The sequence below is a fragment of the Miniopterus natalensis genome, chromosome 9 (genome assembly GCF_054644295.1).
Source record: "Miniopterus natalensis isolate mMinNat1 chromosome 9, mMinNat1.hap1, whole genome shotgun sequence".
NCBI classification, from domain to species: domain Eukaryota; kingdom Metazoa; phylum Chordata; class Mammalia; order Chiroptera; family Miniopteridae; genus Miniopterus; species Miniopterus natalensis.
The window spans coordinates 1,992,608-2,133,119 of NC_142089.1; the positions used below are offsets into that span (position 1 = coordinate 1,992,608).

The 140,512-nt window shown below is 59.6% G+C and overlaps 1 protein-coding gene across 1 annotated transcript; it reads left to right on the forward strand.

Annotated features, from left to right (window-relative positions):
• Positions 1-27,239: 27,239 nt before the first annotated feature.
• Positions 27,240-99,821, forward strand: AJAP1 (adherens junctions associated protein 1). The gene is made up of 6 exons (XM_087820761.1): positions 27,240-27,434; positions 58,251-59,056; positions 89,912-89,999; positions 92,292-92,534; positions 94,819-94,949; positions 99,758-99,821. Exons 1-5 carry the CDS (start codon positions 27,406-27,408, stop codon positions 94,889-94,891), a joined length of 1,239 nt encoding a protein of 412 aa, XP_087676887.1. The 5' UTR covers positions 27,240-27,405; the 3' UTR covers positions 94,892-94,949; positions 99,758-99,821.
• Positions 99,822-140,512: the final 40,691 nt, after the last annotated feature.

Here is a 140,512-nt window from a genome sequence, read left to right on the forward strand (position 1 = left end):
GACACTCCAGCTCCGATTATGACCCCTCTTCCGCCCCTGTTCCCTCTGCCCTTGGCCAACGATTTGGCTGCTCAGGTGTCCCCTTGGGGACGTGTGTCGATCCTTCATTCCTGAGGGCGCTGAGCGCTGGGCCGAGCTGCTGGAACGATCTCTCTGGTGTTTCATTAACTATCACCATTGCTCTTGATGGTCCCAGGAGCCACCCAGGGGGTCCCCTAAATTCCACACTCCTCCATCCCTCCTCTGCTTGTTAGCAACCTGTTTCCCCTCATGGCCAATATCCATCACTTGAGCCAACATTCGGTCCTTTTATTACGTTTTCCACCTCGTGGCTTGAGGGTCACAGAATGTCCTTGTGGACCAGCAGGACTGCAGGCACTTTTCCTGTTACTGACGCATCTTCCCATTGCTTCAAGGTCCCCCTGGGCACATGGGAGTGGGGATTGGGGCAGCCCTGCAGGTGTCACCCGATCCCCGCAGGACCGGTGTGAGCTTGGCCCCTTTCCACCCGCCCGCCCCTCTAGGTCTCCCATTTCCCTTTCCCAATGCAGAGCTGACCTGTTCAAAGGTTGCTGATCTCTTTGGAGAGAATCAGGAGGAAAATGTGTGGTTTTCATCAGTAAGATGGTTCCCGGGTCCATGCTCAAGGGTGTGGCCGACTCTTCGTTGGAGAGATGCTGGGGCTATGGACCGACTCTGGTCAGAGGAATTGGGGAGGGGCTGGGAATCAGCGACTCATGTCTCACTTTAGTCTCTGCATCAGGCCCATGCACATCAAATCTGACCTTAGGAGCTGTCTCTCTGTCTGTTCCGAGGGAACCCACATCAAGGAGCCACTTCCAGTGACTTCTGTACGGCAGACCCTTCTTCCAATTACGATCTTCTGAGCCCTGGACACAGCCACAAGCACTTTGCCCAGAGCTAAAGGGTCACCACATCCTCTGTGCACAGGATACTGGAATTCCTGCTTAGATCAGGGAGCCTGATTCAGCCACAGGACTTCCATGTCAGCCACGGGACCTCCACATCAGCCATGGGACCCCCACATCAGCCATGGGACCCCCACATCAGCCATGGGACCCCCACATCAGCCACGGGACCTCTCATCAGCCATAGGACCCCTGCATCAGCCACAGGCCCTCCACATCAGCCACAGGACCCCCACATCAGCCACGGGACCTCTTCATCAGCCATAGGGCCTCCACGTCAGCCACAGGACCCCCACATCAGCCACGGGACCTCTTCATCAGCCATAGGACCCCTGCATCAGCCACAGGCCCTCCACATCAGCCACAGGACCCCCACATCAGCCACGGGACCTCTTCATCAGCCATAGGGCCTCCACGTCAGCCACGGGACCCACGCATCTCCCGCCTAAGACCGAGCGCTGCAGTTCTTTGCAAAGTTTCAGGCGCTTCTGTGCACAGGGTATTTCTTCACGCATCAGCGGGGCGTGCTTGGGGCGCTTGAGCAGGACCTGGCTGGGGGGAACAGGGATAAGCCCGCTGCCTATTTTAACCCCCCTCGTGGTGGATCCCGCCCTCTGATAATCAAAGGAAGGCCGACTCCAGCTCCATCAGCGTAAGTCTCGGGCGGAGAGTGGGGCCCAGGTTCCGCTCGGCCAGCTCAGCGGATGAGAGCAGTTTCCGGGGGTCGGCCTCGCGAGCTGCCGTCAAAGCCCCTGCCACGCCCGTGTCAGGGAAAGCAAAGCTGGCCGCTCAGTGCCACGCGCCCTCGACTGGACCGGCACCGAGGGACCTCGCCCCTCCCCAGGCGCAGTTCCTGTTCTCAATTTTGTGGCTATTGATTGTGTCCTGTTCTTGGGATATCTGTCGTGATTTAACATCACCGGGAGTGCGTTGAATATTTGTTTGCCTTCAGCCGAACACGTAATTGGTTCTATGCTTTATGTCTTTTCGTGGGACTTGGTTTTATGGGTCAGCATCAGAGTTGCAACTTTTTTTTTTCTGATGTAAATGAACAAACTCTTGCGGTTCGTTGGGTATTTGAGCTTGTCATTGGTTCCTCCATAGATGAAGGGCCTGGAGAAGGGGAGGGTGCATGTAGGTGTGGTCTCTTCTCCCAGGGGTCATCAGTCAAGGTCATCATAAGTCAAGGTCATCAAGGAGCCTTTAAGCAAGGTGGCACCCTCACTGGCAGAGAGGGGGGGCGCTGCCTCGGCTGGAAGGAGGCTCAGTGGGTTCAGAGCCCAGGGTCCTGTGAACCCTCAGACCCCTCGAAACCGCTCCACCCCGGGTCTTGCCCCTGTGAGGAAGCCACTCCAGAGCACCCGGTGATGCAATTTGCGCCACCAGAGTGACCGACAGCATTGCCACCTCTGCTGCTCGGGGACCTCAGGCTCACGGCCGCGGCCGGTGCCGGAGCCCCCACACCGTCCTTGCCCTCCATCCCCGGCTCCCAGGCAGAGGTCAGCTGAGCACGTCTGACTGCTGGAGCCTGGGGGACGTGAGTACCCGGCATTTGCAGCTTTTCTAAGGGGAAGTGACTCTGCTTCCCATCAAGACCCGTGAGGGTGGAGAGCTCCCCGCGCGGAGCAACGGGAGTCAGTCGCAGGGAGGCCCCCCAAAAATGACAGCTGTTCCCCACCTCCTCACAGACTTGAGAACCGTGTGCCCTTCTCCTGCTAATGAAAGTAAAAGTTAAAATGCGGCGGGAAGATTCCTGCCTTATTTGACCATGATGGTGACGTGGCCCTTCGATAGCTGCAGGCCTGAGGTATTTCTCTGAGCCAGCCCTTGGTTTCTGAGCATTAACTGCAAGGCAGGCATCCCGCTGGGTCTGGGAAAATAGGAATAATTAGCCCAGAGATGGTCCCAGGGCTTCTAGATCACTCTCTAGTTGTGAAGACATAGAGCAATAACTAACATAAAGAACCAAGTGATTGAAAATATCACTAAAGCAATGAAGAAAAAGCACATAGTGTCATAAGACTATAACGGAATTATGAACCTGTCTTGGGCCCCCTCCCCACACCTGGAGGAAATAATCAGCCTCCTGGAGGGGCCGGTGATGGAGAGGCAGAGAGAGAGGGACCACGGTCCACACAGGGGACAAGGTGTGTGTGTCCTTGAGGTAGGAAGCAGTCTGGTCGCTCGTGGAAAACTGGGACTCACGTATTTAAGACCTAGTGAGTAAGGTGGAGAGAGACGCGGGATAGAGCTCGGGGTCAGGTCTGGATCTCAGACTCAAAACAAGGGGGGGAGGGAGGGGGGCGGCCTCGGTCCCTGTTGGACTCGCAGCAGCTCCAGAGTAAAGCTGAGCTGAACCCAAGCACCACCGCCCACCCCCAGGCCAGACCCGCGATCTGCCCGTCCCAGCTCGGGCCCGGCTCGATTGCCATGTTGGGGGAAACTGGACTGTCAGGTGGAGAAAGGGCTGAGGGGGCAGATGAGAAGACCGCCCCGGGCACAAGCATGGAAGTCACGGCCAGGCGGGAGGCGGGGCTGACACGGGGAAGGAGGGTGACAGGTGAATGTGGGAGCAGAAGGACACCCTGAAGGTAGAGCTGAGTGGCTGACCTGCACCCCGCAGGCACTCTCAGGTGGTGAGAGGGTAGGGAGATGCCGAGGCTGGGATATGAAACAGGGCATCTCTCGATCCAAACGGCGACTTTCTGGGGCACAAACTACTCCGCCTTTGTTTCTTTGACCCCTCCTGCTCCCTTGTTTCAGATTGGACTTGTCGTCATCAGGGGTCTCTTAAGAAACAGACCGATATATAAACATAAACACGATGGTTTATTGTCAGGAATTGGCTCATGTGATCGTGGACCCCGGCAAGCCCAGGATCTGATGGAAAGACTGGCAGGTTTGGGATGTGGGGGTCACTCTTCGAGCCCACAGGCCGTCTGCCGGTGACCTAGGACAGTCGACATTGCCGACGAAGTCCTGAGGTGTCCGATGGCAGAATAGCCCTTCTCGGAGGAGGGGGAGGCCACCGGCCTTTTGTTCTATTCAGGCCTTCGCCTGATTGCACGAGGCCCACCACAGTATGGAGAGCAATCTGCTTCTCTGCAGCCCACTGAGTTAACTGTGAATCTCATCCCCACGCACCCTGATGGAAACATCCAGGGGCTCTGACCTCCTGTTTTGCAGGAAACACGTTTGACCATAGAGCTGGGTGCCGAGGCTCAGACTCGCTGACACATAAAGTTAACGTCACGGGGCTGCCTCTGAGACACTACCTGCCGACATCTTTGTGAGGACACCTGCAGGTTCCTTGGCTGACTCTTAGGGTCCCTGGTGCTAATGCTTTGCTGTGGCTCATGAATCATTTTCGGAAAAATGACCCAAATCTCTCTTTCTCCTCCGAAATCATAGTCCCTGAAAGCTATTCCTCCCCACGTGCAGGAGCTCTGCTCAAGCAAATGCTTCTGTAAATGGCCAGCCAGCAGTAGGTGGCCTGGGGAGATGTGGCATCTGTCCCCAGGGACCTTCTGTAAGAGAAGGAAGCCATCTGTCCCACTGGGCCTCTCCCGGGCTCCCGGGCGGGGGGACAGATGTTCTCCCGAGATCTCTTCTTGATCGAGGATTTGATGGCACCGGCCCGTCGCTTCTCCTAAATCCACAGCTGCCAGTTGCATTCAAATAATTGTATTTGAAATTCTGTTTCTGGAGCACAGACAGCTCCTTCTGCCCAGGCAGAACAAAAGGGGTGGAGCGGGGAGCCCTAACGGGAGATATTTTGGGTGTTTTCAGACACAGAAGTCAACAATCTGTTCACTCACAGGGGCTCTGACCTCTTGTTTTGCAGGAAACCAGGAAAAACAAGCTGGGTACAAGAAAACATAAATATTTTACTCTCACTAATTCTACAATCTGGACAGAGACAAATGACTGCTCTGGACGGTCCCAGCCTTCCCCCTCCCCCTCCCCCAACACACCTTCAAAAGGCGGCGAGGCGTCAGCGGACAGCGAGGGTTGAGCGCGTGATTGGCCGGTTGGGAGGCTAAGTGGCGGAAATGATGTCATCTTCGCGTGTGGGCGCCCGCAGTGGGTCAGGACGGAGGCCCTGGCCCTGGGGGGGGGGCAGACAGGCTGTGCTCACTCCGGGTGAGGCTCTCAGGTGTCCTTGGGGGGACCCTGGACCCTCGGACACAGAGGGCCGCACTGGGCCTCCGGCTGTGTCCGCGGGACGTGCCTGGTCCCCTGCCGCCGGCGGCCTGGCTGGGGCTGCCTCTGTCCTCCCGCCCTGCAGCCCAGCCCAGGACCAACCGTGCTCTGCCCCGAAGGCCAGAGGCCTCGTCTCCTCTCTCCGCGGCCTGGGCTCCCTCAGGAGCCTTTCCCGAGGCGGCACCAGTGACAGGCCCGAGGCTGGTCCTGGCTGAGACGCTGGACCAAGGCAAGGCTTTTGTGTGAGCTGCTTAAAGACACGGTCAGATTCCCTGGATTCTTTTTTCTGTGGGGAAAACCCCCCGAAAAACCCAACCGAGACTGATCTGTCCATCATCACAGAAACACAAGATTAGATTTTTAAAATTAAACGTGCAGGAGATGCAATAGAGGAATTGCTGCCCTTGGACCAAGGTCATCCACAGCCACGTGGTCATGGACAGGGGACCAGGGGCCGCCACACACCCTGTCCCCACCCCGGTCCCGCCATCTCTGGGTCCGGGGAGGGGCCTCCTCCCACCCCCGGGCGCCACGGGGCTCTTGCTCTTGTTCAGGAGGCCCGGCCGGTGCACTGGACCAGCTCGAGTCTTGGGCACCTGCCATGCATCAGGCACGGTGTAGGCACCGGTGACGAGAGGATTCAGAACGTCCCTCGTCCCCAAGAGGACGCAGTTTAGCAAAGAACAGCTGCGCGCCGAGTGGCCGTTTGTACAGGAAACGGGAGGAGACCACGCGGCAGTGACACGGAGTTGAGGGGCCACGTCGGCCCGAGGTGCCGGGGGCTTCGCAGAGGAGCGCACGCAGGAGGCAGGAGCCCTTCAGGCTCCCCAGGCCCTAATGAGCAAACCCCAGAGCTGTCTCACCCGCACTCTGCAAGCACGGCTCCCAGGTGCCTCAGGGACAACCCCAGCCACCCACACGCAAGTCCACGTCCATCTTAATTCCCCCGAACGGCAGAATTTCTATGGGCTGTAAAGACTGGTCGCAGAGGGGTGGCTTTCCCAGGTCCCGTAGCCCCCCACCCCGCCCTGCTCACAGCAAAAGCAAACCGCTGCCCAGCCCCCCTCTTTCCCTCCCCCCGTCTCTGTGCATAACTGGGATTTGTCCCGGATACACCCGGCCGGAACGAGCTCTCCTGAGAGTGCTGCTCCTTCCCGGGTGGACACCGCAGCTGAGGCCCGGCAGGAGCCAGGGCCCACCGCACAGAAGGCCCGGCAGGTGGGGGCCTGCCCTTGGCCTCGCCCAGACCCACCGCCTCCGCGGACACGTCACCCCCTGCGGGCACTGTCTCTGCTGTTTCTCTGTCTCCCACGCTTGTCCGCCAGGTAGGTTTCCAGTTGTCTCCAGCGATCTCCTGTTCGCCGGGGAGGGGACTGTACCCAGCGGCGCCACCAAACCCCGCGTGCCCGCTGGCAGAAACACGGCTCCTTTTGAAGCCCGAGGTTCAGGTTTTCTCGGTGGCTCCGGGCACAACCTCCGCAGGTCACAGCGTGTGGACTGGGCGACGGGAGAGAGGTTTGCGGATCGAGAGGCTGAGCGTGGACCTGGGGACGCGGGGCGTGGTCGGGGCTGAGGACCTGATGCTGCAACTCGGGCGAGGAAAACACCTTCCCCGCAGACCTTAAACAAGAGCGTTCGGTTTTAACGGCCCCCGGGCTGTGACGATCGGCTAAGAGCAGGCCAGAGTGGTGGGCTTAGCACATTTTATCTTCAATAATCAGCCATCGAACAACGACCACGGGGGGCACCTTGCGTGCGAGTTTCTGGGCAAGTACTGGGGACCCCGGATGAAGTTGGAGCCCCGCCCGGGTCAGCAGCACCTCCTGCATCCCTCCCACCTGTCTCCAGAGGCGGGTTTGGGCAAAGGCTCTCCTGCTTTATCCTCTGTGCCTCCCGTGGGCAGGACGTGGTGTGGACGCAGGTTTTTAAATCCATTTGGAAAATGCCGAGGGGCGAGACTGCTGGGTCGCGCGGGGAGAGTCTGTTCAGTTCTGTAGACTCTGCCAAACCGTCCCCCTCAGCGTCTGCGCCACCTGCCGTCCCAGCAGCCGCCAGCGACGTTCCCGCCGCTCTGCGCCCTCGCCGGCACTTGGTGTCCTCAGCGCTGGCACCTGGCCGCTCCGACAGGTGCCCGGGTATCTCCTTGTCTTAACTTGCATTTCTCCGAGGACACAGGGTGTGAGCATCATAACTTACGAGCCATCGGCCCCTCTTCTTTGGAGACGTTGTCTGTCCAGCTCCGGCCCATGTTTTCGTCGGGATGTTCGTCTTCTCGCTGTCGAATTCTGACCCTTTTTTGCATGTGAGACCCCAGGCTGGTAACCGCGGCTCTGGAAGGCCTCCCTCCGCGTGGGCCCGGGCGCTGACCAGGCCCTGGACAGGGAGAAATACGATGTTAGCTGTGTAGGTCCCCTGTGACCCCAGACTCGCCGGGCAGGTGCCCAAGGACTGTCGGGAAGACCGGGGACGAAGGCACCTGGGGAAGGCCCGGGGCACCTGCCAGCGCTCGCGGACCCCGAGGCCAGGGGCGCTGGAATAACCCTCCGGGCGGGGCTGACGCGGCCGCCCTGCCAAGCTCCGGGTTAAGTGGGTTCCAGGAATCCTTCCCGATTCTCAGCAGCAGCAACCTGCCTGGCACCTGGTCAATTTTGTCTTTACGCTAAACACTAACCTTCGCAAGGTTGCCAAGGACTCTCCAGGCTGCGGATCGCGAGCTCATCCGTCCTCGCGTCGGGGCTCGGCAGCCTCGGCACAGCGGGGGCCCCCGCTCCCCGAAGCTCCCTTCTCTGCCTCCTCCCTCCGCTGGGCGGGCTCCCCGCGGGCTCCCCCCCCCCGGCCGTCCCCCTTCTCCTCTCCTGTGTCCTGCTCCCTGACTCAGCCTTGGCAGGTCGGAGCACCCCGGGCCTCCATCCTAAGGCTATTCGTCCAGCCGGGCCCCTGGCTCCAGGTCACCCCCTGAGCCCTGGGCCGCGATGTCTGCCTCCCCTCCGGGGCCCCAGGCCAGGCCGTCGGCCCCGTGGGATACACCAGCCTCAGGCCCCACCTGCCCGCACAGGCCTCGCTCTCTGCCCGCCCCTGGGGCTGTCCCTCTGCCGGTCACCCACGTGTCCCACCGTCTACTCTCCACGAGCAGCCTCTGTCCCAGGCTTTGCTTAACTTGCTTGTTTTCCGTGTGCCCAGACCCAGACCCATCGCTCTCTGCAGGACTCTCTCGAATGCCCTGAGGGCTCGCAGTAAAGCCTGAACCCAGGGCATGGCCGCACCCCCACCTGCTGCATGGACCGTCTCACTCGGCCCCCTCCCCCCACGGCACGGCCCCCCACCCCCCGACCGCGGACTGGTCTTGGCCGCTTCCCCAGTGCACCTGTTCCGGGCTCCGCGCGGGGAGGGGCTTTGCCATCCACAGTCCTGTCCCGGGAGGGTCTGTCCACACTCTGCAGAGCTGCGTCCCTGCAACCGACGCTCAGGGACACTCTCCTTACGGCTGCTTTTTATTTTAATTGAATTTATTGGGGTGACATTGGTTAATAAAATTATATGGGTTTCAGGCATACGATTCTGCACTCACCATCTGCGTATCGAGCTGTGTGCTCACCACCCCGAGCCGCGTCTCCTTCCGTCACGATCTATCCCCTTTTCACCCCCTTCTTTCTGCGGCTGAGCCCGAGAGTGACTTTGCCCGGCTGCTGGGACAAAGGGCCACAGGCCAGGCTTACACAGCAGGACTTCATTTCCCAACATCTCTGGAGGCCAGAGTCCGAAATCTAGGTGTGGGCCGGTCAGCGTCCCCCGGTGTCCCTGGGGAGGGTCGCCTGCCCCTCCAGGCTGGTGGCCGCATCCCCACCCCCCGTCTCTGCCTCTGTCTCACGTGGCTTCTCTCCCGGTTTTAAACTCCCTCCGTCTCGCTCTCCTAAACGCACACGTGACTGCATTTAGGGCCACCTGGGGGATTCAGGGTCAGCTCCTCCTCTCCGGATCCTTCTGCTGCCGAAGGTCACATTCGCAGGCTGGGAAACCAGGACACGCTCCCGTCTCTGGGGCCACCGTTCGGCGCCCTCCCCTCGGCGTTATGAGTTCCCTGGACAAACAGAAGCCACTTCCGTGGGTGGTAAAGGGAAGGGCCCAGGCGCGTGGTGCAGGCTGGGGGAGCCGCGCGTCTCAGCCTGTGGCAGGAATACTCTCGATAGGAGAAGTTAAGACGATAGGACCTCTGTGTTTGCCTAGAAAATAACAGTCTTTCAGGGCAGGAGTGGGGGGCGGGTGCCCTGTGGAGGCTTGGCCACTGGACAAACAGGGTGACCTTTCCCGGACAGGCCAGCTGGGAAGCTGGGGGAGGCTGGTTTGAAGACGCAGACCCGGGGGTGGGGCAGCGAACAGCATCTGACGGAGGCCCAGGGAGCCGGTGGCCGTGCCCGGGGTCAGGGTCGCGCAGTGGGCAGGAGGTCCGGGGGGAGCTGAAGTACCCGGACGGCTCCCCGGGCCTGTTTCCTTAAAAGCAAGCGTGGGCTGTAGACCCAGGCAGAGCAGCTTCAGGCGCCGAGCCTCTCTGTCACCTTGAGAGAGCGACTTAACGTCTCCCAGTTGATTCTTTCCTGTGGGGAAACACGCAGGGGACACGTTTCCCGCACAGCTGTAAAAACTGAGCCTGAAAGCGCACAGTCCACGCTCGGGCCCAGGAGCGCTCAGCACGGGGCCCGGGCCTGCTGAGCTGGGCTGACCTTCGCCATCTCTGCCGAAAGGCCACCGGCGCGAATTCCCAGGCCGGGCACGTGCCCGGGGTGCTGGTCCAGCCCCTGGTCAGGGAACAGGAGGCAACTGGTGGATGTTTCTCTCTTTCCCTCTCCCTTCCTCTCTCTCTGAAAATCAGCAGGACATATTTTTTATAGATCGGCGCTCTTTCCTCCTTTCCCGAGGGGGACCCAGAGGTGGGCAGTCAGGCCCGGCCCCGCTGCTGAGAGGGCCTGTGCTCGGAGCGGCAGAGGGATGAAGGATCTCTCCCGTCAGCGGGGACTCGTATTTATCAGCTTCAGTCCTCTCAGTTGAAGGAACGTGCAGGACATTACAATCTTCCTCGGAAAAAATAGCATTTTCCCCTATTAGTTGCAATGAAGCGTTGACACATCTCGTTTGAAACACAGCCCCGTAAACACAGCCCTGAGGATCAGTCTGGCCCAGAGGGTCAAGCCAGCCGTGAATTCCCGCAGCGGCTTTTCCGAATGGCCTGCACTCGTATTAGCTCTGCGGCCGAGGCCGTCCGTCTCCTGGAGCAGTGGGCTCCTGGAAGGAGGGTCTCGCTGGGTCGTCACTTGGCGCCAGGCGGGCCCTGGGCGAGGGGTGCCCGTCTTGCGCTCACTGTGGTTGGAGCACGTGTCTCTCTGGGCAAACGCCCACACTCCTTGCTCCTGCCCAGCCAGACGTGCCCCTTCCAACATTTGGGAGACCGTGTCAGTTACGAATCCTCCAGTCACAAACTACCTAAACCTCACTTCAAACCGGGCACAGCCACGCAGGGCACTGTGAGCCCCCCGACCCCACGGCCCAAACCGTACAAACTCCCTGTGCCTCCCCCGGGGCCACCCTGCGTGTCCCGCTCTCCCGGGGCTGTGCCCAGGGGACGGGGCTGCGGCCGAGGGGCCTCTGTGTCAGGAAACAGAGCAACCCCAATCCCTGCCCGCCCCGGTCCCGCGTCGGAAACTGGGGCCAAGAGCAGGCGGCTGGGCTCGCCTTCCACGGAAAGGGCCCCGCGCCCGCCCGCACACCTGGCTGCGCAGGAAGCCGCCGGGAGGCTGTTTTGATTGGCTCATTTTAGTGGGCTCATTATTTTCACAGGGAACAATTTCTAACAATTTTCCTTGTCACTCAGGGCGCCAGCTACTAGCTGAGCTTCTTGGGCCGTTATAAATACATTAGCAGACATGTTCGAGCGCGCTTTTCGGGTAAAAATAAGCTCCCGCATTTGCATTGTGGGCCACAGATGTGAGCCTGGCTCTGGAGACTTTCACGGCTCCCCCCTCCCTGCAGGGCTGGGGGGGCTGGACCTGCATGGTCCTGAGGGTCAGGGGACAGGCGCTCAGGGCACTAGGGAGTGCCAGCCCCATTCTCTGTCCCCTCTGTGGTCACGGAGGTTCAGGCAGGAGTCACGGGTGCGTGGTGCTGAGCCACCGAGATGGGATGGGGTCCTGACGCGGCCGACGGGCTGGGACAGCAGGCTGGTGGCACCTGCATTAGGATCTCCTGGGACATCCCGGCAGGCGAACCTCGCAGGGCAGCTTGCTGAGTCTGGGCTCCTGGGGCTGGGGCCGGAGAACTGAGCCCCACTGGTTTTGGCGCCCAGTGAAGGGGGGACCTGGGCGGGTGCCCAAGGGGCAGAGCCGAAGAGCCAGCCTTGGAGCCCGGCTCCGGCGCCTTCTAGCTGGGTGCTGTGGGCGGCCTCACTTTCCCGAGCCTCCGTCGCATTGTCTATAAAATGGGCACATGAGGCTTACCGCGAGGGATTGTTTCCCTCTCCACGTGTAAAGCGGCCCTCACCGCCGCTCGGGATGCCTGTGGTGCTGGTAACCGGTGACAGCAAGAACGTGCCGGCCTCGCCACTTCCGGCTGTGTGACCGGCAGCAGATCAGTGCGTCTCTCGGAGGCTCAGTTCTCTCGCAGGTTCTGTTTGTGTCGAGGGCTGAGCTGAGTGCCTGGGGCAGTGAGGGCAGAGACAGTGGGGGCACCGGCTGTGTGTACAGGGCGACAGTGCCACACGTGCGAAGATGCCGGGGGGAGGGCCTGAGATTCGGGCACAAGTGTGTGGGGACAGGGACATGGGTCCCTCTCGGAGTGTCAAGGAGAAGACAGAACTCCAGGTAGTGAGATGGTTACGAGTCTTTGTCTGAAGAAGGGAGATTACAGGGAGTTTAAGCAGATGGGGGAAGACAGGTAGGACACCTGGCAGATAGGTAGGACACCTGGCAGACAGGTAGGACACCTGGCAGACAGGTAGGACACCTGGTAGACAGGTAGGACACCTGGCAGACAGGTAGGACACCTAGCAGACAGGTAGGACACCTGGTAGACAGGTAGGACACCTGGTAGACAGGTAGGACACCTGGCAGACAGGTAGGACACCTGGTAGACAGGTAGGACACCTGGCAGACAAACAGGACACCTGGCAGACAGGTAGGACACCTGGCAGACAAACAGGACACCTGGCAGACAGGTAGGACACCTGGCAGACAGGCAGGACACCTGGCAGACAAACAGGACACCTGGCAGACAGATAGGACACCTGGCAGACAGGTAGGACACCTGATAGACAGGTACAACATCTGACAGATAGGACACCTGGCAGACAAACAGGACACCTGACAGACAGATAGGACACCTGGCAGACAGATAGGACACCTGGCAGACAGGTAGGACACCTGATAGACAGGTACAACATCTGACAGACAGATAGGACACCTGGCAGACAGGTAGGACACCTGATAGACAGGTACAACATCTGACAGACAGATAGGACACCTGGCAGACAAACAGAACACCTGGCAGACAGGTAGGACACCTGGCAGACAGACAGGACACCTGGCAGGTAGGCAGGTAGGACAGGGCAGGACACATTGGCAGAAGGGACTGTGGGATCGGGTCCTTGCAGCCCCTCCGTGGGATGAGTCCTGCACTGGTGGGAGCCTGTTCTCCCCGCCCCTTCGCCCGACTGTGCCCGCGTGTACTGAGCCCCAGCTGCATGCCCAGCACCGCCAGCCCCTCACCAACTCATGGCCTCTCTCAACAGCCCTGGGGCTCCGTTCCACGGACGGGAGGCCACACTCGGGGGGTTTGAGGGTTGATGTCCCCCCTTATCGAGCAGCTGGTCCCCGAGGGAGTGGGACACAGACCCTTCGGGGCTCAGGCAGCAAGAAGAGCGGGCACCCGCGGGGAGAGGGCACCAGCTGCAGAGGGCACAGGGACCTTCCACAGGAATGGAGACGTGTCAGAGCCCCTGACTCGTACGCCCAAGGTCTTTGCACGTCACAGGGTTAAACACCGAGCCAGGTCTCAGGCTGCCTGCGTCAGAAGGACACGCTGCCAGCAGGTCCCGAGGGTGACACCTCGGTGCAGGACGAGCCTGGATGGTGAGCGGGCTGGTCGCTCAGCCCGCGTCCAAGTGGGGACACGCCGCACAGCGAAACGGGGACACTCACTGAAATCGAGCTGTATTTTCCCAAGTAATTTTTAAGTGACACGTGGGTTTTAAATATTGGTGGACTCACCGGGATTTTTCTAAAGAGTAAGAATTTTTCTGAAGAATAAACATTTTTCAATACAATCTTAACATTTAAAAATTTTCCATAAAATTGCTTGTGCCCTTCCTCAAAGCTGCATTTTTGGTTAATGCATTTGAAATTGTTGAGTCCCTAACACCTTACACGAACCCCTCTCCGTTTGACCGTAAAGTTTTCCATCGAGACCACTTTCCCTCTGCAGGCGCAGGGGTGCTGGGTGGGCTGGGAGCAGATCCTGGCCCACGGGGGGGGGTGTTCCCAGCTATTGCCCCCCCATTGAAAAGCGTAAACGTTTCGCCAAGTGCACTTACAGAGGCTGAGCGGTCGCCCCCATTCTGAGACGCTTCCCTGGACAAAGACTCTTACAAGATAAAGCTCCTGAAATAAGTTGTTTACTTTGAAGTCATTTCTATATATAACTTTCTTGAATGTCACTCCACATTTATATGCAGCAAAACTGTGGATCTTTTAATTTTATTCCAGCCAGCATAGGATGTACATTTGTTTAATTAAAACAGGGCTTCGGTCCTGGCCGGTGTGGCTTCGGGATTAGAGCGTCGGCCTGCGCACCAAAGGGCCTCGGCTTCGACTCCCTGTCAAGGGCACGAGCCTGGGTTGCGGGTTCGACCCCGAGCCCTGGTTGGGGCGCATTCGGGAGGCAACCGATCAATGTCTCTCTCTCATCGGTGTCTCTCTCTCTTTCCCCTTCACTCCCTCCCTTCCTCTGTCTCTAAATATCAAGGGAAAAATATCCTCGGGTGACGATTAACAACAACAAAAAATTGAATCCCGTGTTTCCGTCAGGACCCCCGCTGCTCCGTCTGCTCCCTCCCTTGCTTGTCCTGGGACACGCGGCCCGTCTTCTTGTTTGCAAGCTTTGTCGTCAATAATTGCCATTTTCTAAAAGCCCTAAGAGCTGAAGTTTCTGGTTATTGTTGCTCTAGTTGGGGAGGAACCTGATGCAATCAGAAATCAGGGGGTTTGTTTCTGGAAGGGCTCTGTGGGGACACGCAGGCGGGTTTGCAAAGAAGCTTTTCAGGGGCGCAGACGTCCCTGGAATCTTACCCACGGTGAGCGGCGGAGACAGAGCCCGTGCTGCCGCATGGGGAGGCTCTTCTCATTCAATATCCGCTTGTTACAAAATGTTGCAATTCGATTGTATACATATTAAATATTTGTAAAATTTGGCTACAGTTTATATCAGTTGGTTGTTAGATTGTCTCAGCTGCTGGACACAATTTTGAATGTGGCTCCCACAACCTATCTCTGGTTTACGTCCAGACCGTTGGTTTCCTCCTGTAAGGACATCGATCTTAACCTGGAACTTTTATCAAAAATGTACCCACGTTAGCAGCACAATAAGACGAATAATTTCATCTTCTTCAACGTGGCACTTTTTTCACTGAATTTGCAACAGGACTTGCAATAGTCCGGGTGTTTTGCCTGCGAACAGAATGAAACTCTAAAGCCGTGTTTTTGGTTCATTCGTTGGATAAAACACATCGGACGGTTCTTGGGAGCCCTGACCTCTGGCCGCTGTCACGATGGGGCCGGGCTTCCCGCACCGGTTTGCGGCGCCTCTCCCTCCAGGGCCCGGGGCCCAGCAGCTCGCCGCCGCCTCTGGGGAGCCGCGCGGAGCTCCCTGAGTTTGGAAGAGCAGCGTTGGCTCCAGCTGGAAACTCACGCCTTTTGGAGCGACGGACAGGCAGGGGCCCTGCTGCAGCCACGTGCGGTAAATCCCCGCCTTGGGGCAGAGCCTTCTTCAAATGAGGACGGCTGTTGGACGTAGGTGCTGGTCGGTGTCCTCGCTGGGGCCCCAGGGTGGTGCCCGGGGAAACAGGCACCTCACGGGAGCGACAGAACTGCAACGAGCGGTGCCAGCGCAGGGCCTGCTCTTTCATTAAATGCACTTTCATTAGTTTAGCCCATCGCCTCCAAAGGGTTTATTACAAAGTTCAAAGAGGCGTTACCCGGCGGTGAGGTAATCGGCGGCCATGTGTTGGCCCCGGCGCCGAAGGAAGGACCTTTCAGAGCCCAGGGGCCGGCTGCTCCCCGGCTGGGCTGCGTGTTCGCTGGCGCCCGTGTCCTCACCAGGTTTCACACGTGTTGGGCTTAGTGTGTCCCGCTGATCCCACCGGCTGTACCTGGTGGCTTTGGGGTCGTTCAGGCGGTGGCACGGGCCACGGCACAGCTGGCCGTCCGCCCCGGCTGGCTGGGGCAGGCGTGGGGCAGTGACGCGGCCAGAGGAAGTGGCTCCTGTCTGAGCCGCGCCCCAGGGTCATTCTCCACGGGAGGGAGGAGAGACAGACGCTGGGTCTGGAAAGTGTTGGGAACAAAGCTGCCTGGTCATCACCGGTGGTGTCTCAGCTTAAACCGCAGGTTGGATTAAGACTCCTCCCCGCAGGAGTCCTGTGCCCTGGTGGACACGATCGTCGCAGACGCCGGGGGCCGGTCCTAACACGAGCTTGCTTTGAAAACGGAAAATCTGGCGCGAATGTTTGACGAGGCGGCAGGGCTACAGGTGTAGCTGGAGTTGAGGTCATTGCTAAGGACAGATGTCTGCGTCCCCCAAATTCTTATGCTGAAACCTTAACCTCCAATGGATGGTACCAGGAGGCGGGGGCTCTGGGGGTGATGAGGTCACGAGGTGGAGCCCTCAGGAATGGGATTAGTGCCCTTATAAAAGCCACCCCAGAGACCTCCCTCTCCCCTTCGGCCAGGAGAAGACGCAGGGAGAAGGTCCTCACCCGAGACCAGGTGCCCTGATCGCAGGCACCCGCCTGCTCTCCCCGACTTGGATCACTCGGAGGCTACCCAGGCCTGGGGCAGCTTCAACCCTCGGTCCCCCTGTGACCAGCATCTCCCTTCATTCGCCTGATTCCCCCCGAGACCCAGCTCTGGTCGCCACTGGGGCAGGACCAGGGGCCGAGAGGAAGGTGAGCCGTTGGGCTGGGCTCCCTCCTGCCCCTGCCACCCGGCGAGAACACCGACGGCGGCAGCTGGGCTGTGTTTAGAGTGCGCCCCAGTCCCCACCCCTGGAGCCACGCCCTTGGGGTGTTGCCCTCACTCGCCCCGGACCACCATCGATCGATACCTCCCCGAGCCGTGAAGGCAGACGTGCGCGGGGAGCGTTCAGGGCAATTTGTCGGAATTATCAGCAGTTAGTGGCAATGCTCCAATGCCAGGCACCTCCATGGCAGAGAGGGGCACCTCGGATGAGCCCCCCCCCACGGCTGTCGGGCCTGTGAGGGAGCTAACACTGGGGCTGGGGAGCCTGCCCCTGGCTCGCTCACGATGATGCTTTTATCCAGCGCCTACGATGCCCCCGCCCCGCTAGACGCTCAGGGTCCTGGGCCTGCTCAGGGGGCCTGGGAGGAGCCTCAGGGCCGCCTGACCCCCGGGGTGGGGGGCGGTGACCAAGCTGCTTTGGCTTTGTCTTCCGAGGGGCTCCCACTTCCCCACAGTCATGCCCGGGGCCCGGGACAGTCGCCATCCTCTCGCCGGGTGAAGGTTTACTCACACCTACGTTCCCGGTCACCCTGCAGCCAGGTGTGTATTTAGAGACACGAAGACCTCGGTTGGGACCGGGGTGTCGAGGAGACGCGGGAGACCGTGATAAACCGGAGCCCAGGGCCCGAGCCGGGCCTGTGTCGGGCTGGGGGTCCTAAATCTGGCCAGTCTGGTCCGGCGGCTTCCTGACTAAGAGACGCACCTGTGCCAGGTGGGAGCCGGGTGGAGGGGGGCCGGGCTGGGCAGAGGGACTGACAGCCCCTGGTGCGCGGGTGACAAACAGCCGGCTCTGTGAGCAAAGACCAAGATGGGACGTGGTGGGGGAGAGGGGCCGGGGCCTGGGGACGGCACGCCCAGCGTGTGTGGCCAACCTGGAGAACCTGGCACTCTGGGTGCAAAGGCTGGGGGGGGGGGAGCCATGGGCCCGCCCACCCGGCCCCAAGGCAGAGACAGACAGACACAACCCCGCAATTCGGCTCCTCCGTGGGCACCATCCAAGCAGCGGGCACCTCAGTGAGTTGGGGGGACGGACGGGAGGGGAGGGCCCCGGACACGGCATCTTCAGCCTCACCTTCCCGCGTGGCCAGCAGGGCGGGGCCAGGCTGCAGCTTCCTCAGGGCGTAGGGTCCACCTGGAGCCCCGTCCGTGGGGACAGGAGGGGAGCCAGTCCACGGAGGAGTCGTGTCCTCACGGCTGCGCTGGGGGACAGGTCAGCTCGGAAGCCTGGACAGGCCAGACCTTCCCAACACCCCCGTGGACATGAAAGGTACTCCCCAAAAAGCAGCCCCACACCCCAAACAGTGTGGAGTGTGAGGGGTTCCAGTGCGAGGCGTAGCTGGGCGTGTGGTGTGGGGAGACTGGCCAAGGGCCACAGGTCGGGGACTGTTGCATGCGCAGGGAGGGTAGGTAACTTGCCCAAGGACACACAGCTGAAACGTCCAGTGCAAAGCCGGGGCCTGAACCCACGCAGTCTGGCCGGAGCTGCGCCTTGGCCATGCGTCTCTGCGGCACACGGGTCTCGCTTGCCTCGCCTTCCGGTGGATGCCAGGGCTCCCGGGAAGGGGGCGGGTACCAGGGGGGCAGAGTCGGCTGCAGAGAACTTCAGAAGCGTGGACACCGAAGACCCCACTTCCTGCAGCGTGTGCAGACCCTTTCCTCTGCGGTCAGCGCCCGGACCCCACTTGCGGGCACATCCATCCTGGGGACTTCCTGGCTCTATTAACCAGGCTCGGCAGCAATCAGGGTTTTTCCATCGAGTCTGAAAGCCCCGTTTTCAAAGGCCTGTCCCAGTGAATAGCGGCTCCCTATAAAGCCCTTGCTTTGAAATCCGGGATGAAAGGCTGCGGCGCCCGCGACCAGAGGACGGTAATGACGGTGACAAAGCCGCCGTCCTCGCTCTGGGCAGCGATTTCATTCCTGGCGCTGGGGGAGGGCTGGTTAGTTCTCCCCGATTCTTCCCGAGCCTTCGTCAGGCCCTTCCTAAGGGCAGGAGTAACTCCAGGCCGAGGGAGGCGGCGCAAGACGCCGGGCCCCGGGACGGTCTTGCTCTGTCCCCGCTTCCTCCTGCCCCGGTCCGTGGAAGGTCCAGCCGAGGGCTTCAGTGCCACCCGGCAGGACCCCCGGGACCACCAGGGGCTTCCACGCGCTAGAGCCCAGGACACATTCGGCAGCGGCCCAGGGCCACGCGGCCGGCCCGCTCTGCCGGCCCCGGAGGCGGCCGCGTCTCTTCCGCCCCAAACGCTGGGACATCCCTCACCGTGGGCCGGGTCAGCGAGCCCCTCGGACAGTGGTGTCCCCAATACCTGGGCGGAGGAAAGGGGGTGGGGACCACCAGCTCCATCGGGTAGAATGTCCTCAGTCAGTGGCCCCCGCCTCTCGCTGGCCGTTCCTCCACGGCTCCCGGGAGCACAGGACGCTGCTGGGCAGCTGTGCCGGTGAGGGAGTCACAGGATGCACGTCAGTGACTGTCCTTGTCGGCTTCAGGAAAACAGGAGACATCTCGGGGACAAGGGGAGGCACAGAGCCTGGGGACTACAAGGTGACCTCCAGCCGGGAAACGCCCTTGGGCACAGGTAAAGACCCCAAAAGAGCAGGCAATTCAACACCAAGTCCCGCTGCTGGTCACCGGGTGAGGCTAGGAGGGCCCCGTGGGCCCCCAAACAAATGATCCCAGGGGTTGCCCCACATGCTCATGAGTCAGAGGGGCTGAGGTGAGGCAAGAAAAGACGGGCTTCTTGGAGACAGCGGGCAGGTTCTGCGAAGGGACCCGTGGGGCCAGACTGGGCAGGTGGGTTCACTGACATCTGACCCAGGGGGAGCAGCAGGCCCGGAGCGTCTGCCGCGGGAGGACTCACCTGAGCACCCCGGCGGTCACTCCGGCGGAGGGGGTGGCCAGAGCGGCAGGACGGCTGGGCTTTGGGGATCTCCTGGTTAACAGAGGGTGAGGCAGAGATCCCACCTGGACTCTGGACTTTGCAGAGAACCCTTCTGACACGCCCTGTGGACCAGGCCCCGTTGGAAACCGTGTGAACAAGGGACCAGGACCCTCACCTGCAGGCCAGGCTCTTGTGGGCAGAGTTGCTGTCACCCAGAGTTTGACTAACCCTGGGTCTCCCTTCATGACCCGCCCTCCGCACACAGCCTTCTCTTATCATCCCTGCGGCGGTTGTTCTCGGTTATCTTTATTATTTATTTGCCCTAGTGAGAGCTTTGTTTTTTCTCGCCTAATGGGCACCTGCAGTAGGCGGGTAACTTGTGGTCCGTGTGCAAGCCCACGATGCCTCAGGGGCCCCGGCGACTTCTCCACCCGGCCCTGGCGCTCTTGGTGTGCAGCTTCCACCCTGGTACCCGCCACCTCGTGGTTACAGGACGGCTGCTCCAGCTCCCGCATTGCACCTGCATCCCAAGCAAGGAATGAAAACAAGAAAGAAGGCAAAAGCATGTGCTGGAGGGTCAACCCTACCTGAAGAACTTGCTAGAAGTCCCATTAAGCCATTTCTGCTCACGTCTCGTAGGGCCTATCAATTCTGAGCCAGGCACAGTCCCCGCGCCCTCCAGCACCGAAGCTCCGTCAGTGGGGAGGAGAGGAAGGCGCAGACGAGGGGCTCGGCGGCAGGGTGCGATGCAGCCGGGCTCCCCGGTGGACGAAACAGAAGCGAACGCTCCGTAAAAGCACAACGCCAAGGTAAAACGAAGGGCCACGCTGATTGCGCAGGGACGAGCCGAGCAGAGCTGTATGTGGGAGAGTGTGACCCAGGCGGCACCTGGCAGTTTGGATATCGCTGTCTTGAACACGTGTCGCCTACCAGGGCTCTGTCTTTAACAGAGAGAGCGGGGAGTGACATGGGCGAGAAGGGGCTTTCTCTGGTGTCCTCCGCGGTTATACTGGAGAAAGCCTTGGCGTTGGACAGGCCCCGCCTGGCTCCCTTCCAGCGCCCAAGCTGCAGGGTGATATTTTAAACATTAGGTCTGGGTGGGATAATGCAATTTGCCTTCCTGCATTGTTTCGGAGGTTAAGTGAGATCACAAATGTAAAATTCATCACGGATGCTGATGCTTACAGGCTGGGGTGAATTTCAGGCCACACTGGATGAACCAGCTGGGCGTGTGCCCGGCATCGGGGCGCTCACTAAGTGACATGTCTTCTTCCCTCAGTGTGTTCCGGGAGCCTCTTCAAGCCCGAGGATAACAGCTCGAAGAAGACATTGTTAGAGGAAGTGGCTTTTCTGCTCAATTACTCTCTAGATTGGCTGTGAGCAGTCAAGATGCCACCTAAGCTGCTGCTTGAGGAAGATGGGGCGTGACAATTCCTGGCTGAGAAAGGCCGTAGAGTGAGCAGCTGTGTCTCGGTGTTTCAAGGGGATTTCTCAGTAGACCCTGAGCTCCGACAGAACTCTTCAGAATGATGATGATGGTGATGGTGATGATGATGGTGATGGCGATGAAGGTGATGATGGTGATGGTGATGAAGGTGATGATGGTGGTGATGGTGATGATGGTGGTGATGGTGATGATGGTGGTGATGGTGATGAAGGTGATGATGGTGGTGATGGTGGTGATGGTGATGGTGATGATGGTGATGAAGGTGATGATGGTGATGGTGATGAAGGTGATGAAGGTGATGATGGTGATGATGGTGGTGATGGTGGTGATGGTGATGAAGGTGATGATGGTGGTGATGGTGGTGATGATGATGATGATGGTGGTGATGGTGATGGTGATGAAGGTGATGATGGTGATGATGGTGGTGATGGTGATGATGGTGGTGATGGTGATGAAGGTGATGATGGTGGTGATGGTGATGATGATGGTGGTGATGGTGATGGTGATGGTGATGAAGGTGATGATGGTGATGATGGTGATGATGGTGATGGTGAAGGTGACGATGGTGATAGTGATGGTGATGATGGTGATGATGATGGTGATGAAGGTGATGGTGATCATGGTGATGATGGTGATGGTGATGATGATGGTGATGAGAGTGATGGTGAAGGTGATGATGGTGATGATATGATGGTAATGACATGATGGTGGTGATAAATTTTTTTGACTAACATGGCTCACCCCTCTAGATAGAAGTAGAGCCCCCAAAGGCACATTATCTGACCATCTTTCTAGTTGAGGTGAGTCAATTACCCCCACCACCCAATCATTGTTGACAAGTGATGAAGTCACCCTAACCTTGAGATTCAAGGCCTTGTCTAGAGTTCAGAGGTGGTAAAAGTATGCAAACTCAGCATGCTTGGCAGAAACACGCTCCCTCTCTTTGAACACATGTTGGTATTGTCAAGTTTAGGGGCTCAGTGAGAACAAGATATAAATTACCTTCTTGAATTGTTACTACCTACTGATAAGTGTAGAGGATTATATGAGTGTCCAAAGTGTCACCTGCCCCCCCTGGTGTGAAGTTTATACTTTTCACCCCACTGATGTCAGCCCTGCCATGTCACTTGCGTTGGTCAGTGACATGTGCATGGAAATAATATGGGCTCCTTCCCAGCAGGATTCTAAGGGCCATGGTGAGGCTCTGCCCAGATTCCTGGCCTATGCTGCGAGGAGGATGCCCAGGTAAGAGCAGCTCCTCCACCTTGGGTCCCAGAGTGAAGCGATGTGCAGCGGGCTGCTGGCAGCTAGGGGTGGTCATGAGCATGAGCGAGCCCTCAAGCTGTGCTGGATTCAGCCACCGAGCTCTGGGGTTGTCCGTTGATACAACATAATCCAGCCTTGGCTGCCAATGTGGTTTGTCAATTGATTTGGAAGAGACGTCGATAGTCGAGACTTACTGGTGAACAGCTTTGTCTTTTCTACTTGGAGCCAAAGGCCTTCGGACCAGCCAGTAGCAGCGACCACTCCCGGGTCAGACCTCCTTCCTCGGGCTCCTCCTGCAGGGGGTACTTGTTCCTGGGGAGCCTCACTCACTGGTACTTTCTGCTCACCCTCAGGGCACCCTCTCCCCTCTCCTCCTAGCCGAAGTCAGACCTTTGGGGGCCAGCGATCCCCACCCCTCAGCCCCTTGCATTGTTCATACATGTAACCAAGGGTCAGGCTCCTTCCTGTCCCCACTTGCCCTCCTGTCCTTAATATCCAGTAATCTGCCTAGAGCCCCATCCCGAGACCGTTGTGCAGACTGGCACCCCCCGCCTGCACCCTCTCCTCCCCAAGGGGGTGTCCTCTGGATCTGAGGGAGGAAAGGAATTTTCTCACATCTTTTCCCAAGTCAGTCACCTTGTTCCAGTTCTTTGCCCTGGCTCCCCCCACCCCACAGTTGTCCACCCTCACCCCATCTGCCCCACAGTGGAGACCAACTCACCCCATCCATCGCTCCCGAACTCACGTTTGACACAATCACCAGGGCGCTGGGGCGGAGCCCCAACACAGGACCCAACCTCCGCCTGGTCCCAGCCATCATTAGGAGAAAATGCAAGGACTTACCTGGGTCCCACGGCCCCACCCCCGGGTCACCCCAGCCCCTGACCGGCTTCCCTGCCTGAGTCTGTCCACCCTCCTGACCCCTCTCCAGCTTCACAACCAACCCTCCTGACCCCACGAGCCAAGGAACTGTGTTCAAATGGGGTCATTCTATTTTGCAAACACAAATAGATTCTCTTTCCCACCTAAATGGAGAGGAAAACCTATCAGCACAGAGAACCCTTAAAAGTCTTGAGATGAGAGTGTTTCTCCATCCCAGGCCAGGTCAAAGTCTTAGGCCAGACTCCTTCCACCTGCCCCGAGAGAGCATGGCTGGCCCAGAGAGAGCCCAGGCCGCCTCTCCCTCTTTCTGATACACGTGCATTTGAGGGGCCAGGGGAGACCTGGCATTTTTCTCTTGCCAGCCCTGGCTGGGGGTCATCGTCCTGGGAGTCCTTGTGCATGCCCATGTGTGCATGTGTGTGCACGTGTGTATGTGGGTTCTCAGCTTCTCTCTGGCCTCTGGCCCAGCAGCCCGGCCCTCACACTCAGCAGCGGTTTGCAGCCCTGAGCAGCCTCACCCGGGGAGCAGCTTGGATGCAGGGGAGAAACCCCAAGTCCGGGCAACTAACCTCCTGGGAGGAGGGAAGAGACACCTGGGATCCCTCGTCTGGCCCCACCCCGTCACCAAGTACAAGTTTTACTGGGGGGGGGGGCAGTGAGGTAGGGGGCCAGGAAACATCTTAGTGTGCTGGCTTTAAAGAACCGTATAATAACTTTAATCAGCATTTTCCCTTTCATTAAAAATCACAAACTTAGCTACTTAATCAAATGTCATGCTTGAGACACATTCGCCCCTTGGAAGAAAGAAACATGAGCAGCGGCCGGTCAGTCTGGCCGTGGGTGGGATTTCAAACTAGCGGGGCCTGCGGAGGCCGCCAGGTGACCCGCCCGGAGCGCTTCAGGGAGGAAGGGCTTCCGGCAGCTGCTGGCTCACTGCTTGGCTGGGACACCGGGGGGCGAGGCGAGGGGGCTCAGAGAGGCCGCGGTGTTCCCGGGACCTGGGCGCAGGTTTCTCCCTGTTGGGGGTAATGGGTTTGTCGGGGGGGTGGCCGGGGGTCTGGAGATCTTTCCGCAGCGGGGACATCGGCAAACTTCCCTTTTGCACCTGCTACAGCTGTGTGTGTAAGACAGTGTGTGTGTGAGACAGTGTGTGTGTGTGTGTGTGACATTATGTGACAGCAAGCGCTGGGTCCTGGGTGACATGCTCACCCTCCCGATGCCCCAGAGAGGAGAAAAATGAACCGGCCCCAGGTTTGAGGTGCCGTCAAGTACAGGGAAGCAGTTCCGTTAACAGTGAAATATAAATCCCGGTTTTATAATTTCTCAGCATGTAAAAGATGACAATGTTTTCATCAAGACAAAAAAGAGCAGAATAATAGGTGGGTGCTGTCTGCGCAGGGGTTGGCCCTGGAGGCATCAGTGCTCGAGGGCAGAGAGAAGCGAGTGTCCCTGATCCTGGGCCACACTGTCCAGCCTGGGTGCAGGAGGGGCCTCCTCCCTCCCCGAAAATTTAAGAGGCCTGTGCACACTTGGGGAGCACCTGCCGTGTTCTCTAGTCCCTGAGGTCCCCTCCTGACCCTGTCACAGCTCGTCCCCAAGTTTGCTCTCAGAAGCCGCTCCTCTTGACTCTCTGGCTAGCCCTGGCTCCGCACCTGGGGCTGGGGACCCCTGGAGTATGTGGGTAGATTTCAAGGGGCCTTCAACCTTGAATGGGGGTGGGGGGAATTCCGTCTCTATTTCCACGAACCCTAACTGAAACCTAGCATTCCCTCCCACTGTAAATGCAGGCAGCAGACAGGACCAGCGACCGTACCTGTGACTGTCCAAAGTCCCCTTATCACATCGGTGAGGGGCACATCCCAGGAAAGGACTGCTGCGGGCCTCGGCAGCCGCAATGTGGTGGTTTGGGGTTGGCCCAGTAATTGCTTAACGTGGTCATAAAAACAGAGCATACGTTGCTCTATTGAAAATTTGTTTTACTAAAGTTTTAATTATGCCTTTTAATCTATTGGCTTCCTAACCCTGTGCAGGTCAGCACGTGCCCTGGAAAACATCTGAGGCGGGTGGGCAGGTGCGCACAGGCTGCCCCGGTCCGCGGGCAGAGCCACGGGAGCCCCAGCCCACGGGAGCCCCCAGCCCACGGGCCCCCCCCCCCCCCCGCAGCCGCCTCCTGCCTCGTCCCAGCCGTGCCAGGCCCCCCGGAGCGGCACCTCCGCTCCGCCCCGCTAGGTGGCAGCAGCGCGGGCTCCCCGCTCTCCCTGCCCAGCCCGCTGCGCCCTGACCTCCCGCTCGCCTCCCGAGCGGGGTCTGTCCCCCAACCTGCCAGCCTGGCGCTTCTCTGGACCTCAGCAGTGACCCAGGCCATCTCGCTGAATCCCCACCAGCATTTCTGTGTGAGAGGGGGTATAAAAAAGGTTTTATCAGAGACAAAACTGAGGGTCCGAGAGGTTAGGTAACAGGCCCGGCACCCCACAGTTAGCAAGCAGGGGTTTCTGGGCGGCCCCCCCGAAGACCTGGCCCCTTGCCCCCACAGCGCCCTGCCTCCTCCTCCTCTGCCCCCCTCCTCTGGGATCTTTCTGGGGAGGCCGGTTGCCCGTCGGCCCTCCTGGCTGAGCAGAGCAGACTCCGGCAGCCTCGGAGTCCTGGGGGCCCGGGGATGAGGGGCCCGCCTGGGTGCCCACGGCCCCGGCCACGCGGGCTGGCTCCCCTCAGGCACCTGCTGCCCCTCCCGGAGGGGGCAGGGCCCGGGCGATTCCGGGGCTCAGCTGGGGGGACGCCTTTGGGGATCAGGCCCTCTCCATGGGGGCCGCCCTCTCCGGGGGGCCCTGCCTCGCTGGCGCATGGGAACTGCCCTGGCGGGGTTTCCAAGGCCCCATCAGCACCTCTCTCGGGGCCCTGAGGGTGAAGCAGGGCTCCGCCTGGGGGTCTCAGGCAGTCAGCAGGCTGGCCCCCCACGCTGAGTCTTCTCTCTTCTCCCCGGGAACAGGGTCCCCATCAGGTGCCTTTCCTCAGCTGGTCACTCAGTGTCCTGCAAACACAGGCCAACCAGGCAGGGCCAGGGCGGCCTTGGGACGGGGCAGGGGCCGGCCGGTGCGCAGGGGGGGTCGCAGAGCCGGGGGGCCGCGTCCCGGAGCTTTCTAGAGGCGCCTCCAGAGTCAGGCCTGGCGCAGAGACAGCTGGGCGAGCAGGGGCTGCCCACGCTCAGCCCGGGGCCGGGTGCTTCGGGGTCCAGCCTGGGCGGGGGCAGGAGGTGCGCTGACCCGGGGGCTCCTTCCCCCGGAGCCCGACGCGGGGCGCAGGCTGAGCGGAGGGAAGGGGTCCTGGGTGCGGACCCTGCCCGCGCCCCACGCGCAGCGCGTGGCCCCTCCGCGCAGCTCCACCTGGAGGAAACTTTCCGCGCAGCCCTCTCCAGGCGCCCCGGGGGCTCCCTCGGAGACGCCCCCTCCCCGAGCCGGCGCCCCGGGTCCACCGGGCTCGCTCGCAACCGGGTCGGAACCTCGAACTGTTCCGAATGCCATCCGGTTACCGTGGCAACACAACCCGGCGGCGGCCCCGCGGTCCAATCGGAGCCCGCGGCTGCTCTCGGGCCTTCCCAAGGTGAGGACCCGGCCGCGCGCGCCGGGGAAGGGGCGGCCGGGCCCCGCTCGGTGTCGCCGCGCGGGTGCGGCCCTGAGCGGCGAGGCGGGCCCGCGAGGCGGGGCCGGACGGGGCTCGCGCCCCGGTTCCAGGGGCGGGGAAGCGGGTGACGTGAGCCGGGCCGGGCGGGCGGAGTTGGGACCCGCTCGGGGAGGCGGGGGCGAGCGCGCGGAGCGGCAGACGCGCGGAGGGAGGCGGCGCTGCGGCTGGCGCGGTGGGCGCGGGCGGCGGGGCCCCGGGATCCCCGCGCGCCTCCTCGGCGCCGCGCCGCCGCCGCGCGTCCCTGCGCCCCGCGCTCCACGGCGCCCTCGCCCCGCGCGCCGCCCGCGCCCGCCTCCCGCCCGCGGCCGTCTGCGGAGCGAGCGCTCAGACGGAGCCCCCGGCCAACTTGAGCGGCGCGGACCGGCGGCGGAGCGCGGCGGGGCCCCGACCCGCGTCCCCCCGCGTCGCCTCCTCTCCCCGATCCCCGGGCCCCGGCGGGAGGCTAGAGACACGCACCGTGCGCTCCAGGCGGCGCTGCCCGGCCTCCCTCCCGCCGCCCGGAGGGCGAAGCCGCCGCTCCTCCGACCATCGCCGCGCGGGGCGCGCCCCTCTCCGGCCGGCCGCCCCGTTCCCGGGCCCCGCCGCCGTCTGCGCCGGGCGTCCCCGAGAGGGGCCGTGCGCCCCGCGGGCGCCCAGCCCGAGCCATGCGCCTCGGCGGCGGCGGCGCGCCGGCCGGCATGGAGCCCCGCGCGGCCGCGCTCTGACTCGCTCTGCGTCCCGCGGCCGGCGGGCGGCGGGCGGCGGACCGAGAGCCAGACACCGGCGCCGCGGGACGGAAGCGAGCGGGACCGGGCGCCGCGCGGATGGCCGGGGCGAGCGAGGTCTGAGGCTCCGCTCCCCGAAACGTGACCATGTGGATTCAACAGCTTTTAGGACTCAGGTGAGCGACCCGGCCGGCGGCGGGCGCGGCGGCTGCGCGGTGCGTGGGTGCGGGACGGGGCGAAGGGCGCTTTCCCCGGTGCTGCGAATAAAGGGACCCCATTCCCTTCCCCGCCCCCGCCGGCGGCCAGCCGGGCGCCCCGGGAGCCGAGCGGGCGCCAGTCCCGAGCTGCGAGCCCCCCGGGTCCGCGGGGAGCGGCCGGCTCGCGGGGTCCCCGAGCGCCGGGGGTCCGGCGGGGCGGCGTCAGCAGCGCGGTGTCCTGGCCGGTGGCCCCGCGCGCTTCCTCCCGGGGCCGAGCGGGGCGCCGGGCGCTGGCCCGGGCGGGGGCCGGGCTGCCGGGGAGGCTGAGCGCCTCGCTCCGGGCGAGAGCTCGGCGGGCGGAGTTTGAGGAAAACAGAACCAAACCGCCTCTGCGCCCGTCTTTCCTCCCCCTCGGGGCTGAGGGGCCGGGGGGCGGGGGTCCCGGGCTCCCAGCCGTCTCTCCAGCTGTGTGCGGGCGACCCCCGGGCCGAGGGGCGCGCACAGCTGGCGGGCAGCTGGGGGAGCGCGAGCGGCCCCCCCATCCACATACTGAAACACCCCGGGAGCGCCCTGGGGCTCGTCTGGGGCTCGGACCCCAGGGTGCGGCGGCGCGGGGCTTAGAGCCGGGACCCGCGGCGGGGGTGCCCGGGGAGACCCCTTTGCGCAAACTTTGCCCGCCCGCGTTGGCGCTCCCGCCGCCCCCTGCCCCCGGCGGCCTGGGGCTCAGCGCGGCTCCGTCGTCCCCTCGCGGGGCGGGTGCCTCCGAGCGGTCACCCTCGGGCGGGGGGCCCCGCGAGGCTGGTGCGTGTGGGTCTCGGGTCGCCGGGGAGAGCGCGGGGCCGGCGGGGGCGGGCGGGGGCGGAGGGCGCCGCGCGGTTCCCAGTCCGTCCGCTGGGGTGCGCTGCGCGCCCGCGTCGGGCGGAGCCGGCGGCCGAGGAGCCGGGGCGCGGGGGCCGCGGGGGGCGCGGGGGACGAGCGAGGGCGCGTCCCGGTTTTGAGAAATCAGGGGGCACGGAGCTCGCCAGGCTGCCCTGACCTCTGGGCCGACCCTCCGGTCCCGGGTGAAGACGGTTCACACCCAGTGAAACCTGCCCCGCGCTGTCCTGGCCTCTTTCTGGAAAGCGCGTCGCTGCGTCCCGAGGCCCAGCCTTGTCTGGTTGGCACCGCGCGGGCTTCAGAGGGTTAACGGAGAGGCTGCCGGTGCCGGTGCCGGCGCGGCCGAACCCCTGCCTGGCCCTGGACACAGACAAATGGGCCAGGAGGCTTTGCCGGTGACCCGTCCAGGCCCCTTGCCCTCTGCCCTGGGGTCTCAGGCAGAACCCCCGGCCTCGGGAGGGACCCCTGAGCGCCTCCGGAGCTGTCTGGCACCTGATTGCTGACCGCCAGCGGGTTATTTGAACCGACATGTATTTTTATTTATTTTTATTTTTGCCAAGTTGCCGGTGGAGGGCTTAGTATATTTTGATAAGGGGAGAGGAGAGTCAGCGTCGCGGAGAGGAAGCTCTGTCGGCTCAGAATCCGCTGGCAGGGCCCCTAAAGCGCCCCCCAGCCAGCTCGCCCAGGGCTTTGCTTCAGGAAACAGTTCTGCCCGTGATTTTGAAGTTTGACCTTTTGGTTTTTTTCCCTTCACTGTTAGCACAAGTGATTTTCCGTAAGTGGGTCTCCGAGGACGAGCTGTCACCTAGTTGGGAGGCTGACAGCAGAGAGCTCTGTCGTGGGTGAGAGCCGTCCCCGGGCCAGGACAGGGCCTCGCAGAGGGTCTGCGTGCTGTGCCTGGTGCCGGGCACCGTGGGCACCTGGGAGCCGGGCACTGCTGCTCCAGACCCTAAATGCACTTTTCCCTTGAAGTCAGCGGGTCACCTTTGCCTGGTCCCTGGCTCCCAGGTGAGCGCTGGGCCTCCGGCCGGCTGGCCGGCTGTGACAGGCCAACCCTGGAGCCCAGGTGACAGAAGCCGGCGCTGAGAGTCACCCGAGTGAGGGGCTCTTGGCTTCGGTTTCCGAGACCGAGTCTGGGCTTGGCGTTTTCCTTCTGTGTTTGAGCAGAGCTGTGCAGGGAGCCAGCCGTTCCTCCCTGGGAAGGGAAACAGACTGAGCCTTTTTCAGCTATTTTCATGCCTTTTCGGGGTGGCTGTAGCACAGCTCTGATGATGGCCCTTTCATCCGCAGGGGCCCAGGTGTCTCCTGAGCGCGCCCAGCTGCGCGGGATGGAGACGGGCTCCGGGAGCACCGGGAGCGGGGGGGGGGGGGGGGGGGGGGGCTTACTCAGCGAGCAGCGCAGCCCGGGTCAGGCTGGGGGCGGGCGCCTTCTGAGGCCGCGCACCCCCAGCTCGCTGCTCTGTCGGGGGCTCTGGGCTGCGGGGCTTTTGCAAGTTCAGCCAAAGCCAGAGCTCCTTCCAGGCCCCGTCCCCCTGCCTGTCCGCCTACCCTAAGGCTCCGTGGCCCCTGCTGCCAGGGAGGCTCTGGGGTGTGGCTGTGGGGGGGGTGGGGGGTGACATGTCACACACTCTTCTTTCATGGGGCGCTTCGCAGTTTCCCGAGCACGCTGTCCCACAGGTGCAGGGACCCAGTGGGCTGGCTGTCCCCAGGCCTGCCTGGAAAGTACGTCCTCCGGCAGCCGGGGCTGGGCCTGGGCCTCAGAGGCAGGCCGTAGGCTCTGTCCTCAGGCAGGGCCCTCCTGGTGCATCCTGCTCACGCCCGGTCCAGCTGCCGCCTCCAAATTGATTGCCACTGGGATCCGTGAAGCGTCGAGGCTGATTCTTCTCAGGGACAGTGATGCAGAAATCAGGTGCCGTTTCAGGAGGCGGCTCGGATCTCTCCACCTGTGGGCGCCCCCTACCCTCGCGCCCACCCCACCCCACCCCCACCCGGGGGCCCGCTCTCCTGGCGGAGGGGGCGGCAGGCTCCTCCCAGCCTGTCCCTTCTGTGGCTTTATTTTAATCACCGGCTTCCTTTCCTTCTGCGCCTCGAGGAAGCGATACGTGGGGAGCAGGGCCGGCAGCGCAGGAGCCGAGACAGCTCCAGGCCTCCCTGAGACGTCCGCCCGTCTTCTAGTCCCTGGAGAGGGATCCGCCTGCTTTCCTGGGGCTCCTGCCTCCTCCTGGCCGGGGGCGGGTGTGGGGGGTGGACAGTGGTGGGATGGACAGCACGCGTCCTGGCCTCACGGTTCCCACCCACTGACCCGGGCACCATCAGGGTGTTTGGCAGAAGTGGGCTGGGTGTGCGTCCAAGTCTTTCATCTCCTCCGACTCTTTGTGGGAGGCAGACCGAAGGGTGCCCGGAGCCTGTGGGCAGAGCGGCACCCGGGTCACGCTGAGGTGGGTAAAGGCCAGACCCCGGCCGCCCGCCCCGCCGCCCTGCAGCCTTCCGGGGCCTTGGCCTCCGTCTGGGTTACGTAAGAGTGTCTGCTTTGCGTGTGAACTTGCCCAGTTTCCTTCAAAGGGTTACAAGTCAGAGGAGACCAAACTGATGTAAAGATTAGCTCGGAAAGCCAAATATATCCTTGATCTAGATTTTTACGTTTGAAGTCTGGCTCGAGAGGGTTTCTCCTGCCCAATGCCAGTGAGACACAAGGGGAGACAGAGCAGGGCCTGCCGGAGCCCGCAGACCATGCAGCCGCTGGGCCCGCTCCCTCTAAGACCCCTTCCAGGAATTCTAGAGCCGGTGAGTCAGGAGGCTGGGACTGGGGGGGCAGTTACATAACTGGGGTGAATGATCAGTTAATAGAAAGTCAGAGGCTGAAGCGCGCCTGTCGGAGCTCCGGGGCCCGTGGGTGGGGGCCCTGGCTCCCCCAGTGTCCAGCCACAGCTGGGCTGGATCCCGTCTACAGCCTGGAGGAGGCCTGGCTGCTCCAGCCCCCTGGTCGGGGGTGGCTCTCTGCACCCCAGTAATCAATCAGAAACAGTGGGGTGCTTCAATGCCAGCCTCAAGGCCCCTTCCAGAGGAGTGCGATAAAGACTGAGTCCCTACTGCCCGCTGGAGTCGGGGTGGGCGAGGGCCAAGGGCAGCTGCCGAGTTGCCTCCCAGCGGCCTCGGGCCGGCCAGATTAATTGGGGCACCCAGGTGCAGGGACGGGGCTTCAGGAGCTGTGCTGAGTGCCAGGTCTCTCTCTTTGGAACGAGTCCCCGGAATGGTGAGAGGCCAGAAGCCCGCTGTTCGTCTGCAGAGGGGTCTTTATAGTTGATAAAAAGGTCTCCAGTGTGACCCAAAGGGCCAGGAGTGAGGCTGCCATGTTAGCAAAGGACAGGGTCCTGCTGCTGGGCCCACAGGGGCCCCGGGGCGGGGCTCGGGCTTGTGCTTGCGTTTCCACCAACCGTGTGCCCTCTGCAAGGTGTCCCTTCCTTTCTGTGCCCCTCCCACCCGGAGAAAGGCTGGTGGCGGCCACGCTGGGCCCATCTGTGCTGCGACTTGACCTCCCCAGCTTGCCGTTCCCTCTGCTTGTCCTGTCCACTCGCTGGGACTTCTGCCAATTGTCGCACTTTGTCTTGGGGCCCGGCCAAGAAGGGCTGTCTTGGCAGGACCGCTGCCTCTCTGCCCCCCCCGCCCCCATTCTCAGCCCCCAGTGGGCAGCTGCCTGGGTGGTGTGGCTGCTGAGGAGAGTCACTGCTGGGCTGTGTGTGACCTCAGCAGCTTCTGGAAGGGACAGCGTAGCAGCAGTGCCAGGACCTCGTAGCTGGCAGTGTGCCCCCTGGGGGACCCGGGAGCCTGCGTGTGGGCTCCTGTTTTGCAGTGGAGAGGAGCCCTGGTCGCTGGGCCAGGACTGCATCTCGTTTTTCATCCCCCCTCGTGCCTAGTGTGCGGCCAGGAGAGGTCTGTGGATGAGTTCCTGTGTCCGGGTGGCACAGGGCCCTTGATTTACCAAGTGTTGTCCTTCTGGTCACTCATCCCTAACTTCACACGGAGACCTAGGAAATGCCCAGCCAAGGCCAGTCTTAAGCTTAGACCCTGCTCTGACTCAAACAGGACCTGGCCTGCTGGTACTCACGAATTCCACCATTAGAGATTCATTCCTTTGGCTTGAGGATCGCGTTCTAATTGGAGTGCAGACACGTTCAGGAAAAATGATCCCATTGGCCTCTTTCAGTCATTATCATTTCGGTAGGAGCTAGAGCACCCAGACTTTTCAGTGTCTAGGAGGAAGGGTGGTGTGAATGGGGAAGGACAGGAGAGCAGGTGGCGCAGGTGGGGTAGTGAGATAGGGGAGCAAAGATACCACCAAGGGAAAACAGGGGGACTTGAGGGGGATGGTGCTTGGGGCAAAAGGCAAACTTACTGGCCTTCCAACGAGGCAGAGGTCTTCCTTCCCCTCTGCTTTGCTTTCTCGGGGACTGAGACCGTTTATACACCTAATGGGGACTAGGAGCTGGTTAACCAGAGACAGAGCCCTGGGTGGTCGGTCACCTGGGGCCACCCTTTCGTCCTGAGAACCGAAGCAAGCAGTCTGCACTGCGGGATGGTTCCCCCGGGTGGGAGGTCTGTCTCAACGAAACGTGAGCGCTCTGAGCTCTGAGAAGCTCCCACGAGGACCTCACGGGCGTTATTTCGGGCGCACTGACTTAGTGAAACAGGGCTCTCATTCATGCCTGGACTGATAGTCAAGCTCCTGGGAAGATGGGGCAACGAAAGAGCGGGTCAAGTGGCTTCTCTTGGGCAAATCCATGGGTGCAGCCTCCTCAGGTTGGCATCCGTTAGCTGTGGTGAAGTTTCTAAGAAGGTGAGGAAGCCGGTGAAACCCCCGGGGGCTTCAGGAGCGGATCTCAGGATGGGCCGCAGTGTCCCAGGGCCCTGCTGGGCATTTTCATGCTATTTCATGGGGTCCCTAGGTTTAGGTTGGAGGAAGGGGAGATCCCTGTGGGGAAGCTCTGGCCTCAAGAAAGTGCTGTGGAAAAACCAACGTTTCCAAGTCATTTTATGAAGCTGATATTACCCTGATATTAAGGCCAAACCAAGACAGTCTTCCAAAAGAAAACTAGAAACCAATATTGCATGTGAAAATGGAACCCCCCTCTCAAAAATATCCTTAACCATATATTAGCAAATACAATTCAGATGTATGGATTGTAGAAGCGCAATGTGTTTATTGAATAAATCTCAGTGGAGTTTATTCCGTGGATGCAAGGATGGTTCAATATTTGAAAATCAGCCAATACACCCTATCGCATGGGAAGGCCAAAGAAGAAAAATCGTACGATTGCACACATTTGATAAATTCAACGCCTGTCTGTGATGAGAACTCTCTGGAGGGGCACTGACTCTGCTTGATGAAGGTCGTCTGGAAAGCCTTCAGCTAGCTTCATGCTTAATGTTGAGAAGCTGGGAGCCCTCCCCTGAGATCAGGGACACGTCGAGGACGGCCACTCTCACCACGGTTGTTCAAGACAGTGCTGGAGCCCGGCCGGCGTGGCTCAGCGGTTGAGCATCGACTAGGATCCAGGAGATCCCGGTTCGATTCCCGGTCGGGGCACAGGCCCGGGTTGCAGGTTTGATCCCTAGTCGGGGGCGTGTAGGAGGCAGCCGATCAGTGACGACTCTCTCACCATTGATGTTTCTCTCTCTCTCTCCCTTCCTGTCTCTGAAATCAATAAAGACATGTTTAAAAAAAAAAAAAAGCTACCTAATATTTTCTAGTTTTCCATCAAAGATTAGCGCCAGGCTGTCTTTTGGGGGGAGGGGTAACCCCTTTGGGGACCCTGGAGCTGGCTGTAACCGCAGCTGTGGGCGAGCTGGGGTGGGGAGGAATGTGCCGCGTGGTGATGCTGCCCCAGTTTCGAGAATGCAAACTACAGGCCGCTAACGTTGCGAGCTCCGCCGTCGGTGACGGTAATAAACGACCCGGAGCGTCATTACTGGGTAAGAGGAGCTGTCCAGGTCCTCGCACAAACCAGGTCAGCGCCGGAAATAGAGCAGCCTGTTCGGGGCCAGCCCCCCTTTCCCCCCGGCCCGCGGGCGGCTTCGAGGCCGCGCTCGGAAGAGAAGTCGGACGCGGGGACGGTGGGCTTCCCGCCTCCGGTCGGCAGACGGGGGCCTCGAGGTGCGGAGCAGAACGTTAGTGTGGGGCGTTGCCGTCTGCACGTGGGTCTTTACGATGAAGGAGCGTGTGCGGGCGTGTGTTGCGTGAGCGCCCGCGTGGCCACACGCTCTCGTACGCGCTTGTTGAATGAAGCTGGGCGATGCACTGGGAGGCCCTGCGCTGGATTTGATCCTGGGCGTCTGGGATCCAGTGAACGACACCCGTTGCGCCCCTTCCTCCTCTGTCCAGCTGGGAGGCCCTGGAGCCGACGTCCATGGTCCCCCCACCCACCCGCCGGATCCATGGCAACCCTGCCAGGCGGGCATTGTCGCTCCCATTTTACAAAGGAGGACACCGAAGCTCAGAGAGGTTAAGTGAGTTGCCCCAGGTCACACAGCCAGCTAGTGGGAGAGCTGGGGTTTGAACCCAGGCTTCACGGACTCGAGGCCCATTCTGCTCCCATGGTCCCCTGTGGCTCCCGTCTTTTGTGTAAAATTTGCTTCACGCATCGTCCTTTTGGGGAGAAACAGAACAGAGGAAAACAAAATAAAAGGAAACAAAACTCGAAGGCCCCGCCGCCGTGGCATCGGGCCGGCCCGCTGCGGGCGCCGCCCTCGTGTCCGGCTGACCCTGAAGCCACAGGCCCGTCAGGCACCTGCGGCTTCAGGTCAGGGGCGACTGTCTAAATGAGAGGTTGTTCTGCAGCCAGGAGCCAACGAAGTGCCGCAAAGGGACGGAAACACCTCTGTGACACAGATACTGTTACTCAGTCTAGTTAATAATGAAAAATAAATACGCCACTAATTCCGGGGCCCTCTGGGGGCTCTCGGGACCTTGCGCCGCGGGATGAATGAACGGCCGCAGTGAGAAAGCCGGGGCTGGCCTCACTCGGGTCCGGCCGAGAGGACTGCCCGCCGGGGGGCCTGCGTGTTTACTGGGGTGCGGTTTCTCTGCCGTGACACCTCCCGTCTTCAGTGTCCAATCCAGGGATGTTTGGCGGGTTTACCGTGTGTGCGGCCGCCACCGTGGTGCAGATTCAGGACGTTCCCATCACCCCCACGGCGTCCCTGGGCTGCCAACTGTCAGCCCGGCTTCTGCCCCGGCCCCCAGCAGCCGCTCCCGGGTTTCGTCTCCGAGGCTCGTGCCTTCGGGCGTTTCCCGTAGCTCATACACGATGTCCTTTTCCTGCCTGTTGGCTCACGGAGCGTAAAGCCCTTTTCTGGGCCTACCACAGCCTGTGTCGCACCCCTTTCCCGTGTGTGCATGCGTGTGCGTGTCGAGGGGGAGTGGGTGCCTGTGGGTGTCTGCGTGGCTGTGCATCGGAGGTGTGTCTGTGCGTGTGTGTCTGTGCACGTGTGTGTCTGTGCGTGTGTGTGTGTGTCTGTGCGTGTGTCTGTGCGTGTGTGTCTGTGTGTGTCTGTGCGTGTGTGTCTGTGCGTGTGTGTCTGTGTGTGTCTGTGCGTGTGTGTGTGTGTCTGTGTGTGTGTGTGTGTCTGTGTGTGTGTGTCTGTGTGTGTGTGTGTCTGTGCGTGTGTGTCTGTGTGTGTGTGTCTGTGCGTGTGTGTGTGTCTGTGCGTGTGTGTCTGTGTGTGAGTGCGCGCAGGTGCCATGGGGGAGGGGTGGGTGGGCGAAGGGATCAGCACACTTGAAAATCACCGATTAATAAGTTTGTGCCCTTTCATCCATCATCTGTCCAGCAGTTCAAAAACTTTAATTAACAAGCTCCCTCCACAGCCCTTCAGGGTCAGGAAATATCATTAGCCTTCTTTCACAGATGGGTAAACTGAGGCAGAGCAGGGTTAAGCAATTTGTCTGAGGTGACGCAGAGTCAGCAGAGGGACGTGCGCAGACTCGGCAGCTCGGCCGCCCAGCCCCGGCCCGGGGGCACCCAGGGAGCCCAGGCCTCCTTTCCTGTGGGCACCTCCTGTGAGTCCGGGGCCAGGAGCCCCCGGGCAGTGTCCGGGGCTGACGCCCACGGGCCGAGCAGCAGCGGCCGGGCCTCTGTGCGCTCTGCCTGCCTTGCGCCGTCTCTCGCTTCTTCCCTGTGACAGGGCGAGGTCGGCGGCGGCCCTGAGAGAGGCTGGGACGGGCGGCCCCCCCCTGCCGCCTCCACCGCCTACCCCCGCCCCTCCCGGCCGCCTCGGACCCTCTCTCGGGGAGGAATTCGGGAATCCCACCGGTCTCAAGCTGGGAGAATTTATGTCAGTGGCCAAGGGGCATATTTGGATTTCATAGGAGGGACCTGGACTCAGCCAACACTTAACATCGTTTTATTGGAGTAAAATACACATCACATAAAATCGACCTCTTTACGGCGTGCGCTCCCGCGGCGTTTAGTGCATAGGGGCCGTGCAGCTCTCGCCGCCAGCTCGTTGCATATTCCAATTTTTCGAGAGGGAACTGGGTCTCCGGAGCGGTCACTTCTCATCCCTCCTGCCGGAGCCCCCGCAGCCCCCCGCAGCCCCCAGCCGGCGTTCGTCTCCACGGATTTGCCTGCTCTGAACAGTTCGCACAAATGAAATCTTACAATATGTGGCCTTGTGCCTGGCCTCTCTCACTCAGCATCGTTGCTCAATTCCTTTTCATGGCCGAGTAATATTCCACCGCTCACCCATCGACGGACACTTAGGCTGGTTCACCTTTTGGCCGCTGGGAACAGTCCCACGGGTGTCTCTTCCAGTCCCCGCTTTGGGTTCTTGGGGGTACGTGTCTCGGTGCCAACGCTTCTGAACCACGGGCTTTATCTGCGGCCCCTGGGGCTGGACGCAGCCCCCCACCTGTGTGACCCTCCGCCGAGAAGCAGCACGTTCCATAAGCTCTGCACTAAGGAGGGGTTTGGGGCCGTTTGGGGAGCGGGCTACAGCCGCGGCCCCCGGGGTGACTCTTACTGTCCGTGAGTCCTGCGTCCCCTCCTCCTGGACCTCGGAGCTGAGCCGCGTGGCCTCAGCTGACATGTGTCCTTTTAGCGAGATGCCCGCCCGGACCCCACGGGGACCTGGGGCCGGGGACCGGCCACGTGCCCTGAACGCGGAGCTTCCCCGGCGCCGACCTTGCATGTTGAGCCTGTTGCGTATCCTGCTGGCTCAGGAGCCCAATGCCCGCTTGGCTGCTGGTCCCCGGGACTGCTGTCCCCCGCGGGTCACCGAGCAGCCACAAGGCCGGAGTCTCACCGGTGGCCCAGCCCCACCCACCTGAGGTTTCCTGTCCCGAGAACCTGCTGGCAGCGTGGCCGGGAAATCGTGTGAGTGCAGGAGTAAAGCTGGGTTAGCAGGACTCTTCCCGAATGTTCTTTTGCCCTCTCGTTTTTGGAGGGGACAGCAAAGCCAGCAACAGAGCAAGTCGATACTGGGGGCCTAGTTTTGGGGAGACACCTTTTTAGGGGCGTCCTGGCGCGCTGGACCTTGTCCTCTGCTACGTCTCCGCAGCGCCCGTGGGAGCGAGAGGCTTTCAGAGCCGGTTCTGATCTCCCGGGGGGCAGGGGGGAGTCAGCAGGCTGCACCCCCTCTGCCTCCCCGTCTCCATATTTTGGGGTCTCTGGGAGAGGCTCTGTGCAAACAAAGGCCTCCTTTCATCCCCGTGGGCCGCCTCCTGTGCCTCCTTCGCCGCGCTCAGCGTTTTCAAACACAGATTCTCCCAAAGATATGAATCAGGAACCACGTGGCCATGGAGATGCCTTGGCCACGGGCTCCAGCATCTTCCTGCAGGCGGGAGAACACCGTCCCGTCGCTGTGAGGCCCGGGCGCCAGGGCAGCAGGCCAGAGGGACAGGGCGGGACCTAGAGCTCAACCCATCCCCTCTCTTCTGGGCCACCGTGGCCCCCCGAACCCCCTTGGGGCCAGTGATGGACAAGCATGCTCATGTGAAGTTGGAGGGCGCTGTCCCTAAGGCCACCCTCATTCTGATACTAACTGCACATTTGGGGTCCCCAGCACCACTCCCACTTCTGACACCAACTGCATCACTTGGGGGTCCCAGCACCACCCCCACTTCTGACACCAACTACAGCATTTGGGGTCCCCAGCACCACTCCCACTTCTGACACCAACTACAGTATTTGGGGTCCCCAGCACCGTTGCCACTTCTGACACCAACTACAGTATTTGGGGTCCCCAGCACCGTTGCCACTTCTGACACCAACTATAGCATTTGGGTCCCCAGGGCCACTTCCACTTCTGACACCAGCTGTAGCATTTGGGGTCCCCAGCACCACCCCCACTTCTGACACCAACAGTAGCAATTGGAGTCCTCAGGACCACCCCCACTTCTGACACCAACTGTCGCGTTTGAAGGTCCGGGACGCCCTGAGGTTCAGCGCTTCATTAGAAGGAATCACCATATTCAGAAAAGCCCTGATCCCCACAGCCCAGGTTTATCACACGGGAAGGACACAGGTTCAGACCAGCCACCGAGGAGGTTTGCGAGGCCGAGTGCAGGAAGGAGCCAGTCGCAGTTTTCTAGCCGCCCTCTCCCCTTGCAGCCGGGACACCTTCCTTTTTGGGCACCGTGTGTGACGATGCCCGTGGGGTGCTGTCCACCAGGGAAGCTCGCCTGAGCCTTTGTGTCCTCCCTCTTTCCTGGGGCTCAGTCCCGCAGACCAGGTTGACTGCCCACACGGTGGACCTCAGCCCCCAGCCCCGTGGGAGGTCAAACAGATACCAGATGACCCAAAGCCTCACCTTAAATCATGCTGTTAGGCTGTTTGGTGGCCAAGACCCTTTGGGAAACACACTCTTGTCAGGCAGGACAAAGGCCACGGGCAAAGGCCAGGCCTCTCTCGCAGGTTAAGCCCTTCGCTGCCCAGCATGTCTCACACCAGGGTCCGGGGCTCTCACGGAATCTCACCCTTGGCAGCGCTGTAGCCAAAGCCATTTAACATGGCCCAAGGCGTGGTGGGTAGGAGAGCGGGGGAGGTGGACAGTGGTGTCTCCGTGAATCAGCAGCACATTCCGGGCGTACGGGGAAGTCAACACACGCAGCAGCGTCAAGGCCACTGCATTCCCCGCGGGGACGCAAGACACCTGTGCTGGAGAGGAAGCCCGCCCGTGGCCCTGGCCCCGTGGCCCTGTGGCCCTGACCCCGTGGCCCTGTGCAGGCTGGCCGGCTCTGGGGTCACTCGGCTCCCCCTCTGTGGCTTGGGGCACTCGGCACATTTGGAAGCTCCTCTCCTGGTTCACTCGCATCGCTGCCGCCCAGGGGCCGTGTGCTGGCCTCCTCACTTTGTTTTCTGTGCCCGTGTACTAGTCACGCTCCTCCGGTCTCATCTGCTATGCACTGGCTCGTTTCCTCTCTTTCTTTTTTTTTTTTTTTTTTACCAGTTCCAAAGAAAGACAATTTGTGTGAAGGAAGTGCAAATTGAGTTTATTTACGACAGATCCACACTTTGGCAAAGAATTCCAAGAGGCCTCTGGCTTCTGAGAGGTGTCTGGTTGCAGCATCTCATGAGACGTGGCGGTCCAGCTGGCCAGATTGGAATCTGGTCCTCCCTCCTGTCCCCCTGGGGCCCTGATGTCAGCTCTGCACCCGCCCTTCCCAGGGACAGTGAGGCCGGTGCCGTCTGAGGGACTCTATGAAGTCGGCTTTCAGACCACATGCACGTGGGAGGGGAGGGAGGAGGTGGGGCCTCTGAGCTCCAGCCCTCAGAGCACCTGGATGTGCACCTGGGGGCCGGAGCAGATGGGGTTCAGCGAGGGAGACTGGGGCTCCTTGTCCCTGTTCGTCTGTCATCCCGGCTTCAGGGTTGACATTGGCACCAAAGGGGGCAGTTGACGTGGCACCAAGGGGCAGGCAACGGAAAGGTAACTTGAGAATGCCAGCCTCTGGACTCCAGGGGTTTGTGGGACTGGGTTTGCCAGGAGCAGGAACGGCGAATGCAGTGATGCTGCCTCCAGGCGTTAAAAAGGCCCACGGGTGCGCTGTGTCGGTGGATGAGGGTAGAAGCCTGGGTCCTCCCCAGCCCTGGGGTGGAGGGAGCAAGGCAGAGGAGACCCCTCCAACTGGCAGAAACACAGGCTCGTGTCCGCATCCTTCAGCGACCCGCCTCCTTCAGACTGGCCTCTGTGCCCCTGCGGCCCACGCCTGGGTCCCCGTGGACAGGCCGGCGGCCCTGTTGGCAGGCTCGTCCACACCCAGCAAGTGCTGAGCTGGCAAGAGTCCCCAGGGGTGGCTCAACGGTGGCTGTGGAGATCCCGACCCACGCCCATGACATCCCTCCTGTTCCCTGGCAGAGACGACTGGGCCAACCCGGTCCCACCAGGACCCATGAAGAGAACATTCCAGAAGCACAAGCAACCATCTAGAGTGTCCCGGGACCCAGTGTTCTCCTTGGCTCATGTGTTCTCAGCCCTGCAGTCTCTGTTCTAACGCGTGTCCCTGGCCGGTCTATCTCAAGGGGCCTCCCTGAAACTCCATTGCACCCCTCTTGGCTTGTAAGGCAGTGGGACCATCTCAGATGGCCTTGGTGACTCTCTGGTTGCTTTCGCTGGGACAGAGGCTCCAGAGAGCAAGGGGTCCTCCCGGGTCCCAGCCCCTGGCACATGCCCAGCATGTCCCCATGGGTGTCTAGACAGTGTGTGCTGACCCCATGGGTGGGCAGGACTGGACATGTGGACATGTTGGAGCTCTTTGCTCACCCAGGAGGAGAGAAGGCTTGGGGGAGTCCGGAGGGGACCAAGGCCATGGGAGCTGAGCTCACAGTGACAGGGCCCCGTGACAGAATGGGAAGCCACAGGCAGGAGCCACAGGGCGGCTGGGACTGGTTCAAGGTGAACGGTGACACTGTCATTGCAGGAGGTGCCCAGTGATGAAATGAGCCGCCTGTGGTGAGGGTGAGTGTCCTGCCAGGGGAGGCGTGTCAGCCTCGGCTCCGTGACAGGTGGCGGGATGTTGCGAGGGGACAGCTCAGCAGACAGTGAGGGTGGGCTGAGGTCCCCTGCATGTTTCCCACTAGGGCTCCTGAAAGTTGAGGACTCCAACCTCACGCACCCCGTTTCTGCTGACAGAGGCTGCCGGTGTGCGCAGCCGCTGAGCACACTGCTGAGGTTCGTCGCTTTTATTTGTAGTAAATGAGCTGTTTAGAGCGGAGGAGGGCCTCGGCGGGGACCGGCCAGTGGCTCTTCTGCCATCCCCCAGACGGGTCCCGCCCCTCTGGGCCCTTCCGCTGCGCCAAGCAGAGGACAGAGAGGGGATTGAGGAGGGAGCGAAGGATTTAAAACAACTGCCCTGGCCAGTTTTGCTCAGGGGTTAGAACATAGACCCGGGGACTGAAGGGTCCTGGGTTCAATTCCAGCCAAGGGCTTGTACCTGGGTTGCAGGCATGACCCCTGGCCCTGCTTAGGGTGCGTGCAGGAGGCGACTAGTTGATGTGTCTCTTTCACATCTATGTCCGCCCTCCCCTCTTTCTGAAAAGCAATGGAAAAAATATCTTTGGGTGAGGATTGAAATAAATAAGTAAATAAATAGAATAATAAAATAAAGCAAAAACTAACGTCTGAAACCAGAGCTTGCCACGCGGGGGGCGTGAAGCCGTGGTTTGCAGGAGGGACCCTTTGAAAGCCAGTGAGCGGATGTTCGGGGAGTGGAGATCTGCCTCAAAAGAAGGGACCAGATAATGCTCCACATGCAAATGGCTTGAAACTCCAAAAATTAAACAGGCGCACGTGTGAGTGCGTGTTTGGGTCATCGAGAGCCAGTTGCTAAATATATCCCGTAAATGATGAAAGCGAGACTCTGCTTTTCTCTGTCCACAGCGGTCCTGGAGCTGACTGTTGGTTCCGATTGCAATGCCGACGTATCCGTTTTTATAACAAGTATAAATAGCACGTGGCAGTGGAGAACTTGTTATTCACATGAGTAGTGGGTGGGAGAGTGTGGCCTAGGCGGTGGGTGGGTGGTGGGTCCCGCGGCCCCCAGTGGGGTGGATGGAGGCACCTGCTTGTAGTAGCTACAGCCCTGCCAGCAAATGTAATGGGATGTCCCTTTCTCTGGGTCCAGGGGCCACGTTGATCTACTAACCCCTGCTGAATTCACAGCAACCTTAGGGGCCCAGGTGAGGGAGGAGGCGTATTTGTGAGTCCTATAACTGTCTTGCACAGAAAGTGTGTCGCAGATGCCAGCGAATCGGCTCAGGCCTGTGCCCTGCAGTGCCTGTCCTGTTTTGAAGGGTGAGCGGTGTTTGTATGAGTTAGCTATTGCTGTGTAACAAACGTGATGGCTTAAAACAGCACACGTTTGCTGTCTCACACTTTCTGTGGGTTGGGAGCCCGGGCCTGTGTACAGCACAAGAGCTACAATCAGGGTGTCGGCAGGGCCTCGGTCTCCTATGAGGCTGGACCGCGGGAGGACCCCCTGCTGAGATTATGCTGCTTCAGCACGAGGCTCCTCGGAGGCTGCCTGACCGAGGGCCCAGCGCCTGTCAGGCCCTGACCCTGTGTCCCTCTCCAAATAGCAGCCCACAGCGAGGCAACTTGCTGCTTAAGAGCCGGCCAAAGAGAGAGTCCCCTAAAAGACGGACGTTAGGATCTTACGTCACATTTTCCTAGAAGTGACATCACCCCCTTTACCCCCTTTGTTTTCTGTTGGTTAGAACCGAGTCGAGGTTCCACTGGCTCCTAGGGGAGTGGACTGTAGGAGGCATGAGCACCAGGAGGCAGAGACCATCGTGACTGTCCACCACCGTGGTGACCTGCTCTATCTGATGGGTTCCAAATACAACGGAACCTCCGTTCTCAAGCTTATTCCAGAAGGCTGTTTGAATCCTTTCTTCCCTTTAGAAATAATGTAAATTGAATTAATCCGTTCCAGACCCCAAAGGATGCCCTGTTTGAATCTTTCTTACGTACAGTGCATGTCTAATGTACTATCTAGTCTGTAGATAAATACTTTAAAAACAAAAAGGACTTGAAACGTAAATGAAAATTTAACAAAAAAATGAAATTACAGTAAAAAATGAAAATTTAATAATAAGCAGCAACAGAAGCAAAAAACTGAAAATATTCACAGCACAGTTTCCTGAGATGTTAACAGTGCGAGGATTAGCGGTAAACTGACGCGTGCTCGAGCACCCTCTCCTTTGTCACCCGAGAGACGTGTGACTGATCACACAGGGATCAGCGTGAAAGGGTTGTCGGGTTGAGAAACACGTTGTTTAAGACGGGAGACTTTCAAGAACCGGGGTTTGGCTGTAGTCGCTGACACGGACAGGGCAGGACCATGGGCAGCCTCTTCTCTGGTCCTCACCATTCGTTATCCCCATTTGACAGCTGAGAAAACCAACTCACAGAGAGGCCCCGTGACTCACCCAAGGCCACACAGCAAGTGCCTGAACCGCGCAACCAGGGGTGCCTGCTTCGTGCCGGAAGGCCAAGGGCAAGCGGCTGGCTGGGAGCTGGGCCCGGGAGACAGCTCCATACCACACCCGCAGCCCTTCCCGGTCTTAAAGGCACCGTCCTGTGTCAAGGACCGAGAGCGTCCCACTCCCTGGTGCCGCCGTTTCTCTGGATGGCGCTCAGGGCTGTCGGATACCCTCCGCCTCCTACCTGACTTGGGTCTTGCCTGTCTCCTCTCCCTGGAATGCAGATATAAGCTCCAGGAGGGCCGCGCCTTGTGTTCTCTGCCCCTGGATCCTAGGACAGGGACCGTCGCATAGTAGGCACTCAATAAACATTTGCCGGGTCAGGGAACGAAGAAACGGATGATTGAATGGTCCCTGTGTCTTGAGCTCTTTGGTCGGGGCCTCAGATCCTAAGCAGCCCCGCTGATTAGTCTCCTGGGGAACCGAAGGCCACGGGAGTTGATTCCCTCTCAGTTCCGGAGGCTGTGCCGGCTCCTAAGGCTCCAGAGACGTGTCCTCCCTGGTTCCGTCCGGCCCCTGGTGCCTGCTGGCCGTCTCGGCATTCCTGGGCTTGTGGCTGCACCGCCCCCAGCTCCGCCTGTCCGTCAGGGTGGTCGTCTTCTGTCCGCGCGTCTGTGGGTCCTCCCCTCTCCTTAGGAAGACACCAGTTGTATTAGGGTTCCCCAGAGATGCAGAACCGACAAGACGGGCATCGCTATGTGCATGTGCATGTGTGTGTGCGTGCGTGTGTGCGCACGTGTGCGTGCGTGTGCGTGCACGTGTGCGTGCGTGTGCGTGCATGCGCGTGTGCGTGCGCGTGTGTGTGTGTGCACATGTGTGTGTGTGTGTGTTCGCGCGCACAGGCTCATAGACAGGGTGTCCCCCCCAAATGTCTGCACACTTTGAATGATTACAGTGATGATAAAGTCAGTGTTTATTAACATGCGGCTCATTTTCAACATTTAAAAGAATCTGCAGAAATGAATAATTTGTTTTGTCAACGCCTGTTTCCAAACGGATGACCGTTCTGGCCCCGCCGCCGCTGACGGGGAAGCAGTGGAATCGCGAACACCAAGGATCGTTGGGTGCAGGCGTCTGCGCACTCCCGATGGGTCGCCGTTGCCGGTTTTGTACCGTAAACTTTATCTTTCCTGTGTCCCCATAAAAAAAAGCCGAGCGTCCCTTTAGGATAAATTTTCTTTGTTCAAAGCTTAGCCTGGCTTCACCCATTATCTCAAATAAGTGAAAGGACACTGCAACCGCCGAGCCGCACCGGCGAGGGCCCTCGTTCATCTTAATCACACCTCCCGAGACCCTATTTCCAAACACGGTCGCATTCTGGACCTGAGTTTGGGGCGGGCACTCTTCGCCCCACTGTGCCTCCCCGAGGGAGGCGGGGGCTGGCTGGGGCTCGGTCGCGGGTCCGCGGGCTCTGCCTTCCTTGGTGCTCCCCGTCTCCGGCCACCGGCCAGGCCTGTGCCGGCCGCTCGCCGCCTCGCGAAGCCGCCCTGGGCGGCGCCAGGCGCGGGCGGGGAGGAGGGCAGCTGTGTTCTCAGGTGCGGGGAGTTCTATATAGAGACGCAGAAGGTGTTTCCGTCACGGCGGGGATGAGAGGTTCAGCGCGGCGTTGCCACACAGGGGCTCGGGCCACAGCGGCTTCTTTCCGGAGGGGTTTTTATCCGGACTTTGGGCTGCCAGGGAGTAGAAATGGGCCATTTCTCTGCAGGATTACAGCTTAGTGTCTCGTAACCTATATGATATACGAGCTAAATAATAGGGCTTTGACATCAGAATTGGGGCGGATTTGGAAATATTGCAAAGATAAACTTCTGAGCAAGTCCTGCTTGAAATGGTGTGTTTTCCAGCACCCGTTATTGCCTTAAAATCCTGAGGGGAAGAGTCAGATAAATCAAAGAGACAGGTGCAGCCTTTTGATTAAACAGCCAAACTCATACAAAATCCCTTTGTCTAGACTGGACAAACACCAAGTGTGACTTCAGGCGGGTTGATGAAATGCCCCTCTGTCGTCCCCCCGCACGCTAAATGCCCGCACTGTTTGGCGAAGGCCTCTGGAAGCCCGTGTTTGCGGCCGCGCGGACAGCGGGCAGAATCGCCACAGACCGCCGCGGAGAGGGGCGGCAACCGGGCCGCCCTGTCGGTGTCCCGGCCTGCCAGCCGCAGCCAAGGGGAGGGAGGCGGCCGTCTGCGGGAGCAGGGCCAGGCCCAGGCCGCACCCAGCCCGGGCGGGAGTCTGGGAGACCCACGGGTGTGCGGGCGGGCGGGCGGGCGGGGGCAGGGCGCTGGGGCCTGGAGTCTGGCCTGACGCAGGGCTGGGTCCGTCTGTCCAGGCGTTTCTGCTCCCTCGCGGACACCAGCTGGGCAGAGGGACAGGCTTAGACAGCGGCGAGGGCAGGAGAGCTCTCCCTCTGGCCTTGACAAAGCCCTGAGCTCCGTCCTGGGCAGAGGAAGCCAGGCCTGCTCCTCCCGGGGACACTCGCTCAGGTTCTGGCCTCTGGCCTCAGAGCTTGGAGAACATCCCGAGACTCACCTGGCTGGGCTGAGATTGTCGCCCGCCCTTTCTCCCATTCATTCCGCCGCCGTCTGAGGTCATCACCCGTGTGCCAGCTCTGAGTGGGTCCCTGGAGAGCCGGGGGTGGAGCCGGGACAGGTGGAGAGGGGAGAAGGGCAGGGCCTGGGTGTGCAGGGCTCCCCCCTCCATGGAGCTCCGGGGTTCAGGAACCGTGGCTGCTCCACGCCCGTGGGGGACGGAGCGCGTCCCGGCTGTGTGGGGGCCGCTGTTAGGCTATTTTCCTCCGTGGAAAGCATCCTCCGTGCCATCGGCTCTGGGGTGGGCACACCTTGTAGGTGTAAGCGTTCACGGGGCAGGTGGGGAGGAGGAGCCGGGGACGCCCCTTCTGCCGGGGGAGAGGGAGCTACGGGCCACCTTTCGGAGCCGAGCCTCTGCCTTCCCAGCCAGCAGCTTCAGGAGAGAGGGCTCGGGGAGCAAGACACAGGGCGGCTCAGGGGCCCACCTGGCTGCGGGTGGGACGCCCCCGGGTGGGGGTGGAGAGGACGGGAGGGGAGAAACACAGGCCACTTCTTGACTCCCTGGGTCCCCAGGAGCTCTGCCTCTCCTGCTCTCAGACGCCCCGACACTCAGGATCCGTCTCCCTTCCTGGGTCGAACCCTGGGCTGAGCAGGTCTTTGCAGGCGCCTCGGGCTCCTTGCTTGGTTCCGAGTAGAGCTGAGTGTGAACCATCTGAGAGGGCGGGCGCCTCCCCATTTCACAGACGGGAATGCTGAGGCTCGGGCACGTCGACTGAGGGCAGCAAGTGCAGGAGGAGCGGGCTCAGCGATGGAGGGGAGGAGGGGCTGGAGGATCGGGGGGCTCACCTTCCCCGGCCCCCCCGAGAGCCAGTGAGTTCCTCCTGCGCGGGGCCGTTGGCGCCCTCGAAGCCTGGAATCAGCCCTGGCCCCAGGCCGTTGTCTTCTGGCCTTTTTTCATCACGAGTCACCATGTGGGAGGGAAAAAGCCCAAGGGCAAAGCCGACCCCGGCTGCGGGGTCTCCCCTCTTAGAAGGGCTCCTCTGGACCACCTGACGGTGGCCGTCCTCATGGGTGACAGTAGCCCTGCTGGTCAACGAGACTCACATAAGTGTGACTATGTCCAGAGCCCCACAAGTTGTGAAGACAAGGGTGCGACCTTGGCCCTTCCCGCACATCGACAGGGACCTCGTTCGGGCGTCAGATGGAAGACCCGGCTCGTCCGTGGGACTCCCGTGTGCAGCCCGCCAGGCCCGCGGGGTGGGCGAGGCCTCCCTGGGACGAGACCGGTGTCCAGCAGGAAGGACACAGACAGGCCTGCGTGTCACCAGCTTCCACGCGGACGCTCATCTGGGGGTCTTTCAGGGCCGTGCCGCGGAGGCTTATTGGCAGATGGTCTGCAGGCTGTTAACGGTTTGTGCCTCACCGTGTGCGGGAGCCTGGCGGCAGCCACGGCCCTAACCAACAGCAGGGAGAAGGCGCCATGCGCAGCCTCTCTGTCCCCAGGCTGCTGCTGGCGGGAGCTTCTTCCAAGGACCAGGGACAGGACCCCTTGTGGGGCAGTGGCTGCTCCCCCAGGCAGGGGACAGACGGGCCGGGCGCCCTGTGCACAGCCCACTGCAGAGCAGGTGCCTTTGGTGACCTGCGATCAGCCATCTGGTCAACCCGAGGCCACGCGCGGAAGGTCTGTTCACTTGGGTACCACAGGCCTGCCTGGCTGGGGAGGCAGGACGTGCCAGGTGACAGACAGAGGGACCCAGGTGGCCCTCGACACTCCAGGTTTGGCAGGGCTCCCTCCGGTTGGCACCACCTCCTGTGTTCCCTTTGCAAACCCCTCCGTAGCCCCGACGGCAGGGCTTCCTCCTCAGAATCTGCTCCCGACGGCACATGCCGGGCACGCGGCAGCCGGTGGTGACAGCGGCTTCAGGGATTTGTCTCACCCCCACTCGGTCCTTACGGCCGCCGGGCCTCCTCCACCCGGCGACCCCTTAGCCAGTGGTCACGGCTGCGGTCGTTTCCTGGGGCAGCCGTGACTCGGGACCGCAGATGGGAGGTGCGGGGGCTCGGGCGGTGGTCAGGGCCCCCTCCGGGATGGTGGCCAAGACCGTCCCAGCGGCTGCCCCCACAGACCTCCCAGCAGGGGCTGCTTCCTCTCTGACGGGTGAAGGAAACTGAGGCTTAGAGAGATCACGGCCTTAGCGTTAGTCACACGCTCCCTGAGCCCATGTGCCCGGGGACAGCAGAGGCCTGGCCGCCGGGTTTGGGGTGGAGGCGAGGCTCGCCTGGTGCTCAGGCCCGCGGGGGCCGAGGGGCTGCCCTGGAGACCAGGGGAAAGGGGGGGCTCCCTCCCTGTCCCTCTGTCTGTGGGGCTCCTGGCCAACCAGGCACAGGGCTCTGGTCTGGGACAGTCTCGTTCTCGGGGGAGTGATCCCGAGACCACAGAGTGAGAACGGTGTCCCCAGAGTAAGGAGAGAGAAACACTCGGCACCCTCTTTGCAGAGAGGCTTCAGAGACCATTACCGACAATCAGAAGAGCGCCCGGGATGAATTCAGCTGATTAAGGCGGTTAAATCATTTTATTTGCCAGAGGGTTGCCCGATTAACGATGAAACAAGCAATTTACACCTGAAACACCTACTTTCAGCGCTAATGGCGGGGACAGTGCAGTTGGCAGAGCCCACCCCACAGTCGGGCCAAGGCTGGACCCCAAGGCCCAGGCTCGCCTCCCGGGCACAAGGTGGAGGAGCTCCTGGCGGGATTTGGCCCATGGCAGGGTGGATGCCAGGCCCTCCAGCACCCATGATCCTTGGGGGACAGCACCCTGCAGTCCCTCCCACAGATCCCCTCTGGAAGGGGTCACCAGGAGTGCACGGCTTCCAGGTCGCTCCCCCAAATCCTCCTGCAGGGTCATTCGCCAACTGCCTCTCTTTGCCCCGCACATCAGTAAGGCCAAATAGCAGGCAGTGGGGCACCTGGGGTTTGGGGGGCTGAGAGCCTGGATCTGAAGCCCAGTTCACCACTTACTGCATGCACCGAGGTTACCTCTCCGCAGATTTACAGGTGAGGAAACCGAGGCACAGGGAGTCGGGGGCCTTTCCATCATCAGGTCATTCTGGGGACTGAGCTCGTGAACGTCAGAACCCAGCCCCGTTGCCCCAGACCAAGTGCTCAGTGACTGTTGAGGGGGGTTTCCTGACACCCCCAGAGGACACGGGTGCTGGGCGCTCCCCACCGCCGCCTTCCTGACCGCTGCTGGGTCTTCTCAAGGGGGCCCCACAAATAAAGCCGCAGCCTTCCTCCTGCTCTCCCCAGCCCCTCTCCCTGGTAAACTTTTCCTGGGCATCCAGTACCCATGGCCTCCTCCGAGCAGCCCCCGGGCTCACCCAGGCAGAGCCGAACCCACCCCAGCGCGTTGACCGCCGGCCTCCGGGCCGTGGGTCGGCTGAAGCGCCTGTTCCCGGGGGCCCGCGAGCCCCTGGCTCCTGCAGCCTCCCCTGAACGTGGCAGAGGCGCCCGTGAGCCAGGCCCGGGCTGCGTGCTGGCCGGCAGCAGGCGGGGGCCGGTGCTAATGGTTGTGGGATAATTGGATACAAATAGAAATTAAGAGGCACAGTGAACATTAGTGTTAAAGAGTAATTAATATTAAATTGCGGTTAAACTGAATACGTGCCCACCGCAGGCTGCGGTTCAGTTTTCTGTGCGCTGATCCCCCCCCCGACTTTTGCAAGTTCCAGGTTGTGTCCAAGTTACTGTGTTCTCTTGTCACATCTGTGGGTGTGGGGATATCAGCGGGGGCCCAGAGGAGCCCCGGAGAGCCCTGCCCTCCCGGCCCGCTGCGCTCGTTCTCAGCACCCCTGCCCCCCGAGCAGGCCACCGAGGGAGCCCTGGGTCCCCTGCAAAGGCCCTGTTCCATCTCAGCCTCATGTACACTCGGGGAAAGGACTGAAGACAGGGACGTGTTTTCCGCAGGGGGTGGAGAGGCCGCTTGCGGACATCCGGGCTCCCCAAGTCCCCTAGGTGGGCTGGGTGCTGACTGTGTTGGGCCAGCCCTCCCCCTCCCCCATCATGCCCATCACAGACTGAGAGGGACCCCCCAGGTCCCCTGCCCTCCCTCATGCCTGGCTGCCTGCTGCAGGGACCCTCCCCCAGCAGCCCGAGGTCCTGGTCCTACCCCAGTGTCCACCCTCTCAGGTGCTTCTGGAATTTCCTCTCCTTCCTGGTGCCCACTCTGAGCTCTTAAATTACTGATTTGCCCTGCCTCGGTTTACCTCCTGGTGTGTAAGGACCCAGGATGCTTCAGCCGCACCGAGCCCCTCTGAGCAGTCACCCCAGGAAGGGACTCATCACCCCAGCTTTTCCTGAGGGGTGGTCCGGGGATCTGGAGGTCAGAGACCAGCGGCTCAAGGTGGTCTGGAGCCCTTAGCCGGTCCCCTGGGGCTCCTCTCGCTGAGCCCGTCTTGTCGCTGGACGCACGGCTGCTCTGCAGTCAGCTCCCGTGGCCGGCGTCCAGGCCTCCTTTGCATTCCTAACGAGTGTAGCGGGGCCTCCGCGAGCCCCGCCAGCATCTCATCCTCACATCCCCGTGCACAAGGCGGGCACGTGGCTGCCACAGGGGACCGTGCCCATGGGACACGGGGGACCTGCAGGCCGTTCTGTGGGTGAGCTGGTGACCTGACCCCACGGCTTCCCCTCGGCCACGTTGCCCTTCCTCCCGGTGCTCGCCCTCCCCCTCCTCGGGTGTCCTTCCCCGCCTGCGAGCCGGCACCCCCAGCCCAGGCGGCCCTGCTTGTCACTCGAGGCGCCTCTGCGCTCATCCCCCGCGGTCGGCTTAAACAGGCCTGGCACGCAGACCAGTTTCACAAATACCAGCGTAACAATAGCAGCGAAACCAAAATAGACGTTTTCCGTGAAGATGCAGGGACTTCAACGGGCGCTTTGGAAGCGGCGACAGGCATTCGCCCTGGTCCCCTTTTCGGGGAGGAGATCTCACCGGGGAGGGGCCGCGTCTCAGACGCACAGTCGCGGGAGGAGCGTGTATTTCTCCGACCGTTCGCGCACCCGAAACCGCGGGGGACGCTCCCGTGGCCAGGTCTCCAGGCTGTGTACCTCCCCGGCACCCCCGCGCTGGTGGTATTTCTGGGGCGTCTTTTCCGAGGGAAGCGCAGCTACTAGTTTGTGCTTTTCCCTCTGCGCGAGGAGAGTAACGGCCGCTCCTCCCGGAGGGGACCGGGCCTGAGGCAGGCCCGTGGAGCGCTCAGCCACGTGCCTGCGCGGGCCGCTCCATCCCAGTGGCACCGTGTCCGTGGCTCCGTCTGCTGGGTGCCGAGCTTGCCACTCCCTCCGCGTGGGAGCCCTGTGTATGCCCACTCGTGCTTCCTCGCCACGCTCGCTCCTCTTTAGTCGGGTTTCCCCCAGATGTGCATTTCTGCAGCGGCTCTTGCCTTCCCACGTGATGTGTAAGAACTTCCTCGCGGGCATCTCCAGGGCCTGGCAACCCTGGCGGAGCACCGCCGAGGTCGGGAAGGAGCCTGGACCCAGGCGCCCGGGCTGACGTGCGCTTACACTCCACCCAGGACCTGTTCTGCAGGGTCACCGGGCACCAGGCCTGCGGGCACCGTCCCTTCTCTCCCGCGGCCCCTGTTCTCTCTCTGTGGTTAAAAATGGACATGGAGTCGGATTCAACCAGGTCTCAGCGAGGAACAAGCGATGCTCCTCGGCCTGCAGCCCCGGGTCCCCTGGGGAGCTTCTGGAATCATTACTGGTGCTGGGCCTGGGCCTCGGTCCTGTAACCGCCCTCCCCACCAGCTGGTGATTCTCGCCGAGGCCCCGGCTGAGAAGCTCTGCAGGGGTTGCAGGCTTGACTTTGCCCTTCTAGGCCCTTCTGGGCACCCTTGCTCCGGGGTGACTTTGCTGGGGGGGTGGAGGTTACCGGATGGCAGGATTCTTGCCCAGCTCCCATGAAGGCCAGGCCTTGCCGAGTCTGCTGCTTTGTCTAGAAGGTAGTGGAGGAGGGACGGGGCTGGATCCCAGGAAGGGCCAGCTGGTCCTGGGGGCCTGTCTCAGACTTCTGTCCCCACCTGCAGAAGGAACATGGAAGGTATGGCCCCGGGCACCTGGCTGGGCAGCTGGGTGACTTGGGGAGGCTGCCCAGCAGTGGGGCAGCTGCTGGTCATGTCTTGGGCACAGTGACGTAGGAGAGACAGTCACTGGGCCTAGGGCACCTCCTGGGGTCCCGGATGCCTGCCCACTGTCCCATTTCAGAACGGATGCAGGAGGGCACCCGGACCCGGGTGCAGGAGGGGCTGCAGCGTCAGACCCGCAGAAGCTGGGCCGAGGCCCCATTCCCAGGGAGAGAACATTCCCACCCACAGGGCTGCCCACCCTCCACTTGTCACCACCTGACTCCTCCAGAGTGCTCGCGGGCACGTTGCCCAGGCAACCAGACGCCAGTAACTGCGTTGCTATCGTTTGTCTCCTCCCAACACCCAAGGAGCCTGAGCAGCATCCTCGTGCCTCTGAGCTCTGCAGACCGGGCTCCGAGCTCCCAGGGAAGGAGATGGGTCCCTCGGCCACGTCCCCGAGGGCCACGAGGGGGGTGGAGTGATCACGGGGCCGCTTGCGAGAGCTTACAAGGAGCTACACCTAATGTATTCACCGAGGAGCCCCCTTGACACCCCGGGGTGTGGGTACTCATGTTCACCCCATTTTACAGGTTGGGAAACTGAGGCATGGGGAGGCTATTCTGACTGCCCAAGCTCACACAGCGTCAAGACGGGAAGTCAGGCAGCCGGCCCTGAGCCCCGAGCGACCACCACACCGCGCTGCTTCTGGGTCAGCCACCTTCAAGCCCCTTTTGGGGGGGATAAGAATGGCTGCTCCGCCTCACCCGGCCCGGGAGGAGCAGGCCGTGCGTGTGCAGGAGGGTCTCTCGAGCGCAGCCCTGTGATGCCCCTGGCCTGCGGGGAGGCCGTGTTTCGGCGAGCGCACCTTCTCTGCACCTTCCCTGCTGCCCGGCGCGGGCAGGAGCCACTGTCCCTGGTCCACTCAGGCTTGAGCGCCTCCCGGACTCAGACCCAGGAGCCTTGGTCCAGGCGTGAGACCTGCTGCCCCGGGTGCTAAGAGGACCCCTGTGTTCCAGGGAAGGACAATGCCCAGAGGCTGCTTGTCGTCTGGAGGGTTCTACCCAAAGCAAATGAATGTGATGTGTGAGGGGCTCTGCACCCTGGGGTTCCTCCCAGGAGCCCAGCGCCCAGTCTCAGCAGGAGAGCACACCCCGCAATCCCAGTAGAGGGCCGTTCTACCAGCTACCTGACTAGCTCCCCCAAACCGCCAGCTCACCGAAAACAAGAGTCTGAGCACCTGTCACCAAGAGGAGCCAAAGGAGTCATGACGACTAGATGTCACCTGTTGTCCTGGGTGGGGTCCTGGAAGGAAAGAGGCTGTGAGGGCAGAGCCAGTGAAGTCCAAGCACAGAGTGAAATTCCGTTGATGGCGATGTGGCCCCGCCTCTGGTTGGTGACTGGTGATGGCAGACTCGGCGGGGTGATGTAGGAGGTTGACCCTGGGCGTGGGGAAGACAGCCGGGAACTCGGCTCCTTTTCAATTCCTGCAAATCTGAAGCTGTTCTAAAGTGACAAGTTTATTTAGGCAAAGAACCCCCAGAAGTGGGTGGGACAGGAAGCGTCTGGACCAGGGTCATGCTGAGGCCGTCAGGGAGCCTCTGCAGGGGCTCCCAGGTCCCTGGGCCCCAGGTGAAGGGATGTCTCCGTCGATGTCATAGACACATGCGTGTCTGAGAAGGCGAGGAGTCCGCAGGGCCTGCCCGCTGCAACCCCCGGGCCAGCAGCATGAAAGCAATCGGCCGGCGCCCGGGCAGCTTCTCCATCGCACAGAACTGTTCGCAGGGTGGCCTGTCCCCTGAGCCAGCTGATGACAAGCCCAAGAGCAGACATTCTGGGAATAGGAGTTGTCTACCGGCATCTGGAGCTGGGGTTGTTGTGGGGTGTTCGTCACTGTCCCTGGCGGGGCTGGGACGGACCGGTCACCTGCCGGACACCTCTGAGGTCCATGTCATTGGGAGATTCAGGGGCGGCCCCTGTGCACCCCAGGGCTCCTGCGTGAGCTCGGGCCCGGTTCTCACTGCCTGGGGCTCCGGCCAGTGGGTGCAGCTGCCCCCGGGGTGGGGGGAAGTGCCCCCTCAGGTGGAAGAGGTGCCTCTGTCTCCCCTCATGGACAGCGATTCTCTTTCAAGAAGGAAATAGACGGAAGGTATCGCATTGAATCTCAGCTCCCTGAATCTTACTAATTCAGAAAAGCTGCAGCCTAGAAAACCAGGTGAGCCGGAACAGGAGCTCCCCGTGGGGAGGCAGTGGGGGGCGGGGAGCTTGGTCTCCATTTGGAAGTCCAGGCTGGGACCCTGCTGGGCAGGAGCCACCCAGGCCCGGCCTTCTCAGGGTGGGGCCCTGGGCAGCTGGGGGCTCAGGCAGCAGTGGGCCCAGCGGGGCCCCGACCTCCCCGCGCTGGGGGCGGGGCGGCCCCTGCCCGGACTTGCCCCGGCCCCTTACTTCCCATCCGAACCAACCCACCGCTTTAGAAAGCACGACTCTGGGCTCGAGGAGGAAAACAGACCGAGCTCCCAGCCCTCGCAGTTGGCTGGTTTTTCTGCGTAATAGCCGGGCGGCGTGGAAAGGAGGGGTTTCTATGGTAACCAGTTGCAGGGCAGGATTGGCGAGGAACCACGGGAACATCCTGCGTGAAGTTATGCGGGGCAGGCACAGGCTGGGTGCTGCCATTTCATTTCCTGGGCGATGTTTCTCCAAGTGCTGACGGGGGCAGGTCTGCCTGGCTGCTCTCATTCAGCCTGCCTGGGGGCCCGGTGGGACCTGGTGGGGCCGATGGGACCTGGTGGGGCCTGGTGGCACCTGGTGGGGCCGATGGGACCTCGTCGGGCCGATGGGACCTGGTGGGGCCGGTGGGACCTGGTGGGGCCGATGGGACCTGGTGGGGCCTGGTGGCACCTGGTGGGGCCGATGGGACCTGGTGGGGCCTGGTGGCACCTGGTGGGGCCGATGGGACCTCGTCGGGCCGATGGGACCTGGTGGGGCCCGATGGGACCTGGTGGGGCCGATGGGACCTGGTGGGGCCGATGGGACCTCGTCGGGCCGATGGGACCTGGTGGGGCCGATGGGACCTCGTTAGGCCGATGGAACCTGGTGGGGCCGATGGGACCTCGTTGGGCCGATGGGACCTGGTGGGGCCGATGGAACCTGGTGGGGCCTGCTGAGGTCTTGTGGGGCCTGGTGAGGTCTCGTGGGGCCTGGTGAGGTCTTGTGGGGCCTGGTGAGGTCTCGTGGGGCCTGATGTTACCTAGTGGGACCTGATAATACCGGTTGGGACCTGATAGTACCTGGTGGTCCCCAGTGGTGCCCAGTGGCGTCTGAGGAGGGCCTCTGAGGGCTGCTGGTGACCTCTGGGGCCTGGGGTGCCTCTTGGTTGCCAGCGGAGCCCTCTGGGCCGAGGCGCCCACCTGCCTGAAGCAGCATCTCACTCCCTGAGGGCCGCCTTCCACCTGAGTGTGCAGAGCTCTGGAGAACCAGAGCCCTGACCATTCATCTCCACAGAGTCACCTGCGGCCACAGGAGCGCCCCGTGTGCGTGCAGGGGAGCTTCACGCGGCCTAAATTCCTGCGCGGGGGCTGCTCCCCGGGCCCCATGGCGGGCGGCGCAGAGACTGTGCGCGGCACAGCCGGGTGCGGGGCCATTAGCATAATGAGCAGCCCCAACTTCCGCAGCAACACACGCAAACCGGGCCTCGTTATCCGGGGATTAGGCCCCTTGGTGATTAGCACCCGCCACGCCCGCTCCTTCCTTTGGGCATCTGACGACCGGCGACACCTGCACCCTCCCAAGTGTCAGTGAGAGGAGGGCGAGCCCTGGGGGGCCAGTGAGGGGAGGGACACACAGATACACTCACACTCAGATACACACTCAAACCCACACACACAGGTACACTCACACACTCAGATACACACACACACACACACACACAGATACACTCACACTCAGATACACACTCAAACCCACACACTCACACAAATACACACACTCAAACCCACACACACAGATACACTCACACACACACTCACACACACTCACACACACACACACTTAGATACACACTCAAATCCACACACTCACACAGGTACACTCACACACACTCAGATACACACATACACACACACACAGATACACTCACTCACACTCAGATGCACAAACCCACACACACAGGTACACACACACACACTCGGATACATACACACTCAGATACTCAAACCCACACATATAGATACACTCACACACACAAATACACACACTCACATGTACTGACACAGAAACACCAACACACTCACTGGTCGCTCACCTCACAGACCCACACAGACACCCACACGGTGGCACACAACAACACTCAGACCCTCACGCTGACTCACCCTCACTCCCTGACACATCTCATGCACACGCACTGCACATTCACACACTGGCACGCCCACATCTGCTCGCACACTCAGCCTCGTACTTGGACAGAGACCCACAGACACCCCCCCCCACAGTCCTGGGACGCTCCCGTGCACACACTCCCACCGTGACCCCCACTCGCTGGTTTATTTCCCTTTAAATAATCAGCCCCCGAGAGGGGAAAACAGCCGGGCTCCGGTTCCCGGGCTGCTTCTGAGCAGCTCCTCGGGCTGGCGCCTGGTGCGGGAACACCCTCGCCGCCCCCCGCAGCAGCCACTCGGTCCTGGATTCCTGTCAAGTCTCCCACTGTTGCTGGTGATGAGACTGACTTTGAATGGCGCCTGGAACGCGTTTTCAGTTATCTAAGCTGGTGGGCGGGGGCGCGGGGGCCGGATCCCCACACCCTTCCGCGTGGCTGTGCCCAAGCCCCGGATTTCACGTGACGCCCCGTGAGCGCACCTGGAAGCTCATGTCGCCCTGAGAGGGGGCCGCCACCGCCGGGCCGTGTGGGGCTGGCCCTTCCTCCGGCCGCCCCGAGCAGAGCAGGGGGCAAACGAGGGTTTCCAGGGCCCCTGCGCAGAAGGTAACCCGGGGGAAGCGCGGGTGCCAGCAGAGGCTCCTGGGCAGGGCTGGTGCGCCCCTGAGCCCTCCAGGGATCCACAGCAGGTCACAGGTGACGGAGCGAAATCCAGAGGAGGCCAAACCTAAGCAGCTTTCCCCAGTAAGACGCCGAGGCCACAGCGCCTTTAAAATGTGCATGTTCCACTGAGACCCGAGCGGGGGGGAGGGCAAAGCCTCACGCTCAGGGTGTGGCGGGCCCAGGACACGCCTGGCCTTTGCCCCACGTGAAGTCCATGGGTCCACCTGCCCTGAGAGTGGACACCTGCCCCTCCAGACCTCGGCAGAGGCAGGTGCACAGTGGGGGTCACCGCCTCGGGTGGGCGGCCTCTGCGACCTGAGCAGCGTCGCCCGGTCCTCCCTGCCATCCCTCCCCTCAGGTCCTTGCTGCCCCGGTTTTATTCTGGGCATTTTCAGCAAAGCGGGGTCTTTGGCACCGGCTTGTCAGCGGACAGCGGGGGGTGCGGGGGAGGCTTGGGACTCGGTTTCCCCTGCCTGCAGTGGACGGTGCTTACCGACCCCACCTGAGCATCGCGGCTCCTTGGGGAGACGTGACAGGTGGCCCGCGGGCGGGAACCAGCTCTCGTGAACACGTGCGGCCGGGCCTGTCCCTTTAAGGACTGGCGGACAGATCTCGGAACCGGCTTTGAAGCAGAGGAATGCGCGGCCCCGTGTCCCTTTTGACGTCGGGATTAGCCGGGCGCTAAGCAGGGTGGTTCCCAGCCACGGGCGTGGGGGCAGGCGCCGCGGGGTCCCCGCACTGACCTGCCCCTCTCTCTCCCACGCAGCTCCATGTCCATCCGCTGGCCGGGCTGCGCCCTGGGAAGCCACGCTTGGATCCTGATCGCCATGTTTCAGCTCGCCATGGACCTGCCCGCGTGCGAGGCCCTGGGCCCCGGCCCCGAGTTCCGGCTGCTGCCCCGCCCGTCGCCCCGGCCGCCCCGCTTGTGGAGTTTTAAGAGCGGACAGCCGGCCAGGATCCCCGCGCCCCTGTGGAGCCCCCGCCCGGCCCGCGTGGAGCGCAGTCACGGGCAGATGCTGAGTCCCCGTGCCAAACGGGCGCACAGACCCAGGGACCAGGTGGCCGCCCTGGTGCCCAAAGCGGGGCTCACCAAGCCCCCAGCTGCTGCCAAATCCAGCCCTTCCCTGGGCCCCTCCCCGCCCTCCCCGTCGTCCCCGGTGGGCAGCGCGGCCCCCTCGGACCAGCAGGCCCTGCTGCGGAGGGGACGGCGGCAGCTGCAGGAGGTCGGGCTCAACGGCTTCGACCTCCGAGGCAGCAGGCCCACCACGGAGACCGAGTTCATCGCGTGGGGGCCCACAGGGGAGGAAGAGGCCCTGGAGTCCAACACGTTTCCCCGCGGCCCCACCACAGCCTCCTACTTCCAAACACGGAAGACAACCCCGGCCACTGCCGCCACGGCCGCCACGGCCGCCACGGCCACCTCCATGACACTGCAGACTAAGGGGGTCACGGCGCCCCTGGACCCCAGGCATAGGATCCCGGTTGGGCTGAGCACAACGGAGCCTTCCACCAGTCCCAGCAGAGACGGCGGCAAAGACACCAAGCCCCCGCGGATTCCGGGGGAGACCTCAGGTACGCCCCCTCTTTTCTGGTTGGGGTTCGCTTGGGGTGAGGGGTTTCCTGGGCACGTGGCTCGGGAAGGGTGCTGAGCGGCGCCGGGGGTGCTTCTTGGTGGGACTGTGTTCCCGCAGCAGACACTGGAGCAAAGGCAGAGGGTCAGGAGCTGGGTGCGGGGCCTCTGGGAGGGCTGGGTGCCCTGTCGGCGAACCCGCCCACGCGCGTGTGCTGGCGGGTATGGGTGTGCTCGAGGGGGAGCCAGGCTGCTGAGTCGGGGGGAGAGGCCCAGAGCGGGCGCTGCGCCTGCCCTGCTGCGTGAGGGGCCACGGGCCCTGCCCGGCCAGGGCGACGCCGTCGGGAACGCGGAGCTTACTGCCCGGGGGCCAGCTCGGGGGCAGGGCGTGGGCGCATCTGATGAAGTCGGGGGCCACGTGGAGTCTTCGGACACCTTCACGGGTGTGGCTCTGTGGGTGGCCACTGCCAGGCACGCCGGGAATGAGGACTCGCCTTGGACCAAAGGGGAGATGGGGGCCGGGCCGGAGGAGGAGCCCCCTGGGGTGCTGGCTGAGGCTCTGCAGGTGGGCTCAGGCTGGGGACGGCCGTGTCCTCGGAGGTGTTTGGGGGACGAAGGTCGGTACCAAGGGCTTTGGTTCTTCTGCCTCTGTGTCTCCGCTGCCCCAAGCCGCGACGGGCCAAGGGGAGTGCAGAGGAGGGGCCTCCAGCGTCCCGTCTCTGAATGGCTGTGGCCCATGCCCCGCTGTGACCCACGTTCATAGGTCGGACCTGTGCATGCGACAAGCAGCCATAGTTGCTAACTTCGGAAAAGGGGGGTGCAGTTCCCAGGGCGTGAGCACCAGCAGCCTCGTCCAGCCCCGGTTTGCTCCTGCGCTTCCTAAGGTTTTGAGGCTCCGCCGGCCCCTGGTGGGTGGTCTTCAGAACTCAGGGGGAAGGAGAGGATTTCCCCTCGGGGCCCACCCACAGCACCCAGGCCAGTTCCCTTTGCACTCGGCCCCCGCCCTAGTCTCCGCACCCCGGCTGGCAGGCAGGCAGGCCGTGGCCACTGGTTGGACAGGTTTCTGAAGAGTGCGTGGTTTTTGTTCCGTGGCCTACTTTCTCCCGTCACCAGGACAAGAGAGCCGTGTTTTTCCTTCTGAGCTGCTCTTCCCTAGAGAGCCGCGTAACCATGAAAGCGAAACCTGGCTCCGTCTGTGCCAGGGCCAGGCGGGAGCTCAGGCGCGTGGCGGGAGCGGGTCTGCAGGGCTGGCCCGGGCCGACCCCGCGGAGCCCCCTTCTGGAACACGTGGCCCCTCGGGCCTGCCACTCCTCATCTCTGCCGGGCGCCCAGAGCAGTCTGCGAAGCCTTCGTGTTTACCCCAATAAGCTCAAGCCATCGTGGTGATGGAATTGAGTGCTGCCCCCCGTTACTGTCCCCCTCGGCACAGGTCATGTACCACGCAGACGTGGCTGAGAAAACAAGCTCCCATTTATTCCCGATTACCTCTGTTATTACTAAAGTTAACCGCCGGGGACAGCATTATAAGGCCACGGAAATTAATTCCCAGTGCACCGGATGCCGCTAATCCAACTCGACAGATGCTTATCTTGGAAGAGATGTATGGTTCCTCATAATATAATCTGGGGTGAGATTAATTTGTTTAGCAAAACAGATTTAAAGGGGGGGTAAATATGTGTGTTTGGATACAGAGAGATGCTAATTCTGGGAAGTGACGCTGGAGGCAGAGAAGGGACAGCCAGCGGTCTCTCAGCTTCCAGGCCGAGGCGAGGAAAGACAGGAAATCCTGGGGCGATTCCTCTAACCAGGGAACCATCCAAGGCCAGCTGGTCCCACCTAAGTGACAGAAGCCGCCGGGGCACGAGAGCCCAAGCGGGCATGCCGGGCCGGGAGTCCACGTTGCCTCGGTAATGGTCAGATGCAGACCCAGGCCCCTCCCTCTTTGTGGAGCGTGACTGCTACTCACACATCTCAGGCAGAATTCAAGGTGCAAGGGGGTCTGGGGACTGTGCCCGAGTGGTCAGCAGCATGTGAATCTGGGCTCTGCCGCGTGTAGCTGTGTGACCCCGGGAAGGTTCTCGTCTCTCTCTGCTTCATCAGTAAAATTAAATAAACGCCTCTCCTAAATGGCTGCTGTGAGGATTCCGTGAATGAATCGAGTTTAAAACATTGTGCCTGGCACCTAAGAGCCTCCGTAGACACCGGTTGTTTTTATATCCAGCAAGAGTGACTCAGAGAGGAGCATTGCAGGTGTCGAGGGCAACCAGGCTGCCAGGGATGTGGGAGTCTTGTCATCTCAGCACTCCCATCTGTGCTCATGAGCTGCCAGGGCCACCCCAAAGTCTAGAATTCAGGTTTTAGGAAGTGATGGAGAGAATTCGTGAAGTCAGTTTTGCTGTCCAGAGACGGATGTTTGGAACCAGGTTTTGGGAGTTGTACATTGTATTTTTGGGAGATGTTGAGAAGGGGCATGTTACGTTTCCCTGTCTGTCTGTGGCACAGGCATTGGTGGGCATAGAAGGGGGAGGGGGCTGGTGATGTGGGGCACTCTGCAGTCCCTCAGGAACTAACATTACATGAAATAATGATTGGGATTGTCAAAGGAACCCCTTTGCAAGATCCCTCAGTAAGGGAAGTGAATTGGGACTCCCTCCTAGTTTCAGTGTAGTGCTTAAAATGCCACTGCCTCCCTTCACATCCCTGACATCATCCTCTAATAGCTGTGTGAACTCGGGCAGCTTGCTTGTCCTCTGTGTGCCTCAGTGGAAATTACAGAATTAACCATCTCATAATGTTGTAAAGATTAAGTGACACAGTACCTGCCAAGTGCTCTGTGGTCGGAACGTAACAGCTGCTCAGTACATGTTTGCTTCTATTGCTAAGATAATGATGATATGGTGGTGATGGTGCAAGTGATGATGGTGATGGCAATGGTAGTAATGATGACAATGAAGATATTGGTGATGATGGTGATGGATAGGATGATGGTGATGATGGTGATGGTGATGGTGGTGGTGGTGGTGGTGGTGACAATGGTGATGAGGATGACAGTAATGGAGATGATGATGTTGATGGAGATGGTGATGGTGATGATGACAGTGGTGATGGTGATGATGGTGGTGATGATGATGGTGGTGGAGATGGTGATGGTGATGATGGTGGCGATGATGACGATGATGGTGGTGATGATGATGGTGGTGATGGTGGTGATGGTGATGATGGTGGTGATGGTGGTGGTGGTGGTGATGGTGATGATGGTAGTGATGGTGGTAGTGATGGTGATGATGGTTGTGATGGTAGTGATGATGGTGATGCTGATAGTGATGGTGACGATGGTGGTGATGGTGATGATGATGATGATGACAATGGTGATGAGGATGACAGTAATGGAGATGATGATGTTGATGGAGATGGTGATGATGGTGATGATGATGATGATAGTGACAGTTATTATCTTTGTGATGATTTGCTGCTCCACTTGCTGCTTTATTTTGGAGTCATTTGATGAGATTCCATGCCCTCGCCCCGACCTTGATGCTTCATGCAGAGGTATGGATGACACTAGCGAGGAACCGCCAGAGATGGAAAATCACCTAGCACAGGTTCTCCAGGGCGCTGAGCTCCAGCCTCACACTGTGCTGGCAGAGGGTGAGTGTCAGATGGGTTAGAAGTTCACTTGAGGTTGAGAGAGGAGGGCTCCCCAGAGTGAAGCACCCTCCTTCTGTGACAGCTCCCTTGCTGGTCATGTTCTGAGTCTGGAATCATAAAGTCTCCTGGGAAAAAAATAGAAAATCATTTCCTGGGCTTTAATCTGAAAACTTGTAAAGGGAGCTGTCGGCAATTCAAGCCAGTTCATTTCCATGGCTGCATTTGCCCCACTGCGGGATCTCCTGGGCCATGGGTGGTTGGGGTACAGCGAGTGCTCGGGAAAGGTTTCCTAGCTGTGATGTTCTCAGACCCTGCCTGCTGGCACCTGGGCCCCGAGACTCTCCTACCTGCTCAGACATATCTGGCACTTTCCTCAGCTGTCCGTGTTCACAGCTGTAGGACAGCCGTGCACCACCAAGGAGGGGCTATGGAGCCCTGTAGGTCTCCACTGTCATCCAGGGTTTGCTCCATGAAGGATCAGTCATGCACTTGTGACACCCAGGAGCTGAAGGATGCTGTGGCTCAGATGTCCCCTCAGTCCTGCCTGTCCACTTTTACACTGGAACTCACTCATGAGTTTCCAAGGATGATTTCCAGGTTGCTTTGTCTTTGTCACCAGGGGGCCTCTAGTGTCCTTTAGTTGAGTTCCTCTGTAAGCAGGAGGGACAGGCTGGTGTCCTCTCTCTCACTCCAGTGGTCACCTGACCTAGACAGTGGAACAAACTCGGGAGCAGGTCTCATGATGACAAAACATTTCTTAAGCCTCAGGATTGGGTTGGGAGGGAGAGAAGGGCCCCTCCTGCTGTGCTTCAAGCAAACACGGTGGTTTAAATGCTGAGCCCCTCTTAATTAATTTGCTGGGAGTTGGCTACCAGGGAAGGGAATCTGTCCTTGATGTAAGGATATTTGAAGCAAATGACTCACGAACTTCCGAAGCTTTGAGCGGCTCCGTTGGGATAAGCGCGTCCACGCACACAGGCACGTGGGGCTCTGGGAAACATCCCACACTCTGCTAGCGCAGGGCTGGCCCTGAGGGTCTTACCCGGGCCTTTGCCAGTGGATGCCCCGTGGCACCTCCTGCCAGCTGTGGTTTCCGCAGGGCTCTGTCGCGGTCATGGGCGGGATCGCCATTTCTGCCCACAGCCCTCGGCCCGCCCGGCCTCCCAGGGCGCCCTCTCTTCTGCTGAGCAAAGCCGCGCTCACAGCCAATGGGCAAATGAGCTCCGACTCATTAGAGCGGCCTCGATTCTTCTGCTGATGACTCTATCTGGCTTCCTCTCATTTCCTTTCCACAAGCTGCCTGCGCCAACTTATTGCATTTACTGCTTCTGAAGCGTCTGTGTTCCCTCCAGGGCCTCATCTGCCGTCTAAGAGCAGCGAGGGACCGGAAGTGTCTCTAATTCCTGCAGATAGATCCCGGCGCCTGTCTAGGGCGCTTTCCACCTGAGAGCCGCCTCGCCCCACTCCCTGGGCCCCTTCCTCCGCCAGGCCCTCGGGGTGACAGGAAGAGGCCGGGATGACACCCCCTCCACCTGGAATCCGTCCCTCCCGGGTGACGGGCTGGGGTGCAGGGGACGCACCCCTGCAGAGCGAGTCTGCCTCACACCCCACCCGTCACTAAGTAGCGGATTGACCCGTTGGCTGTACCAGGCACAGAATTTATGGTTTTCATCCACTCACGGGGGAATGACTCTAAGCGCTGAGATCAAATATTGGACAGAACATCATTTTTGGAATTTGTGCCTGACTGTGCTAAGAGGCCCGGTTATGGAATTCCTGGCTCCCGGATCCCCTGTGCAGCCAACCGTCGGCTCTGTGCTTAGCTGGCTTTAGGAGCCGCGTCTCCGGGTGCAGGAGGGAAGGGGAGCCGGCCTGTTTTTCAAAGAGGTTAAACATCTGTTTGGGGAAGTGAGACAGGTAAAGACACGGGCTCATATGAGGAGGGAATGGCAGGTAAGGCCTGGAAGAGAAATGTCACAAAGCCACGCTTAGGCGGTGGCGTCACTGCTATCCTGGAAACGCGGGTCCGCCGGGGAGGGGCTGTCCAGGCGGGAAGGGGGGCCAGGTTTCTGGAAGCCTGGATGCGGCCAAGTCCTGCGGGGTGGGGAGGCTGCCCAGGCCACAGGAGACTGTGGACAGGACGGGGGCGGGGGAGGTGGTGAGTGGGGGAGAGGCCAGAGCTCTGGTCAGTCCAGACGCCTGGAGGGCAGAGGGAGCCCGCAGACCACCCCCAGGACTCAGCCTCCTGGCCTTCGGAACAGATGCTGAGGAGGAAACCCTGAGACCCTCCTCCGGCTCTGGAGTGACTTGGGAACACGCAGGCCTGCGCTCCTTCTGCAGACAGCTAGAGAACTGGCCTCGGCTCCCTCCCCTTCCTGCTGGTCATCAGTGGACAGGGAAGGCCGGAGACCTCGGCCCCTTCCCTCCCTCCCTCCCTCCCTCCCTCCCTCCCTCCCTCCCTCCCTCCCTCCCTCCCTCCCTCCCTCCGGGCTCTACTTTGTCGTCTTGGGGCCAGTGGGGCAGACAGCTGTGGCCTGGATTCCAGGGCTGCCATATGAGGTGAGAAGAGGCCCCTGAGCTGGGCGAGCCCCTCCCTTGCCCTTGCCCTTGCCCTTGCCCAGGAGTATAACTTGCAAGGGTCCCAGGAGAGTGGTAGAAGTGGCGGCCTCACCTCGGCTGCAGGTGGGTTCCGAGTGAAGCCACAGCGCCACCCACTGTCCCGGCCGAGCCCGGGAGACTCGGCCCAGATCATGGCAGCCACATGGCTCATGTGCCATATGGTCAGACCGGCCTCGGGGCTTTGCTTTCAACATGAGTCTCCGCCTCAAAGTCTGTTACCAGGAACTGAGGATCAGCAAAACAGAGGAGTACGTTTCCCTTTCCGGAAGGTTCTTTCAGCAGCAGGTTCAGAATCTCCCCCCTGAGGCCCACAGGGAGGGGCCATGTGGGCCACTGAGCAGGTGCCTGCAAGGAGAGCACCTGCCTTGACCCAGACCTCACCCGGACCTCCCGCCACACTGACCGTCGGCGTGGCCTTGGCTCTGCCACGTGACCGGGGGGTGGCTTCTCCGCTTACCTCTCAAGGTCATTCCCAGACTTGGCTCCGTTCACCCAGGTGGAGAGCCGAGCTCACAGTGTGCTGGGGGGCGCCGATCGACTCGGATGGCCTGTGAACCCCTCACCTTGCGGCTGAGCTGGGGTCACCTCGAGGCTGCTCTGGGGGGCTGGGGAGACTTGTGCTGGGAACGCGTCTTCCCTCCTGCAGCACCCTCCCCTGAAGAAATTAGGACTAGGACGCAGACATTGCAGGCGTCTGGACCCCAGACCCTGCGCCCAAACCACGGGCAGTGGGCAGCTGCCTGTCTCAGCAGGACGCGGAGACTCTGGTCAGCGGTGGCTGCCACCATGGGGTGAGGCTGGGCACTTGTTTCCAAGGCTGAGGAGGCCGTGAGCCACGAGAAACCAGACCAGCCGTCCTCCTGCCTCTGAGGTCTCAGGGGGCTTTGAGGACCAGCCAGGGCCCCAGGAAGCTCAAGCTTCCAGCTTGGCCACTCCGCTGCTTCTCAATGGAGAACAGAGACTCTCGTCCACCCTGCCCTTGCCCCAAAGGTCCACGGGGCAGGTGCCAGGGGCAAGAGCCAGGACTGGGGAGGGGGAGACAGGGAGGTTTATTTCTTAAGGTACCTCAAGTTCTCAGGCACCCCGTCCTGGCCATGTCTCCAACTGTTTGTTGGTCCCCCTCTCCCCCCAGTTTGTCCTTCAGACCCCCGATCACCATCAGGGCACAAAGTCCCCGTTCAGGTCCCTGTCTGGCTCCTGAACCGAGAACCTGGCAGCCTGGAGGGGGGAGGGAGAGGAGACCCCAGGATGGCTTCCCAGAGGCCAGGCTCAGGCTCCTCTCCCAGCTGGACTGGCATCTCCCGTCCCCCACACCCGCCTCTCCTGGGTGCCCAAACCTCTGAGCCTCAGGACACTGTGCCTGGTCTCCTGGCGTTGACCATGGCCTCTCTATGTTATCGCTACTTGTCTGGCCGCCCACCCCAACCAATACCAATTACAGCAAATGCCACCTGAGTGCCCAGCACTCCCCGTGGGTGACCCCCAGCCTGGGAACTCTGAGGGGCAACGCAAACCTCAGGCCCCAGGTCCCGCACCCCCTGCGCCCGGCTCCTGGCTCAGCGCCCGGCCCACAGGCGGCTCCACATCCCTTTTCTGAACAGTGTACAAAACGCAGCCTCCGGGCCCAGGACGCCGAGGGCCTGGCTCGCGGGGCGAGGGTCCAAGCAGACCCTTAGGCCCTTAGACAGGAGAGGAAATGAGAGCAAGGAGCGGAGTGCGGCCGTCCTGTGCTTTTAAAAGTGACCGCAGCCCGGACTGAGGGCAGAGACTTCCTCCCACCCCGGCCTGGACGCCAGGCCGCGTCCCCCCGCGTCCCGCCGCGCACCTGGGCCAACGCGGGAGCGACCCCAGGGCTCCAGGTGAGCAGAGCCGGGAGTGTTGGGGGAAAGAAGGGAGCCGCCCGCTTGCCTGCCGCCCTCGGGCTCCAGGCAGCAGGGATGGGAGCGGGTGGCGACAGCAGCCTGCCTGGGGGGATCCCCGGCAGGAGGCCTGGGACCCGGAGTCCAGGGCATCTCCAGTGCAGCAGGCAGGGCGGAGCTGTGCCGGGAGCCCTGCCCCGGAGCCTCGGGTGGCAGCAGGTGGGCGGGCTGGCGCGGGCGGGGTAAGGATGGGGCGGCCCCTCACTCAGAGGCTGGGTGGAGCCTCACCCCTCCCCTGATCCTCGGGGTCACTCCTGCCCAAGAAGTTGAGCTCGGGTCACATCCTGTCCCCAGGTCCCCTTGTGTCTGGCCCAGGGCCGTGCAACGTGACCACCGCTCACGGAGGGCCTGTGTCCTGAACAGGAAGCCCTTGTTGGACACCTGCCTCCCCTGGTGATAGGTGTCAGTGGCTGACCCAGGACTCACGTCCAGGTCCCCTGAGCTGTCTGTGGCCTGAAGTGTCACCCTCAGGCAGATTCCCCTGTGAGCCGGCCCCAGGGCCCTCCTGTACTTTGAAACTCTTCCGTTAAAGCAGATGTCAGGGGGAGCTGAGGTGGGCAGGTTTTCTAAGGCGGGAGGAGCCGTTGCCATTGGGACATGGTGACACGTGTGCTGGGGGTTCATTGCTGCTGACAGGTCATGCGAGGCCTTGAGGGGGAGGGAGCAGACCGCATTTCTCAAAGTCACGTGACCACAGAACCCCAAATTTGGAGGCTCTACCAGGATGGGTTCCACGGAGCTCGCTCTTTGGGAAACGCCTTCCAGTGTCTCTGTGGTCCACGGTGGCCTTCAGGGTCGACCACATCACCCGTGAGCTTAGTCAGCACCAACAGGGCATCGGGTGCCAAGACCAGCTCTTTACAGGGCTCAGAGCAGGGTTGGCCAACTGTGGTCCCTGGGTGGAATCCGGCCCTCCTCCTGCTTTTGTAAATAAAGTTTTATTGGAACACCGCCACATTCATTCATTCATTCATTCATTCATATGGTGTCTGTGGCTCCTCTCTCGCCTTAATGGCACAGTTGAGTAGTTGCAACACAGAACTACGACCCGCAAAACAAAAATATGTACTTTTCAGCCCTTTATGGAAGATGCTTGCCATCCCTTGGAGTGAAGCTACCCCCCAAAGTGGACCCCCAATCAGAAAGGTGGAGGCACTGGGCTTGCATGGAGACACCCCTCCTTGGGGAACGGTGACGCGGTGAGGGTGGGTGGGGAAGAGAAGGACCGGGCGGTGTGCTGGGCAGAGCAGACTGTGACATGTGTCGATCATGTATGTGATCAACATTTTTTGGGAGACAGAGTTCACCCCAGCACCCACCAAATGCTGCGCTTCACTCTTTTCTCTGGGGGAGACACAGTGTCAGCAGAGGGCCTGTGGGGCCCCCAGGAGCAAGGCCCTGAGGAGGGAAGGGGCTGTTCACCCGCGAGATGTTTCTGGAACTTTCCCTTCACTACAGGTGGGATTTTCCATGTGCAGTTAGAGGAGGGGGAGGAAGAGCGGCGCCTGCTGCCGCCGGGAGTTGGGTTTTGCCGTCCCCTGCGGCTTCGGGGTGGAAGGACCGACACGGGGAGAGAAGCCCAGGCCACGCGCTCGCAGCTGCTCCCGCAGCCGGGTTCACGTGCGGCTCCTCGGCTGGGCCTGCAAGGACTTGGGGGACCACGGGAAAGCCCTTCCCGTTCGCCTAACTTTCCAAAGTTTAAAGAAAAACAGAAACACCAGCCAGGCACCTCCGGCTGGACTCGTTCACGCAGAGGGATTCCTGGAAGGTCTGCGGCGACCCCACTAACACTAACCCAGGTGACGGGCACCTTCCAGGCCGCGCTCTGCAGCAGGAGGTGGCACCGCGGGTCCCCAGGCTGCCTTCAGGCCAGAGCCCAGGGGAGCACGCGTCCTCACAGGCAGAAAACAGTCGCTTCTGTCCTCTGGCATTGAGCCCACACCTGCTGGATGGGGACAGCCTTGTCCCCCAGGGAGACAGGCGTTTCTGGAGCACCTGTCAGGCCCGGCTGGGAGTTGGGCAACTCCAAGGCACATGAGATGCTCTGAGTGACACTGGACACGGCCCCTGCCCCCTCCACGCTGAGCGCGGAGCCCTTCTCATCACTGTGAGGCTGGATCAAACTCCGCCTGCAGCCTCCTTTCTTCCAAAGCAGAAAGTGTGTCGCTACTCCCTCGGGCATCTCCTCTTAGGTTCAACTCCCCGCGTTAACAGGAGATGACAAATGCTCCTACCGTGGGAACGCTTTATTTTTGGTCTTTTCAAGTGTTGAGGAGCTGACATTCACTCAGACGCCTTCCAAACGCTGGCTCTCTGGACAGACAGCGGCCTCCTCTTGGCAACCCTAAATGCCCCCAAAGAGCTACGGAAAACGCGGGATATCAAAGCACACTATGGCACACTTTAAATATGTATGTTTTAAGTTGGCATTATACTTAAATAAAGCTGAGGGGAGCAGAAAAGTCAGGACGAGAGAGGCTAGCTGGGGGCCGGGGCCGTGGGGCGCCGTGGCTGCCGGGGAGAGTGCCCATCCCGCCATCATCTGAGGTCGGAGCTGCAGGGACACAGCTTGAGAAGGAGGGAGAGGCAGTTGCTGTCAGGGTCCAGGGTCCGAAAGCTCAGCAGGTGACACGGAAGCCACGCAGAGCAAGCTCAGCGTGACGCGGGTTCACGGCGCTTGGAGGGGCCAGCAGTGGGGCTCGCGGCCCGCCCAGGGCGAAGGTGGAGATGCGCCCAGAGCCTGCTCCGTGCCTGGCGGTTTCTAGAGAAAAGCTGCTGGGGGACCACCCTCCCCCGTCCCGTCCTGGAAGGCTGGGGCTCTCCCTGAACCCCACCGGGAGGGGCCTCCGTCCGGGGCTGTCGCCTGCCCTGCTCCCGCCCATCCTGCCCACCCCCTAAGACCCCTCCCTGGAGGCCGGGGTGCCCCTCCTGATCTGCACCATGGCAGCGACGGAGGGGGACGGGTCACCTGTCACCATCCCCCAGTGTCTCTGAGCCCCCAGAGCCCTCTGGGTGGCAGTGGGATGTGCCTTCTGGGCTGAGAGGCTCGTTGGTGGGCAGATGTAAACGTGGCTTCCCCCGGGGGGCCAATGTCACCCATTTCCACAGGCCTCCGAGGGGACAAGCCTTTCAGCCAGACCCCCCTCCCCCCAGTAGAGAGCCTGTAACTGTGTCTCCCTCCCTTCCCCAGGGAGCCTGAAAAGGAAGCTGGGTGGCGGGCGTAGGACCCTCGGGGTCTGAGTGCACTGAGGGGGCCCTCCCGGGCCAGGGGACCCTAGCGCCTTCTCCTGCTAGGACCTTTCATTGCTGCAGTGTCCCATGGGCCAACCTGGGCAAATGGCAGGGCTTGGGCTCCTCGGGGCCCCTCAGAATCGCGCTGTGCTTCACACGGCCTCCTCAGTGCCGGCTGTCCCCTGAGTGGGAGCGTCACCCCGGCCCGGCGTCCCACGGTGTCCCAGGTGGTGCAGAGCAGCTTAGCAGGAACACAGGACAGGGGTATCGTGCCCCCGGGAGACCTGAGCGTGCACACCCGTAAGTGGGGGACCCTCAGTCCGGGTGTCCCTTCGGACACGACAGCATGTAACAGCTGCCGTGAGCTTCCGCACGCGGCTCCCTCGGAGCCCTTCCTTCCCCAGACAGACAGACGTCTGGGCCTGGACGTCCGCCTGTGGCCTCTGCTGGCCCAAACTGCCCGCAGACGAACTAAAATGGGCCGCTGGGCTCTTGCCTGCCCAGCGGGTCTCTCGGGGCATGTCAGCACCCAGGACAATTAGAAACTGTGGGAAGGCTCGTTTGCACCTTGGAGTCCCCGTGGGGTTTCGTGGCTCCTGGGCTGTGCCCCGCCCCCAGTCTTTTCCCTCCGCTCTTGCAGCGTTGAGCCGGGGAGGCTGCAGGGCCCCCGGGACTGGCTCGGGGTTGCAGTTGATTTATTTTTATGGAAAAGCCGGTCCATTCAGATCACTGGTCCTTCCTGAGACTCCAGGGAGTGAGGCTCTGTACCTGCCCGAGGCCCCAGCTGCCCTGAGGATCGTTGTTTCCAAATCCTGCCTTTCAAAGCAGGTTATGTAGTAGGGAAGCTGCCCGGGAGCATGCTGTTTGCTCACTCATTCATTCATTTGTTCATTCATTCATTCATACACGCATTCACCCAACCATAATCTATTCAGTGCCCGTCTGTGCGAGGAGCGGGGCCTTAACAGTCAGCAGATGGTCTCAGCCTGTCCTCGGCGAGACCCCGGTCCCAAGGGAACCAGATTTGAGGAACAGCTGCCTTCCCCATCCAGGGACGCCTGCTGTCATTTTTCTGGACGAACGGGGCATGGAGAATGGGTCCTGCTCCCCAGCCTGGGAAATCCCAGCGGACAGGGCTTGGGGGGAGGCCCAGGAAGTCCTGCCGCCCTGTGGGAGAGCCGGGAGGAGTCCCCGTCCAGCTCGGGGTGGGGGCAGGGGCAGGAGGAGGCCACTGTGACTGGTGCCCTCTCCCAGAGACCAGAGAAGCTTCTGGAGTCCTGATCTGCCCACACGCGGCGTCTGTGTCAGAGCCAGAAATAGAACGCGGCCGATTCCTGCCCTGATTTCTGTCTCGTGATTCTAGGGCAAGATGCCCTTAGAAACATGGATGGGAGGCGCTGGGGAGCGGGAGCGGCTGTGCGGGGAAGGAGCGCGCACGTGAGGGCTGCTCAGCCGCGCGGGCCCCGAGACCACGCTCCAATTAGCCGCCTTCAGAAGCCATCCGTCCCGAGTGGCGACTTGGCTCAGCCAGGATGCAACCGGAGCGACTGGCAAAAGGCCCCTTGGATCACGGCAGTTACAGTCCAGACCCCGACCCGCAGGTCTCCTGACCGCAGGCTCGGGGTCAGCCGGCCCAGGAGCAGGTCCGTCCCAGCACAGACACTGGCTGGGGCTGAGTGCCCTGGGGAGCCAGCCGTGGGCCCTCTGCCTGACCGCAGGCTCGGGGTCAGCCGGCCCAGGAGCAGGTCCGTCCCAGCACAGACAGTCCCCTCCGTGGGCCCGGTGCCAGGCGCAGGCCCCGGGAGCCGCCTGGAGACGCGTCGGTGATTCAGTCCCCGAAGCGCTCCTGTTCCCCTGGGGAGAGTGTCAACCCGAGGTCTCCCTGCCGCCTTCCGAGCTTTGGGGGGAAATAAGTCAAGAAGTTAATTTGGTTTTGAACAGATTCTGAAATCAGTTCCCGAGAGGCAGGGATCAATTTGCATCTAGTCTCCTCCCTTAGTCATCTCGGCTGGCATTTCACCCGAGCTGCTGATATTTTTCATGTTCTCTCTGCACAGAAGTGACCCTCAGAGCGTATTTTTAAAAAAGAGCCGTCTGAAGAAGGGAGGCGGCGGGCTCTGGTGGTGGCTTTTTCCTTTGTATTTGGGCTTCTGTTCCCGGGACACGGCGTGGCCGTGGTGCGCGCCCCTCTGACTTTGGGGCGTGGCCGTGGCTCACGTGCCTCTGACTTTGGGGCGTGGCCGTGGCTCACGCGCCTCTGACTTTGAGCTGTGTGCGAGCTCAAGTGCATGCCTCTTTCTGCCTCCCTCCCAGAGTCCCTGCTTGTGTCCTTGGTGTCTGAGTGTCTTCTCTGGGGGTGAGGACCCCCGTGTGCACACAACCTCCCAGGCCCTCACCCACTGTCTCCTAAGAGGGTGTTCAGGACCCCCCTGCTCCCCTGCCCTGTGCTGGGTGTCCTCATGCAGCTCGGGGATCCTCTTATCTCGGAAGGTGAGTGGAGGTGACAGGCCTTACCCCCAAAAGACCCGAAGCGGGGACTCAAAGAGACATTTGCACTCCCACGCTCACACCAGCATCACTCACAATCAGTCGCCAAAAGGTTGAAGCAACCCAAGCGCCCGTCGGTGGATGAACGAATGAACTAACTGTGGTCCGTCCGTGCCGTGGAATATTACTCAGCCTTAAAAAAGGAAGGAAGTCCCGTCACAGGCTACAACATGGGAGGACGCTGAAAACACGCTCAGTGAAATGAGCCAGTCACGGAAGGACGACTGCTGCCCCTTTCACTGACATGGGCTCCCCGAGGCATCGGCTCACAGGCAGAAAGCAGCTGGGCGGGTGTCAGATTCCAGGGGTGCTGAGGGGCCTGGGGAGGCAATTTAATGGGGACAGTTTCAGTTTCGCAGCGTGGGGCTCAGGAGGTAGTTGCACAGCAAGGTGAACGTACCTAATGCTACTCACCTGTGCGCTCAAAATGGTGAAATTCTGTTATGTGCTGGTGTTTTTCTTACTAAAGTCTTTTAAAATTAAAAAAATCAAAGGATCTGACAGTCTTGGACGGTAGGAGACCAGGGCATCTTGCTCCTGGCCCTGCCTCGTCCTCAGGCAGCATCGAAGGCAGGGAACTTTCTGGAGGTTCTAACCCCAGAAGAGCTGTCAGACCCCCCCTCCGCCTGCAAAGACAGGGTCTCCGCTGAAAGCGGGGTGCCCCGCGGCTATTCAGGGAGGACGCCGGAGCAGGGCGGTGGCCGGTGGGGTTGGGAGGCTCGCCTTGTACGGGGAACTGAGCGAGCGGATAACCAGACACAAGCGAGAGCTGGTTTCGGGGGAGCGGGGGGGCACAGATGAGGGGGCAGCTAGAGTGATCCACGGGGTTAGGTTGGATTAGGAGGCGGCGTTGGTTTCCAGGGGGCGGTCTGTAAAAATGGGTCACAAACTGGGGGACTTAAAACAACAGAAATGGATTCTCTGTCAGGTCTGGAGGCCAGGAGTCCCAGGTCAAGGTGCTGGCAGAGCCGAGCTCCGGCTGGAGGCCCTGGGGCGGGGCGGGGCACCCTTCCCGCCTCCCCCAGCCTCTGGTGGCTGCCAGCGTCCCCTGGCCTGTGGGCACACCCCTCCAGTCTGCCTCTGTCTCCCCTTCTCCCCGTGCGTGCCTGTGTGGCCTGTCCTGATCCAGCGTGACCTCATCTTAGTCACAACTTCAAATGAGGTCGCGCTCTGAGGTTTCGGGTAGATACGAGTTTGGAGGCGGACACCATTCACCCCGCGACAGAGGTGTCGGTGCAAACTCACGCTTTTCCGTGAGATTCACAGGGACGCTTCCTGGCGCCCCAGCTAAGCGGCCCCGGGAGCAGGGGCACCCAGAGCAGTGGGCGAGCCTGGCGCGGGCCTCGCTTTCCAGCTTTCTCCACGAAAGGACCAGGGCTGCTTGGAGAACGGCCGGTGCCAGGGCTGAGGCAGGGAAGGAACAGCTTGGGCCTGGAACATCCTGTTTTCCCAGAAAGTTAAGGACGCGATCAGGGAACTCCGGGGACATGTCGGAAGGACTGAGGAGCCAGGGAGGGCGCCCGCTGCCAAGTCTGAGGCAGTTCCAGATACAAAGTAAGAAACGAAGGCATGACCCAGCCATTCTCAGCCTTTTCCATCTCACGGCACACATGCGCTAATTACTAGAATTCTGCGGCACACAAGTATGTATTTTATAATATAAAAATATGTATAATATGTTTTTTACCCATCTGACAAAAAATAAGTATAATTCTGATTCGTTCGCGCTGGACGGCTATTGTGAGGTTGGCTGTAGTCATTTTTCTTACTTGACGGTCTAAGAGAAAAGAGGTCAGTGCCCCTGACTAAACAGGTTCTGCGTGTGTTAAGAATTCTCGTGGCACCGGTTGAAAATCGCAGGTTCAACCCACTGAATGAAGCAGGATCCCTGAGCGAGTAACGAAATGAAGAGAGGACGCTCCTCGTGATGGTGGAGCGGCAGCTAATCAATGCAGAGAAACGGTGGCAGCGATCGTCCGGGCCAGAAACACCGGCCGGCGACGAAGGGGGCGCGGGTGGTGGGAGGAGTGGGTTTCTCAGCGCAGCTCCCAGAGAGTGGTCCCCCGGGAAACACTCGTCCCCGCAAAGGGGCGAAGGGACCTTGTGGTGAGGACACCTGCAGACACCATCTGGGCCCAGGGGTTCCAGCTGCCCCTGCAGGGAGGGGACAGGTCAGCCCCACACTCCCGCCGGGGCGTGGCCGAGGGCACGGCGCCGGTCCGTGACTTCCTTGCCCCGGTGAGGGACATGCCACAGGACTGCGGATGCTGTCATCTCAGCACTGCCAAGGCCACCGAGCCTGGGAGAGCCCGGGAGATTGACCCGGAGGCCGGGGGTTGGCGACGAGCCGAAACGAAAGCCGACGGACACATGGCCTGGAGCTGGAAAATGCTGGGACCGTGGGCGAAACCGGCGCGGGGGCTCCGGGGACGGGGAACGTGGGTGACTTTGTCCTGTCCCTCCAAGTTCGAGGTCGTTTCAACGTACAAAGTAAAATAAATTAAAGAGCTGAATCTAAAAGCTTATCACCTGTTTCAGTTTCTCCCTAAGCCTCTCCCTGCACACACACACCCGTACACACACACGTACACACATGCACACATGTACACACACATGCACACACATGCACACATACACGCATAAAAACACATGCACACACTCATACATAGACGTGCGCGCGCACACACGTACACACACATATACACACATGTACACACACGTACATACACATTCACACATATGCATACACACATGCATACATACACATACAAAACACACTCATACATAGACACACACACACGCGCGCACACGCAGAGAAGGCGTTCCTGCCTTTGCGACTCGTGAGCATGTCAGAACAGGAGCAGCACCCGCCTTCCCGTCAGGACAGCAGCTCAGAGACGATGCTTTACCCCCCCAGCCCTGTGCTCAGCCGCTGCCAGTGGGCTTCAGGTTTCTTTCGGCAGCTGTCTGGTGGGGAAAACCCGCGTGGCAGTGACCGACCCCCCAGACCCCGTTCCAGTTCCGGGGGCCGGAGAGAGTGGATCCAGGTGGCAGCGGGCTCTGGGTGACGCCCTCGGGTGCCCTGTGCCGAAGCCCTGTGCTGGTCCCAGGGCTGCCTCCGGGTGTGACTTAGGGATCCCGAAGCTGGGCCTGTGCCCGCACCTTTCACATCTGTGCCTGCTCTTCCCGCACCCATTCGCCCGGTGTCCATTCACCCACTCACCCACTCACCCCCTCACTCACCCACTCACTCACCCACTCACTCACCCACTTACTCATTCACCCACTCACCCACTCATTCACCCACTCACTCATTCACCCACTCACCCACTCACTCACCCACTCACTCATTCACCCACTCACTCATTCACCCACTCACTCACTCACTCACCCACTCACTCACTCACCCACTCATTCACTCACCCACTCATTCACTCACCCACTCATTCACTCACTCATTCACCCACTCACTCACCCATTCGCTCACCCACTCACTCACTCACCCACTCATTCACTCACCCACTCATTCACTCACCCACTCACTCACTCACCCACTCACTCATTCACCCACTCACTCATTCACCCACTCACTCATTCACTCACCCACTCATTCACTCACTCACTCATTCACTCACTCACTCACCCACTCACTCACCCACTCACTCACTCACCCACTCACTCACTCACTCACTCACCCACTCACTCACCCACCCACTCACTCACCCACTCATTCACTCACCCACTCACTCACTCACCCACTCACTCATTCACCCACTCACTCATTCACCCACTCACTCATTCACTCACCCACTCACCCACTCACTCATTCACTCACCCACTCATTCACTCACTCACTCATTCACTCAGTCATTCACTCACCCACTCACTCACCCACTCACTCACTCACCCACTCATTCACTCACCCACTCACTCATTCACTCACTCATTCACCCACTCACTCATTCACTCACTCACTCACCCACTCACTCACCCACTCACTCACTCACCCACTCACTCACTCACTCACTCACCCACTCACTCACCCACCCACTCACTCACCCACTCATTCACTCACCCACTCACTCACTCACCCACTCACTCATTCACCCACTCACTCATTCACCCACTCACTCATTCACTCACCCACTCACCCACTCACTCATTCACTCACCCACTCATTCACTCACTCACTCATTCACTCAGTCATTCACTCACCCACTCACTCACCCACTCACTCACTCACCCACTCATTCACTCACCCACTCACTCATTCACTCACTCATTCACCCACTCACTCATTCACTCACTCACTCACCCACTCACTCACCCACTCACTCACTCACCCAGTCACTCACTCACTCACTCACCCACTCACTCACCCACTCACTCACTCACCCACTCATTCACTCACCCACTCATTCACTCACCCACTCACTCATTCACCCACTCACTCATTCACCCACTCACTCATTCACCCACTCACTCATTCACTCACTCACCCACTCACTCACTCACCCACTCACTCATTCACCCACTCACTCATTCACCCACTCACTCATTCACTCACTCACTCACTCACTCATTCACTCACTCACTCACCCACTCATTCACTCACCCACTCATTCACTCACTCATTCACTCACCCACTCACTCACTCATTCAATCATTTATTCAACAATAGGCCATCAAACAAATGCTGAGGCTCTGCTAGGAGCTTACAACCAGATGGGACCGAATGGTTTTCTAATTTCCCCCCCTCCGCACCCCCCAAAGGGTTTGTCTTTTACATTTGACCTGAACCCTTAAGTGCTCTGTGCTGCCAGGGCGGATTTGCAAAGCGAAGGTCAGGCTGGCTCAACCCCATCTATGGGACATCTTGCCAAGAACAGTTCCTGACTTACCAGCTCAGAATTGGCTGGGGAACCGTCAGCCTCCCGACTCCGCTGAGGCTCATGCTGATTTGGCCTTGATGACTTAATTGTGGAAGATGGCGTGCCCTGTGGAAGATGGGTGATCGCAGTAGAGCCAGAGCTCCCAGGGCCGCAGAGATGAAGTTCGGGATGGATGGGGGTGACGTGATGGGGTGTTTTTATTTGGGGGAGCCCTGGGATTTGTATGGACAGACTAGGGTGGTTAATTGGGTTTATGGGAGGAGAGGAGAGTGGAGAAAGGACACACAGAGGCATGCAGGCCTCTGGTCAATGTCACTGTGACCTCCAGGACATCTGGGCATGTGGACCTAATTGTCCCTTTGAGGGCCTGAGTCATTGTGTCGGGGGCAGCAAAGCCACCGGACCTCCCCGCGTGGCTGTGGAGCTAGCTGCGGGCCCTGAGGCAGAGGAGCCTTGGCTCCCAGGTGCCGGCCCGGCGTCTCCCGTTCCCGGCCGTAGGCTTAATCCTCACATTTGCTCAATGCCTCGTGATTTGTAAAGGGCTCTCACGTACTTTTCCTCTGGCAGATGAGGAGGCAGAGAGTGTAAGTGATTTGTCCAAGGTCAATGAATCAATCAGCAGAGCAATTATTGAGCTCTATTGGCGAGCGTGGCGCCGAGAGCCGCAGGGGAGGCCCGAAGAGAAAGAGGGGGCCTGGGCGAGCTGGGCCAGAGAGAGGGCGGTCTGCACGCAGACGCAGGCTCGTGCGTGCACACTCATCCGCACACGCCGCACCCAGGCACATGCGCCCCCATGCACACACAAAACAGATGCACACACCTGCGTGTTCCCCCAAAACCCAGCCATATACATGCAGCACACACAGGCACATGCACCCCATGCACACACAAAACAGATGCACACACCTGCATGTTCCCCCCAAACCCAGCCATATACATGCAGCACACACAGGCACATACACCCCCATGCACACACAAAACAGATGCATACACCTGTGTGTTCCCCCAAAACCCAGCCATATACATGCAGCACACACAGGCACATGCACCCCCATGCACACACATGTGCACAGTTATGCATGCACACCAACCCACCCAGCTGTATGTCTTCAACACGCACACACACACACATGCACACACAGGCACACACATTCACACGTAGGCGCACACACAGGCACACACAGGCACACACAAGCTGCTCACATGGCAACAAATTCCAGTTTCAGGCCAGGTAGGAAGATTTGCTCCAGGGTGATGGCACCGCCAAGAACTGGGACAGGAGAGCTGGGGAAGCAGAACCACATGGGTCATGCGGACGCCAGGACAGAGGCCGTGACTGGGGCCTGAACGCTGAGCTCTGCAGCTCTTGAGGGGCCCCGGGATCCAGACCCCTCCTGCACCCCCCCCCCGGGGCCAAGGTCACTGCGCCGAGGAAAGAGCCCCTTAGATGAAGGCCCAGGAAGGAAGGGAAGGAGGCCGCGGCCCCAGTGGAGCTCGCAGCTGCGCTTCCCTCCACGGCGAGAATTGAAATAATCAAAATAATCAGAAATAATCAGAATCATCACCTGCAATCACACTAAGTAACAATGTGTAACAGTAACAAATGGGCGCGGAGACGTCCTCCAAGGCCTGGGGTTTGTCGGAGAGTCCGGGAGGACAATTTCCTAAATTAATTGCTTGCTGCCTCCTGCCCGGCCGGCGGGCGGCTGCGGATGCCGATTCCGGGCCCTTCTCCCGAGCGGCGGGCAGGTGTCCCGGCTCCTCTGTTGGCTTTTTCCGTGTCGAGCCTTTGGCTTCTCTCCACGCCTCCGGGAGCATCGCCACCGCCCCTCAAGCCTTCGACAGCAGGGCGGGTCTGGGTGCTTGGATTAGAAAATAATAAAGCTCAGCACGGCCTTGAGAAGGGTCTGAGGGGGTGCTCTGGGGCTTTCCACCTCCTTCTGCCCCCCCCGGCCCCCAGGGCTCTCCTTGGGGGAGGCTGTGCCGGGGAATGAGCTATGCCGGGCTTAGAGCCCCCTCAGCACCCCAGGAGGTTGGGAGATGAAAGGTGTGAGGCATCTTGCATTTGGCTTCCAGTCCAGAGTAGGGGTGAGGGCTTCATCCTGTCTTTTGGGGTGGCGGGGGGACATGATTCAACCAGCAACTGTTTCTATGGTCCTGTCACATTCAGGTGCCCCTCCACCCCCCAGGCCTGCAGTTCAGCCTTAAGGCCTTTCAGTATTTCAGTCCCGTGAAGTTTGTATCTCCTGCTTGATTGGCAAGTGTCCTTGGGGGGCTTCAAAAGCGAATGGGACCCTTTCCGGGTCCCATGGACCGAGGGAGGCTTTCAGGGGGCGCCCCCTGCAGGCCCCCCTGTGGGTGCGCAGTCGGCTCCGCCTTCGGGTTGTTCTCGGCTTCCTGTTGCCAAGTCGCCTTGGAGGAGTCACCTTGTCCCTGGGTCCTCGGTCTTCTCATCTGCAGACCAAGATGACATCACCGCCCATGGCCTCCGCAGAGGGTGAGGCAGAGACGCTGAGCCCAGACGTGGAGGGCCCTGGGGGCCCCGGGCATGTCCGTGTGTCTGCATCGGCCTGCTCAGTGCAGGCTCTGAGGACAGACAGCCTGGCCTTCCACAGACGGGGGGGGGGGGGGTGCAAGGAAGGGGCAACCAGGACCCAAAAAGGAAGCAAGACCTGCCCGAGGCGAATCACACAGGAATTAGCAGAAATCGTTTGTTTTCTTCCCAAAATACTCATATGTATTATTTATATATAAGTGTATAAATTATTCATATGCATGATTTACATATAAGATGGTTGTGTTTACATAGTGGTCCCGATTCTCTCTTGAAATTCTTTACCTTGTAACTGGTTTTCTTTACTAATGTTAATCACCATTATTTTAAAGTTCTTGCCTGATGACCAGCGCCCCCTCCCTGGATGTCCCACAAGGCCGTTCCTTTTGCCTGTGTTTTTTCTCTTGGTTTTTGTACATTTGGTCCTGCCCCCTGGTGTGCCTGGTGATTTTGTGTCCGATGCTGGACATCGTGCAGGAAAAGCTGTGGGCCGAGTCCCGTCCATTTCTTGGTTTGTACAGTCCGTGAGTCAACAAGGGCTTTTTTACACGTTTAAATGTTTGAAAAAAATAAAAAATGATAGTATTTCATAGCACGTGCAGGCCATCTGAAACGGGATGTCGGCGTCCACGGGCAGAGTGGTCCTGGGACAGTCACACCCGTCTGTTGCATCGGTGGCCGCCTCTGAGCTGCAGCAGCCGGGGCCAGTGGTCGCCATGGAGACGGTGGGGCGCGAAGCCTCAACCTTGACCTGCCTGGCCCTTTCCCGGAGGTGTCCTCAGACTCCGCTCTGGGCTGTTACACCCCAGCCGGTGGGGGTCGTGCAGACAGGAGGCTGGGTTTCCACGTCTCTGGAAGGAGGCCCATCCTCCTGCGGCTTCAGCCCTGGGTTCTGCCTCTGCAGCCCACGGATGCCTCCCCGACTCCAGAGAGCTGTTGTCACTTTGGGGTCAGGGGAACAAAGCCTTCCTGTTCTCCAGAGTCCCAGGGGGTTCCTGGTGCTTGATCCCCAGGCTGAACGTGCACGTTTCCCTCCGTTTCCTCGTGTTCTCTCTGAAGAGGCCTCCAGCTTGTGCTTTGAAAGGCCGTCTTGCGGACATGGGTGCGGATGTGTCAGGGACCCCGCAGCGGAGCAGAGGGCAGCTGTTGTCCTGTCCCCATGCTTCTCCCACCAGGACCCCCATCCCTCAGACTCTCCCCCCTGCTCTCGCAGGTCTCACAGGAATAGCTCCCAAGGCCACGACTGCCTGGGGCCTTTCTTGTCCTGACCTTGCTGCAGCCCCAGGGGCAAGATGCAGAGAGAGGCCCAGTCTTACCTGGGCGAGGCCTCTCCCTCCCAGGGGACCGGTAGGTGGCTCTGCTTGGGCCAGGGGTATTAGGGCCTTTTACATGCACCTATTTGTTGTTTGTTGTTTTTAATAGGATGGCAGCTAGCAGCCTAAAGACAGCGGCTGTTAGATTTAATGACACTCCCCACCAGGAAGCCCTTAAAAGGTGCTAAGACTCCCTGTGGGAAGCTGGTGCCCGGAGGTCTTGCACCCCCTCTCCCCGGACCTTCAGCCCTGCACTGCCATCCCCCGGCTGCCTAGTGGTTTCAGTGGCATGTGGGGACAGCCATGTCCTCCTGGTGGCTGTGCTGACACTCTTAGTGCATTTGGGAGGCAGAGGGGACAGCCAGCTGGGCCTCGGGGCTCTGTTTCCAAGCTTTGCTCGGTGCACCCAGAAGAGGAGGCAGGATCCTCCCTCCCTGCTCTAGACCTTGCGTAGAGCCCACAGGCCCAGCCCCAGCCATCCTGTCCCAGGAAGGGGCCTGAGCCTCTGCCCAGACGCCCCTGTAATGATAACCAGGGTGAGGGCCACAGCCCTCCGTGCCCCTACTGTGCGCCGGCTTTGATCAGGAGCCCGAGGCAGCACCAGGATCGTGGTCTGCAGGATGGGAGTGCCCAGGCCACGTGGAGAGGGGGGCAGCCAGGCTTTGTGGAGGGGCCTTAGTGGTTGCTTAGAGGTTTGATCCACTCACCATCTTCTGGGCTAAATATGGTCCCCATCTTGGTGGTGAATAATTCAGTCACAGGCTCCCCAGCTGGCACCTGGGCCCAGAGCCCCGGCTGCCAGGCCCCGGCCGGTGCTGCTTCCGCAGCAGAAGCCCCTGTTCCCTGCAGCGGCTGATGGGTGCCGGGGGTGGGCATCCCCCCAGGGCCCCTGGCTCCTGCTAGCGCCGAGCCCGCCAGCCGCCCCGGCACGCTCCCTCCAGCAGGGCCCCTTTGCTGAAATGTTCCGGTGCTGCTGGGATCTGAGTGAAGGAAATGGGCTGTTTCCATCCTGAATGAGAGCAGGCCAGTGTTGGCTCCCTGTGTGCCTTCAGTGAGATGAGCAGCAAAGTCAGTGTGTGGGGCACGTATGTGCATGTGTGCACGCACGTGTGTGCGCATGTACATATGCATGTACGCAGGTGCACACGTGTATCTATGCGGGGCATGTACGCACATGTGTGTGTGCATGCATGTGTGTATGTGCACGTGCATTGGGCTGTGTGCACACATGTGTGGGGGGTGCATGTGTGCATGTGTGTCCCCGAGTCCTGGGAGGAGTCAGCAAACCACATGGAGAGGTGGGTCAGTGACACGCCTAAGATGCTTGGGCTTGGAAAGATCCGTGCTCTGTCCCAGGAGCTCCCCATTTCCCTCAGTGCGGCCTTTCTTCTGGGAACAGGTGCTGCCATGGAGGGGGCTTCCCAAACTCCCTCCTGTGCCCCCCTCCCTCCCCCAGACCCCAGGCCTCGAAGGGCAGTGACCGCCCTGGGGCTGAGCAGCGGGACAAGCCTGGCTTTGGCCATGAAGACAGTGACAAGCTGGGGTCTGGATGTGGCTGCCGTGTGATCCTTTTGTCAGGGCTCCCTCTGTCTCCCGTCTGTGGCCCTGAGCTCTGAAATCTCCGAGAAAAGTTCCCCTTGCTTGAGGAACTTTCTCCTCGATGTGGCCAACCAAGGATGGGACAGTTTTAGTTGTGCCTCATGTCAGGGAACAAGTGTCTGCCATCAAGTCCCTTTTGGAGGCCCCAGCAGTGCAGTGTGTGTGATGACCCCGGTGCTCTCTGGACCATGGCACTGGCCCTCCCCGGGGACAATGTCCTCCACCAGGCTGTGCAGGGACCAGCTGACGGGCTCCAGAGCACGCGTGCTCGGGCTGGAGGCCCGTGTTTGCTGGGTCTTCGCTGTATGTGCAGTAAAGGCTTAACCTCGCTCAAGGACATGCACTGGACCCCAGCTCCTGGGAGGTTGCTCTTCGCCCTGGGGATGTCCTGCTTGGTTAGTGTCTTTGTTAAACCAGGGGCATGGCCTACGGTGTCAGCTTCACCTCTGAGGGGCTGGAGTCTACACCAGCCACATGTGGGTCACCTGTGACCGCACGACCCACAGAGCCAGACCCAGGACTGGACCCCAGACCAGGGAAGCAATACTCCGCATTGTCACTGTCATCTCTGGGAAACAGTGCTGAGACACCCCCCTCCCCCGGGTGACTGCGGCTGCAGGTCCCTGCCTGGCGTCTCCTGGACTCGGCCTCTGCTGTGTCGCCGGAGTGTAGCAGCCTCATTCAATCTCGTGGGCCCCTAAAGGGAGGTGTTGAGCCTGAGGGGGTCCTGGGACTCCCAACTATACTGCTCAACCTTGAGAAACCCCTTAATCTCCCCGTGGACATGCGAGCGTGTCTGCACCGCCTCGGGGTGGCAGTGAGCTGGGTGGGACCTAGTTCAGCAGGACCTGTGAGCTGCGCCCAGTGCCGGTAACACGAGCGCTGCCTCCTTACGTGGCTGCACCCACGGGGGGCCAGGCCGCCCCCTTCTCAGCCCTGCCTTTGCTGTTCGTCGGAAGGGACTGGACGGAGAAGAGGGGGCGGGATGGGGAAAGGACCACGGTTTGCCCTTTGTGGCCACACAGTTGTGACCAGGACCTGCTAACCACATGGTGCCCACTGGCAGAATCCCCACGTCAGTTTCCGTGGCGTGACGTGGGTTCGAAACGCGGACCCCGTTTCTCAGTGTCGCCCATGCGTTTCTCCTCAGCAAACAGCCTCGGCACTGTTGCTGATCGGGGCCGTATTTCCTACGGGGCCGCCCTGTGCGCTGCGCGGCGTCTGCCAGCATCCTGGCCCTCTGCCCACCTGGTGCTTGTGAAGCACCCCCACCTGTGTGACAGCCAAGGACATCTCCAGACACAGCCAGATGTCCCCAGCTGAGGCCACTGCTGCGCCCTGACTCCGAGGTCCCTTTGGGATGATTCCTTGAGGACTGGCTTTTACCGTGGGGTTGATGAAGCCGCATCCTGGGTGGCGTCCGCTGGGCTGTTTCCCTGGTGATGGCCCTTTTGTCTCTGCCTTAAGCTGGAGGGACGTCTGATGACAGGAGACTCTGTCCTCACAGTTCTGGCTCGAAGCTCCTCCATTACTCACCCCGTGGACGGCTCTGCTGGGTCACTCGGAAAATGGCGCACTCCTTTGGGTCCCCGCCACGAAAGCTGGTGGCCTTGTTTTTGTGTGAACACCCTGGCTTTCGAGGGTGCACGCCCTACCCTGGGAGGGGGTCAGGCGCCTCCGAGTGGGCCTCAGCCTCGGAGAGCCTCGGCCTCCGGACAGCGGGGCCGGCCTCCTGCAGCACCGTGTCCCAGGGACTGTCTGCCCAGGACGTGCTGTGGAGTCATAGCTCACGGTGTCTGTGGAAAGGGAATGGTGTCTTTGCAGTGGAATTGGCACTTTGGACACCTAGTGTCACTTCCCAACTGTCAGACCCATGAAGACATCCTTGACCCATTGCCCACTGGGTCCTGTTCCCGTAACTCAGGTACCTGGAGTTCCTGCATCGGAACATGAGCTACTGGACACACAGAAATGTCATCCTTCGCCTCGGCCATCCAGGGCCATTGTCCCTGCCTTCCTCAAGTGCCCCAGCCAGAAGGGCCCACCCCCCAGTGCCAGACAAGAAGGCTCTGGGTGGGTTTGCTTCTGCAGTGGACAGTGGCCCGTGTTGGGTCCCCCTTCATTTCATAAGACACTCGTGCAGACCCCGAGATGGATTGCCAATATCCCCCCCCAATCTTTGGGCCCAATCTTATTACAAACCTCCACAAATATAACCATAAAAGCCCTGTTGATTGATGCAGGACTGGGTAATCCATCTGTCCCCATCCATTATCCCAGGCCTAATATTTTATTACCTGGGTGGCAGCTGATTCCAGCACATTAGGACACAGTGGCAATTACCAGGCACAGAGAGGACCCCTAAATTAGCAGCAACAATAGCACCTGTCAGGAGAGGGGAGCAGGAGGCCCACACGGCACATGTCGTGCTGGGGACCAGGTCGGAATTGCAAACGATCTGAAGATGGATTCAACATTGACCTTGGAACCAGAGAGGTCGTATCTTTCCTTTCTTGGGGGCATAGCGTTTACATGCTCTGAAGGTGACATCATCATCAACTCTAACAGACCTCCTGGCAGGCGGCATAGACCACTCAAGGATCTCCCTGCCAGGGGTCAGTAGGGTTCATGGGACAGATGTCCCTGGTGCATTATTTAATGACCACCAGAGACCTGACCTGAGGGAACACAATTTAAGGTGCAGAGAGATGAGCGAGGAAGGAGAGAAGCTGGGAAGCTGTCCTCCTAAGAGCGGCGCCCGTTGGGTGGGGAGGGAAAACCATATCTGTAGACCAGTAGGGTGCAGTCCCTCTGGACAGTGACCTAGTGATCTGAACATGCTTGTCTTTTAAAAGATGCAGTTTTTTCAACCTTAACGAAGGAAGGCTGAGAGGCACGTGGCTGGAATATTTCTGAGGGCCATTGGATGGATTGCGCTGGTAAAATTACCTCTGAGTTTTGGTTTCCAAAAATCAAGAATCCTGTCTAATCGAGTTACCATGGAAAACTGTCACACAAAGAGATATGTCCTCAAGCCAGCTTCATGGGAACAAGCCCAGGTGGGCAAGCTGCCCACCGCCGGTTAAGGCCCAGCTTGCTGAGATAGAGGCTGTGGCCATCTTTGAAATCACTTTGACAGTGGCCAGTGAAAATCTCAAGAGACAGCCAACCTGTGATGATGGACAGTGAAGGATGTCAGGCAGAGGGATGGACTTTTGTTCTTAGAGTCTTGAGTTGGGGCCGGGACTTCCCTTGAGCCAACAATTTTCCCCTGGACCTCAGCCTCTTCCATCCACCGGGAGAGGAGAAGGGCACTGTCCCATCCTCGCCCACAGGGGAACGGCAGGGGTTGGGACAGCTGAGATGCAGCTGCACGTGGGACTCTTCCCTCCCGAGGACTTTGACCGAGATACTCAAACCAGCAGGGGATAAGGCGTAACAAGATGAGGGACCAAAATCTGGCAGTGGCCTGGGCCTCCTCTGGTCCTGGGGACATTGGGGAGTGGATGACAGGGTGCTCTGCTCTTGTAAGGGGATCCTCAGTGCCTCCAGCTGGCTGGCCTCGCCCTTGAACCAGCCACCACAGCTCCTGTCAGCTCACTCCTGCTCAGCCTGCTCTTTTATGTCACCCACCTTCATCGGCATCGAATTCTGATGATCTAGAAGAGGGAAGGTTTAGCCCAAGAAACAAAGACTCCGTTCTTGCCATGGGAACTGAGGTGTGACCTGCCAAGAAATGGCTGGAGCACTTCCAAGGGGTCTGTCCATGGAGGATGTGGTGAGGCTAAAGCACTTGCCTTCATGATTTAGAAGGTTGTCTGTCCCCAGGGAATGTAGGAGGGTTGCCAGTTCCTCCACAGAAATAAGTGAGGCTGCCAGGTCAAAGCCAAAACCGAGATGAACAAAGTCTGAGCTCAGAATCATATAGTACTACTTAGGATGGACTTTGGAGCCAGAAGACCCTATGAGATCCAAGGAATTTACACAAATTTACCCAGACAGTTGTCACTTCCATTTATGATGATAGCATCTACCTTTGAGAGTCTCTGCCAAGATTAAATGGGATAATACACAGAATCACCTAATGCTTGCTGTCACTTGGTGAGCATGCCTGTGATCATTGTCATCATCATCATCATCACCAACTTCATCATCACCATTGTCATCACCATCATCATCACCATCATCACCATCATCACCATCACCATCATCACCATCACCATCATCACCATCATCACCATCACCATCATCACCATCACCATCATCACCATCATCACCATCACCATCATCACCATCATCACCATCATCACCATCATCACCATCACCATCACCATCATCACCATCACCATCATCACCACCACCATCACCATCATCACCATCACCATCATCACCATCACCATCATCACCATCATCAGCATCACCATCATCATCACTGTCTCCATCATCACCATCAGCATCATCAGCATCATCACCATCATCGCCATCATCACCACCATCACCATCACCACCACCTTCACCACCATCACCAGCATCACCAGAATCACCAGCATCACCAGCTTACTTCTCATCGCAGGAGGATAGACACAGGATGAGCTCGTAGTTTTCAAGACAGCATGGTGGTCTCTTGACTGGGCCGGAGTGTGTGCAAATGGAGGGTGAGTGGAGCTCGAGCAGCCGTCCTTGGTGCCCATTAAACTGGGCATCTTTATCAGTCCCCTCTGCCAACAACATCTCAGATGAGTCAAAGGAAGCTGGTGAATGGATGGGGATTACTGAGGTGGTGGGCACTCCACTGTTGCTGCGGTTGAGGGTGGTCTATATGGCATGAAGCTTAACCCAACTGGCAGGCAGACTTGGCAGTCCTAGAGAAGCCCAGCTGTCTCACAGATGCGACAAATTGGGCACTGGTGTATGAGAAGCCATTGGCCAGGACCAGTGGTGAGAGCTGCCACTATAAACAATGGGCACCAGAGCGACTGTTCCTGAGGGTGGGTACCACGGCTGGGCTGGTCGAAGCTGGCACTGCCTGGACTGCAGTAGGTGCTCCACACCTGGTTCAATGGATAAAAGAGTGAATGTGGGAGGCCTGTGACATTCACGTCTTTCCGCCGGTTTTCCTGGCGGTGCTTATGCTGTGTGCTCAAGCCAGGAATCTCCCGACAGACGGGAGAGGGGCCGACAGGAGGAAAAAGCTTGTTTTCTGGTCATGCCAACTTTGAATCATTTATTGGCAATTCCCCCCACCCCCACCCCCCGAGTGCCATATCCAGTAGAGAGGTGACATCTGTTTGTGAGACTGTGTCCCTGGGAGGCTGCCAGAGAATTCTTCCACTCTGAAACCTTCCACGCCAGAGAGTCATCCTCCCACGCGACCTGCCGGGTTCCCTGGGTGTGGTAGGTGGGCCTCTGCTAAGGGACCGCAGGACTGGGCACCAGGCGTGGAGAGACAGATGCTCCAGCGTCTCGGGTGGAAGAACATGGGAATCGGCGCTTCGGTGGGGAGCCTGCCCCACCTGCAGGGCCCCCGTGGCCTTTATTACCTGGCTCCCAGGTAAGGTTCCCGCTGTCAGCAGAATGTGCAGCCAGAGCCCTGGACCTTCCAGGTGGCCCTGACTGACCAGTGGGGGCTGCCAGGGGTGTCCCTGTGTCCATGTCCCAGGAAGGATGTCACAGATGTATCATCAGGAAGAGTGGAGCTGGGCTGGGGGTTGGCAGGTGGAAGCTGGAGATGGTTCGGGGGTGGGGTTGGGGCAGAGGGGGAGTGCAGGGGAGAATTCCCATCCTCGGCCGTCTGCACGTGGGGTTAGCAGGCAGCTCTTGGCCCGGGCTCTGGCTGCCCTGGTTCGGGAGGGGCCAGTCCTTCAGTCCCTGTCTGCTGCTCATCCCCCACCACCCTGCACACACAGGGCAGGGTCAGACCACAGAGCTTCTGCAGGGCCTGGATCTTTCATTCCCTGGGCAGTGAGCTTGTTGGAGAAAATTCGGGCAAACACAGCCCTTTCCCAATGATCCAACTATCCCCGAGCCTGCAGGCTGTCTCCCCACCTTCCCCCTCCCGGGTCAGGCCTGGTCCTGTCCTCACGTGCAAGCAGCTGCCCTGGTGCACAGAATCAAGGAGCAGGTCTGATCCAGGGTGGCAGGAGACAGAGGAGGGTGACAGGTCCTGGGGGGAGCTCCAGCTAGGCCTCACCTGTGCCAGGGGAGGGGCTCCCAGCTGCCCCCATAGGCCAGGTCACAGCCCGGGGACTGAAGGAGCTCTGGGAAGGGGAGAAGTTGGGGCTGGGGCTTCCCTCCCTGGGCCCAGGTAAGGGCAGGCCTGGTGCCCACAGCACCTGCTTGCACCCGTGTGGCAAAGGAGGGGCTGCGGCCTGTGTGGTCCCCACCGTGGCCCCTTGCCCGGTGTGTGCAGGCTGCTCAGGGACAGGACCAGGCGTTTGTGGCCAGGTTAACAGGACAGGTTAACGTGCCTCCTTCCGGGACCCCTTCACCTCCTGACCCGGGTCTCACGTCTCCCCTCTCCCCCTTCCATCTCCAGGTCTGGCTGTCCATCAGATCGTCACCATCACCGTCTCCCTCATCATGGTCATAGCTGCGCTGATTACAACTCTTGTCTTAAAAAACTGGTAAGGATTCTCACCCAAGGATATTTTTTCCCATTGATTTTTTAGAGAGAGTGGAAGGGAGAGGGGAGAAAGGGAGGGGGAGAGAGAGAAAAACATCAATGTCAGAGGCACATTGATTGGTTGTCTCCTGCTCAGGCCGGGGATCGAACCTGCAACCCAGGTACATGCCCTTGACCGGGAATCAAACCCAAGACCCTTTGGTACTGGGCCAGCACTCTAACCACTGAGCCACACAGGCCAGGGCAGAAAGATCCAACTTTTCCCACCTGGCCCCAGGCCACGGCCAGGGAACTGTTTCTCCGGCCTCCCGCACAGACCCCCCAGAGCACAGCCCCTCCCGGAGGCGCTCCCCTGGCTCAGGCAGCAGGCGTTACCTCCTCCAAATTCCTGTTTCTCGGACCCAGGTGCCTTTGGATGTTGCTCACCCAGGGGGCAACCCTTTTCCTCTCTTTCCCAGCAGCAGCGCGGACGGGGGCTATGCAGGGCGCTCGCTGGCCCTGGCCCTGGCCCTGGCCCTGGCCCTGGCCTTGGCTGTCCCAGCTGTCCCAGGCCCCGTGCCGGCCCAGCCTCCCCTCACCTTCCTTCCCCGACGGGCCGTGGCTCCCTCCGAATCAGGTTACTGCTTTGCTCCAGGCGGCCTGTCTCTGCCTATTTCCTCCTGGAAATTGGCCTATTTTGAGGTTGGCCTCGCTGTGTGTACACACCTGCTACCCCCTGGGAAAAGCAGGGAGCTGCAGGGTGACCCCCCGTGTGCCTGCAGCCTCTCCTCCAGCAAGTGTGGCTCCTTTTAGCATCAAAGCTCAGACTCCCTCGCAGAGTAATTCACCCGAACGCCTGCTGCCTGCAGCTGCTGGAGGAAATCAGACGGCTGCCGGGCGGGGGTGGCCGGGCGGCCACATGGGGGAGGGCGGTGGAAAGCGGGTCTCCGGGGTCAGCGAGGGCGGACAGGAGGCGCAGGGCCAGGAAGGGCCTCACACGGACCAGCGAGGCCTCGGCGCAGCCCCGATGGGCAGCTGGCCCGGGACGCCCATGGCCAGTAAGCGTGGGACCCGATGGGCAGCTGGCCCAGGACCCCCCATGGCCAGCAAGCGTGGGACCCGATGGGCAGCTGGCCCGGGACGCCCCATGGCCAGCAAGCGTGGACCCCGGGTGTTTGCTGGGACACACGATGAGGAAGGCACTCAGCTTACAGCCGCTTTCTGGGTGGCGCAGGACCATGTGGGCGCCTGGTCCACGAATCCCGCTGACACCCTGATGGAGGAAAAACCCCTCCCCCAGGAGACAGGGGACTTGTGACCCCCTGTGTGACAGGCCACCAGCTTCCTCTTGGTTTCCCCACACGTTTGGGTTTGCAGCAAACCCTCAGCAGGCTGGACGAGGGGGCTCCATGACCTTGCTGGGGGGGGGGGCTTCCAGGCCGGCAGTGAGGAGTCCCCTCCTTGGGAGAGCGAGGCAAGGGGCACCCTGACTCACAGGGAGGTGGGCGCACGAACCCCCTTGCATCCTCTCATTCGTCATCAACACTGAGCATCGAGGGGGGAAGAGGGGACAGGGGAACTGGTGCCCTGATGAGGTCCCCCAAAGTGGGGGCTCCCCAGATTTCCACCTCGCTGTCCCCCTCCACGGGCATGGGACTTCCACCCCTCCTGCTCATGAACCTGCCGGAGGGACATCTAGGAAAGGGGACGGGTCTCTGATTGTCCCGTCATCAGATCCCTCGGCCCCCGGGGTTAGATCCCTGTGTCCGTCTCAGGTGGCATCTGGAAGCTTCTGTGTCCAGAGGGATGGGAGATGAGGCAGGCGCCCTTGGGGGGGGGGGGGTCCAGTCACATTCCCAACTTGTGAGCACGGCAGGGGAGGGGCTCCCGACTCCCAGCTGTCCCCCAAGAGAACGATGTAGTCCCATCCAGAAGGAACGATCAGGCGCGTGGACTGTGCAGAGGCTTCCCCTGGGGACCACCCGTTTCCACCCCCTCGAGGCGCCCCTGGGAAAGGGGTCAGCACCAAGGTCGGGCTGACATTCTTTGGCCACACCAGGCTCAGCTCTGGGATGAGGGAGCTCGACGCTCCCCTCCCAGCCCTCCCTGCCGTGTGGGATGCGTTTAAAATTCCAATTTTATATAAAAAAGGGCCGACTGCTTGACTGTGGCTGACCTTCCCCAAGGGGCCGGGCGTTACCATTTAGTGTTTCACGGGTAACAACCGCCTGGAGACGGAGGGGACGGGGCTCCGGCCTGAGCTGCGTCCGTGGTCCCAGCCGCGCCCCCGCGTCTGTCCGTCCGTCCCCCCCAGCTGTGCCCAGAGCGGGACCACGCGGAGGAACAGCCACCAGCGGAAGATCAACCAGCAGGAGGAGAGCTGCCAGAACCTGACGGACTTCACCCCCGCGCGGGTGCCCAGCAGCCTGGACATCTTCACGGCCTACAACGAGACGCTGCAGTGCTCGCACGAGTGCGTGCGCCCCGCCGTGCCCGTGTACACCGACGACACGCTGCACCCCGCGGGCGAGTACAAGTCCACGTTCAACGGGAACCGGTAAGCCCGGCGCCTGCCGTCGGAGCCCCCCGCACAGAGCCCGGGGGCTGCGGGCGGGCGGGAGGCGCCTTCCCCTGGGACGGGCGGGAGGCCCCTTCCCCTGGATGGGGCGGGAGGCCCCTTCCCCTGGGTCGGGCGGGAGGCCCCTTCCCCTGGGACGGGCGGGAGGCCCCTTCCCCTGGATGGGGCGGGAGGCCCCTTCCCCTGGGTCGGGCGGGAGGCCCCTTCCCCTGGATGGGGCGGGAGGCCCCTTCCCCTGGGTCGGGTGGGAGGCCCCTTCCCCTGGATGGGGCGGGAGGCCCCTTCCCCTGGATCGGGCGGGAGGCCCCTTCCCCTGGATCGGGCGGGAGGCCCCTTCCCCTGGATGGGGCGGGAGGCGCCTTCCCCTGGATGGGGCGGGAGGCCCCTTCCCCTGGGTCGGGCGGGAGGCCCCTTCCCCTGGATGGGGCGGGAGGCCCCTTCCCCTGGGTCGGGTGGGAGGCCCCTTCCCCTGGATGGGGCGGGAGGCCCCTTCCCCTGGATCGGGCGGGAGGCCCCTTCCCCTGGATCGGGTGGGAGGCCCCTTCCCCTGGGTCGGGCGGGAGGCCCCTTCACCTGGGGACGGATGGGAGGCCCCTTCACCTGGATGGGGCAGGAGGCCCCTTCCCCTGTGTCTGAGGGTCCCAGCAAAGGCAAAGGCAGACAGGCGCCCACCACCCGGAGAGAGGACAGCCGCAGCCTGACCCCCACCCAGACCTGCACTCGCTGGGCAGCGGGCCGAGTGCCTTCCTGCGCTGTGCCCACGGCGGCCTCACCGCCCGGAGCTCAAAGCCAGCAGTGGAGCCCTCGCCCCCTGAACGCCACCCATCCCGATCGGCCCCCCGGCCACTGTCTCTGAGCCCCACCGATAACATGCCCGCAGCGAATTGAGCGAAACTCTCAAATTACAGCCAGACTCCTGGTCATTAAATACTTTTTTTTTTTTTAATTTTTTTTTTTTTTTATTATTATTAATCACTAGGCGTGCTTTAAAGAAGACAGCCCTGAATCCGTGCCTGGGAGCGCTCAGAAACCCTGAGTCAGCTTCTGGAGGTTTATCCCGAATTAGATTAAAACATCAATATGCTATTTTTTTCAAGCGGGCATACACTCCTACCTCATTTTATAAATTAAAAAAAATATTCTGCAAAGGCTTAATTTTAGGGGGAAATGAGTAAGACAGCAGGCGGATTGGGGGGCGTCTCTCAGAGCAGGCCAGGCAGCTGGGGACCCTGCCCAAGGTGCTCTGAACAGGCTCCTCCCAGAACCGAGTTGGGGGACTCGGGGTGAACTCCCCTGAACGGGTTCCTCCCGGACCCAGTTGGGAAACGGGGTGCCTTAGCTGCAGGGCCCGTAGTTATCGCAGCTGGACCCGCCCTGAGCCTGCGGCTGCTCCTCGGACACCTCGCGTCTCCGCGCTGGGCCCCGAAGTGTGAGAGCAGCTGCCCCTCCGGAGAGGGAACCTCGGGGCTGTCCTTCCCGGCACGACTTTCTTTCACTCGGGGACACTGGGGAGCTCACGGACCGCACCCCGGCCTTGCAGAAGGCCGAGTTCACCAAGAATCGTCAGGGTTTTCTGACCATTTCACTGAATGTGGGCGTCGGTTTGGCCAGGAGTCCCGGCCAGCGCCTCAGCCCCGGGGTTGGGGGGCCGGGGACTCTGATCGGTCTTTGTTTCACTTGGTCCCGGGCTCTGCCCTGTGCCCCATGGCAGCCCTGTCCAGGGGCCGGTGGGCACGGCTGGCATGCTCACGCCCGGGGAGGAAGCCCTGGATGGAGAGAGTCCCCGCTTTGGCGCCTGCGGTGACCCTCCCTGGCGCTCACTGGCCTCGGGAGGCGGTAGCTTAGTCTGAAGGCGACGAAGCGTCGGGGCGCCGTTTTAGGAGTCAGGCCCTGTCCCCCCTACAATGTGATAACGCAGACTGAGGCCCTGTCCTCAAAGGCAGCCCCCCGAGCCGTGTGCTTGTCCTGTTCCTGAAAGGCTACATTTTGGAGATGGCCCCGCGGTGCCGGAAAGCTGGTCTCCGGCCGCTACAGCGGAGCCCGCCCGGGACGGGTCCCTCAGGCTGGGTTCTCCGGGGCTGTCCCGGGCGGTCAGCCAGCCGCAGGAGGCCGCCCCTTCCTGCCCGGGCCGGCGGGTCGGAGCTGAGCACCGCCTCGCAGGCGCTTCTTGGTGGCCCGAGGGGACAGCACCCTGCTTCGGGCCTGACCCACGGCTGTGGGCCTGGGCCAGCTGGTGAAGCCGGTTCCTTTCCGCCCGCCGCAGACCCTCCTCTTCGGATCGGCACCTCATCCCCGTGGCCTTCGTGTCTGAGAAGTGGTTTGAGATCTCCTGCTGACTGGCCAAGTCTTTTTTACCTCCTGGGGGCAGGGCGGACCCCATGTGTCTGTTTCACGGTACGTACGTCTCCTTTTGAACTCGATTCTGTTTTTAAACTTTATTATTATTATTATTTTTAAATATATCTTTATTGATTTCAGAGAGAGGAAAGGAGAGGGAGAGAGAGAGACAGAAACATCAATGATGGGAGAGTCATTGATTGAGCCCGCGAATCGAACCCTGATCGCCTGGATCCTAGGTCGACGCTCAACCGCTGGGCCACGCTCGGCTGGGCTCGATTCTGTTTTTAAAAATATGTTTTTATTGATTTTTAGGGAGAGAGAGAGCGAGATAAACGTTGATGAGAGAGAACCATCGAGGGGCTGCCTCCAGCGCGCCCCCTGCTGGGGACCGAGCCCGGAACCTGAGCGTGCGCCTCGGCCGGGAACCGAACAGGCGGCCTCTTGGTTCCTGGGTTGACGCTCAACGGCTGAGCTGCCGGGGCCGGGCGAGCCTGATTCTTTTTTCCCCCATTGCCCCGCCTTCCCCACTCCGTCCTCACGCTGGGAAAACTGGGAGCCTTCCCGGTGGCGACACCGTGGGCGGAACTGCGATGGTTACCTTTCTGAGCAACCTGGAGGGCTGGGCAAGTGGGGTCCCTGCTGCGCTTGTTAGAAAAGCCCCCGTGTCTCAGTGATGGGGGGAGAGGGAGAGCGACACCCAGGCACCCGGACCCAGCACCCGGGCTGTTTTCTGCCCGCGTCTGCCCCTCCCCAAGGAAGGCCCCGGGGGCACTGCCTGCCGGGCGGGGACTTCAGCCCCGGAGACGAGCTCGGGTCCCCACGGTCGCTCCCGGAGCCGGGAGCGGTCAGGGCAGCTTCGTGGGCAGACGCGGCGCCATCGCATGTCCTGACATGGGAAGGGAGGCGCAGAGCAGAATTAAAACACAACTTTGAAATATAAAAACAAGAGATAAGAAGGAAAATCATAGAGAAAGGAAGGGAGAGTTGAGGCATCTGCTAATTTGGAGCCGGGGATGGGTAGAAAGTGGGATGAATTTTCCACGCTCGGCTGGCGGGGAACATTTCTCTGCGCTCAATGATATTAACTTTAATGCGGATGTTAAATTGCTTTCTTCGGGCTGGATCTGCGCACACGCGGAGGCCGGGGGTGAGCATCGGCCCCCTCGGCTGCACGTTCCACCAGCGCAGTCAACAGATGCAACCCCCGGCGTGGGGCGTTTTAAATTTGCTTTTCTTTGGATGCCAGGTTTTCTAAGGACCCCCATTTTGCTCCAGAGAGTGTCGTTTCCCCCCCAGATGTTCCTTCTAAAGGTGACCTCTGATCCCTGCCGTGAGCAGGGAACCCAATTTCCAGAATGGTTGGTTTTTTTTTTCTCTGCTCACCTTCTGACACAAGGACAAAGCCATTGTCAGAGTGGGGTGCAGGGCCCGAGGTGGGGAGTTGTTTTCTTGGGCCTTCAGGGGACCCTCCGAGGACGCGGCTCCCAGAGTTAGCGTGGGCCGGAGGAGCCGGCTGCTTGGAGACGTCGGAATGGATCGGTCAGTTCCTGAGGCCGGTCCTAATGAATAGCGTGTTTGCTCCAAATTAAATCTCCAGCCCTCCCTTCCTATCCCGGAGCCAAAATGACCTGCTTAGCGCCATATTCAGCCAACAGGCAAAGAAGTGTAATTAGATTAGAAAGGAAAGGGAGCCTCCCCCTCAGATGCCTTTGCGGAGACTGTGTGGCAGCAGGTGGGATGTGTTCTGTCCCCACGGCCAAGGCCAGGGCACTGGGCACGGCCCTGCCCTCATAGGCCTTTGTCTGCCTCAAGGGGACACCTCATTAGGGCCCCAGGGACCTCCCGTTGCTCCAGCCAGACCAACCACCTGGACCTTTCTCGTGGACAGAGGGGTCCTGCCTGTCCCGTGCAGCGTCTGCAGGCCACCCAGCCATGGCCGGCATCTCTGTCGGGATTTCTAAATGCAGTAAGAGCATAAGAGCCTGGCCGGTGTGGCTGAGCGTTGAGCACTGGCCTAGGACCCAGGAGGTCACGGTTGGATTCCCGGTCAGGGCACATGCCCAGGTTTCGGGCTGGATCCCCAGTGGGGGGCGTGCAGGGGGCAGCCATCAATGACTCTCTCATCATTGACGTTTCTCTCTCTCTCTCTCCCTCTCCCTGAAATCAATAAAGACATATTTTTAATAATAAAAAAAAAATAAGAGCATAAGACATTGACCTGGGAGAGGCTGGCCCTGTGCACGCCGGACCTCTGCTCCCTTTGTCCGAGGGCTGCGGGCCCACAGGCCTAGAGGTGGACACACCTTTGGAATCAGGTAACCGCCACCTGGGGGATAGTCCCCTGATGCGGATATTCAAACGGGGGCTCGTGGAAGCACCCTTTACATCTAGGAACTCAGTCTTCCCAGCGGCCCCATTTCCACATAGGGAAAGTGAGGTGCGGAGGGGTTCAGGGACTGGCCCGAGGTCAGTAAGGTTGTAAGAGGTGGGGCAGATCACCCCCAGGCCTCCTAGCCCCCAGGCGTCAAGGTGTCTGGACCCCACTCTCCAACCATCCTCGAGGAGCTGTTTTGGGACCACCCTGGTTCACAGGAGGGGACGCCTCCGTGTCCAAAGACCTGGACTGGGTCTCTGTATCGCAGGCAGGTAGGCGGTTGGGGGGTGAGAAGAGCCCTCAGGACTTGCCAGGCACCTGGCCGCACTCGGCCACCACCCCTGGGGACACGAGGCAGCGGCTCCCTCCAGCCACCTCCGGTTCCCACAGACAAGGGCCAGGAGGGTGCGCGGACCAGGCCGCCTTGCTCGTCCCTGATAAATGCTTAAAGATTCCGCGCCGCGGGTCGGACGGGCCATTTATCACTCGCTGGGAGGAAAGCATCCGGATTCTAAGTGTCCCCGATTCTCGTGATTAATGCCTGGACATGAGCGTCGAGCGGAGGGCAACCAGGAAGGCCGCTCAGATTTACCGGGGTACTTACCACCCCTTAAGTAAATAGCAATTAATACTGAAACATTTAATTACGGTTTAGGAGCCGGCGGAGATATTTATCTACGGCGTAGCGGCTAAGCCTCTCCAAATGCATTTTTAATGACAATGCAGCCGTTTGTTACCACACCGTCTGGTCTGCTCGCGTGTTCGGGGTCCAGACGTGGCCAGGTCCGCTTCCCGCAGGCGGGTGGCCGGCGACGCCCAGGGCTGCTCGGGTCCCGGCCGCACCCACTGTGCTTCCAGAGTCGGCCTCTGAGGTGGACCCCAGCGGAGCCCAGCCTCAGGGCCCGTCCCCCCGGCCTCAGAGCCCGTCCCCCCGGCCTCAGGGCCCGTCCCCCCGGCACAGCCCGCAGAGTGCTCCGGACAAGACGGAGCGGGGCCAGAGGCCGCCCGCTCCCGGGAAAGCAGCCTCGGGCGCGGGCCGCCGGCCACTGGCTCTTGCGCCAATTCCCTGTCACTTTTCGTGGAACGAGTAAACTTGAGCAAACCTCATTGGCGCCCGGATCTCCCCATCGGCCACGGCTGCTTCATCCCAAACGGAGCCTGAGACGCGACAGAGGCTCTCACAGCGACGCCCCCGAGAAGCCGATCTGCGGGTGGTGCTATTTTCAAAAGCGCGCCCAAGACGTTCCTAACGAGGACCAGGGAAGGGCCCGAGCCTCGCCGCTTTGCTCTGAAAAGCCCACGAAGAGAAGAGCCAGCTGCTGACACTCGAGGGAACACTCTTCGAACCTCGGCGCATTCTCTCCGAGCTGAGGGCCACGGAACGGGAGCCAGCACCCAGGAGGCCTCGGGGGAGACACGGCCCTTTCTGGGGGACCCTGTCCCCTCCGGGGGACCCTGTCCTCTTGGTTTTGCAAAAGCAGACACTTGGCCTGTAGCCCGTGACTCACGGTGTGGCTTGTGGCCAGTGGGGCCAGGCCAGCCGAGAACCCCCTTCTGGGCAGCAGGGGACCCCGGTTTCTCCCAAGTCAGAATTGATCCCAGGTCCCCACCTCGGGTCACTTGGCAGCAGGTGGCTTCCTTTTCTGACCAGGAACCTTGCGTGGACGCCCTCCCAGGTGCCCTTCTCCAGCCGGGGCGTCGAGGGCTCACCGGGTCTGTCTTTCCAACTCGTCTGGGCTGTGCGTCCCTCTGTAGTCCCTCTCGGAGCCCGTGCGCCGCTGAGAAGCTCCTGGGCCGAGCCTCCGGAGCAGAAAAACCGCGTCCTCCCCGTGAGCTGGAACGTAGGGCAGGCCCGGAAGGGGGTGCAGAGCTTCAGACCCCTCCTCCCGGCCTGGTGGGTGATGCAGGAACCCCCCCCCCGACCTCTGCAGGAAGCCAGCACTGCCTTTTTTTGTAAAAAAAAAAAAAAAAATCTCATTCAAGGATATGTTTTTATTGATTTGAGAGAGAGAGAGAGAGAGAGACGTTGACCGGTTGCCTCCCATAAGTACCCCGGCCAAGGACCAACCCTCAGCCTCGGCCTGCGCACTGACCGGGAGTCGAACCTGCATCCTTGGGTGTGCAGGGCGGTGCTCCAACCCGCTGAGCCTCCGGGCCGAGGCAAGGAAGCCGGCGCTGCTCGAATACGGCACGTCGAGGCTCGGGGTTGGAGCGCTCTGTCTGTCTGTCCGTCTGTTTCTCTCCCTCTCGCTTTCCCGGGGACGCTGGGCAGAGGCAGGCGCCTGTGGGTTAGTAAGAGTCTCCCGACCCCCCAGCGGCCGCTGTCAGTCCTCCGAGCCCTCCGTCCGTGCATCCTCGGTGCCCGCTGCCTCCTCCAGCATCCACCCGCAGGCATGGGCGGGTCACCCCGGGCTTCCGCTCAGTGCTTAGGGCTCGGCGGCCCCTGGGCCACCGCCATCTAACCTCTTCTTGTTTTCTTTCCACACAGGATTCTGTTGGTGAACCTGTAAAAAAAAAAAAAAAAAAAAAAAATTCAATTAAACTTATAAAAACCTAAAACTAAACTATCTAAGGGGGAGGGTCCCCCCACCTACCACTTCTGTTTGCCGGTGGGGAACTCGGAGCAGGACGCTATAGGCCAAATATATTTTTATAAAGATGCTCGCCTATGGGGGCCTGCCTCCTCCCGGCGCTCTCTGGAGGACAGGAAGCGGAAAGGCCAGCGAGGACGGCAGACCGAGCGACGGGGACAAGGACCGGAGCCAGCGAGGACGGCAGACCGAGCGAGGGGGACAAGGACCGGAGCCAGCGAGGACGGGAGACCGAGCGACAGAGACAGGAAGCACCCGGACGGAGCCTGGGATTTGCACCACGATTCTGACCTGTGCCAATAATACCATTATGTGCCACGTACGGACCCGAAAGACTCGGCCAACCGCCAGAGCCAAGCGAACCGCGCGTAGAAATCTCTCAGAAAACAGGGGTGGGAATCCCTTCCGGTAGAGTCGCTATTTCTGGTTAATATATAATGTACATAAATATATAAACCCACACGGACACACACGCCGTTTTTTGTACTGTAGCGATTTTTGAATATCTTCAATGTTCCTTTTTAAAAAAAAGAAAAGAAAAAGTGTTATCGGTTACCGAACCTGATTTATTTAACACGCTTAGTACAGACGGAATAAACTCGTGTTTTCTACTTCGCAGGCGCGCACACAGGCTCGCGCACGCACACACCCAGACACACAAGCGCAGACGCGGAGGCACATGCATACGCTGGGGCGCGGTCCGCGAGTGAGCGTGTCCCTCCCGGTGACCTGGGCTCTCCTCACCACCTGTCCCACGCAGACAGGCCCTCCGAGGACACGTCCTGTGTTTGCTGGATCCTTGGCGAGCGGCGCCAGGCGTGTGGCTGGTCACCTTGGGCCATGGTGAAGAACGCCCTGGTTTTATATACATACATATATATATATATATATATACACACACACACATAAATATTACCGTTTTTTTTACTTGACTGTTTGAAGATGCTACCTAAGAGCCATGTGCGTGTTTATGTAGCCGGCCGCCCCCCGTGGGCCTGAGCGTCGGGTCGGGCCGGGCGGGTGGCAGAACCCTGGCCATCTTTGTGTTATACAAGCGTAGATCGAATTAAAGAAATTTTCCAGTTCCAGAAATTAAAGGCATATATCTTACCACGTGTGCGTGTGAGTCAGCGCAGAGCACGGGGCTTGGCGAGGGCCCCGGGGTGTCTGGAGAGGAGAACGACTGGGGCGGGGCTGCCGCCGGGAGAGCCGCGCCCGGGCGGGCCTGCGTTTCCTCCCCGCCATCCACGGACGGGGCCGCCTGCTCTTTCTTGAGCCCACGGGTGGCTGAACCCTGGGGGGGCCGTAGCAAGCACAGCGTCCTTGTTGGTTCCCGTCGGGCCGCATGTTTGCTTTGCGGTCCCCCTGGGTGGCTTCCCGGTGGAAACGGGGCCCGCGCTGGAGCCCCGATATAGATCCCGACCGCTCGGCCTGTTAAAAGCACCGCTGCATCCCAGGCGGGCGACGCCCTCACAGCCCACCCATCGCAGCCCCCTGGCTCCCGTCCTGCTGCCAGTAGGGGGCGCTACAGGAGACGGGGCCGCCGGAGGGTCTCTGCCCCGTTAGAGAGCCCGTCTCCCTAGGGGCCCCGAGCCCACGGGCACGGCTGGCCTTCTGTAAATGGCCCGCTCGCGACCTGGCTTCCATCGGGAGGGCGTCCGAACCAATCCGGTGAGGAGGTTAGAGATCGGTTGGCCGGACCGGCGGCCTCGCTCCTGCTTGCTGGCTGGGTGCTGACATATTTATTCTCCCCCAGGCTCAGTCTCCCCCTGACACCCCTTGTCATGTGCTTGGGAAGCCTGCTTCTGCACCTGTTGCAATTTGGGAGAGTAAGCGGTGCCCCTGGAGGGAAAGGAATTGTTTTTGCCACCGTAGCATCGAGCTCTGTCCTGGGGAGGTTGCTCACAAGGTGGGAACGTTGGGGTTTTTTTTTTTTTGCTTTTGCTTTTGTGGTTTTCCCTGAAGCCTGGGCACAGGTCGAGAGGACACAGACATCCACCGCTGACCTTGGTCATCTCCTGGGACCCCCGCGGGCCGCTCCATCGCTCACCCCTCTCCACAGGTCAGCCCCGGGCCTTCCCGACTCGGGCGGGCCCAGCCGGACGTGAATGAAAGGCCCAAGCTGGCGGCCTCCCCGGGCTCTGGAAGCTGCGGCTCTGCCCTGTGGCACTGACGGCGAAGGAGGTGGGGGCTCGGGGGCCCACGTGCACCGACAGCAGGAGCCCGGGAGCCCCAGGGGCCGCAGTTCGGCGTCCACCGTGTCATCCCTGACCCCAGACCACAGGCCTGAGCTCTCCGCAGAGTGCCGCTGGACACCACGCCTGGGGAGGAAACCGAAGGCACAGCCCCCCACCCCCCACACACAGCCCCCGGGCACACTCAGAGCTGGGCCCGGAGACGCGGGCGCGGCCAGCGGGCGGGCCAACGGCTGCACGTCCCCTCGGGAGGCCGAGCCTGTGCTCACGTGTCAGAGCCAGGCTCCTAGGGCAGGCCGCCATTTCACGGCGACGGAGGGCGCGTGTGTGCAGTGAGATGTTTAATTTTTTTTACCGGTAACCTGGAAACATCGCGTCTGCTGGGGGAGCGTGAATGCAGTGCGCGCACCGTCGGCCCCCCGCAGTAACAGCCGCAGAGTGAAGCCGGGGAGTGTCGAGTCAGGCCCAGGGCTGCCGGCCCACGTGCGCTCCGTGGTGGCCCGTGAGCGTGGCCGGCTGCCTCCTCAGCTTGGGGGTGGTGATGCTCCGGGCGGTCAGTGCACCTTCCCGTCGCGGCTTTCTGGGTCTGAGCTCATTAGCGAGCCCCCGTCCCTCACAGAGTCACGCCCCAGCGTCCAGGGCCCAGTCCTTCCGTTTTCTTTAGCTTATTTATTTATTTTATTTTTCCCTCAAGAAAGGTCCTCAAAGGAAGGGCAATATGGTTTGGTACAATCCCCCCAATTTTTTTCCACCTCCATCTCATCCCTTCAGTACCTCTGAACTTCCACTGTCACGGCCCCCGGGCGGTGTACTGACCGCCGGTCATCGCCCACCCCTAGGCCCTTAAAGCCTTCAGGACGATGGGGAATGGCTTTGGGGGGCTCTCTGCCCTATGGTCAAGTCCACCTCTGGGCTTAACCTTTCTAATCTCCGTGAACTTGGTGTCATTTTTATCCGGTTGACGTAATGGGTGTCATCGCTCTGTTTACAAATCCTGAGTGCTAAGGGGAAGATGCTTGGGGCGTGGCCAAGGGAGCTTCCCGCCCGTCTCCCCCTGGGCTCGGGCTCCAGAGTGTCCCAGACGAAGCCAGGCCACATGTCCACCAGTCTTCCTTCATCTCCACCCCCCGGGGACCCACTCAGGGCATCGGTGCAGGGCCTCTGCAGGACGTCCCAGTGGTCACTGTTCACAGCGTCTTTCTTGCGTGGGGAGGAGAGGCCACTTAGGAAGCTGTGTTTTCTCCCATGTGTTTCTGGTCCTCCCCAACCCTGAGAGTGGGTGGGCTTCCCAGGTCTCGTTCCACCCCCAGACTCCCTCTTGGTCCTTCAGGGAGCGTTTCAAACCTAGAAACCTGCGCCCAGCCAAGCCCACCGGCCCTCTGGAGTCGACCACCAGGAATCCAGTGGGTCCTGCAGTGATCTTGAGATCTGCAGGCTCCCTTTCTTCTCACAAATACAGGGCCCTCCCTCGGCCACGTTCAACCGAAGGCAGAACCTTCCTTTCACGGGATGGTCTTCAGGAACTCAGGCCTGGACATCCACTCCCATCTGGTTGTACCATGAAATGGGCACATCGGAGGCTCGGCCCTCGCTCCTTGTACAGTCTCTATGTGACTCCATAGCCCAAGGAGATAGCCCAGCTTTTTTATTTTTCTCCCTTTTGGTCCAGTTTCATCTGTAGCTCAGGAAGCCGGGCTGACCCAGTCTCTTGGCAGATAAGAGCAGGAACCAGGGCTGAGGTTCTGGCCGGGACCTGTAGCCGTTTCAGGGTTGGGCTGGCTCTTCCATGGCTCTCATTCCTCAGTGGCATCCGTACATGTCTGTCCACGTTTGGACACTGTCACCCTCTTTTGTAAGTGAATCTCGGCACCCCCCGGGCTCTCTTTCCCCATCTTCCCCCATCAGCCCATAGCTACGATGGGAAAAGACACCGAGACCCCTGAGTTCCGGGCCACCCCGGGGCCACCCTGAGGCACCCCGTGAGTTCTTTAAGAAGACGTCACTCACACACGCAGTGAGAGGAGAAACAACCCCTTGCAGCTCCCTGTCCTGAGCCGGTCATTCGCCCACCGCTTACTTGACGCACCTGTTGAACGTCTCCACGCGGGCAACACCGCGAGGGCCAGGCTGCACACAGGCCCGCCCGGGAGGTGGCAGATACCAACACAGAGGCAACGAAAGGACTTCCAGGGGCGAGTGACGGAGGCAGCGGGGCAGGCGACGGGAGAGGGAGGCGGTTCTTCCTCTGACACCCTCCCCTCTTGGGACACCACGTGCTCGCGAGGGCTGGTCCGGGGTTGGCGGGAGCGTGAACGCCTTCCTCCCACCTCCCAGGTGGAAATGCGGGCCCCTGCCAAGGACGAGATGCCCGATCGTCACACATCCCCAAGGGGTTTCCCGCCGAAGCCCAGCAGCCATTCCAGGGAGGAGCGGCACTGGGGCGCAGAGCGGGGAGACCGGGGTGAGCACCTTGCCTCTCCCTGAGCTCTCCCCCCGCCGGGCCTCCCCTGCACGCCCCTTCACCGGCAGGTCAGCGTCAGCCCAGCCGGGTCTCAAGGAGACAAGGAAATGCGAAGGCAGGGATGCCGCCGGCGGGGACAGGGCCCGGGGAGGTGTCTCGCAGGCCCCGCGGGAAGGCAGCCGCCTCTCAGGACCCCCTCGCCCGACCCCTCACATCCCCGACACCTGCCTCGGAGCCGCCCTCGTTCCGGACTCGCTGCGACTCCTGCCCTTTCGAAGGGGTGACTCCGCGTCGTCGGTTTCCGCGCCGCGTTGTTTCTGGGCCGTTCGCTTGTTTTCCAGGGTGAATAGCGCGGCCCCGGACGGGCCCGGAGCTCGCCATCCGGGCAGTTCCCGGCGTTCGCTCGACTCGTCTTCCACGGCTGGGCTTCCTGTGAACAGGGCTGCGTCTCCGGTCCCCCGCCCGGAGCCGAGACGCGCGTGGGAGGGACGCTCAGGGCTATCCACGGGGTTTGCGGCGAGGCCTTAAACTGCTGACTCTGTGCACCCTGCAGCCGGCCTTCCTTTCCGACCGGGAGGAGCCTGGCGGAGCAGCTCTGCGTTTCTGGGGCGAGGGCTGGGTAAACAGAGGTGGAGGCGGGGGACCAGCCTGTCTCAGGTCACCCCAACGGTCAGCCAAAGAGAAACATTGACCTCAGACGGCTCTAGAAAGATCTCAGCCAGCAAACACGCCCTCGCCACCCTCCAGAGTTCCAGCCGGCCGCCCCGTGAACTGCCAGTCCCTGGGCGGGGAACTTAACTCCGTGCATCACCCCCCTTAATGCCAAAGGGCCAGGAACAGACTTTGCCCCGTAGCAGAGGAGCAGCCGCGCAGGAAGGGGGCAGCCGGCTCTGCCCGGCTCGCGCATCCTCCCCCGCATTTGATTTCACTTCGGTTTGGGGGAGGTTGAGCACGTAGGCGGGGAAGCAGTGCCCGGGGGCACCCACATCGCAGCGACGCGGGAGCAGAGGCGAGGCACTGGCCGCCCACCTCGAAGGCGAGGCAGGGGTGCAGGGCTGCGTGGGCGGGGTAGGGGCGCGGGGCTTGTCTGCGGGGTCCCAGACGCCACGCCAGCCCCAGGGCCACGCTCCGCGCCCACACGCGCACTGCCCGGCCGGTTGTGAGGCAGGTGAGGCGACGTCCCCTCGGTTCCTGCGTCTCTGCTGGAGCTGAAATACTGAGACACGTTCCCCTGGGGCCCCTTGACGGGTCCCCTGCCCGGTGCTACAGGGTGGCTGCGCAGGGAACAGAGAGGGGAGCTTGGAATGAGTCCGTGGATCTGAGTGACCCGCAGACCGGCTTCAGCCTAAGAGGCGCGGTGTCCACCGGGCTGGCCTTGCCCACCCGGGTCTGTAGCCCGTAGGGCGGGTGGTTTAGACGGCTCTGGCTCGTGGGGCAGGGTCCGTGAAGGTATAAATAGCCCCACTGTCTCCTCCGGGTGGGCTGGAAGCAGAACCTCGTGCGCCATGAACAGTGTCTTAAGCCAAGAGAGTTGCTGCGACTCCGCTCTCGCCGGTACCCGGAGTCTCACAGCAAAACACCTGCGGCAGGAGCGGGTGCAGGGAGGTTCCCTCCTTTGTGGGGGTTAATTAGCTTTGTCCCAGGTGGTCTCTCTCTTAAGACAGAAGCCTCCAGAGACCTGGATTTCCATGCGTAAATCCACACCCAAATATTTCCAACACCAGACAGGCCCCCGGGGCGCCATTCTTCTGTGGGCAGAAACCCAGCCGAGCCCCCGGTGCGCTTTGGCGGGATCACTGAGGCTGCAATAAGAGCGGCAGTGCTGGTGTTTAGCGGACCCCCCGTTGCTGCTGGTCTCATTGGACTTGGCGAGGTGTTGCTCCCAGAGACCTGGGGGGGACTTTGACCATAAGGGAAGAAGCAAGAACACAGAGCCGTCCTGGGTTCTACTTTTTGGCTCCCTGAAGACTTGAACGGGCCATGAAGACTTGTAGCCACTAAATGTCCAGGATGGGGGCCCTTTGAGGAACCCCAATAATGGTTTCCAGTTGTGACCCAGAAAACTGTACAGGCAAATACCACCACACCGCTCTCCTGGGCCACCGTCCATTTCCCCAGGACACCATCCCATCCCTCGCTGCGCGTCTACCACCCCAAGCCCAAAGGGGACATTCCAAAGCCATTGTGACACCCAGGCCCAGTTTCCAACCTTCAGGGGACTGGCTGGGGTAGGAGAGAAGGGGGTTGCTGAGGCCTTAGGCCTCCGAAATCCATGTTGGGGAGCAGCAGTGATACCATGTTTTTCACCACCGCTGTGTGGCCACCTCTCCGCCAGGAGCCCCCTCCTTCTGCCTCCAAAGCCTGTTTGGAGCTGGGCTCCATCTGTCTCACCCTCTCTCATGCAATAGCAAGCTGCCTGGCTGCCTACGGCCCCAGGTCCACGCCACCCGAGCATTTCTCCTTGACGAGTTCCAGGTAAACACGAGGTCCCCTGAGATTCTGCGGAGAGCGGGTCTCTAAGGGGCTCTGAAGCACTGAGCCACCTCCGCACGTAAGCACGCGCCTGTTCTCCCGCTGAAAGGTCTTAGCAACAGGGGTGGGTCTTAGAGGTTCCACGTGGGCCACACACTCTGAATTCAATGGCCACGGCCCACGGACACATCCTGTTTGCATGTTTTCGCTCACATTTCGGTTGTTTTCTCCCGAAGCGAATGGACCCGAGGGCGAACGGACCTTAGCGAAGTTAGTTCTCAGTCTCCGTGGACCATAAATGTCGCCCTTAAAGATGAACTTCCAACCCAAGATGACAGGGAACGGCTTGAGGTTCAGCCAGCGCTGCCAAGGCCTCCGCGTGCTGCGTTGCTCAGCGGCAAAAACAGAGCACCGTGCGGGGCACCCGCCGGGGAGGTGGGACCTTGTAAACTTTGCAATGAAACACTGTGATTTGGGGGAAACGTAGCCAGTTAGGGGCTCCAGGAAATTGTTTTCTTAGCAAGTAGAGAGGTATCTTTGTTTTGTGTTTGTTTTTCCTTCTGGCAACTCCATTGGGTTCATCTCCTCTTATCTTCCCTGGAGAAACGAGACGGCCGGTGCTGGAGCCCAGAACACGGTTTCCCTTCAGCTAAAATTATCTGAATGGAAAGCAGGTCATCAACAACGCCCCGTGTGAACTTCCATGACCTTGTCAATTAGGGTTACTTACCTTTGGGCCGATGTGTGGGTGGACCTGCGCCATTGCCCGGGAGCCTCCTGGCCCATGAGTTAGGCCCAGAAGCGTTAACAGAAGCGTGAGGCCGTGCGTCGGTTACCTGCTCAATTTTACATGTTTTAAAGGAACTCACATCTGCCGCAGAACATTTAGAAAACACCCAGAGCCAAACACAAAGGGAACATCCGAGACCCTCCCGTTACTGCTGAATCTGGTGGAAACCGCTCATTAGAGGCTGACCTACTGAGGGCCAGCGGCCGAGCTCTCGCCCCGCGGTCAGCACAGTTGACAGATCCGGCTGCGCTGTATGTTTTATTTTTCAAAAAGCCCAATTAGCTCTCAAACGTGTCTCTGCCGGCTGAACTCCTCATCGACTGAACACATCACAGGCCGCTCGAGCGTCTCCGATGAAGCAGCAGAGCCAGTCAGGCGTCCGGCCGCGGGCGCGGGCTGCCGGGCACGTGGGGCGCGGACGGACGCAGAGAGGCGGCCACCTCGCCGCCGTTTCCACGCTGGCCCGATCTGGGCATCACGGGCCCCCAAACGGAAAGGGTTCTGCCATTTGGACATTCCTAGCGCACGGGAGGAACGCTGGATTCGCCGGGTCCCGTTCCATGAATTGAAGAGGGTGCCCGCATCCCCCCAGCTCAGCCGCGGAACCGGGAAACTCTTAGGCCCTAAACCTGAAATTAAATGGCCGGGGCTAAGTGGCCTGTTCTCACAGGTTTTAAATCGGGTTCTGTTTCCGCCCACCCTCACTCGTGTATAGCGAAACGGGGCTTATTTTGATTTTCTAAATTACTTTCTGATACAATAAACTGTTCATTGTATGTTTATACTTTGACACGGAACACGTTGCTTTTCAGCAGAGAAACGAATCCCGTCCGTTTGAGTGTTATTGGCCCTGTGTCCAGACCACAGCCGTCCCCGCGGACATGTCAATAAGCCGTCTTCCCGCAGTTAACCTCTTCTGGTTGACCGCTGTGTTTTCTTTAAACGCACATCATGATCGTGTTGACCAAGGGGAAGGACACGGGCCTGGGGTGGGGTGGGGGCCCCGTGGGATTTCCTTCCAGGTGAAATTTTATTCTAGATTTTTTAAAGCTGTTTCTGTATTTCAAAACTATGTATTTGGAAGGCGTTGTACATGCAGCACCTATATCAACCTCCCTGTGTATATTTATACTCTGATGTTGCTATTAAAAAAACCATAATATGAAAAAAAAAAGAGAAAAGGGTCGCCATACGTTCGGGCCATGACCTGAAAAGGACTTTTATTTTTAGTGCTGTCTGTTTACTTATGTTTTAAACAGTGTCGTCTGAGACACTGGAAGAGCAGGGGCATGTGTTTCTAGCTGTGGTTCCCGGAGTCTGAGGTTTCCATCCTGGGCCAATGTATTTCCAAGCCTAGGCTTTCCCAGTTCAATAATGGGGGGAACGTTCCAGGTCTCCATGTGCGGGTCCTGGGGTTGGCGGCCACTGTGCGTGGGTCCCGAGGACGGGTGGGGCTGAAGTGGACCCAGCACCCTATCAAGTCCTGCCCCCTGGCTCAACCCCGGCCTCACCTGCCTCCAGAAACATCTTCATGGCATGGTTAGCCTGCTGCTAAGCTTTCTGGCCCCCTCCTTCCTTCCTTCCTTCCTTCCTTCCTTCCTTCCTTCCTTCCTTCCTTCCTTCCTCCCTCCCTCCCTCCCTCCCTCCCTCTCTCTCTCTTTCTTTCTTATAAAATATGTTTTTATTGATTTTAGAGACAGAGGAAGAGGGAGAGAAACACTGACGGGCTGCCCCCTGCAGGCCCCCTACTGGGGGTCGAGCCGGCACCCTAGGCACTGCCCGGACGGGGCGGGCAGGGGGCAGCCGATCAGTGACTCATCACAGATGTTTTTCTTTCTCTCTCCCTCTCCCTTCCTCTCTCTGAAACCAATAAAAACATTTAAAAATAAATGAATAAATAAATAAATAAATAAATAGACATGTCCTCCCCAAGCCCATGGGGGACCCCCCCCCCATTGTGCCAGGTCCCTTTGCCCCGTGGGGGGTGAGAGCAATGCAGCCTCGACATAGGCCTCTGGCTGAGCTTCGTCTCCCCGTGAGAAAGGGGCTCCTGCCACGGCCGCCCCAGCAACGAGGCAGGTGCCTGGCTGCTCGGACCAGGCCTTGCTGGGCTCTGAGAGCGGGTCCCCATGTGAGTAATAGCCGGGGTGTGCGCGTCCCTCAGCCCAGGTCCTTACGTATAATAACATTATGCAGAGAAATAATGAGAGGCATTGAAAGAGGCTGCTCACTTCGGGGCTGAATTACCGCTTAAATCAAAGTGACAGTGGGCAGGGGGCCTGTGGGAAGAGATTAGGACAAGGCTGAATTTCAATGGGGAGCCTGGGGCCTCTCCGAGAGAGGGGGCTCCTCCGAGCGACACACGGCCCTGAGCTCCCAGCCCAGCCTCGGCGGCTGATCTGAGCCAGGGGGGCTTGTTTGAATGGCTCCGAACATTATTTTCAAAGAGCAAAAGAACATCTCATTCTGGAGTCAATGACACGGGAAATGGGCTTGGAAGGATGTGAGGCTGGGGGAGGGCTGGGAGCTGCGAGGACTCCTGCTGCCTTCCTGGAACGCCAGGTCCTGGGGGCTGCAGGGGTGCGGGGAGGGAAGCCCCACGTCTGGGCTCTTCCTCTGAGCCTCAGCCGGCAATGGGCTTGTCTCCTATGGTTGGGGTGGGGGGTTGCATGCGACCTGGGGCCGGGGTTAGATGTGACCCAGCAGGGAATACGGGAGAGACCAGCCCAACTCAGACCCCAGCCTTCCCAGTCGGGTCCCACTGGCCCCTGAGCACCTCAGGGCTGGACACGGGCCACCCTCCTGTCCCTGCCTGTCTTCCCCGGGGCAGAGGCCTCACTGACGGATCATAACCTTGCAGTTTCTCTCCCCAAAGGCGGTCAAAGATGGGGATGTCTCAGTCCCGCCCTCAGGAGCACGTGTTGACTGTGCAGCCCCCCAGGGTGCCGCCTGGGGACCCTCGCGCCCACCGTGTCCCAGCCGCCCTGCGAGGGGCCCGGCCGGCCCGGCCCGGTAGCTTCGGCGCTGACTCCAGGGGGTGGCTGAGAGCTTTGCTCTAACCCAGTTCCCATGGTTATTTTTAACTTCCCTGGACATAAACATTGATCGGCAGTGGAAGTAGGGTGAGCCTGGCTCCGCTGGGCTCCGCTGGGCTCCACGTCCCTGGAAACAGTGGATCCAGGGGGGGCGGGGCCCCTGCCAGCAGCACCCGCAGAACCGGGTCTGGTGGGAGGGAATCCAGGCAAGTGGCAGCTCAGTTGGCGGCAACATCAGGGAACCTGATGGGCACCAGTCTGCCCATCACAAATAGGACCTTAAATATTTCCTGCACAGAGACCGCCCAGGTCCCAAATGCCTCCACAGAGCCTTGAAATCGCCCACCTCTGCGACCGTCCCGGGAAGGGCCCGGCGTTCGTTTCATCTGCTCACCAGGGAGTGGACGCCCTTGAGCTCAAATTTTCCCTAGAAAAGAGCAGTCCTTTCAAAACCGACAACCAGGGGAAGGTTTATTCCGTGAAAAATAACCCTTCCCCTTGATTCTAAACTGCATCTGGATTATCTGGGTCGCCTTTCATTAGGGATAGACCAGCGGCGTGCTCCCAAAGCTGGACCCCGGGTGTCCTGTGTCATCTGTGCCTAGTTTGAGAGGTGACCCAGGTGAGCCCCACCACCCGAAGGCGATTTCCTCCTTGCCTCCCATTAAGGTTTGGGCTCTGGCTGGTGGCGATGGGTGTGAGACTATCAAATATCAGAGAGAGCCCACAACCCAAACCACTGAGCATCGAGACCCCTTTGCTGGGGTCCTGGGGGACGAGCCGCCTCCGCTCTGCCCCTTCCCGGGTGCCCAGAAGCACAGGCGTGCCCCCCGCAGCTCCCTACCCGCAGTGGGGGATGCTGAGCCGAGCGCGGAGGGGGCCCGCCCAAGCAACACCTCACAATGTCAGTTTCTGGAAATACGGTGGGACCGTGGCCAAACCAGGGTCATATATTTTCTGCTGTAGCCCTTCTGTTAGCATCGCATAAATCCCTCTCCACTCCTGAGATAAGACGGCGAGGCCATTCTTCTTGTTTCGACACTTGGGTAAGGTAACAATCAAACGAGGAGTCTCCAAAGCCTGGATGTTTTCTGCCGATGGGAGGCCACCCTCGCCCGTCAGATGGCATCTCCAGGAACAAGCTCTTCCACACTTTCCAGCCTTCTCAGCCCCCTCTCCCCCCGACACTTTTCCTATGTTCCAACCTCAGGGACCAAAGCATCAGTCCCCAGTATGACTTATCCTTTGGGTTCCGTGCGTCAGCTGCTTGCTCAGCCTAAATTGTCCTCCCAGAAAAAAAGATGACAAACTCTCTAAGGTACAACGTAACTCTCACGTCTCCTCCTTCAGGACGCTCTTATTTGCAGGTCCCCGCCGTTCCAACACACGCCCTCACTGGGGACTAGTGTGCCCCGCCCCCGATCCCACAGCATCCCCTATGTCTGCACCACAGTCCGTGAGAGCAGTGCTGGAGGTGGAGGTCGTGGCGACTGGTGACATCTCTCTACCTGGCACACACCTAGGCCACAGTTGCCCCTGACTCTGGCCTGAATGGCCAGTGCAAGATGAGGTCACATCTTTTTTTAATAGATTTACAAGGATACGAAATAAACACTAGCTGTCACTATTACGGCACCTATAGCTCAATTTCCACGTGCGAGGTGTTGGGAGCACAACAGGCCACTCCGTGTATTCGAGGACTTTCCCTTCAGAGAGAGGATGGCGCATTGCAATAGACGGGTTGTCTACTGCACATAAGAAACCACCCAAAACTTAGTGGCTTAAAACAAAAATGTGCTTCAGTTTTTATTCCTGACTCTTCGGTGAGTTGATGGGGCTCAGCTGGAGATTGTCCCTCAAGGTCGCTCACCTGGATGCTGTCAGTTGGTGGCTAGAGCTTGAATCCTCTGAGGGCCCCATCACTCATGTCTGGACCCTGAGCTGGATAAACTCAAACACCGGAGGTTCCTTCTCTCCCCGCCAGCTTCAGGTTCCTCATTCAAAATGGGTCTGATAGTATAAACTATCTCATGGGATTGATGTCAAATTCAAATGAGCAGGTAAACACTTAATTATCAGCCGACGTAGTGACGGTTATTGTCATTGTCAAGGAGACTTGGGAGCTGGGGGAAGTCTCTGGATATTTCCCGGCTCTCACTGGCATATAGGGCAGAACTTGCCTACACAGAGTCCAAGGGAAGACTAAGGCCAAGGGGTAGAGGTTAAGTGGAAGGAGATTCCGGTGTAATTTCTTTCAATAAAACAGTCCAGAGACGGAACAGGCTGCCACGACCAAGAGCAAGCTCCCCGTGACTGAGCGGGTTCAACACAGGCCGGCCGACCATTTCCCAGGGCGTGGCAAGGGCCGGCCTGCACAGGTTAGGCTGAGTTACTTCCGGGACTTTTCTAACTCTGACTTTCTATTAGTTTATTACTCTGTTTTGTTTCCATCATGGGACCAAGAACGTACAAAATACACACCACCCATATTTATTTATCCAGACACTAGTTTATTTAACACATATTTACTGAGCATCCTGCCCGGGGCTCATTCTGTGCTGAGCACGTGACTGGAGTGATTGCAGGACCACAGCCAATACCACTGAGAGGTATTTTGAATATATGGTATCACCAGCCTTCTCTTCATCTCTCATTTAGAAAGATAGCCCTGAGCGGACCAGGGCTTGTCCCATTAAGGTTGCAGGCAAAATAGAGAGAAGGGGGTAGATTAAAAAAAAAACTCTTTGAGGAATAACTGACATGCCTTGAAATTGGAATTGATTTTTAAAAGGGGACGGACGATTAAGGGAATGTTTAAAGATGACCATGATTTTGAGCTTCGCAGACACGGTGGAAATGGAAGGAACAGCTGACAGGAGGCAGAGATAAGACTTCACACTGGAACACGATGACTCAGATAACAGCAGGGCAGAAAGTGTCCTCTAGGTAATTAGAGCTGAGAGGCCACATGCCGAGCGAAAGGCTGAGCTGGGCTCACTGACTCAAACGTCAACCTACCGATAAATATCTGCATCCACCCCTCCAAAGTGAATAGCACCAGATCTACACTCCCATCATAAGCAACTAGAAAACAGGATAAAACGTGAAACACTGGGGACCAGGGCGTGTAGAACTGAGATCTGTGAGCGAAGGAAGAGATGAGGAGGCTGCTTTCTTCTAGGAGGCACTTTCAATTCTGTGGCGCAGGGAGGGAAACCAGAGAAGATAGCAGCAGTCTCACTGAGGTGAAGTAGGAGATTGGAGTTTGGGAATTTTGAAGTTGCCGTTGGCAGAGGTCTCGTACTGAAGAGGAGAGAGTCATGCAGGAAAAACAAGTGCTCCAGAAATCTGCACAGAGGCTCTCGGAAATCTGTTGTTACATCCTAAGCACATAAGGTGAAACTGCATAAGGCTGGGGAAAGAACCAGCAAGGAGCTGGGAGGAAAACAAGTCCTGAAATCCACATGGGATTCCTGGGGATTCTGGGTTCTGATCAGCCAGAGCGGGGAGATACTGCTCGGCATCAGGACAGACCCTCGAAGACGTGTGCCTTATGACTCGGGCTGAACTGTCACAGGTTCAAGGCTACTCTAGGCTGGTCCTATAAAAAATGTTGTTTAAATTTTAAGAGGCTCAAATTGATTCACAAGGAACCGCAGCCAGGACGAAATTCAATGTATTCTAAAGGGTAACCAAAAGCAGACACCCAGCAATGTAACACCCAAGATGTCTAGCATCCAATAAAAAATCACTAGACGTGTGAAGCCACAGGATAATGGGACCAGTTACAAGGCGAAAATGTATTTAATAGAAACAGACCCAGAAATGACAGAGAGGATGGTATTAACTGCCAAGATCTTGAAAACAGTAATTGTAAATACGCTCAGGGGTATGAGAAGGAAATCCAAACATAAGGGATAAAAATAAAAGATGTAAAAATACCGAATAGAGCTTCTAAAGTTGAAAAATAAAGTGTCTGAAATGAAAAATCCCCTGGATCAGCTTAACATCAGATTAAATGCTTAAGAAGAAAGGATACGTGAACCAGAAGATATGGAAATAGAAATTACCCAATTTAAACATAAAAAAAAAAAAATTGAACACAAAATACACAGTTTTAGTGACCTGTAGGACAGATTCAAGCAGGGTGACAAAGGGATAACTGGAGCCCCAGAAACTGGCAAAGGGGGATGGGGTCAGGAAAACATTTGGCAAAATACTAACTTTGAGTGATGCAGCTAAAACAGGGCTCAGAGGGAGTTTATGTCTTCACATGTTAATATCAGAAAAAGATTAACTTGTAGGACCAGTGACCTAATTACCCCACAGTAAGAGTCTAGAAAAAAAAAGAGAAAATTAAACCAAAAGTAAGAGAGGAAATGAAAGTGAAAGTGGGAAGTAATGAGCTCAAGTATTAACAAACGCGAGAAAAAGTCAATGAAACGGAAAACTGGTGTTTTGGAAACATCTTTAAAAATATAAACTCCAGCTAGACAAATTTAAAAAAAACAACAAAAAAACAAAGGCAGATAAGCACCACATCAGAAAGAAAATGCAGGTGGGACCTAGATCCTTCAGATAATAAAAGGGCAACCAGGGGACAGTGGGAACAACTTTATATGAGTAGTTGCAACAATTTAGATACAGTGTACAAACTGCTTAAAAGACACAAAGTACTAAAACTGCTAGGAGAAGAAGGAGGAATTGGGGTGGCTCTGGACCTAGTGAAGCAGCTGGATTCACACCTAAAGCAGCCAGCAGCGGAGACTTCAGATGGGGTTACGCTCGCGTGTGACGCCCCTCGACCTGAAGAGCCACGGCCCGGCCCGCACGACCGCCCGCGGCCTGGAACTGGAAGCACCCCCAGCTCATGTGTGAGAACCAAAAAGAGATATTACAGAAACGAAACAAAACAAAAATACAACAGACCCAAAGAGGCGGGTTGTGGGGGGTAGAAGAAGGTAAAGGGGGGGTATATGGTGATGAAAGGGGAGTGACTTGGGGGGTGAACACACAGCATACAGATGGTGTGTGATAGAACTGTGCACCTGGAACCTGTATCATTTTAGTAATCAGTGTCGCCCAATAAATTCAATAAAAAGTTTTAAAAAGTAAAAAAAAATAATAATAATACAATAGACCAATATTCCTCATTAACATAGATTTTAAAAAACCTTAATATAGCCCGTCCGGGTGTGGCTCAACGGTTGAGCGTCGACCTAGGATCCAGGCGATCGGGGTTCGATTCCCGGTCGGGGCACATGCCCGGGTTGTGGGCTCGATCCATGACTCTCTCATCATTGATGTTTCTCTCTCTCTCTCTCTCTCCCTCTCCTTTCCTCTCTCTGAAATCAATAAAGATATATTTTTTAAAAATTAATAAATAAATAAATAAATAATAAAAAACCATAATATAATTTCATCAGATGAAATCCAGGTGCACATAAAAAAGGGTACTACCAGCTGGGGTGTGACGTAGTTTAATGTTAAAGGGAGAAATAGGACACTTTCAATGGATTAAGGGAAAGTATTTGCCAAATTCAAAATCCATCATGTTAAAACTCTCAGCACAGTGGAAATAGAAGGTGACACCCTCATGATGAACGGCATCCAAAAGTCAGAAACCCGCAAAACCAAAACCAAATTTATTGCTAAAATCACACAGAGGTGAAAGCCGAAATATTTACAGACACACCGGATGGCAGGTGCGTCCATTCTCACTATTTCTATTTACTTTTTTACCGAGGTCCTAGCCTGTGAAATGACACAAATAAATGAAATAAAAAGCGTGCTAATTGGACAGAAAGCAGTAACTCTGGCTTTACTCCCAGCGGGCATGGTTACGTTTGTAAAAAATCCTAAAGAACCTCCAAAAGCATCACTAAATTTATCAAGTTCTCTGAATGGAAAGTCAATATACAAAAAACCAATGTTACCGCTGCATATAGCAATAAACAAACAGAAAATTTAAGTTTACAGATAATATCCCTTATCATAGCATCAAAAGAGTAACCTATTTAAGGGTACACGTTAGTTCAGTATCATTTTATACACCTAACATTATATACACTCTACAAATTTTTAAATATTTGGGGATGTATGTATACAAAATACATGTAAGAAGTGGGCACTAATCAAAGAAAAGAAATTTAAAAACCTCCGTAAATGGAGATAAGTATCTTGTTCGAAGGCTGAAAGACTCAATAATATTAATTCTCCAAAAACTGATCTATAGATCCAATATCATCTCAGTCAAAATCCAAGCAGACAGCCCTCCTTTTTTTTTTGAAATTGACAATTGATTCTAAACTTTACCTGGATAGGCAAAAAAAACACACACCTTAGAACTAGCACCTTAGTCCATTTCGGCTGTTTAAACAACAGAAATCTATTTATTACAGTTTTGGGGGGGTGGGAAGTTTAAGAGCACACGTGGCAGGGGATGTGGGTGCTGCAGGGGGTGGGGAGAGATTGGGAGAGAGAGACACAGCCCCCACCCCACCCCCACCCATGGGAGACCCGGGCTGGGATACCCACGAGGGAAGCCACATTGTCCCCGGGCTTCAGTCTGTTAAAAACCAAACAAGAGGCCCCAAACAGAGTCGCTTATGCTGAGCCCCAGGTCGCCAAATCCAGACCCAACTCATCACAGTTTCGACTCGCCCCCCCCCCCCCCCCCCGGAACGAATCCTAAACCGGCCCATCAGGAACGACCTGCCCGGGGCCTGTGACCAGCCCCGGGGGTCGCCCACTGAAGAAAGGCACTTAGCTGTGCCCGGCGCAGGTTTGGCTGGAACGACCCCCTCGGCCCCGCTACCTTATGCCCACAAACGTCTTCCGTTTCCCACGCTTCTCTGCGCATCTGCCTGCTGGGTTGGATGCTGCGCGATGCAAATAGGTTTCTACTCAGATAAACAGCCCAAAGGGTTGGCGACTGTGGGACATGAGGGGGAGAAGGGCCCCGTCAATCTGAGAGAGGGAGAGAGACGGGGAGAGGGGCGGCGAGCGAGGGAGGGAGAACCCTCTGTGCTTTATTAGTAATAATCACACCAGGGAACCGCATCAGGGGCTGTCCTGGGCCCATCGCAGGGAACAGCTCACTAACAATTAGGGGTTCATGTCAGAAACACCCAGGGCCCCCCGTGGCTGCCCAGGGCCATTGGACCCAGAGCACAGACTGTGGCCTGAGATGCTGGGTCCTTGGCCACAGGGTGTCTCGCCCACATGGGGCAGCGGCCACCAGCTTATTATGAAAGGTGAGCAAAAACCAAAACCCTCAAACAACAACCTCAACCCACCCACCCTGGCGCCATCGCCCCGGCCTGAGGGTGGTCATTACGAGGAGCATCTGGGAGATTCTAAGCTCCTGACCGTATCATTTTGAAGACTGGAGAGCAGGGATCTGAAGCCACAGGCGGGGCCCCAGCAGCAGAGGGACGGATGCCTCTGGAAGGGGTCGGGACCCTGCTGCACAGCCCTGCTCCCCTGTGTTCCAACCCACGGCCCCTGCACGTCCTTTCTGTGTGGGGACACAGTGTGGACCAGGGCGCCGTGCCAAGGGACCCCAAGGGATGCCCAGGAAGACCAAGGGCCTGAGCCCCGCCTGCAGGTTGGCTGTCACCTGGAGCTGAGCCCCGAGCAGTCTGCATGCTCCCCCAGTGGACCTGGTTGTACACTTACCCCTCCCCCCTTACACACGGGCACCCCCAACAGGGTTTGTGCAAACTCACAAGGACGCCCCGTCCCCAGGCCCCACTCATCACACTCATGGTGAAAGGTGGTTAAATATTCCCAACCCCATGGGGCAGCGGCTCCCCTACCTGCCCACAGCTGTGCCACTTTGTCACTCAAGACTCGGGAGGAGCCCAGGTAACACCGGCTCCACCCGCCGCCACCCAGGAGCCAAGGGTGCTGACAACTCCGCCTTCTTTCTGTTTCCGGTTCCTCCGCAGTCAGCAGCAAAGGCGGGCTGTGAGAATGAAATGGGGTACGGGATACGACGGGCGCAGTGCCCCATGGCGCCCAACGCAGCGTCAGCAGGTAGAACGGGTTCCCGTGACCATTGCTTTCACTTAGTGTTGCTCTTACTGTCACCCAACATTACCCCCTGGTGAGACTGTGCCACCTCACAGGCAGGCCAGAGGGGGAGACGAAGTGACCCCATCACCAACGGGGGGACCTGGGTGGGGAGCAGGCCTCTCAGGACCCACACTCCTCCCCTTCCTCCCCTCCTCTTCTTCCTCAGAACTCTTCCAAAATCATAAACATCATCACGAGTGACTTAGCGTTCAGCAAGTCCAGACCACTGAAGCTATGCCTAATTAGCTGGTCTTAATTGACATTAAGATGAATAACTTTTCAAATTATTTTTCCCTGTAAAATTGGGACTTGTTGGAGAGCGACCATCTCTAATTTAAATCAATGAAATAAAACAAATGTGATTTAGTGGAGGCGGAAAGGAGATGGAAAATTTTCACATGCCGACCAACTCAGCCGTGCTGATAACTGGGGGAGGATTCCCAAACACATTCATCAGCTGCGGAGGGAACCATTTGGATACAGTATCACGCTGTCAGGAGCATAAATGAGCAAGGTGACTGAGTAACAAGCGGCACCGGCATTTGGTCTCTGCAGGTGGGGCTCGCTCCCCGCCCCTCCCTCATTCTCTCTTACAGTTGAAGAAGCTGGTCCTCAAGCACTATGTCCGTGGTCTTAAAGAATATAAGTTGACATTTCTTTTGAGTGCCTATTTTCAGTCATCTCACCTCTTTCCTCATCCAGGCACCTGCTGACATTCAAGTCTGACATTTTAAAATGTATCAAAGTAAAACGTATCAAAGTAAATTTTCTCTGAGGCCTGGTTGTATGGTGGTGAGGGGGCCAGTAGATTTTAACAAGGGCGGAGAACATGCAGAGTAGCAGCCCAGCTTCCAGCATATGTTGAGTTGGAGTCAGCCAAAGCTGACATCAGAGGCAGAGGCATAGCACAAGTCCTGGGGCTGCAGGCAGGACAGCCAGACCAGACAGTAGGCATAAAGGGAGCCTCAGGATGCTGAACATCCTGTCCCGCCTTTCTTTGTTTTCAGCTTCCATCTTCATGAAAAGACAGCTTTATCTTTGGATTTCACATTCTATTTAAGTTGTGAAAATGAGAGAATATTGAATCAGTTAAGATCCTTTCTATTGAAAGCGACAAAACTTGATAGAAACTGTCTTAAACAAAAATAAAATTTATTGGCTCATGAAACTGAAAGCTTGGAAGCTTTTCAGCTTAAGGCAGAATTGCAACCAAGACAAACAAAACTGTTGGACCTTTTATCTTGGCCCTGCTTTTCCTCTGTCAGCTCTGGCCGGGGAGCTGAGGGTGGCAGGATGGGTGAGCCCCCCTCAGCACCCCAGCCTGAGTCTTCCGAAAGGAAAGTAATTTTCCCCCTGGTGAGGAGGTGGGAAGAGATGCCTCCTCCCCCTCTCCCCTTTTCTCTTGCTTAGTCCCAAACTGTAACTACAAAACACCTATTTTTAGTACAAAGCACCTATTCATCTTTAACGGGCGGCTCGCCGTGTCCAACCCGAATGGCATGGACAGTGAAGCTTCCCTCGCAGGCGTCCCTCACCCACAGCGTTTTGGGCGGAACCCAAAAGCAAGGGTGGAGCCCATCCCAAGGTCTCCAAGGACGCCTGTTGCTATGGAAACCCCAGCTTGGCACCGTATGCAGATACCCATCTCCCTTGAAATGGGCCTGACAGTGATGCTGAGCAGAGAATGTGGAACACGGGCCGTGGGTGTCTAACTTCTACGTGGGGACGGTGGGAGCTGCGCCTGCTCGTTAATGAGGTTCCGGAAGACAGGCTTGCAGGTAATGGCCTTTTGACAAAGTCCCTGCAACTCTTAATTTTTTAAAGGGAGCCCCCCCCCCCCCATAAATACAATAAGAAAAGGAGAGTCAGTTGTCTGGAGCTGGCTGCTCAGGACACAAGTTATTGCCGCCCTCACTGCGCAGGTTCCCCCTTGTCCTTGTTTGTGTGACGGGGACATGGCTGCGGCAGGCCACCTGCCTGCTGTGCTCGGCATGTCCTGGGGGGGCTCCAATGAACGAGAGCATGACAGGAGCCCCCCAATGTTAACACTCCTAGGAGGCGGACACAGGGCGGGCCAGCCCCAAGATCCCGTCCTCACGGGGTGGGACCATCGTGTTTCCGTGACAGCTGTGTTTGGGCCGTGCTGGCCCTTAGGAGTCGAGGGGATGGCCGTGGCCTGGGAGGAAAGAGGTCAGCAGGCCGCCGGATGCCTGCTCTGGGCACCGGGACTCCCCATGGCTCCGTGTCCCCCGGGGGCATGTGCATGATCTCCCAGATCATCTCCTTCTATTCTCATGACAACGTGGCCCAGACGACGAAGTGGGTGTTTGTATGAACACCGCGAAGGCCAGCTTTCAGGGAGCTGAGCCGCCCGGCGGAGTCCACCGCTGGCCCCTCTGGCCCCAGCGGGCCTCCGTCTGAAGGCGATGCCTCCACGTCAGGAGTGTTTCCGCGGCGGGGTTTCCGCTGATGGATTATTTAGCAGGTGAAACTCGCTTCCCCCGTAATTGGAAAGGCAAACAGAAGCGATTATAAACCAATTTGCAGCAATCCGTCAGATTTAAGGAGGTGCTGTCTTGTTGGAACCTCCGCCGGCAAGGAGGGCTCTGCCTGGTCGCCACAGACTTGGGGCCACTTGGGGTGACAGGGTGGTTTCCGGAGGGCACGCTGGCCCCACCATGTGGCCCCAAGTTCAGGATCCCGCAGTCAAGGGCGAAGCTCTTATAACTCAGGCCCAGGACTGTGGGAGCCACAGACACTGGCCGTCTTCACCCACCCTGAGGGCCTGGGGTCGGTTTCTTACATCTCCCTCCGCCCCAGGGGCTCGTGCGCAGACACACACACACCCCTCTTCTGTGACCTCTCCTCTCACTCTGTGCCGTCCCCGCTATCCTCTGGGGTTGGGGTTTCCTGTGCCGTCTCGGGGATGCAGAGACACGGGCAGATGTCACCTGTTTCCTGGGCAGTCTTTACATGCCCAGGACTTTGCTCACATCTGCTCATCGCAGCCCCTCCACAGCCGGGGGGGGGGGCTGCTGTGCTTCTGAGGCACGAGTGGCCTATTCAAGGTCGCTCAAGGTCTTTCAAGGTCAGCCTGACCCAGAGTGTGCCTGTCACCGCTGGCCCTGCTGTGTCCCCGAGCCCGTCACCCCCCCCAGCTTCCCCGAGAGCGCCTGACATGTAAGCCGATCCCGCTCGGTCCAACCCTCACCCTCCTGGCACAGAGGAGGAGCCTCGGCGACACCCACGAGCTCTGGCAGGGACATCGCTGTCGCCATAGCTACACGTGTGCGGGCGAGGCCGATGCTTAAAGACGAGAACTCGCCTCAGTGCAGAATGTGTGAGCTCTGAGAATCTGGGCCAGAGCGTTGGGGTCACAGCATTTTGTTTAACGACTGTCACCTTCTGGTGGAGCTCCCGACGTCGGCCTGGCCGCTGCTGTCCCCTCTATAACCTGAAGTCCCTGCTCCTCCAGCCCCAGCCTCTGTGCTCCTGGGGTTCGGCACTGCGTCTCAGTCACGCATGTGAGGGGAGGAGGGGGGCTGGGTGCTTCTCAGGGACCCTTTCCCGCTGGGACCCCGGGATAGACGCTCTCCCTCCTGACGGGCCTCTCGGGGGCCTGAGACGGTCCCAGGCCTGTCCCCACACACTCACGCCCAGCGCTTGCCAAGCCGTCCGGACTGGCACCAACCCTGCTCAGGCCCGCCTGTCGCACGCCCAGATCCCAGCGCTAAGCAGGCGTCGGCGCGAGTGCGGAAACGATCCGAAGTGTGAATTAGAGTGAAAATGATTCTTAAGAGCTCTGGCTAGAGCCTTGGTCAGGGGCCCTCCGCAGTCTGGTCTCTGACGTGTGTTATGCAAATCACCCCCCCCCCAAAAAAAAACTCCTCACTCTGATGGAAGAGCCTGGCTGGGCTTCCCGGGGTTTTCAAAGCAGAAATTTAAATACAATATCTGAAGCTTTTAGCCTTACTTATGGCCACAGGAAAAGTCCAATTCTCAATTAGAACTGATAGTGTTTTATAGGCTGCTCTATTAGTCATATTGCGGCTCGTTCCCCGGGCGGCTTCTCGGAAACGTCCCTGGGTTGTGGTTTCGCTGACTCCACTTTGCAGAAGATTGAAGATCCCAGCCAGAGGCTGGCGAGCTCAGGGGAAGGCGGCCCGCCCAGCCCTGGGCCCCCTCCCAGCCCTGGGCCCCTCGGACGGCCCTGCAGCCCCAGGCCCCGGGCCTCACTCGGGTGACTCAGCAACCCCTGGTCCAGGCCCTCGGGCACTGCTCGCAGCAGGAACACACCCGTCATAACTGCCCCAGCATCTCCGACCCCGGGTACCAAGAGGCAACCCCCCCGCCAGCCCCCGAGCTCCCGAGAGGCCGAGTTTGTGGGTGGAAGCTCACACCCTTGGGTGCTCTCCTCTGCAGCATATCACCGCTGGGCACACCCTCCCCCTCAGGGTCACCTTCAGGTCGAAGTCACGGGGAGAATGGGCGGTTTCCGCCTCGGAGCGCAGACCCTGCTGGGCACGTGGACGGGAGCCTCGGGAGAGGAGCCGGTCTCAGAGCCCGTCCTGCCAGGGGGACCACGTCCATGCCCCCATCTACCCGGGTCCCCATCAGCACCCAGGCCGGCATCATTCCCAGCTTCCAGGGGAGAAGCTGACGCTCAGGAACTCGCCTCGGGTGTCAGAGCCCCGCAGAGGGGGAGCCGGGACGTGAACTCGAGTTTCTCTGTGTGGTTTCTGGCCAGGCCCACGGTGCCCGAGCTGAGTCGGGGGAGACGCTCTTCTAACGCGGGTGCCGGGCGATCCACGTGCGCCCCAGCCCCGAGCGCTCGGCTGCCTGCTGGTCCTGGGTGAGCGCATCCACGTGCCTCTCGCGGTCGGCGCCGGCGGCTCTGTTCCGCACACTCATTACAAGGCTGATTAGTAATTAGGACTGAACTAAAATTAACTCCCTGTTCCCAGAGCCCAGCCCAGCCACGCCCCCCAGAGGCCTCGCTCCCGCTCCTGGGATGGGTGGGGGGTGGGTGAGTCACCACGGGGGGGGGGGGAGTGTCCTTTGCTTATTCACTTGTCCATCCATCTGTCCATCCATCCATCCATCCGTCCATCCTCTTGTCCATCCATTCAATGCTTTTGGGGGGGGGGGGCACTGATGTAACCCCTGTCTAACTCCTAGAAAGTAGCTGCAGAATTATCCCACCCTTGGGGTGAAAGGGGGGCTACGTCTTGGTCTGGAGTCCCCCACCTTCCCCCCACCCCGCCACCCCCCAATGCAGGTGGCTCGACAGTGGTGGCTTTCACGGGACGGAAAACTCAGCCTCCTCTCAGAGAGAAGGGAAGTTGTTAGAGGCGGGGAACCTGACGGACTTGCTGGGTGTGGCAAAGCCAAGGTCAAGCCCCCTCCCCCATCCGTGGGAGACGGTCAGAGGCCGTCCGGCAGACACTGTGTTTGCCTGAGGAGCAGGTTGTTCACCCTCAGGCCCTGTCTTGGGATTTCCCTTGACGAGGTGGGACAGGGACCTGCGTCCCTGGTCTGAGCATTTCAAAGGGGCCCCTGCGAGCTCCGTGTCCTGGTTTTTGCCAGGCACAGGCCTGGGGCTCTCTGCTCCTCGACTCCCACAGCCCCTGGTCTCGCGTCCTCACGGGGGACCTGCGGGGGACGCTTAGCATGTCCTTGAGCCTCAGGCAGCGAGTGGGAGAGAGTTTTCTATTAAGCGATGCGGCAAATTTAGACGAGTCACAAGGGACTGAGAGAGGAGGGACAAAAGGACTGAGCGCTTGGGTGACACACCGAAGGACAGGAGGTGAGCGTCCGGGAGGGGCGGCACCCTCTCCACACACAGACATCAGGGTTCTGCTTTCTCCGTGGCGCCTGCGGAGGCCGGTTTCCCTGGTGACCGGCGTGGGCTGGTCTCCCTGGTGACCCGGTCAGCTCGCTCCGCAAGGCCGAAGGGGGAAGACTTATTTGTGACTTGGCGGGGAGCAGACGTCTTAACCAACACATCAGACAAAACTGCACGCAAGGGCTTTTACAGAACTGAACAAATGGCTTTGTAGATGGGACGCGGGACCCAGACCCTAAGGGACAATTTGCTCTGATGGGCCACACCGAGTGACCCCTTCCCGCCTCTGGAACCCGCTCGGGGTGGGGAGCGGAGAGACACCGATCCTGTTAGGGCTCCTGGCGCACGAACCCCGCCTCGTGTTTGAGTGAACAGATCAGTGGCTTGGATGGAGCTCGGGGCGCGTGAACCCGTCTTCAGTTTATCTGGAGGCTCATGCGTGATCCTAAATCTCCCGCAGGAGGCCACGCCACGCATCCCGCCCGAGTTTCCCACACGCGCCCTGGCTGAGCCCGGCTGAGCCCCGGCAGGCTTTCGGTGGAGGGCCTGGGCTCCGAGGCCGGCTGGCCATCCCTACAGGGAGCAGGCGCTGAGGCCCCATCCTTGGGGCGAGTGCTGGACTAAGCCAAGCCTCTGGCCTGTGCTGCCAGCCTGCAGTGCCAAGGCGTGCTGGGCGCTGGGGGGCTGGGGGGCGGGGCCCCCGGTGGGTTTGTCCACAGAATATTTTTTAAAAAATTTTTAATCATCCCCTGAGGATATTTTTCCCATTGCTTTTCAGAGAGAGCAGAAAGGAGAGAGAGAGAAACGTCGACTGGTTGCTTCCTGCACATGCCCAGGCCAGGGCCAGGGGTGGAGCCGGCAACCGAGGTCCGTGCCCTTGCCCGGAACCGAACCTGAGACCCTTCCGTCCCAGGGCCAGCGCTCTAACCGCTGAGCCAAACCGCCAGGGCCACAGAATGTTATTTTCGTGAGATCATCTCCTCAACAGTCTCCAAAGGCAAACTGCTGGGAAGTGCCCGGATGCTCTCGAAGGTCCCGAGGTGGTAAAATTTCTTTGTTGGATAATTGCACAGGACTGAGAAGCCACATGCACCTAAGAGAAAAACACTTAGAAAAGGTCGAAAGGAACGTCAGCCTTCCTTTCCCCGCAGGAGGCCTGGCGGGTGAGTGGACTGCCCCCCTCCTGGCCCGTCCTCTGGCTTCAGCCTGGGAGAGGGACCCAGCACAGTCCTCACTGCATGTCAGTGGGTCGGCTGGACGCGATGTCACCCAGGGGGCAGGTGCGCCTTCCGCCGGCCCCTGGTCTGTCGGCAACATCGGCCGCACTTCCTGCCGGAGCCTGTGCTTCTCCCCGGTTCCCGGAGCAGAGGCGGGAGCCGTGGCCTTCACTTCGCAGCCACGGCCGTCAGAAGGAAAGATCGCTCTTCCCGAAGGCCCTCCCGCGGGCCGGCCCGGAGAAGTTTCCATCCCCGAGAACAGCTCGAAGCCATTTGGCAGCCAAGCGCCTGGGATCTCAGAGAAAATCAGCTCAGAGCTCGAGCTCGCGGGGTGGAAGGAGGTTTATGGTGTTGGCAGGGGCCTGGTTATGTAAGTTGGGACGTCCTGCGCCCAGTCCAGGCCCTGCTGCCTCCAGGCCTCCCCAAGGGGCCCCGGACGTGCAGTTCCCTAGGCTGCTGGCTGAGAGCGCCCGCCCCCCAAGCGGGTCAGGAGAACCTGCTGGTGCACTCGGCTCTTCCCGTCCACACCGGGGTCTGCGCTGCCCCCTCCAGGGGTCCACAGTGGCCCATGACACGTCAGGACTCGGGGTGGAAGGCGGCTGCAGGCGCGGAGGCTGGGCAGACGCTCCAAGGGCACACAGGAGCCCAGCAGCGGGCGGGAGAGACGGCGGCGAGGCTCTGTCCTCAATATCACTGACATTCAACAGGGGTTTTTATTGACTGTGAGAGCCCTAATTATAAGGAAAGATGACCCTGTCTGCTAACAGCAGAAAAATGACCAAAATGGAAACCGCACAAACTTTAATTGTTTGCTTGTTCTTCTGGAAATGAGATTAATTGGCTAAACGGAGCCCACAGGTTAAAAAGACCAGAGGCAGGTTCATTCCGACAGATGCCTCCCTGGACACCTCAGGCTTCTGCTCGGGAGGCCTGGGGGGGGGGCACGTTCGTCAAAGAGCGTAACTGTTATTATGTCATAATGCGTCTCTGCCCTGAGCGTCTCCCACCTTTGTCTGCGGAAATTAACGGGCGTCTAGGCTGCCAGCTGGGTGCTCCGAGGAGGAGGGAGTCACTGAGTCCCCTGGGAGCCAGCCCAGAGGCACTTCCGCACTCACACACACACACACACACGCACACACATGCACACGCACTGGGACACCCTCCCAGCCCACATCCCGCACATGCCCGTGTTAGGCATGCAGAGCGGAGGGGGGGAGTGGTGGGCAGTGGTCCCTGCTCTGGACGCAGACAGAACACCAGCGTCCCTCACCCTCCAGGACACCTCAGGGTAGGCCCCTGACCCACCACCACAAGCCTGCTGAGCCGCTCACAGTGATGCCCCAGGGTCTGTGACCCCTCACGGTGACGCCCGGGACCTGGTGTGTAATGAGCACCACAGGCGGCACCTTCTCACGGGGACCCTCTGAGAAAGCGCCAAGCTATGAAGATTAAAGGCAGAGCGACAAGCTGGGACTTCACTGGGCTCCCAAGGCACCGTTTCTTGTCTGAGGGAAATGGCACAAAGTGACCCACCGTGGTGACATTAATTTTGGACGTGGGGACAGGGGAGTCCCTGCTCCCTGCTTTTCCTTCTGTGCAGCGGTGGAGAGGGGGACCCTTCTCTCCTGCCATTTCCTTCCCTGGTCACAGCGGGAAGCGACCTTGTCCAGTACGGGATCCACCTGAGGCTCACCGCCAGGTCTCCATTCTCCTACTGGCTGACGTGTATCCTTTAGTGCTTCTTTCAAAAAGGGTTGTGAAGAGTGAGCGAGGAACAGCAACCCCTCCGTCTGCACCTGAGCTTGTCCCAAGCAGGTGGCTGGATACAGTTTCCAGGCGAAGATTGTTTCCTCCTGTGTTAGAAACATTCTGTCGCAAGCCCGTCCTTTATCGCATGAGGTGTCTCCTCTCCCTATTACTATGGTTTTTTGGTTAGGTTTCTCTCTCCTTCCTCCAGCACAGCCTGAGATTTTCTTTCTGTGCCTGACATTCTGAGGATTGTATGATTTTCTCTCGGTTCGTGCGGTTCGCTAGTCTCACTGTAAAATGCCCGTGTCTGGATTTGTTTTATTTATTTCATGTGGGACGTTTGAGTTTCTTAAGTCTGAGGACTCGCACCTTTCCTCACTTTTGAAAAATTGACAGTCTTTTCTCCCCTCTAAATATCTCCGCTCCTTCCTGTATATTTAGAGCTATGCAGAGTGTCCCTTCCTGTCCTGCTGTCACCTGTCACCCACTGCTGTCACCTATTACCCACCGTCTCCTTTAATCCTCCCGCTCACCGAACCTGTCAGCTGTGTCTTGTCCACTCGTGTCCCTTTCCAGAAGTGACATCCGGTCTGTGACAATCTGCCCGTTATTATTTTTGGGGCACCCTCTTGGTCCCTCACTGCTTCTTCTGTCCTCTGGAAACCGACAGGGTTTTGAAACCTCTCGCCTGTTTTATCACCTCCACCGTCTGAGGTGCGGGTTTGTGGCTGGGTCCGCGGGCTCCGGGTCCAGTCCTGAGCTCCTTCCCACGAGGGGCGATTTTGCGTGAGTGTCCCAGCCGCTGGGCCCTCCCTATGCGTCGCTCTCACTGTTGTCCTTATAGCAGAACCTGGGTTTCGGTTGATTGGCAATCGGTTCAGGTAAAAACCTTCATTCCCAGACGGCCATGCAGACCTGTGACCCAGACCTTGGGACCAAGACCTGGTGGTCACCAGGGGCTGGGGTGGGGGAGATGGGAAGATCCTGGACAAAGGATACAAATTTATAGTTATAAGATGAATAGGTTCTGGGGATCTGACCGCTGAATGCAGTTAATAACACTGTATCGTAGATCTTAAATGTTCTCAATGTAAAAAAAGCTAATTATGTGATGCGCTGGAGGTGGCTGCTGGGCCCGGATGGTAAACTCACTGCAGGGTATCGAGTGGATACATTGTATCCCTAACCCGGCAGCGCTGTCAGTCATCTCCCGTCTCCCGGAGCCGGGGCCCCGGCGGGGGAGCATTTGTCGGCAGGAGCAGGTATTCGCCGTGGAGCACTTTTCCGAGAGGCAGATAAACACCCTCCGTGGTGAGATGGCCTCGGGCGCGCACATGCGCGACACTTGTGTGGACAAATACAGCGTCCACAGGGAAATGCCCAGGAACGGCTTCTCCTGGATGTCAGCGTCTCCAGGATCCTGTGTCACGGGTGGCTCTGTGCCTCTGTTTGTGTCGATGCAGCCGCTCAGGTTTTATTTTAAGCATCTACTTGCTTCGAAACACAAAAGAGAGGCTGAGCTTCCTAGGTCGCTGTGAGCTGCTGCTGGGAACAGGGGGCTCCCGAGGCCAGAAGGAAAGTCCCTGCCCTCGTGAACGGGACCGATTTTGCGCGACATGCAGGCGCCGCTCTCGGGAGGGCCCTGGATCCGGCCGACAGCCCAGCAGCCCATGGACCGGGCCGGAGCTCTCCATTTAGAAGCTGTACTTTGAGTTTTCCTATGAGTCCCCCAGGTAAGCCAAGTCTTGTCACTGCCCTCTCCACGGTTGGCCTGGAGGTCTGGGCCTAATTCAATCAAACTAATGAGAACGTCTGGAAATTGCTTCCAGGGACGTAGCGCACGTCCTCTGGGGGAAAGTCCCGAAGACGGGGCCTCCTGCCCGGGCCGCAGCAGGTGTCTGCCCCCAGCGGGTGTCCTGCTAGAATTGCTCCGATGCACTCCCAGGGAAGTGTGAATCCCCAGGGTGGTGGCCTCCTAGGGCAGGGACCCTCCAGTCCCTGGACACAGGTCTTTGAGCCACAAGGTGGTGGGGTCCCACTGGAGAGCCCGGTCCAGCCTGGCAGCTCTCACAGGCCGCCTCCCTCACCTTCCCATTGGAGAGTCCGAGCCTCCTAGTCACCCACACGCCCAGGTGCTGGTCACCCGTCCATCACCCCCCAGTTAGATTCCGAACCCTGACCAGTGCCACCGGGCAGCCGCGGGGACAGGGCTCGGGCTGAGCGGGTCTGTTTGGCCAGTGCAGGGTTCTCCGAGGGCTCGTTCCGTCTTTGTTAATGAGGCCTTTTGATGTCCTGGCGCTGCTTTCTCGATGTGTGACGGATTTATGACTCACGGAGGGTTTTAATATTAATGTCGTCCTGATGGAAGATAAAGCACCGCGGAATTTATGGGCGTAGTAAAAACCTGACTGCCCTCCCCCCGACCAGGAAGGCGGCCGGAGGGACGGCTCCTCGGCCACCCTGAGCCGGGTTCCAGGGTGGGAGCGAGTCTGTCCTCGGCGGGAGAGCCGAGGGAGGGGCCCCATCGCCAGGGGGCTGCGGGGTGCGGGGCATCCCCGCTCCTGTTGACTTTTATTGGACCTGTAAACAACGCCTGGCAGCTCGGAGGGCCGGGGCGCCGGGGGCAGCGCCCGCGCAAGGATCCTGAAGGAAATAAAAGTGAAGGATGCCCGAGGTGCTGCCTGCGGCCGCGGGCAAGGCGGGGGCTGGCCCGGCGGTTTCCCGGGTCCGGCCCCTCCGGGGGCGCCTGTAGTTCAGGTAGTTTTAGCGGCTCTGCACTGGGTTTCACAGCTCAACCGCCCTGCAGCCTCCCCGCCTCACAGACAGAGACAAAAGTAGCATGGTGAGGGGCATCCTGTGTGCCAGGCCCGGCCCAGGAAGCCCCCGTCGCCCCACCGGTCCTGGTCCCTGAAGCAGCACCTCCCGCCCGTGAGGACGGGGGAGTGCGGGCCCCCAGGTTAGGAAGGGCGCCCGGCTTACTGAGCAGGTACAGGGCAGGGCTCAGGCTCCAAACTGTCTGGTTCCCAAGAGGAAGCCTTGGCCGCCATCCCGTGAGCCAATGAAGTGGCTGTCGGGGAGACCCCACCCCACCGGGCCCCGCTGAGCACAGGCCAGCTCCAGGCACCGGCTCTTCCCCACGCAGCCTGGCCTCGGCGCTAAGACGGCGCTGTGAACGCCACGCTGTCCTCCCTGCAGGGAACACGCGTGCCCCACGCTCCGCCCCGGGGGTGAGATGCTTCAAGACCCCGCCAGTGCCAGCACCCAGCGCCTTTAACTCTCACCCAGGAACCCCAGGCACACAGGGCCCCAAGATCTGGGCTCAGACGGACAAGGCAGAGCCATGTCGGAGTTTCTATCCCAGTTCTTCTGTTGTCGTCTTTCTCTGGCCGGGAGGTCGAGGGAGTAACTTATGCTGAGCAGACTCTGTGTGGGTTTTTCAGAATATATTTTTATTGATGGGGGAGAGAGAGGGAGCGAGAGGGAGCGAAAGAGAAACATCGATGAGAGAGAAACATGGATCGACTGCCTCCTGCACGTCCCCTGCTGGGGATCGAGCCTGCAGCCCGGGCCGGTGCCCTGAGAGGGAATCAAACTCGAGGTGACTCCACAGACTGAGCCACGCTGGCCAGGGCTAACCGCACATTTAAACTGAAGCGGAAGGAGCTCAGCGGGTGAATCAGCTACGCCGTTTGCTGTTCAGGACCAGCCGGAGCAGCTTCCCTGTGGAATGACACCCGTGGGGAGATGCGGGGAGGGCCCCCGGCCTCCTGCCCTTTCAGTTCTGTTTCCTTCCTTGTTGACTTTTGGACTCACTGGACTCTCCTTAGAGGAAGAAAGGACACTTGCTGGACACCGGCTCCCTCCTGTTTTCAACCAAGCAGGGGACAAGATGTGCCCAGAGGCCAGGAGAAAACCAGAGGCCTGGAGGCCCTGAGCTGGGCGGGACCCCCAGCCCCTGCACCGTCTGCCTGCACCCAGGGCTTGTGTGTGCTGTAGGATCGGGGCTGAGAAGGCCCCAGAGCTCAAGGATGGCCCTGCCCATCCGGGTTAAAGCCGGTGAAGGCAGGAGGCACCAGGAGGGGGGGGACCTGACCCAGACCCTCAGTCCCCTCAGGCTTCCATAGAAAAATGCCACAGGCTGATGGCTTAAACAACAGACATTTACCTCTCCCAGTCTAGAGGCTGGAAGTCCAAGATCAAGGTGCCAGCAGGTGCGGTTCCTGGTAGGGGCCTGCGTCCTGGCTTGCAGGCAGCCACCTTCTCATAGTGTCCTCACAGACAGACAGACAGACGAGCTCTCTGGTGTCTGCTCTTACAAGGCCACAAATCCTACTGGATCAGGGCCCCACCCTTATGACCTCAGTTTATCTTAATTACTTCCTAGAGGTCACATGTCCAAACACAGTCCCACTAGGGGTTAGGATCTTCTCAGGAGTTTCAGGGACACGATTCAGCAGACAGCACCGGGGTTTTGTGGGCAGGTAACAGGGAACGCCTTAGAAACGCTTTTCGATCCCCCACTACCTTCGCTTCCTTCCATATCATCAGAGAAACCCTTTTTTATCCGCTGCTCTCAATACTTCTGACCCCCAGTCAGGGGGGGGTTCCCAAGTAAGCGACACCCACTTGTCCGTGGACACCAACCTCCGCCGCGTGCACCCTCCCCTCAGCACCGTGGGCGCACGCACGTGGCCTTGTACTGAGCTGGGAGAGCGCTTAGTCTGTCTCCCTAAATGTGCATTTTCCCCCTGGAAGCCTGAAGGCTGCTTTAGGACGTGACGTACACAGTCTTCCCGTTTTCAAACGGGAGGCGGGGGGAGAGAAAAAAGCCTGCGACGTGCTTCTGCTAAAACATACAGGAGCATCTTTAAGGGATTTTAAGCACCCGGAACATAAAAGGGAAATTGGTCTGACAGAAGCGCAGTGGTTGATTCGGCCAATAATACACATAATAGCGCATTCTGGAGACGTTAGCGCCTCCACGGGCAAGCCCATCAATAGGCCCAACTTTAAATAAGACACTTTGTTATTAGATAAAGCCTCCGCTCAGACAGCGACCGTCGGGGCACCCCGGGTCAGCCGCCGGTCTGAAGTCTCCTCTAATATGAATTTCCAGAGGATATTACACAAGGATACACGGGCAATAAAACACATTGTGTTTAGCAGCTAACTATGCATTTCTGTGAGGGGCTCCGTAAATGTCCATAAATACATATGCATGAGGCACGGAGAACGGCTGGCCTGTGTTTCACTCTCAGGAGCATGTTCTGGGAGAGGCTGCCAGAGCCTGTCTTCTGTGACTGCAGAGCTGGCAGCCTGGCCGAGGGCCCCAAGAGTATTCCAGGGGGAGGCAGCAGCCCTTGTCTCACAGGCCAGAGGCCCCAGTGTCCCTGGAGAAGGCGCACAGATCCTCGAGCATTGGAGAAGGAAGTGTCCCAGGGCTGCCAGTGACCGGGGTCAGCCCACCCCCAGTGACCCCAGTGACCCCTAGTGACCCCTAGTGACGGGGTTTATTTTCCCGCGAACCGTGGCCGCCTTTCCCAGCAGTGTGTCCTCTGCACCCTTTCCAGTAGTGGCCTGCCTGTCTCCCCAAATATGTGCACGTGGCTTTTTAAGGGGTGACGGTGTGTATGAGGGTCTTGTGGCTGCTGTAACAAATGACCACTAACTAGGACATTTAAAACAGCAAATATTTATTCTCTCACACATCCAGAGGCCAGAAGTTCAAACTCGGGGTATTGGCAAAGCTGCCTCCTCCTAGAAGCCCCAAGGGGCCTCTGTCCTGGCTCTTAGTGGCTGCCAGCAATCCTCTGGCCGTTTTCTCTTTCATAGGCCCAACTATAAAAGACATCAGTCCTAAGGCCCACTCTCATGACTTGTCTTAACCAGCTACATCAGCAATGACCCTACTTTCAAACGCTGTCTCATGCTGACGTCCTGGGGGCCGGGACCACAACATGTATTTTTTTTGGAGGGGAAACATAACCAATTCACCCTTGGTAGCTATGGTCACTGCAACTGTGTTTTCAGAACCAGAAATCCATTCACTCATTCAACTCACCAACCGCTACAAAGTACCTGCCAGGCACCATGCTGAGCTGTCGGGGTTCTGCAGACCCTGCAGCACATCTGGAGGCAGCTGGAGGCAGCAGCAGAGGGAAGGGCAGGGGGAGGGGCGAGGGCAGGGGCGGGGCAGCGGGAGTACAGTCAATAATAATGTAATAACTGCGCACGGCGCCAAGCGGGTGCTGGAATTATTGGGGCGTCACTTTGTAAAGTACATGACTGTCTAACCACTACGCTGTACACCTGGAAGTACTACAAAGTAACATTGAATGTCAACTGTAACTGAAACATAAAATTTAAAAAATAAATAAAGCGTGCAAACCTAAAAAAGTAACATGGCATAAGCAGTAATGAGTGGAAGGATGGCTACGAGGTAGCACTGACTGAAAAGTGCTGGTGCACAGGCCCGGCGCCCGGGGCAGGGGGGAGGGAGGCTCGGCCTGGCGCCGGGGGCGAGTGCACGCGGGCCAGGCAGCTGTGCGCGGGTGCGGGAAGCTTAGCGGGCGGGACACGCCGGACTGCTCCCGGCCCTGCGCTGGGTGCGGCTCGCGGTCACGGTTCCAAACTCGCTTCTTTGTTTTGTGTTTGTAACGTGGGTTCATAATAAAAACTGGAAGAACATGGAGAGGCCTCCAAAGTAGCACAGATCACTGAGTGTCTTCTTTCTTAGAAACTTGGCAAAGTCCTGCTTCTTAATGTTTCCCTTGGGGACTGCCTCCCGCTTATTCCAGGATCCGAGGCTTCTCCCCCAGGGACGGGCGCTGGCTGCCGGCTCCCAGCTCAGCTCCGTGGGATCGCCCCGGGCCCTGCTGGCACCTGCCCGGGTGAGCAGGCCTGAGGGGGCAAAGACATGGTGACTGAACAGTAGGACAAAAAGGAGAGGGTGTGCGTCTGTGTGTGCATGTGTGTACATGTGTGTGCATGGGTGTGCATTCATGAGTGTGTGCTTGCATGTAAGTGTACATGTGTGTGCATGCATGTAAGTGTACGTGTGTGTGCGTGGGTGTATGTGCATGAGTGTGTTCGTGCATGTGAGTGTGCATGTGGGTGTACATGGGTGTGCGTGTATGAGTGTGTGTGCATAAGTGTGTGCATGGGTGTGCGTGAGCATGAGTGTGGGGGGAAGGGGGGCCGGGACGAAGTCTAGGCTGATGTGTCTGGACATAAGGAGGGCAGCTCCCACCTCCGGGGACCATCAATCTGGCCGTTCTCACAGGCACTTAATGCCCCCTAGAGCAAGGCAAATATTTTAGCATTCTTTTAAATATGTATCTTAAAGGTCTGGCTTTAAAACCGAGAAGGCAGGAAATTCTCTTTGCAAGCAGGTCTGGGACAGAGCAAATGATGTGAGTTATTCCTGCCGTCACCTCCAGACACTCGGCTCTGAGTTGGCATAAAACTGCCCATTTCCCGGGGTGATATAAGGGGCCTCGCACTCGACACGCGGTCGATAGCAGGAGCTACTATTCTGTGCCTGACACATCGGTCATTTTAATCACCGGCCTCCCGTCCGGGCTGTGCCCCCTCTTCCGTGGCCATATTTCTGACTCTGCCTGCAGTTTTCACTGCCTGAGCCTTCAGACCAGCAAATATTATCCAGAAAGTCGAGGGCCTCATCCCCACAGGGCATGTCAGGCAGGAGAGGAAACTTTATCAGCGGACCAAATAAACAGCAACACGGGGAGGCAGCGCTAGGTGCTGACGCCTGGAGAGATGGAGCCGGGAGGTGAACAATGGCAGCTCCGAGCACCTCCTGCGTGTGGGCACGTGTGTGCTCACGTGTGCAAGTATGTTGGTGTGTGTGTGTGCGCACACCCCTCCCCCAGCACACACCAAGCCCACCCCCTCCAGCTCCCTGGTTTCCAGTGGGACTCAGTTCCCGCCCATCCCTCCTGCCCCCAGGTGGCCGCGGGGACTCGGCCCTCCTGCTGCCCATCGGGGGGCCAGTTCCTTTCCATAACTCTCTTTGCAAATGCAAATTGGTTCCAGCGCAGCTGATCTGTTGGGGAACCATCTGAGCCTAATGTAGTTCAAGTTTGCTCGGCGAGATTTTGCCTGGAAGGCACAGAGGAGCACGGAAAACGGGGTGCACACAGGAGAAGGCAGAGCCCTGCTCCAGCTGAGCAGGGGCGTCAGGCGCCCTCAGCCACGGTCACGGCCTCGAGCAGGCGCCCGCCACGGGCGCCGCCAGCACTTCGAGCTACACCCGCCACGCCCGGCGCAGGGACTTGGCCTCTGGCCTCAGACCAGCTTCCCGCCGGCCCCAGGGGAACGCGGGGCCCGGAGCCGGCCCAGCCGCCGGGTCCGCAAGCGCTCTGCGGGCGCGGGGCCCAGGGAGGCGCCGCGTGGCCCGCGCCTTTCTCTCCTGGCCTTTGGACGCGGGCAGCAGGCTGCTCCCGTGTTAAATAGGTCACTGCCGAGGCTTTTCACTGTCGTCCCACTAACCTGGTTTCACCACCAGCCCCGTGGTTTGTCTGCGATTTTGCACAGGGCAATGACTTTTAGCAGCACCTCTGTTGCATTTTAGCAGAACGGACTGTACTTTTAAGATTCTTTGACCCGGGAGAAGCTCCGGGCAAGTTCAGAATTCGCTGCGGTCACTTTACCCTGCCGGGGGGTGCGGGCCTGGGGCCGGACAGAGGCTGGAGACAGCAGGGCTGGGTCTGTCTGGATGAGGGAGACACTGGTTTGTACCGAGGGTCCAGGTTGGCTGGGTGGTGAGCTGAGGAGCACCCCAAAGGTCCAGAGTGAGTCCGAATCCCCTGAACCTGCGAGTGTGAACCTAATGGAGAAAGCGATTTCGTAGCTGCGCTGACGCTGGGGCTCTAGAGATGGGCGGCTTCCCTGGGTTGCCCGGTGGGCCTCAAAGGTAGTCCAAGGGTCTTTGGGGAGGAGGAGCCCCGTGAGGAAGGACGCTCGACGCTGCCCTGAGGGCCGGCTTCGAAGGCGCGGGAAGAGGCCACAGGAGGGAAGCCGCTCCGGAAGCTGGAAAATGCTGGAAACAGTCTCTCCCCTGGGGCCTCGGGGGATCCTGGGCCCCCGACACCTTGATCCCGACCCAGTGAAACTGCTTTTGCATTTATGACCTTCCGCACCGCGCGCGGATCAGTGCGGGGTGTTTCCAGCCGCCGGGCTGGGCGGCCTGTGATAGCGGCCGCGGCAACTAACACGCCGGCTCCTGCTGCTGAGGTGCCCCCTGGAGGGAGCGGGCCGGCGTCAGGCAGCCCGGAGGAGCTCCCGGGGGCTCTGACGGCGAGGCGGCGAACGACAGGGGCACGGCCGCGGGTTCGTGCAGTTTCTGTGCGAGGATCGGGTTTTTATTTTCTGCAGACCTGAAACGCCGTCCCTCAGAACCGTCCCTGTCATTTACCCCTGACAGTCCCAGCTGCCTCGCTTGTTCACCCGGGGGGGACGGGGTCCTGCCAGCTGTTGGCTGGGCTCTGGGGGACAGGGACCACCTGCCATTGGCCACCGTGCTGTACTGACCAGGGTCATCCCAGGTCTCAGAGCAGCAGAGGCCAGGCATGCACGCATGTGTGCATGTACGTGTGGGCATGCGTGTGGATGCATGTGTGCACCTGTGTATGCATGTGTGTGGATACCCGTGTACGTGTGTGTGCACGTGCATGCACGTGTGTGGATGCATGTGCACAGGAATGCGTGTGTGTGTGCATGCATGGGTGCGTGGGTGTGCACACACATGCACATACTTATGGCCCGGAGCACCTGAAACAGGCATGTGGCTGGCCTCATGCCCATGGCTTTGGCCTCGGGCCTTCAGCAGCCTTTCCAGGGCTGTTTTCCTTTCCTGGGGCTCTGCCCCCCCAGAGGGATGGAGAAGTAAGTGGAACCTGCACACAGACCAGGAGGACAGGGCTCCACCTCAGAGACACGGCCACCCACGGTGTCCACGCAGCATCCCCTCGCCTGCTTCTGGGACACAAAGGGGCAGCTCCTGTCACCTGCCCAGAACCCGCACGGCCACCCTCAGAGCAGCTGTGGGAGGCCTCCTGTCCTGAGGTGAACAGTCCGGCCACCTCGCAGCCCTCATCCTGCCGATGGAGCGAGTTCACGTCACCCCCACTTCCATCCAGAGCAAGCTCGGGGGGTGTGTGTGTTTCCCAGAAAAGGGAAACCACCACGGATGCAATTGAACTTGTAATTTTATTTGCCGTGGAGCAGCTGAGGCAATGATTGTATCTGATGTGGAGTTGAAATGCATAAAGAGATAAATGGTTTAATTTGAATCAATATTAATTTAGTGCAATTTGCTTTAACTTTACTTCTCAGTAAATGAAATCTGCTCAGGAGCCATTGGGAAACTTTTCCCCGAGCAGAAAACCCAGCTAACCCGGCGTGGCTGCCGGTTCCGGCGCAGGGCCGATGCTCCAACCGGGTCTGATGGGGACACGCCCGAGAGGGTCAGCGACGGGAAACTCCCACAGACCTCTGGGAAAAATGCACCAGGCGCGACCCAGGAGCCCGCTGTCCCCTCCCCCATCTGCGGAGATGGTTCTTCACGAATGGAAAGTGGGGTTTGGAAACTGGGGCAGGAGAAAAGCCAGCCATCAACACACACTCTTCCCAAACCCGACCTGTGACCGTGGTTCCCGCCGCAGGAACGAGCCCCGAGTCAGTGTCCGGGCCCCCGGCACAGAGCGGGGCGGGTGGGGCGCCCGAACCACAGCCGCTCATGCTCGCCCCGCCCCGGGGGCTGGATGTCGGATCCGGGCGTGGGCAGGGCTGGCTCCTCCTGAGGCCTCTCTCCTTGGGGTGCAGACGGCGACTCTCCGTGTCCTCACGTGTTTGTCCCAGTGTGTGTCCTAATCTCTTCTTATAAGGACACCGATCACATTGGATTAAGGCCCCACCCCAACGACCTCACTTCACCTTAATCACCTCTTTAAAGGCCCAAACTCCAACTACGGTCACACTCTGAGGAGCTGGAAGTCGGGACATGAATGTGTGAAGTTGGGGGGCACACTCATGACCCCACGAAGGCTCCTGAGGCTCACCCCTTACTCCAGGGGAAGGCAGATGGATTTGGGTCCTAGCTGTGAAACTTAATCTGAACAGCCCCTCCTCCCCCCGATCCAGGTGCAGATCCCAGATTCTACCTCGGAGGGCGTCCCCTGGGCGCTGTCCACAGGGGACCCCGTGCAGCTGGGTGGGGTGTAGGACACACAGCAGCGTGGCGACGGGGAGACGTGGTGAGGGGCAGATGCCACGCTGAGCTCTCCACGCGCGTCGGCCCCCCCAGAACTCTGCTTGGTGGCTCCATTTCCATCTGACCTTCCGGCCGAGGGGAGTGACTCCCAGGGACTGAGCCGCCCTCAGGACAAGTCGCCGAGGCAGGACCACAAGGACGGCCCTGTCTTCCCACCGACTGGCGTGGTCCCCCCGGGAAAGACGTGAGACAGCAAACCCAGCCTCAGAGCACAGAGCTACCAGCAAGGCAGCTCTCGATGGGATCTTTTTTTGTTTCATCGAAAATGAGACAGCCCCGGCCGGCGCAGCTCAGCTGGTTTGAGCACCGTCTTGTGCACTAAAGGGCCGTGGGCTCGAGTCCCGGTCAGGTCGCGTGTCCAGGTTGCAGGTTCCATCCCAGGATGCGGCCTGTATGGGAGGCAACCAATCGATGTTTCTCTCTCTCTCTCTCTCAAATCAATAAAAAATATCAAAAAACGAACCCTATGGGAGGGCAGTGTCTTTATTCTGGTTGAAACACCTCATTTACCGTCCCAGGTTTGACCTGTTAACCACGTGCCCTGTGCCCGAGTTCCCGCGACACCCAGGTTCACAACCATCAGGAGAAACCCTGTGCCCGGCAGCCCCAGTTCCAGCAGAGAGCCCGGGAGACGCGTCCGTCTGTGGAACAGCAGCAGACGGACCTGCTCTGGCTCCCCCCCCCCCCCCCCGAGGGTGCCGCACACAGGGGACGGGAGAAGCTCTGAATACGGGGATATCAGGAGCAATCCCGTGTCCCTGTCCTGGAGGGAACTGCTCACCGCCCAGGTGTCAGCTGAGTGGGGAAAACAGAGCCATCTTTTTAAATGTAAATGAGCCATGTTCGGGCTGGAAAGCTGCTCCGCGGAGTCCAGGCGGCAGGGCCAGCACCGCCTCTTACAGCTGGGTTCCTGCTGCCCCAGTGTCAGCCCCACGCAGCCCCGCCGGCCTCTGAGCTCTTTCCCGAACACGCCAGGGGGGCCTTGGGGCCCGGACGGGGGACCATCACCCTCCAGAAGTTATCCCCTCCCTGGGCACTGGGGACACACTCCCAGCCTCCCCACCTCCAGCACCCACGGGCCTGCCTGCCTCGGTTGTTGCGCTCTCACCTCCTATAGATCCCGAGCCCGTCCCTGCTGAGCTGTACCCACCCTCCCCCCGGGACGGAAGCACAGACGGGCCGGGAGTCTTGTCCGGGTTCCCCGGGGCTGTGTCGCTGGGACCTGGGACAGTGCCCGGCACAGGGCGGGCGCCCGTGGGTGGCCGGGAGGCCCGAGGGAGCCGGTAGGGACAGGTGGAGGTGGCCCCAGGATGCCGCTGTGAGGCCGAGACGGCGAGAGACCAGCCGTCAGCGGGCCCATCAGAGTCCCTCTTTCCTGCGAGGACATTTATTCCGATGTTCCCACCCAGGTAAGTGGGGAAACAACTTTTAAATACAGACAGTCCCCGCGCACAGCCAACCTCACCGGAACATTTCTGTTTGCTAAATGAATCCGCAGCCCATCGCATCTGAGCGG

What these genes read in the sequence shown, in the direction of transcription:
- AJAP1 (XM_087820761.1), top strand. Translation starts at nt 27,406, where the DNA reads ATGTGGATTCAACAGCTTTTAGGACTCAG. An exon ending in GATTCCGGGGGAGACCTCAG is followed by an intron (nt 59,057 to 89,911) that starts GTACGCCCCCTC and finishes TTCCATCTCCAG; the next exon opens with GTCTGGCTGTCCATCAGATC. An exon ending in ACTCTTGTCTTAAAAAACTG is followed by an intron (nt 90,000 to 92,291) that starts GTAAGGATTCTC and finishes CGTCCCCCCCAG; the next exon opens with CTGTGCCCAGAGCGGGACCA.